At 43.2% G+C, this 144,179-nt stretch overlaps 1 protein-coding gene and 1 long non-coding RNA gene across 3 annotated transcripts; one reads left to right on the forward strand and one right to left on the reverse strand.

Moving 5' to 3' along the window:
- Nucleotides 1-1,671: 1,671 nt before the first annotated feature.
- Ky (kyphoscoliosis peptidase) lies at nucleotides 1,672-51,368 on the reverse strand. 2 transcript variants are annotated; one of them, XR_015440816.1, is made up of 12 exons: nucleotides 51,100-51,368; nucleotides 48,184-48,246; nucleotides 44,262-44,324; nucleotides 27,142-27,216; nucleotides 25,676-25,738; nucleotides 23,699-23,781; nucleotides 20,278-20,386; nucleotides 19,086-19,203; nucleotides 10,314-10,502; nucleotides 8,834-9,024; nucleotides 2,654-6,208; nucleotides 1,672-2,425 (listed from the first exon to the last, which is right to left on the reverse strand). XR_015440816.1 is itself a non-coding variant. In XM_004834273.3 (11 exons), the coding sequence occupies exons 1-11, from the start codon at nucleotides 51,233-51,235 to the stop codon at nucleotides 5,313-5,315; spliced, it is 1,986 nt and encodes a 661-aa protein (XP_004834330.1). In that variant the 5' UTR covers nucleotides 51,236-51,368; the 3' UTR covers nucleotides 1,672-5,312. The 2 variants fall into 2 exon arrangements, 1 of the variants encoding a protein (XP_004834330.1); XM_004834273.3 differs by having other exon boundaries at nucleotides 1,672-6,208.
- LOC110346099 (uncharacterized) lies at nucleotides 38,692-43,944 on the forward strand. Its single transcript, XR_002389931.2, has 3 exons — nucleotides 38,692-39,133; nucleotides 39,426-39,588; nucleotides 43,551-43,944. It is a non-coding gene; the product is annotated as an uncharacterized LOC110346099 (long non-coding RNA).
- Nucleotides 51,369-144,179: the final 92,811 nt, after the last annotated feature.

Consider the following 144,179-nt stretch of genomic DNA (forward strand, 5'->3'; position numbering starts at 1 on the left):
CCACATTTGCTTCCCAGAGAATCTAGTGGGTACCCCTGAACATGTGATCAGTACTGCTGTGGTCCATGAGGACAACAGGAAGATAACCTGAGCCAGGGATGTGGATAACTGATTTACAAGAAGCAGCTTGTTCACTTGCTGGTGAGGGTCCCCTACTGGCCCTGCTACCATCCCCCATCAGGCTGTGGTGCAAGGAGCCATCCTATATACCATTATCCAGGAGTGAGGACCTCGGCACCTTGTCTCTTTAGAGAAAAAGGAAGAAACTGGGATTTTTCTGGTTCACAATTAAAACTAGTTTTTGTTTGAGGCCACCAGTGCCTGATGCAGATTATGGCTTCTTCAAGGTCGCTGAGCTTCTGCTGGAAGGCGTTCATGGAAACTGTGCCTTAACTCGGTTGTGCTTGTGCTCATACGGGAGGCCAGTGTGGACAGTAACAGAGCAGGTGGGGCTTGTCTCATTATAGGGAGTGACCACACAGGACAGCTGTGGAGGCGGGTTGGCAGGTCAGGAACAAGATGCCCCAGAATGGCCTTGATTCTATCATGAGGTAGAGGTAGGGGAGGAGTCCCTGGTTACCTCCACAGGTCTGCCTTAGGGAGCTGGTGGCTAGGGACACATTTACTGATTTGGGAAGTGAGGAAGAGATGGAGGTAATCTGGGGGAGAAAAGTGTCTTCGATTTAGCATCTTTTCACAGGAAATGCCTGTGCAGCATCCAAAAGAGCACAGCCCAGGTGTCTTAACTTTCTTTAGTTCTGCTTGCAAAATCAGAACCAACATCCTGTCAGGCCCTATTGGCTCCCTTTGGTCCCTCTGCTGGGCCCACTCCATTCCTGTGCCCTGAGGCAAGAGAAGGGCTGGCAGCGCAGTGTGGGGTAGGGGGAGGGAGCTGGAGGAGCAGGCTCTTAACACAGTGGGACCCTTCAGATGTCCAGTGACTGACTGCCCGGACCCTGTGCCTGCCAGCATCTGTTCACGGAGACACACCTTCACAAACTCCAGACTGGAAGGGATATTGGAGTTCATATACTTGAGCCTCTAGGCTGTCATTTTCAGACTGTTGTGATAATTTGGGAGTTCTTCCTTCTATTGTGCAGAAAACCCTATCTTCTGACTTTTCCTTAGTGTGCTGTTAAAGACACGGTCCACCCAAGCCTCCTTCCCAAGGAGATGCATGTTGTGTCTTGGTTTTGTGGATCTAGCAGCGAGGGACATGATAAGCACAGATTTAGGAATGCAAGTTCTTTTTGTCCTTCACACTATAGCTATGAGAATGGTCTCCATGGTTACAGCAGCTTCTCAGAGGTGTCTATATTTCCATTTTCTATATTCTCCTACATGTCTAATTTATGAATAATCTGTTTAGGTAACCTGCTAGAAAGTTTCTGCATGTATATGAATATCTATATTATCTATATTTATGTCTGTATCTATCTATATTTATATATTCAAAACCAAAAACTAGGTTGATGGGCATTTTTGTTACTTTTTTTCCCTCCCACTATAAGAAGAAATTTGGGTTGACTCTAAATTTCAAGTTGAACAAGAGTCAATGAAAGAAACACTGCCTTCATGTTCTTCAAAGGCATGTGAGCCATACAGGGGAAGGAGCTAACCTAATTATGTTTTCTTTAATGTGGAATAGCTATTTGCCTGACATTCCATTTACATCTCACCATCACATTTAAATGGCTGGGACATTGATTTTTTTTCTGAGGGCTCCCTTTGAACATGAAAGTGCTTTTTCTTGTGTTTTTATTCCTCCCCCTTCATGAGAGCAGTGATAAGAATGGATCAATAATTACATTGTTGGATAAAAATGAATATAAATTTTATTGAAAAACAACACCGGCAACAATGTGGGGGAAAGCACACTCAACAACCACTGGCCCGCACAACTCAGTGCACATATTGTGAGAAGTAATCACCTCTTCTGGCCTCCAGCTACTTATTCCCAATGAAAAGAAATTATAGACCTCAGATAAACTGTTGTGGGCCACAGATGCACACCACCTTTGAAACCTTTGCCAATAGTGAACAGCGAGGCAATACCGTTAACCCTGTGTTTGCCGCGGGCCAACCAGTGTATTTAAAGAATTAACTGGTTTACAAAGAGCCTAATCCTTCCATCGAGCGTGGCTTCTAAATAAAACTCCAGACCACTGGGAAAACGTTTCTCCTTTTCAAGTCCTTAGAGAAGAGAATTTCACAAACTTTCTTGGCAACGTGTCCCTCCAGCTCAACGACCGGAAACAGTTCTTTGTCTAGCCCAAATCCTTCATGCTTCAGTTCATCTATTTATTTCTCTTTAATCTCAGCAGGCTGTGAGGAGTTTGTCCTGGTGAGACAATGTAACATATGGGGAATTCACAGTGATCACAATCAGATTGAAAGTAAGAGTCCAGCAGTGATGGTGGCACTTCTGAAACAAGGTGAAAAGAAGTTAATTGCAGGATAGATGCCCCCCCTCGACCCCCGCTCCACCCTCTCCCTGGCACCCATCCTGGGACTTGTAAGCAAATGCTCTCTGATTTGATCAGACTTCCATTGGCATAGTAATACGTGTGATCAAAGCTGCCCCATCCAGTCCTGCATCCGAGGTTTCTGTTTCAAGAAGGGATTTCCGGGCAAAAAACCTCCCAATTCTTACCGCATTTTATGTCTTCTCACCATGCTAGGCAGCCCTTCAGGCTCCCCTCACAGCTGTGCATGGCAAAGATGTGCTCCGTGTACACATGAGGAAACGCTGAGAAACCACGAGAAAGCACCCCGTGATTTCAACATAAACATCTCAACAGTGTATTTCAAGTTTCAGTAAAAAAAAAAAAAAAGTCCGTAGATGCAGTCTCAATGCAGCGTCGGCGGCCCCGCATTGCGGGCACCAGGGGGCACTCGTGCCATGCCATTGGCGACCGGGAAACAAAGATGGGCGTTTGAATAAAAGCCTTCAACATGCAACCTCGGATTTTGTAGCCTGAGCAGCATGCATGTAAAAATTCGTGAAGATTGGATTTCGTTTCACGTATTTTTACTTCTGTGTAAAGAAATGCAGGTGATTTTCTGACTGTGCCTACAGCTGTCTTTACAAAGGGGGTGCCTGATTAAATGAGTGGGGAAGGGCGTTCGGATGCCCTGCGGGTGCTTGGAGAGGCCCGGCTTCCCTCTGGTGCTGGGCACAGCTCCTGCTTTGCTGGCTGGTGTGCTCTACACGCTCCAGGGTGTACTGATTAATCACATTGTTTTAGAAAGATGTGGGTCGTCTTCTGCAGGGCTATCTGTGGCAGTCGTGGTGGGTCCGGGGAGTGACATGAGCCTTAGAAGGCACTTATTTTGATAAAACAGCAGGTTTCTTTCAGCCCTTAAAATCAAATATGCGAGAGAAGGGCTGTTTTCAGGGTGTGAAGACTCCCCTTGTTTCCCTGTGGTGGGGCACAGTGGTTTTGTCTCCTAGGCCTCTGTACGTTTTTGAGGCTGAATGACATGGTGGTCTGTGGCTCTGTTAGAGAGAGCTGGACATAGGCCAGGGCACCTCAGCCCCCTAGGCGGCATCCCACATGTGTGAGGCCTGCACCTGGTGAAAGCTGGGTCCTAGCCTGTGACCTGGCTTTGGGCCAGGTCCCTGTTGGGGGCCAGTGGGGACCTATGGAAGAGGGACCCCAGGGCATGATGGACTGGACAGTGGGAGCCTGGGACTTCAGAGGTCCTGGGGCAGGGGAGGCTGTGCCTCTGGCCAGTCACCTACTCTGAGCCCTGGGCGGCTGTGACTGGGTCCCCTTGCTTTACTTCTGTAATCTCAACATCTAGTACAGCCCTTGGCACTTACTATGTGCCATGAGCACTTAATGAATGCACAGACATGAAGATGGATGAGAGAAGGAAGGCATGAGCAGTCCAGGCTGGCTCTGACTGCCACTGTGCCTGGGGCCATGTGGAGGGGCTGTCAGGAGAGCTTGGGTATGGCCAGCTGTCAGGGACAGGAGCTCTGAGACAGGCAGGTGTGACACAACTGAGGACTCCAGGGGTTCAGCAGGGACCACCTCAGAGTGTGTCCATGTGCCAGGATGCTAGTGCATTGTCCTTGAGGGGCGTCTCTCAGCCTTCCTTTTCTGCTGCCCTCTCTCCCCCACCTCCCACTGTTACCATGGCAACACCAGCCTCAGGCGTTGCTGAGGGCCAACTGGGCAGCTGGGGCTTTCTTGGGACAAGCCTGAGCAAGCCAAGGCCTCAACTGTCCCCATACAAGGTGGGGCCCTGGGTGGGTGGGTGGGGTCTCATTTCTAGAAAAGAAAGGAGATGGGATAGGACTTTTTCTCAGCCACAACACAAAAGCTGCTCCAGAGCAGGCAGGTCCCCCATCCTGGCTTTGTTGGCAGGGGCTCTCGGCTGGCAGTGGCCCAAGTGAATCTCCTGAGCACTGCTTCTGCCATACTGCTTGCTCACCTCATCTCCCTGCCTGGCCTGGGGCGACTACTGAGCTTTGTTATCAAGCTCCTGACAGGTTTAGCTGGCCTCTGGAGGCTCCCAGAAAGGCAAGGCCAGCCCTGAGGCTTGGACCAGAGAGGCTGAACCATTGCGCTTTGTGCTCCTGTAGGAGCCTGAGCCAGGGGACTTAAGACTGGGTTACAAGACTGCCAAAGAACCATTCCACCCCCCACCCAGGATGTCTGTGAGTGGCCCTGGCTGCTCTCTGCTTTTGCTGTCACAGTCCCTGCTGCTCAGGAGTCAGATAGCTTCCTCTCACACCGTTTTTCCCCCGGGCTCTTGAAGAGCAAGAAGTGGCTAATGAAGAGGCAGCAGGGATGCAGAAGACGGTCAGGTCTATTTTCCCCTGGAGTCCAGAAGCTGTGAAGAGGCATCGTTTGCTACTTGGAAGGGGCTCCGTGATCCAAGGGAGACTCAGCCTTACATGTCATGCTCCTCTGGGCTATGGAGGAGAATTCTCTAAGCATCACATGGAAAGCTTTCAGCTTGGACAACATCCCTGCTTTCCCACATCAATCCTACCTATGGTAACAACATTAGCACAAAAAGGGAGCATCTGGGCACTGGTGTACAGTTCACAATATCTTGGATTTACATAGCACCTTTTTCTTCTAAGGGCCTTCACCTCTGTCCCTTTAGCCATGGCCATACTGAGTGAAGCCTTTAGAACATAAATATCCCAGCACCTGCAGCAGAGCAGGGAGACTGAGGTAGAGGCTGAGAAATGGTTTTATGCAGACTCAGTGGTGTCCAGGACTCTCTGCACTTGGCCTCTCCTGGGTAGGGCTGGCCATGGCCCCCTGGGAGGGTATGTGGGGCCCAGGCCCTCACTGGGTGTTCACTCTGTACTTCAGGATGTAGGAGTAGAAGTTGTGGTTGGCGTTCTCCAGCACCATGACGTAGACCTCCTGGCAGCCGGCTGTGCTGCAGCTGCCTTCCCAGTAGCCCTCGTGATTCAGGGTCAGGGGCCATGTGTCCTGCCCCTTCACCAGGGCTTTGGCGATACCATGCAGCTTCAGTTTGAACGGGACATTCCGGTTGGCGGGAAGCACACCGGACAGAGGTTCCAGCAGCTCATTGTCCTGTCCCCAGTTGCCAAAGCTCTCAGGGAACACAGGCCAGTTCACCTTGGTGTTGGCACAGCACAGGAGGTAATTGAAGACGAAGATGTAGTTGCCCGGTTCCTGCCTCTTCTTGACAAAGATCTTGAGGGCAAACTTGCCGGCATGGGGCAGCTGGACTTTCAGTTCAATCCGTTTCTCCCGGTGCAGTTGGAAGATATAGCGCCGCTGTGTCTCCTCAGTGATGAGGGCATCATCTCCATGCAGGGAAGCCAGGACACTGATGCCCTCCTCCACGCCGAAGCTGATGGAGCAGCGTCCATCCCTGGTGTGGATGACAGGGTCAGGGTGCGAGGGCTTCAGGATCCCCATCTGCTCCGAGAACCAGCTGGGGCCCACAGGCTGGTGTAGCTCAGCTGGCAGCTGGACCCCCAGGTCTACGTAGTTGCAGTTGACTGTGTACTCCAGCACTGAGCTGTAGATGTCTGAGTTGCCCTTGGCAAAAATCTGCAGCTTATGGGTGCCCATGGTTGGAGGGTACACCTCTAGCTTCATCCCATTCTTCCGGAGGTTCAGTAGCCCATGTTCCTGCTTTCCGTTGAGCATGAACATGAACAGCGTTGGGGCACAGCTCTCAATGGTGATCGTAGCCTTCCCATTCACTGGGGAGAGAGTTAAGGGTTGGGTGAGATGATTCCCATGTGTGCTGGTAAATGCTTAACAATTAGCTCTCTTGTTGAGGGGCGTGCTCTGAATTATAGCATTTGCCCATTTCTGTGGTATAAACCTTGTTATCAAGTTTGACTAAGTAACCGATGTGATGTCACTGAACATGGTATCAGCCAGCTATAGTACAGCCCTGGAAGGGGTTGTCTATCTGCTTTAGGGAGAGCTGATAGCTAGGGGTGGGCTGGGGACTTAGGACAAATCTGTGCTCCTCCCACCCATCTGGTTTGTATTAGCTTCCAGCTGCCTAGAGGGTCAAGGGGCAGGAAAGGCACCACCTCCTCCAACTCTCAGGTCCTGCTTCCCCTCCCTCCAGCATGTGCTCATTATGGTGTCAACAGCTGTCCTGTCAACAGTTACTTTAAACAAGCCGGAAAGGCTCCACCTCTGCTCCCCACCGCCCCGCCCGTGCTGTCACACAGGCATCTTCACTGTGTTCCTGGAATGGGACCTTGATGAGGCAGTGTGTGCACCAAGGGTCTTTTCACCCCCTCTCCGCCTCCCTGCCATATAGCCATCCTGTGTCCTGGTCATTGTTTTCTCAGAGACAGGTGGTCAGTTCCCTGCTTTTTGTAGTCTGTGAGGACTCACCTACTTGGTCCTCCCTGGCTCCCAGGACCACAGGGAGGGGCAGTGGCCTGAGAGCCTGGCCTCACCTTCTCTCAGAAGCTGGTTACTTGCCTTTCACCCCAACACCCTCCCCAGCCTCATCCGTGGGTGGAAGCAGGCAAAGGAAGAGACAGGCAGTCTGAGCTATGCTTCTCATGAACACCTTTCCTGAACCTGCTAAGGCCTCACCCTAACGGCCCTCCGTAAACAAGCCTGTCTCCATCCCTCACATGAACTGGGGTTCTCTGGAATCCCTTCTCCCGGCCCTGGCTCTCTTCAGAGAAATTATTGCCACTGTGATCAATTATGTGAGCATTTCTGTGCAATGTCTGTCCTTGGGTGGGCTGAAGGCTGTTTGGGAAGAGCTTGTTCCACTTTCTGTCATGCACCAGAGCCAGTAGTGGGATCTGGCCAGAGGGGGGTTGGCAAAGGTGCACTGATTGACAGGAAGTCTTCAAGAGAAGGATGAACCCACGGGCCCCACTCTGCCTCCTCCTTCCCTCTCCCCTCCTGAGCTTTCTTTCCCTGTGCTCAGCAGCTTTCTATCTCCCCATCTTGGGGTTGTTTTCCTGCTCCTCCTTTATGGCCCCTTCAGTTTCTCTCTTTTGCTTCTTTCCATCTCTACACTTAGTGTAAATCTCTACACCAATAAAAGCATGTTTGAGATTACTCCAGATTAAAAAATCTGGTGTTTACGTTTTTATGCCTCCTGAAAATGTGAACTCAACTCAGTGACATAGCGTGCTCTTGTTTTGGCCTGGTCGATTCTTCCCTGTGGCTCAATGGCCCACAGCAGACTGAACAGGCCTCCATTTGATGCAAGCACAGTGAACAGATTCTCCAAGTGAGCAACCTCACGCTGTTATTTTAGCAGCAGGAGCTGCCAGATATTTGTAGCTTTGAAGAGTGTGCAGGAGCTCAGCAACCTGGTTAAGAAAACCATTGGGAGATGGAAGAGATACACCAGCTGGAGCTAACTTGGGGGCACCTGTCCACCCGGTTGCTCCCATCACTCTGCTGTGTGGGTGGGTCTGAGGCCACCCTAGCATCCTCCCTGGCCTCATGCATGGATGCCTCCAGAGAAAGCCCTTTGCAGCCCAGGTCCATGGTTCTGGCTGCCTGGCTCTGTCTCCTCATGCTCCTTTGAGCATGAAAATACACCTGGCCAGTGGGGGCCCTCTGCAGAGGTGGGAAGCAACTGTCCCCCAGGCCAGCAACTGTCCCCCAGGCCAGCTGTGGGAGTCAGCTAAGTTTGGTATTCTGCACTGTCCAGCCCTAGGCAGCCCTAGGAAAGGCTGGGTCCTGCCTCTAGAAGGAGGGGTTCTGAGCAGGCCAGGCTGAGCCCTCTCCTGGGGTGTTTCAGTATGGAGGTTGGAGGGCTACTGAGCACACTCCTCTCCTCTGCTCCCACTGCCTACCACATGTCCATCCTAGCTGTCCCTCACATCATTAGCCATCTCCCTGTGGCAGCTGGTCCCATCCTCTGTCCTGGGGAGAGCCCTGTGGCTCCCCAACCTGCCAGGTAGACCCCTGACACACAGTTACAGCCCCTAGGGGCCACACATTCTCCTGGCCAGGAGTCTGAGAGGAAAACACAGCAGGCCAGGCAGCTTCTGTTAGGCACCTGCGCCAGGGGTGCGTGGGTGCTGAGCAGCCTGTGCCCTGCTCTATGAGCCGGGAGAGATGTACCTAGCTCAGGACCCTCCAGCTCTGGCTCCTGTGTGCCAGGAAACCCACAGCCTCTCACATATCCCCTTCTTGGCTTCTGCTAGGGTAAGAGGGCTTCTGTCTCCATCAATGTGACCTATAGCTATGCCCTGCCCTGATAGGCTGATGGCCTGGGCTATCTGCCATCCCTGCATACCCACATGCCCATATGGGCCCTGGCTGGAGCAGCCAGGGCTGCTCTGTCCCTGCCACTGGTTCATAACCTGGCCACCTGCCCAGGTTACCTGTTCTGATCATGGACACGTCCGGGTGGGCACTCAGCATCCCCTTGTTGTAGAACTCACTCTTGTGATACATGCTGTTCTCAAACTGCCTCAGAGACTGAGGAGGCTTTAGCAGTTGCCAGTTCTTGTTGTCTGGGAAGTGGTCCTCAATGAACAGTGCGGGATGGGTGAGGAAGTAGAACTCGTTGTAGCTGGGGCAGAGGAAGAGCTGGTCAGGAGCCATGGTGAGTGTACCTGCCTGGCTGCCTTACTCAGCCCCTCTGTGGACTGGGCTCATGGGGACTTGGGGGTCTTCTCTTGGTTGATACACTGCCAGGGGTATGGCCATCAACCTGATGGGGAAGCAGTGCTGTCACCAATCCTAACATGGGCACTAGAGATTTCTTGGTGGCTGCTTCTGGACACTGGAGCCAAAGAAAGACCTGAGGCACCTTGTGATAGAAGGCCACATTTGGGAATTGTGGTGTGATCTTTGTGCCCTTAAGTGTCTGGGGGGAAAAGGCTCCCCCCACTTCAACACTAAAAAGAAATCTGAGGGTGCAAAGGTGTAACCTATGGACAAGTGTTCGGCAGTGGCACAGCGGGGAGTTGGGGAAGTAGAGGGCTCAAATGCACACCTCCATCAGCCCCATGTCTTTTCTGAAGATGTGGTGGGGCCTTCTGTGGCACCCTCGGCCAGCTAGGGGGTTGGAGCTCTAGAGGCCTGGGAGCTCTGGGGACCCAGAGAGAATGGGGCAGTCATCCTGAGATGGGGAGGCTTCTCTCCACCTGAAGGAGCCACATTCTGAGTGGTCAAAGTAAAAGAAGTATCTGTGAACATGTGAGCGCCATGGCAGGATTTGTGGGCACCTGGCCTGTTTATTCCCAGTGTGGTAGTGTCAAGATATAAGCTGCAAAAGTCACAGAACACTCTTACTTTTCTGAGTAGAATCTGAGCTGCTGATGGCCATTGTGACCCACGAGAGTGTTTTTTGTGGACTTAGGTTAAGGCCAGAGCCCTGCAGGACTGAACCGGTCCAGTCTAATGCCAGCCACTCTGCCCACTGTGGTCCATGGCAACTCTGCAGCAACCACAGCACTCCTTTCCAGAAACCATGGCCCTTCCTCAGCCTGGAGAAGGAGGCTGGTGTCTAAGGAAGTGGTAGTAGACAGTTCTGGTATCTGTGCATGGTAATCAGGACAAGGCCTGAGAGCAGAGCTGGCACCTTGGCCTGGTTTTCCTCATATGGGACCTGGGGCCAATGCTGAGGCTCATGAGGTTTAGGTGAAGGGAGCAATAGGGACCCAAAGGAGGGAATTAGTTAGTGGAGAAGAGGTCACAGAAAGGTTGGACCTGCAGCTAGCTCCTGTCCCAGCCTGTGGGTGGATAGGCACAGTCAGCAACACCATAAGAACACCTGCTCTTCCCTCCCCACAGCCTTCTCTACCTTGTGCCTCCCCCATGCCCAAGACCCTCAGCCCAACCTTGACTTGTGCTTACAGGAACGTGAATTTTGAGGTGGCCTTGTCCACCAGGCCGCTGCCCCAGGTGCTGTCCAGCAGGTGCCACCTGCCCTCCAGGTACACAGCGTTCCAGGCGTGGTCAAACTCTCCAGAGAAGCTCTGCCCTGTCTGGTAGCCGAAGCCCTTGGAATAACCGGGCACTGTCATGCACTGGACATCAGCAATCCTAGGAATGACACGGGATCTGAGAGGGGACTCCACTGGGATGGCCCCCAAATCTGCCTGTCATACCTGCAGTCCATAGATCCTTCCTGTCCCTCCTTTTTCCTCCCTATCACACATTCACACGTATGCATCCTTGAGAGCTTTCATCCCTGGGGATGAAGACAGAGGACACAGTGCTGGCTGGTCCTGCCAGTGCAGACTGGCTGCAGGCCCTGCCATCTGCTCCTCCCCCGAGGCTGTTCAAATCACTTCTGCAATGACTCCCCAGAGCCTGCTTGACATGATCTGAGAGCAGCTCTTCAGGGAAGAAAAGTGAAGGCTAGAGTGAGCATGCCATTAGAACCAGGGAAAAATGATGTTCTTGGAGCAAAACCTACAAATGACAGGTGAGGACAGAGGCTGGGAGGGCCAGGGCTCCTCAGGAGGTGCTGGTCTGACTGCAGAGAAAGCTCAGCCCTACTTCCTTGGCTGCGCCCTTGCAAGCCCATCTGCATGAGGACCTGAAGGACAGACAGACTGGTGTCTCTAGCAGTGACCAACAGAGGACTGGCTTGCAGGTCTGTCCTCTGCAAAGGTGGTACAAGAACCACCATACTGTATTAATGTCATTCACTGCCTGCCTGCTGTGGCCACCACTCCAGAGTCTACTGTAACTGTCTTGGAAGGAGTGAAAATGTTTGCCAGTTAGTTGGAGCTTTGGGGTCTTTTTGATAGTGTCCTCTCCCACTGCTCAAGCTAAGCTGGCACAACTTTCTGGTGCTGGTCACCTTGGTGGTCCACATAAAATCAGACACTGAGGTTGAAGCTTGGGCTGTGAGCACTACTCTGAGGTTAAAGTGAGACCCCGGAATGTCCTGCCATGGCCTGCAGGGCTTCCTCCTCAGCAGCCCTGTCCCCATGTGATGAACTGTGTGGGTCACTCCATGGCTGATCTGACCCCAGGGGCTCACCATGCTAGCCTTTCTGGGGTCTTTGTGCAAATTAGGAAAGAAATACCTTCTCCAAACATTTTTCTTGCCCTTATGGAAAACCAGGAAAGCTACAACCTCCTGGATGTGCAGGGTGCTCCTTGCATGGGGCTCCTTTGGCATCCCACTAGCCTCCCAGCCCCCCACATGGTGCAGACTTTGGTCACCCCTCAAATGAGCTAAATCTGCAGTCTAGGATGCAGTGGGACCTCTAGTAGTGGGTGGTTCTCTGGGGCCAGGTTCTGCCATGGACCAGGTGTACAACCCCAGTTACTCTAAACATCAGGACCAAGGGGTCTCTCAAGGTAGTGGGGTGAAATGGCCACACATTTAGTACAGCGATGGTCCAAAAATTGGATTAAATATTACTGAACTATATCTATAGATCATTTGTTGAGAAAGTCATTGATTTAACTTGTGGTGTCCTGAGGATTTGGGTTCTAGTTCCCTCGCCATCTGTGTTTCTTGGTGTGCTACCACATCAGCCTTAACCCTCCTCTACATACACAGTCTGGGCCACTCAGGCTGAGGGCCTTTGGCAGCCTTTACCTTCTCCCACAGCTTCATACGGGAGGTCTGGGCCTCCTTGACTCCCCAGGGAATCTCATGAGCACACACAGTGGGATTCAGAGCACCTGGGGTCCTAGGGGCAGACAGCAAGAGTAACTATACCTCGATGGTGAACTTTTCTGTTGATAGTGGCCCCAAATGACATCTAGTGCAGAAGAGCTGCCCAGAAACAGTAGGCACCAGGGGTCTATGGGCCATGGGACACGCAGACATGGTGTTCCTTGGGCCTCATCTCTCTGTGACAGAGCGCACAGCAAGCAGGTGCTTGGCCATGCTGGGGGCATGGGGGCCCAGAGGAGTGCACCCACGTGGGGAGACGCAGGCAATGCTGCAGTCTTAGAGTACAAAGCCAGCAGGGAAGGGAGAGAGGGTGGGAGGGAGCCATGAGTGGGAGCATGAGCTTTCAATAGCAGGTAAGGCTGCATCCACTCAGACTGAGTGAGGAGAAAAATGTGAAAGATTAGGATGGTAAGTCATACTTCTAATTTAGTGTTAAAATTTTACAATCAGTACAATGTCTGTGTGTATGCAAATAATGTTTGTACTTGGATGGTAAGGAGGAGACAGAGAGACAGACAGACAGACAGACAGAGACAGAGAGAGACAGAGACAGAGAGAGAACAAAAGCCACCAGTTCTCTTAGAATAGGAAGTAATAGGATATGGGGTGATTTTAATTTTCTGTTTTAAATTCCTCTATATTTTTGAAATTTGTAATAAAGATTATGTTTTACTTTTAGAAGTGGAAAAAAATTCATAAATACTACTTAATTATACCCTTTGGTGAATCACCTTCCACTGCTGTGGAGGACACCTGTGCCTATGAATTTCTAGTAGTCCGTGGAAGGATAAGGGGGGTCCAGGGAACCATGGCACTTAGCGAATGGCTCGTTTTGCTTAAAGTGAACTGATTAGTGGAGCTGTTGGGCCTCTGGACATACGGCTCGCTGATGTTTATCCTCTGTTAGAGGCCCCTGGGGTGAAGGAGGAAGGAGGCACTTTTAGTACTGGTTCAGTCTTCAGGTGTTGGGGCAAGTTGGGGTGGGCACTGATGTGGGGAACCTGGAAGTTCTGCTGGGAGAGGCCTGCTCTGAGTAGTGTGCCCAGGGGTATCCCCCCTGTGAGGGGTGAAGTGGGGAGGAGATCTAGCACACACAGCGAGAGCTCCCCTAGTTCAGGAAAGGGCTGATGGAAGAAACATTGAGTGACACAGATGTCCACCTGTGCTCCAAGCTGGAGTGAGCGGCCACTGGCCCAAGCCAGGAAATCAGGGGTCTCCCAGCTCTAACCTCCAGTGTGACCTTGCCAGACTCATCATGGGCAAATAGCAAAGTTGGCATTAAGTGATCTCCAGGGGATGATTCTCCTCTGACAGCCTGAGGAGAATCTGGGAGGACTATGGGGAATGCCTGTGGCAGAAAAAAGATGAAAAAAGAACTCAGCTATAAGCTTATCCGTTGCTTGACTGTGACATGCGGATATTTTATTACCTGGCAGCCATGTGCAAGATGAATTGGACAGAGGAAGTCATAATGGAAAGCATTATTATTAATAATCCATAGTTTTCATGCAAAGTCAAGTAATCCATATATAAAACAATGACTGTAGAACTAGTTGAGATTTTGTGTCTAGATAGGGTGACCCATGACCCTCTCACATCAGCAAAAGACCACTGACTGTCAGGTGCAGAGGCACAGGCCTATAATCTCAGCTACTTGGAAGGCTGAGACAGGAGGATCACAAGTTTAAGGCCAGCCTGGGCAACATAGTGAGACTGTCTCAAAATTAAAAGGGCTGGAAATATACCTCAGTGGTACAGTGTCCCTGAGTTCAATCCCTAGTACTGCAAAAAAACAAAAAATAACCAACTAACCAAGCAAACAAAAACAAAGACCACCAAAAAAAACCAAAAAACCAAAAAAACAAAGACCACCGACTGTATACACTGTACCAAGCACAGAAGCAGGCAGCAGGCAGTAAGATACCATTGCATGACACAGCACGGTACAATATAATTGAATGTATTATTCCCAAAATAAGGCTCAGGGGCTGCTCTAGTATGTTCCTGGCTAGAAGGAGGGCAGATCTGTGATCTTTCACTAAAATACAATCTGTAAACAAATTCCTGGGGAGCTCAGTGAAGGGAGTTAGGGGCCCATGGTGAGAAACTGAGAAATGGCTTACCTGCCAAAGAGCTCGACTAGCCATACTACAGCCTAATGTCCCCCAATGAGATCAATTTAACAGCCTTGGCTTTTCCTTTTGACCATCTTGACAAGCCTAATGCCAGCTCCACAGCAGCTGATGTGTATCCCAAACCACAAAGGAAATGGGCATTAAAGATGTCCTGGTAAACTCCCCTGGTACACCCAGAGGATTAGGAGAAAGCCACAGTCCCATCCTAGGAAGTGCCAGGGCTCAGGGACCCAACCTGGGAAGTTCTGAGGGAGGGGCCCTAAGACTGCCCAGGATCACGTGGTTGCCCAACCATCAACCTAGCTTGATGGGAAACAGACTGTAAGAGGTGCAGGCAGGCAGAGGGCAGTGGTACCCTGGCTGGCCTCAGAGGCCTGAAGCTGCTGCTGCTTCCACTTTAGTGAAGCGTGTCATCAGTATTGATTTTGCAGGTGGTGAGTCAAGACTGTCACTTTATACTGACATGGTCTAGGCCCTGCCATTGACATTGTGTGATGCTGCCATAGCCTAGGCTCTGCCAGGCCCCAGCAGTGTGGCTGAAAGGCTGGGCAGGCAGAGGTGTCCTGTTCATATCAGTTATGACCACAGTCGACTCTCCTGCTGTGATTGCCTCTCCCAGGAGTTCTGTAGCAAGGGGAATAGAAAGGGAGGGAGAGAAGAGGGAAGACCCATAGGTGTAGGAGAGGCAATGAATATGCTTTTCTTTTAGTGTCTTGTTGGAAATGGTGTGGTTTCCGTACTGCAGCAAGATAAACAAATCATGACTTTAGCTTAGAATTTATGTGCTTGATTTCTTGCAAACTCAACAGTGTTTTTGTGTTACTGCTGTGTGCTCATTTTACCTTTTCTTACACTATCTTATGACTAGAGTAACTTGTAATCCTAATGCTAATTCTCACTCCAAGGACCATGTACTGCCTCCTGAGATGTGACCCCAGAGGTGAGGGACCAGTGGTTTGGAGAGGAAGTCTGCTTTGTCTGGAGACACACAGCTAGCTAGTGGCCAAAGTGAGCCTGGAATGCAAGTATCCCAAGGCACAGTTTAGGAGCCTTTGCATTGTACCAAGCTTTTGGTAAATCAAGACTTCATTTTAATTCATAAATTTATGCATGAAATTAGAGTTTAATTTATAAACTTAGAGCGGAATTAGAAAATGATTTGCTATAATGATATAATTCATCTTTGTATCATCTTTTAGTTTATCTACAAGGTTTAGGGGAGTTCAGATGTCCCTTTCAGAGGTCTTACATAACAAAGTCAGATTTGGCAATAATTTAAAGCAATCCGTCTCTTGGGGAATCTGCATTTCCCAGGAGGCTATGGCCGCCCCCTGTCTTTGCAGACATTTGGAATCAAGCCATGGTTTAGGACCTTGAGGATGTCATGCTGTGCAGAAGCAGCCATCTGAGTTTGCATGCCTCTGCCCTTGCTCTCTGTGACAGCTGGAGGATGGATGAAAAGTCAACTGACACATGATTGGCAACAACTAGCCCACTTGGTATCAAAGCCTCAGATTGGCAATAAGATCCTGGTTATCCAGAATCTCTGGAAATCTGCTAGCTGGTGGTGCTAGAGCCATGACAGCAGGGAAAGATAATTTACTGGGAGTTGTCTCAGTGGCAGGAGCCTGGGGAATTAACCATGTCCCCTGCAAGGAAATTAGGCAAAATCAATTAGCTATGGGCAATTGAGGCAAAAGGAGAAACAATGCTTGATGACAGAAAGTCAGAAAGAAACTGGACCAGTCATTACTAGCAATTGCACTAACGAAAAGCCCCCACATCAGTAAATTGCGAAAGGCAATGTGTAAATGAATGATGCTATGAAAATATCTGAATTCTCCACCAAATTACTTTATTAAATCAGTCTTTAATGAGGCCATTCCAAGGAGGCAGAATGCACTAGCAGGAAGTAATGATGGCCTTGTGGGTACAACTCTTACTAAGAGGCGGCCCTGACAACCAAGCAGGGATAAATCAGCAAGTGCGAATTGCATGTCTTCAGTTATTAAAGAATTAGCTAATGAATTGACCAAACTTTCTGCAGTTATTTTAGAGGTAAAGTAAATTAAGAAAGTGATACATGGACAGGTTACTGATCTTTAAAGTAAAAATTAAAGGAATTGGGGGAACTGTGAGCTATTGTTACATGTCCCAGGCAGTGTGATGAAATTTGTGCATGGTAACCATGAGCTTGAAACTAACTTTAACTAGTGCAAAATGTTGGGATGTATTTTAATGATCAGCTGCAGGCCAGAATATGGACACTGTTAAGCATCTGGCTGAGCTAGAAAGGCTGACAGTTTCGCTCAAGGCAAGTGTCAATTTTCTGAGTCTATGTGGGCTAGTGCAGTTGGTAGGAAAGTTCCACAGAGCAAAAGCACACTAATATGCAAGAAAGACAGGAAAGTCTGAAATCAGGTGATCAAACACCAATTGCATATTCTCCCTGAGTCCTAGAGTCCTGCCAAGTAGGCTGTAAGAGTCTCCAGTGTGCAGAAGGGAGAACTGAGGCTCTGAGAGGTTAAGTGCCTCACCACAGGGAACAAAATGAGTTAAGTGCTCAATTAAGGACTGGAACCCCAGTTTTTCTAGCTTTAAATCTGCCACTCCTGCAGCATGCTAGAAAGCTTTTACTGCATAAAGAAGCATTTATCTTATAGCTTTCAAAAAGCAGAGTGTTCACAAATTTACAAATTCAGATGAATGCAATCATATTTTGAAAGATTCTAGGGACAAATGCAGCTGAAAACAGACTGAAACAAAACTATGGGGGTCAGCAGGACTCTCCCAGAGGTAGTTATTTCATTATTTAAAAGAGAATACACAAGGGACGAGGGTTTAGCTCAGTGGTTCCACGGCTGCCTCGAAAGCACAAGGTCCTGAGTTCGAGCCCCAGTACCAAAAAAAAAAAAAAAAAAAAAGAGAGAGAGAGAATACACATGTCCACTAGGAATATCCTGTCATTCTAAAAATATGTATTGAGGGCCTACTGTGTGTAAGATTCTGAGATCAGTGTCATAGGGAAAGCAGAAAGAGAGGGGGTAAAGACACATAAAGATGTGTAAGACCTGTAAGGTGCAAGAGAAATGAACACAGGTAATATCTATAGGCATAGGTTGAAGTCTGGAAAGGAATATGGCAAAATGTTAACAGCATTTTCTCTACTTATTTCAGAGCCGCTTAATTTTCTGCTTTTTGTTTTCTATGCCTTTAAATCATGAACAAGTGGCTTTCTATTTATTATTATTATTATTATTATTATTATTATTATTTGCAGTGCCAGGGATTGAACTCAGGACCTTGTGCTTGCGAGGCAGGTGCAGTGCCACTGAACTAAGTCCCTGAACCTGCTTTTTAATTTAAACAAGTTATTAAGTTAGAGCATAAGGAAACAAATGAGTTGGTACACACGGATGCCAAGGACATCAAAGGAGGGGAAGATGTTGGGCCTGGGTTGGGGCTTAGAAGGAGCTTTGGGACAGGGGAGAGGTGTACACATGAGAGGGAAGTGAGAGTGATGTCCAAGGTACAGAGTAGGGAGGTGGCTGAGGTCAAATTTTGGAGGACTTTGTAGGTCAGTGTGAGCTTTGGATTGGACTCAGGAAGCCAGGGCCAGGCAAGCCTGGGCAGAGAGGCTAGTGAGGATCCAGTGTCTTGGGAGGCCCAAAGACAGGCAAGGATACCTGGGTGTGAGTCTAGGGTGGCAGTTGGAGTGCGGAACGGGTGCCCTGGAGGGGTGGATGGGGTGGCTAGGATAGCGCTCTGCACCCTGACCTGCCCTGGTTGCATCTGAGGCTGTGGGCTCAGAGCTGGGCCTTGGATCTGAGGGAGGGGATGAGCAAGGAGCCGAGCAGGAGGGCTGGAGCACCTTGGGGCCAGGTGCATGTTGAGGGTTGGTGACGATGGTCAGGCTGGGAGGCACTCCAGCTGTGGCTTCGGGACAGGAACAGGATGTGTGTACCCCCAGAACCAGGTACCCTACACTGCCTGTGCAACACTGAGGCCTCATAGTTGCATGCTGGGGACTGTTTGTTGCTGCGCTTGGTTTGTTTTTTTTTTGTCACCTGCAGTCCTGGTGGGCTGACACTTGGGTGGCTGAGAAGACCTATTCTTAGAGGCCTACAGAGACACAGACAGCCAGGCAGCCACCCTCTTACTTCCTGAAAAGGGGACCCCTTGCTGGCGCCCAGGGCTAGCTGATTGGTTCCTATAGGAACCCAGGAGACCTTAAAAAGGGACCACAGGAAACTATGGGGGTCAGCAGGGCTCCACCAGCCTTGAGCCTGTCTTGAGGCCAAAGGGAACCAGCAAGGACTCATTCTCCCCTTGGGCCAGCAACACATGTTCACTCCCAGAGCCCTGAAAATGGAGTGGAAAGATGCCCAGGGCAGCAGCTTCCTGGTTATTCAGCTTTCCAACCGACAGATCTTTCAGGTAGGTTTTTTGTTTCCCACACAAGAGACCCCAGCACCAGCCTGAAGGACAGCCCTTTCATAGTCCCCTTGGAGTGCATAGCCACTGTCCTCTGGTTTCCAGGCCTGCTATTCTTTTAACCTTCAGCTGCACTGAGATGGGAGAAGGCAGAAAAGGGGCCTTTTATAACCAAATTATCTTCATGCATTCATCTGCCATTATGTTAATGCATCACGAAGCTCGGCAGATGGTACAAAGTCAATTATGCTGGTGTTAAAAAGGGAGAAATTGACCTTTTCAGGACTCACTTGGATTCCAGAGCAGAGTTTGCAAACTCAGGCTTTAGGCCGGGCATGTGGCAAAGGCTTTGGAAGCAGAGGGAGAGGGCCAGGAGGTCCACCCAGAACGAGACACTCACTGGCCGCCAAGTCATACCTGCACATTCTTTCAAAGAGGCCAGCATAGCCATCACAGTTGGTCTTCTGGGTCCGCAGGATGTCAGTGGGCTTGAAGGCCTGTCGATCCTTCTCCTGGGCAGCCTCAATGTCATACTCTGGAGGGCAGAAGAGGGGACCATGTGGAACCAGGGCTCTAATGCAGCTGAGGATGGTGCAGAGATGAGAAGAGGCCTCACTGCATCATCACCACCCCGATCCTAGCCGAGCAGCGTGCATCGTCAGGCTAGGGAAGCCTCCGAGGGATGACTGGAACCAGGGCACCAGACCCAGGTACATCTGGGAAGATGTCACCTTTTATGAAAATGAAAAGAGGAAGAGCAAGGCGGAGGCAGGGAGGCTTTCTGGCTCTCTGGCTTCAGGAGGAGCTGTATGTGCACACATGCATTCATGCAGGTGGGAGCAGTAGATGAAGTCTCTCCTGGATGTTCTCTTTCTGTTCCTGCCCCTATGAGACCAGGCATTGCTGTCAGGGTTGGGTGAGAGGATGTAGTCCCTCAGGCTCCACGTCATACCCTCTATCTGTGTCAGCTGACTCCAGAAGGACAAAGAAAAAGCCTCATGACAGGTTAAGAGAGGCCTAGATGCTCTTCCTGTCCAAGGACTAGGAGTCTATGTTGTGATTTGGCACCTCCATCTTCTCATTTGCCTTCAAAAGACTCAGCAAGGAGTAGCATCCCCCTGGAATCCCCCGCTGTGGCTTAGCTTGGCCTGATGAGATTCCCAAAACTGTCCCTTGAGAACCTGGGGCCTGGGCTCAGCCCTGTGGCCAAGGTCAGTAGTGTGGAAGCAGGGAGCAGGGAGAGCAGAGCCTGCCCTTCCTAGCAATGATACTTTATGGAACTTCTTGTGTTGCTATGACTTTCCAAACGACCGTGACTTCCTCAACCAGTGGAAATCCTTTGTGGAGATGACCTTTTGTCCTAAGTCTCCTTGTCTCTATAGATCAGGTTCTTTAGGAAGCCAGGATGGAGGGAAAGCTCCTGCTGAAGGAGGGTACTTGCTCTGGAGGGTCCTTGATTAGTCTTTCCTCACTTAACCCATCCATCTAGGAGTCCTCCTCAACTTTGCAACTCACTCTGGACTCACTGGTGCAGACAAAATGGGAGCTGGGACATGCAGACAGTGACATCAAGGAGTTCTAGAGCCAGCTGCAGCACAGGTAGGCTCACCTATATGATGGCATATCCAGATCCAGATGGCTCGGACCCTTTCTAGATCACTGTGGGCCTCCTGGAGCAGGTCACTCACCAGTTCATCCAGGCCACTCTTGACTGTCACCTGGGGGCAGGAAAAGCATTCTGCATCAGGGCCTGGGGAAGTTCAGAACCAGGACTTGGCTGTGAGGACAGGGTAGCACAGGGAGCCAGTGCAAAGCTCACACTAACCTACAAAGTCCTCCAAAATCTGACCTCAACCATCTCCCCAGCCTGTGCTTTGGACACTGCCCGCATATGCACACTTCCTTCTCATATGTGCACTGCTTCCCTCTCCCAACACTCCTTCCAGGCCCCAACCCAGGCCCAGCACCTGACGCTTGTGGCCAGTCTTGCCCTTCCTCCAGGCAGGGAAGCTGAAGGAGAGGTGCAAAGGGATAAGGCTGGCTGAAGATAAATCACACAGAGGTTTGGGGAGTTAGGGCAGGAGGTGCTGACCAGATGAATCACCAACCCTAGAACCACCATAACTTTTCTCTGAAGATCCTGGGGCCAAGTGCACATGTGCACAGCTGTGGCAGCCTCTGGTTATGTTAATACTTCCAAAAATAATCTATGGATGTAACACAATCCTTATAAAAAGAAAAGTTTTCCCACAGGGAAAAGAACAGTCTTTTTAACAAATGGTATTGCAACACTGGATTTCCACATGCAAAAGAATGAATTTGGACTTCTACCTCGTACCATATACAAAAATCAACTCAAAATGGATCAAAGACTCACGTATAAGAGCTTAAACCGTAAAATTCTTAGGGAAAAACACTGGGGTAAATCATCCTGACCTTGGATTTTGGCAATGGAGTCTTAGATGTAACACCAAAGATATGAGCAACAAAAGAAAAAATAGATAAATTGGAGTTCATTAGAATAAAAAAATCCTGTATATTAAAGATACTATTAACAAAGTAAAAGGGCAACTTGGGAGCATTGGAGAAGATATTTTAAATAATATACCTGACAAGGATTTAATATTCAGAATATGCAAAGTTTCTATAACTCAATAAAAGGACAATCCAACACAAAAATGGGTGAAAGGACTGGATCAAACAGACATTTCTCAAAAAGGATACACAAGCAGCCAATAAGCACATGGAAAAAATCCTTAATATCATTCATTAGTCATGGGAAAAATGCAAATCAAAAACACAATGACTTAACACTTTATACCTACTAGGATGTCTAGGTTACTGGTGGGAATGTAAAATGGTGCAGCTGCTGTGAACAACACTGTGGAGGTTTCTTAGAAAGTTAAGCAGAGAATTACCATGTGATCCAGCACTTCCACTCCAAGATATATATATCCTTGAACACTGAAGACAAGAAATCAGTCAGACGTTTGTCCACTAATATTCACTGGCAGCACAATAGCCAAAAGGTAGAAACAACTGCCACATCCATCCATAGAAGAATAGATATACACAGTGTGGTATATACATACAGTGAAACATTATTCAACCAGAAAAAGAAACAATTAAGTTTATTACATCTAACATGTGATGCCAAGTGAAATAAGTCAGACACAAAAAGACAAATAGCAGACGATTCCACTTAATGAAATATCCAGAATAGGCAACTTCATTGACTGTGAGTAAAGATTACTGGGGGTGGTATGGGAAGGGGGATGGGAAGTCATTTCTTAATGAGTAAAGATTTGCTCTTGCAGATGATGAAAGGGTTTGCAAATAGATAGGGATGGTTGTGTAACGTGAATGTAATCAATACCAGTGAATTTTATACTAAAAATAATTAAAATGTCAAGGTTTTTTTGTTGTTGTTTGATTTTGTTTTTTTGAGACAAGGTCTTGCTATGTAGTTCAGGGTGGCCTTGAACTCACTATATAACTGAGGCTGACCTCGAACTGAGGCAGGGAGCCTCCTGACTCAGCCTCCTGAGGGCTGGGATTACAGGCATGCACTACCATGCCTGTTGAAATGACAAGTTTTATGTTACATGTATTTCACCACAATAATAATGATAAAAGAACAAAATAGCCTTTCTCTCAGGGGCCTTCCAGGGGAAACCGGGTTGGGACTGCTAGAAAGGCTCCTTGATCCTCGTCAACTTTCCAGAGGAGCTGGGGCAGCTGCAGTGTGTGCCTGTCTCACCAGCTGCACTCTGAAGGTCTCTCTGGCCTTGCTTTCACTGGAACCATTCTGCCATCCACATGAGAGCTCTTGGACCCCACCCTCTAGTCACCCCTACCACCATAGTGCTTTGACCTCAAGGACACCTATGGGCCCCTCTTTCTTCCACTCTCCCACAGTCTTCTTCATTCTCTTCCATGGCCTACCCTAACTCTCTAGGTTTTTTTCCCTGTCCCTCTCTCAGTGCCTAGAACTGTGTCTGACACATCACAGGCCCACACCACACTCTGGAGTCCTGACTGGCCCCTGGACTGCTGTTCTGTGGTCTGGTCCTTTGGCAGCCTCTTCCTGGCCTTCCCTGTTCTGTGGCTGGGTCTCTGGCCTCAGCTGGCCTCCTGGTACTCACCTGGCCAGCAGCCTGTCCCATCCTTTCTGTCACTACAGGCCTCACTCTCCTTAGCCTCCTGATCCCACCATCTCCTCCAGTCTCCACAGATGACCTGGCTTCATCTTCTCTTGAGTCTAGGCATAACTTGCTTACTGCTGAGGCCCTGCTCCTCCCTCTGGCTTCAGCCATCTCTCTGCTGGCTTTGGTCCGGGCCTCCTGCTCTGAAGTGACTGCTCTTCTTCAGCCAGTGCCTTCCCTGTCCTGTCTCTCCACTTCCTGGCTGCCCTGTGTCGGTGTCCCCCTGCTCTCCCACCTTAAAATGCCCTCCCTGGCTCTTCCTCAGTGCTGCATGACGAGCCTCCCCCTCTATGCCAGCCACCTGGGGATCTTCATCCACCTTCTCTTCCATCCTTCACCCAGTGGAGTCAGGCTGAGACCTCCAGTCCCCGCTGGAGGATCACTTCTGATTCCCCCACCCACCCAGACATACCCAGGTCTGAGGCAGGAGATGGTGGCAGCTCATGAACTCTGGGGTGAGTGTGGCTGTGGTCACAGGGGCTCTCGCCATGTGTACCCATGGTCTTTTCCCATCCTCTCCCTCCCTTCCTCCATGGGCTTGGGACTGGCAGAGCTCAGCAGCAGGGATGCCCAGATGGGCAGGGGGAAGGCAGAGCAGGCTGGCCAGAGGGGTGTGCAGCCTGTTTGGAAGCATAGGATGCTGGGTGGTGCCGGGAAAAGGAATGACCCTGGGTCTTGGGCAGGCGTCTGTGCCCAGGCCTTCTATTCCCCATCCACATGCTGTGAAAAGGCTCCCCTGGGCCATCCATCTCAGTGACTCAGGATGCCTGTAGTAGGGGCCGAGGGAGGCTTGAAAGCCCTTGACCAGAGGGCCAGCTCTCTTACCTGTGAGGCATAGGTGTCCACTTTTTCAAACTGCTGCAGGTCCAGGGGCATGGACTTTAGGCTGGACCGATCCCAGGGGTAGGCTGGAAAGACAGGGAGGTTCTATCAGCAGCTGAGACCTCCAAGGAGGGCTGCTTAGTCCAGGCCTTGGTAGCTCTTTGACACCCTGTGACTGGCTGTATCTCCTAGAAGGGTTCCTTGGTCTAATTAGTTTGGGGAACATGGCAGCTCCTGTGGTCCTTTTGAAGATCCAGAGGGAATAGGAGCTTATTTTGCAGACCCTGAGAAATCAGCATTTAAAAAACTGGCTTGACTTCAGTTAGCCTCACAGTTCCCAGACATACTGATGATGGAATTCCCTTTCCTGCCATTTAGTTTTCTGGAGATTTGTGTGGGCAGTGTTCAGGCAATGCTGCTGGCAGCAGACAGACTCAAGAGTGTGGGTCTGCACCATGGCTATGAGCTGGGGTGAGGCTCATTTGGCTCCCAGACAGACTTCTTCTCTTATCCATGGCCAGCTGGAGACTGGAGCACCCCAACACACCCATCTGTGGGGTGGCGTTCTGGTGCTAGGAGTGCTCTGAAGAGGGGCACGAGGGAGGTGGGCCTCACAATCACTCACCCATGTCCAGCCTCTCTTAGGTGCCTCCTGCTCAGAGACTGGGCTTCAAATCATGTCACTGGGACAGAGATGCAGGGAGGAAGGAAGAGTCAAGACTGATGCTGACACACGACCAGCAGCCCCCAGGATTGCCCATGGGAGCCAGCAGAGCTGTGGTCAGTGTTGGAAGGTGGAGCTGCAGCTCAGGGGCCAGCCCTATCTTGGCTCCTGCTCACCCCTCTGGTACTGCAGATGGGATATTTTTGCTGGGTACCATGATTTAGATCATCATGAACCCTTGCCCTATGGGGTCCAATGAAGCTACCTTCTAGCCATGCCCTCAGAAAGAGGGACATGCCACCAGACTCCTGCTGAGCATCCCCAATTCTCAGGAGCTGCCAGGTAACCTAAGTGGCTATGGATTGGACTTCAAAGTTAAGATGTCTCTACTCAGTATAGCTTTCCCCTTGCCTAAAGAAGAAGGATGGCATTTCTAAAATGGAATTGGAGACTCTAATTTACTAGTTTTCTCTTTTCTTGGTTTCATTTTATGGTGTTTAATATTTCACATTAAATACACTGGTATTTGAAAGGTACTCTTGTAAAAATATGACCCTTGTATAATAAAGAGGACTTAAAAAATTCCATAATAATTTGTACCTCATGAAATCTACTTTCTGAGATTATACAAGATCCAAATATGACTTTGCATAAATATATTTAAAACATCAGTAAGAGTAACTAAATTATTCTAATATTAAAGTAAAACAGTAGGAAGAAGCCCAGAACTACACCAAGCCTTGAATGGTATCTTCCCTACTGAGTGGGGAAACTGAGGCCCAGGGAAGGCAAGTGAGGGGAAAAGCAGGATTCCAACCTCAGGCATCTATCATCCCATTCCCATTCAGTGTCTCTTTTTCTGCCTTAGTCTGCTTGTTCACTTGCCTCCTACCTTACAGACGTCTGGCATTCTGTTTAAGGTTAACGTGATTCTTTTTTTCTTTTGGTACTGGGGATTGAACTCAGGGCCTTGCGCTTGTGAGGCAGGCACAGTGCCACTGAGCTAAATCCCTGGCCCCAAGGTTAACATAATTCTGAATTCAGTTTTAATGTTTCTTGCATTGGGCAGCTTTGTTACTAGAAAGGGGTGATCATTAGCTCTGGGATGACCTCTGATACATGAACTTTTCGCTTTTCCACCTGTGTCCATAGAAGAAATAGTTCATCAATCATGACACTCTTCTCTTCAAATTTGGAGGTGACCTCAGACTCCCAGAGGCCTCCCAAGAAGCCACTGGCAATTGCTCTGAGATTGGCGCACAAAGCTAACAGATATATTCTCTTGAGAATGGCCCTGGGGAGGAGCTGGAACTCACCATGGGCGTCTTTGTTTCCAGGCTGCCGGGGTCTTGTGTTTCCATTTTTATCACCTTGTAAACCTACAATTTCCCAAAAGTCAGTAGAGTCATTTTAGAAGAAAAAGAAATGTAAGCTCTGATGATTCTCCACATGGTGGATCTTGATTCTGATTCCTTCTCTTCAATCTCTTTTTCAGCCCCCTTGGTCCTGTCCCCAACCTCCATCAAACTGCTGCTGGGATTGGGGTGAGCTTCCTGGTGGATGGGGGAAGACTGGGAACCAAGGACTGGACAAAAGGAAAGGGAGCTGCAGTCTATGGCAGGAGGTGCTCCAACCTCACTGCCTTGGGTATAGAGCAGGCCCACCTGGAGCCTGGTGCTTCTGCCCTTCTCTCATTCTCCTGACATCTTTGAACACCACTGGGCATGTTGAAAGGATAAAGAGTTTCCCTCTAGATAACCCCAGGACGAGAAATGACTATGGGCAAACAGTCTGTATGGTGCTCGAGATCTAGAAAGGTCAAGTATTGCAGTTAACAAATGACACCTGTATCCTGTGAATTCGGAACAGTTTAAAGTCAAATGGTTGCCAGTAGTTAGGCTCTGTGGGAAATTAAAAGAAACTTTTCTTGCTGATTTGAAACTAGGTCAGAAAGGTTGGGTCCCTGATGGAAACAGGCAGAACAGGAGGTGGGGATGCCAAGGCAGGTGCTTTATGTCCCTAAAAGTCACTTTAGGCTGTAAATATAACAACAAAAGATTGCAAACATATACAGGTCATTCTGAGAAGAAGTGGTCTTTTATTTCTCACACCAATGTTTTGTTACCACCTCCATCCTTTGATGGAATGAAAGAGAATGAAAAGACCAACTAGCTTTTACTCTTCTAAAGTCTTCTGTTTAGCCATGAGTTGGACACATGCAGGTAGAAGCTCTACAAGGTAATGGAGGAGGTCTCATGGGCCTGACCTGTGCAGTGCACAAGGCATTGAATCAGCCAAGGACCATGGTTAAGACCACAGGCTTCAGAGTTGGATCTGAGTTCTGATTTACATCCTAGTTGGGTAAGTTGGGCAATTATTTTGCTGTTCAGAACCTCACTTTGCTGATCTAAAAAAAGTGACAATAATACTGTTACAAGGATAGTAAAGTCAGTGAATGGAAATTACTTAGCGTTGTGCATGCTCTTCTTAGACAGTCAACAAATGGTGTCTAAAAAATACCAGCAACACTCCTGTGATAAAATGCACCTTTAGCTACATGACTGTGTCACCCAGGCCTCATTCCAGAGACACAAGAACGGTGGAACCTGGGTGTGGAGAGTCTCTGAACATGAGGCTGTCATGCCTCTGCCTTTTCGAAGTTGTGGGACTGGGCTTATCTTCCCTTTTCCTCAGAAGATGCCAAGGCTGGGATCTGGCCCACCCTGCTGCCCTCAATCCTCCCTGGCAGCCCTCCACCATGAGTAGCCCTGTACATACATACGTTTAGCCAAGGAGAACTTCTTGAGAAACTGGGGCATGGCATCTCGAGGGTGGACCTCCACAGTCAGCTGTGTCCCTGCAGAGGGAGAGGAAGTACTCTCAGCCAGGCTGCCAAGAACTTATTCACTTTAGAGCTTTCTTTTGTATATACAAGTAATTCTTTTTTTAAAAAACTGAAACAACAAACCAAGCAGATGGTTTCTAGATCTAGGAAAGGTGAAATAGTGGAGTCAGTATACTGTGCTTGTCTCCCACCGAATGAAACTATCATCCTGGGCAGAATGCCTGGGAAGGCTATCTGCAGCGGCAGAAGGAAGACTGTGGAAAAGGGCGAGTATTTAAAGTGTCACCAAACTTTCAATGAGTTTTCCATTCTCTTTCCCCCCCGGCATCAGCTAGACTGGACTCAAAGGCATCTCCAAACCCAAAAGTGCAAAATGGGTTCAGAGAGAAAGCACTCAAGAGCGTGCTTTTGCTTGAGTGAAAGGTAGGGTGGGGGCTGAGGGAAAAGAGGAAATCCCTAATGTTCTATTTTCCTTTTTTCCTATTGTTTTCTGACTCAGGACCCAGGCAATTCTGTTGGTAGCAGTGGCAGCAGTGATGTTAGTAGTCAGGCAGGGACTTAAGGCTTTTTCTTTTATCAGAGATGCTACAATCCCAAGAGTGTAGGGGTAAATACTCATTGTTTTTTCTCTTTCTATTTTCTCTGGTTGGCCCCAAATGCAGACACAATTAGGGGAAGGACATGGCAGAATAAGGAAACCAAAGCCCCTGGTTTTTGGCCAGAGGACAAGGAAGTGGGCCACGAAGAGGGAAGAACTGTAGAAAGCAATTTCCCAAAGATCTGTATATACAGATCTTGTCTTAAACATCATACCACAGTCTTTGAGAATTAAACTCTGGGCAAGACCAATGTCCCAGTCCGAGAGTGGCCACTGGGTGGTGCCTATGTGGGCAGATTTGTAAAGCACGGCAAAGGCTACAGTCCCACATTACTCAGCGAAAGACCCAGGAAAATTTCACTTGGAAATAGAAAAGGTAATTAATGAGCAGATGCCAATCCCCTGAGGACACAAAGGCAGAGAATGACTTTAAAATAAACATAATAACCATGCTCCTAAAAGTGAGGGCAAACAGTTTTGAAGTAAATGTAAAGATACAAAGTATCAGCAAAGAAACAGAAGATATAAAGAAGAAAAAAATGGAGTCTTAGAACTAAAATAATATATAAAATGATTTTTAAAATTTCTCTGGATTTGCTCAATAGAGATGACAAAGGCAAGAGAGAACTTGAAGATAGAGTAATAGGTATCATCTGATTTCTGAACAGCAGAAAAATTTAACAGTGTCTCAGGGATCTGTAGGACAATACTTATAAGTAAGACATTCATGACTCGAAGTCTCAGAAGGGGAAGAGAAATAATGTGGTGCAGAAAAAAATACTGGAGGAAATAAAAGAAACTTTCAAAAATTGGCAAAAGATAGGAATTTACAGGTTGAAGAAGCTTAGCAAATTCCAAACAGAATAAACATAAGAAAATCCCAGACCAGACACATTATAATTAAACTATTGAGGGCAAAAACAATCTTGAAAGTAACTTGTAAAAAATGATCCATTATGTATACAATTGCTGCAGATTTCTCATCCGGAACTAGGTCAGAAAGATGTGGACCATTCTCAAAATGCTCAAAGAAATACTATGTCAACAAAGAATTTTATATCCAGTAAAAATACTATTCAAGAATGAGGGTAAAATAGACATTCGTACATAAAGTAAAACCAAAAGAGTTCATTAGCAGATTTTCTCTAAAAGAAATGCTAATGGAGCCAGGGATGGTGGTGCATGAAGGCTGAGGCAGGAGGATGGCTGCAAGTTCGAGGCCAGCTTGAGCTATATATTGAGTTCAAGGCCTGCCTGAGCCACATAGTGAGACCTTTACACCAAAAAAAAAGCTAATGGAAGTTTTATGGATGGACAAGAAATGGTACCCAAGGGAAACTTGGAAGAGGAATAGAAATGGTAAATATCTAAGTATCAACAATTATTTCCCTTTTAAGTGTTTAACATATGAATAATGACTGAAAGCAGTAATTGTAATATTGTCTGATAAATTTTTAATATACATAGCCACAAAATATGTGACATTTACCTAAATGGAAGTAAAGTTTCATTCTATTTGGAATGTTAGTATTAATTACAATTCAATTGTGAAAAGTTATATATATATAAATATATATATTATAACACATACAAAAAGATCTATACAAAGAGATATGTATATCTATAAAAATTTAATAAATGTAAATGTAATTCTGAAAGGCACAAAATAATAAAGAAAGTAGGAAAGAGGAAACAGAAATAAAGTAGAAGACCTAAATACAAATGCATCAGTAATTACATTAAGTGTAAATAGACTAAGCATACTATTTAAAAAATATAGAGATTGTAAGAAAGGATAAAGAAGTGAGACTGAACTATATTCTGCCCCCAATGATTCAACTTCATCATGATATAAGTTGGCTAAAATAAAAAAAAGATAAAGAATGAATTACTGTACTACTACAGACAAAGTAGACTTCAGAGCAAGGAAAATGTCAAAGGTAGAGCAATATTACAAAATGGTAAAAGAACCAATTCATTAAGAAGACATAACAACTTGAATATACATATATATATATATATACATATATATTTACCTAACATATATATATATATTTTTACCTAACATATATATATATATATATATATATATATATTTACCTAACAGTTAAGTTTTAAATATATACGACAGAACTGTTAGAACTGAAGGAGAAATGAACAAATCTACAATCACAGTAGGAGATTTTAGAACACCTCTCAAGTACTGTAATTGAGATATTTCATAGGAAGGAAATTAGCAATTATATAGAATAAGCGAACAACACGATCAAGAAGATTTATTTGCTGTTTTAGAGTATCTCATGAAATGACAGCATAATACACATTCATTTCAAGTGCCTATGTAACATTTACCAAGATGGACTACATCCTAGGTCATAAAACAAACCTTAAACAGTTTAAAAGAACTGAAATCATATAAAGCTGTTCTCTGACCATCAAAAAATTAAACTAGGAGTTAAAATCAGAAAGTTACTGGAAAATCTCCAAAGACTTGAAAATTAAGTACATACTTTAATCCCTTCAAAGAAGAAGTCCTTGGGAGAAATTAGAAAATATTTTGAACTCAATAAAGATTAAAATCCAGGGCTCCTAGGGCAGAGAAGGTGAGCTGGTCCCAGCACCCAGAAGGAAGCTCCCTGCCTCCATCCCCTGCTCCTAGGGCAGAGAAGCTCAGCTGGTCCCAGCACCCAGAAGGAAGCTCCCCTGCCTCCATCTCAGGCTCCTAGGGCAGAGAAGCTGGGCCAGTCCCAGAACCTGGAAGGAAGCTCCCCTGGTGCCATCCCAAGCTCCTAGGGCAGAGAAGGTGAGCCGCATGGGTGCCAGAAGCACCCCCCACCCCATGGAAATGAGAAAACACATAAACAAGCCTCAAAAACAGACTTCTAGATCACCTACAGCAACCCCAAAGGGAAATGAGATGGAACAATCTGATACTCAACCACCTGGACTCTCTGAACTGGCAATAAAAGAGGATCTGGGAAAAATGAAATCAGAAATAATTACTCAGATAACAGCAAAGATTTTACTCATGGTGCAAGACATGATTAATAAATCTAGAGAGGACACAGATAAAAAAATAGAGGATCTGAGGAACATGATGGAATCCCAACATAGGAAACAAATAGAATCCATAAAACAGATGCAAACAGATTTCCAAGAGATTAAAAACTCCATCAAAAGTCTGCACAGCAGAATGAACCAATGTGAGGATAGAATTTCACATATAGAAGATAAGATTGCAATTAGTGACCAGGAAAAGAAAAATTTCTTTCAAATTGTAAGAGAACACGAGAAATCAATCCAGCAGCTGCTAGATGATGCAAAGAAGAATAACATAAGACTGATTGGAGTCAATGAAGAAAGAGGAGAGAGTGCAGATGACATAAAAAAACTGTTCACAGAAGTGATGGCAGAAAACTTCCCAAGAAGGGGAAAAGAACTTGACATACAGATAAGTGAGGCATATAGGACTCCAGCTAGCCTTAATAAAAAAAAATCTACACATAGACATATAATAGTTAGGATTCCAGAAATCCAACAGAAGAACAGAATTCTACAAGCAGTGAGAGAAAAGAAACAAATCACATACAAAGGAAAGCCCATCAGAATCACAGCAGACTTCTCAATGCAAACCCTCAAGGCAAGAAGAGCTTGGAGTGATGTATTTCAAGCCCTAAAGGAAAACAGCCTCCAACCCAGATTGATGTATCCTGCAAAACTATCTTTCAAAATGGATGGAGAAATAAGATACTTTCATGATAAAGAGCACCTCAGGAACTTCATGAATACCAAACCGGCATTCCAAAAAATTTTAGACAATATCCTAGGAAAAGACAATGAGGATCACAACCCCAGGAAACCCAGCAGAATGAATCCACTGGGCGTGACAAATTAAACGCAAAGAGGGAGAATCCAACAAAAAGAAAAAGTCATGACAAGGCTTTGAAAACTTTTGACTTCATCTCCCTAATGAGTGTATAATTCAATCTTATTATTGTACTGATTAGTATTTTTCTGATTCTAGAATTGCACACCATTCCTTGTGCTATACTGGCTATTTATCATCTTCTTATGTCTACATTTTAATTGGGTTGTCTATTAATGAGCTCTAAGAATTCTTTATATATTCTGGTCATAGGTTATATACATTGGAAATATGGTCTGTTTAAGGACTACTTTTCATTTTAATGATGTCATTTAAAGTTCTAAATTTTGATGGAATCTCATTTATCAATTTTTTTCTTTTATACATCATGTTTTTTTGTATCCTAGGTAGTTCTTGCCTACCCTGAATTCATAAATATTTTCCCTTATAATTTCTTCTTAAAGTTTTATACTTTTAGGCTTTCTTATTTAGGTTTGTAGATCCCTTCAAGTTATTTTCATGTATGGAAAAAAAGGGTTGAGATTAATATTTTATATATGGATACCAGGTGTTCTAGTGCCATTTGCTGAAAACACTCTCTCTTCCTTGGCTCTTGAATTGAATTTATATTCTATAAGATGCTAATGTTAAATAATCTTTCAAAACTCAGTGGACCATATATGTGTGGTTCTATTTCTAGATTCTCTGTTTTACTCAAATGATCTATATGTCTTTCCTTACACTAACACTCCCTTGATTACTGTAGCTTTAGAAGAAGTCTTAAAATTAGGTACTAAACATCTTTCAACACTGTTTTTGGTTTTGTTTTTGTTTTTAACTTTTCTAGGTCCTTTGTACTCCCACATAACTTTTAAATTTCAATATCCAATTCTTCATTTATAGCAAGTATACACAGATCTGAATTTTTATATATACCTTGTGTTTTCTAATCCTGCTAAATTCAAGTACAAGTTCTAGGGGCTCCTAGAGATTTCTTAGTATTTTCTCTGTAGATGATCATTTCATCTACATATAAAGATTTTGCCTCTGCCGTGCCAATCCTATCCTAGTTGTGTCATTTTATTGCCAGATTATTTTGGTTTAGACCTATGTTTCAAAGTCTAATGGACAGATGAAGAGTAGGCATATATGCCCTTGTTCCCCACTTTAGGGAGAAAGCATTGTATCGTCTCCATTCATAGAAGGAGTTTTTGTTGGAAGTATGGAGTACACGTCTTTGATCTGTTGAGAAGCTTCTGTTCTACTTCTAGTCTCCTGATAGCTTTTACCATGAACAGCTGTAGAATTTAGTCCAATACTTTTTCTCCAACTAGTGACAGAATCATATGGTTTTCTCCTTTCCTCTGTTAAAATGATTACTTTTGGGGGTGGATCTTCCAATGCTGAACCAACACTGCCATCCCTATAAAAAAATCACTTTCTACATACTGCCAGATCTGACTTCCAATAGTTTGTTTTGTTAAACAAATTTCTATGTATGTTCATACTTTTTTCTATTATCTTTATCCAGTTTTAGGATTAGCACAATGTTGAGTTCCTAAATTGAGGGGAGAAGTGTTCCTTCTTTTTTCTGCTTTAAATGTTTGATATAATTTATCAGTTAAAATGTTTATGAGCCTGCTGTTGTCATATAGGTAGGTTTTCAAGCTAGGAATATACTTTCTTTAATAGGTGCTATTCAAATTTTATATTTCCTCCAGAGTTAGTTTCATTAATTTGTCTTCCAAGGTACTTCTTAGAAGTTGTCAAATTTATTTCAAAATGATTTTTGTAATATGCTTTCTATATCCTTTTAAATTCCGTAAAATCTTTGGTAATGTCTCCTAGATCTTAATATTGTAATTTAAAAAATGTATAACTGATATTGTGTAACAGGAAGAAAAGGCCTAAAAGAGCAGGGTAATTGGGAGGGGTAGGGGAATGGAAAAAAGGGAAAGGGAAAAATATGAGAAGAGGAAAAAAAATGGAAACAAGATCTTTGCAAATAGGGAAGGGTGGAGGGGGTGAAGGGAGGGCAAGGGAAGGGGAAAAAAAAAAAGAACCAAGAGACTCATGTAATGGTACAAGATCCCAGTGATGAATATAACTGTATTTTATACCTAAAATGTACCAATAAAGTTAATGGGGAAAAAAAATTAAAATCCAGTATTTCAAAACATGTGCTATGAAGCCAAAGAAATATGTCAAGGGAAATTAGTAGTATTAAATTCTTACATCAGAAAAAAAGAAAGAGTTTGGATTGCTAATCTAAGCTTCCATCTTAATAGGCTAGAGAAGTAATGAAAAATAAAATCCAGGACAGGTCAAAGGAAAGAAATGATATAAATATGAGAATAAATCAGTGAAATTAAAAATAAAACTATAAAGAATACTGAATTAAACCAAAATCTAGTTCTTTGAAAAGATCTGTAAAATTGATAAACCTTTAGCTAGAGTAACCAAGAAAAAAAAAACCAACAAACACAAACCAGGAGTTAAGATACTACTATCAGAATGCAATGGGGGACATCACCACAGTCCCCTACATATTCTAAAGTAATGAAGAAATATTACAAAAAACTTTATACACATGAATTATACAACTTACAGGAAATGGACCAATTTCTTGAAAGTTGCAAGCTATCACAGAAGACTCATTCAAGAAGTAGATAGCCTGAATATTTGTATATCTACTTTTAAAATTAAACTTGTTTAAAACCTCTAAGACATGCTAGGCTCAGATTATCTCATTGGTAAATTCTAACAAATATTTAGAAAGAAATAGCATCAATTCTTCACAAAATCATTCAGAAAACAAGCAAATGAACAGTTCATAACTCATGTTATGAGAATATTACTAATCTTATGCAAAACCAAAGACAGCCTAAGAATACTACAGATCAATGTCCCTTAGAAACATAAAAACAAAAAGTGTTTGTACAATGAAATCAACACAAAGTGTTATTCAATTAATTACAGCAATATAGGAAGAGAATAATATACTATAAACATATTTGGTTTATTTTGGGAATGTAAAGCAGGTTTAATGTCTGAAAATTAATATATGCTATTCACTATATTAATAGGCAAAGAAAACTGCAGAAACATATCAATTGAGTTAGAAGGATGCATTTGACAAAATTTATGAGCAAACATCTATCTATAAGCAAAATATCCGTTCATGAGAGAGCCTTATAGCAAACCAGGAATAGAAGAGAATCTTCTTAATTTGAAAAAGGGCATCCACAAAAAGTATATAGCTTACAGCATTTTAAATGGTGAAAAATAGTGTACTTTTTCTCTAATATTGGGAAAAAGTCACAGATGTTCCCTCTCACTGCTCCTAATACCATTGAACTAGGAGTACTTCCCAGTGCACTAAGATAAGAAAGAGAAATAAAAGGCATATTGTTGTTCTGTTTACAGGTGATGTATCTGTCTTCATAAAAATGTCAAGTAATGTAAAAGGAAAAGCTGTTCATACTAGTAAGAGAATTTATCATGGTCACAGCATTCAGAGTTAAAATTACCATTTCTCATACCTCAAAAATAGAAATACTTAGGTATAAATTCAAAACAAACAAAAACCTCCAAACATATGCAGTAATTGTATGGTGAAAACTATAAAATGGCACCAAACAAATTAAAGAGGATTTACATAAATGGGGGAGTCATACCATGTTTATAATTTGAAAAATTCAATATTGTGAGGTTGTAAATTCTGTCTAAACTGATCTATAAATTTAATGTAATTTAAATCGAACTCTTCAGAGAATTTTATAGAGATAATGTGATTTTAAGATTTAGATGATAAGGCACAATAATTAGAATGACAACTAATTTAAAAATAAAAAGTCAAAGTATTGCCACTACTTAAATTATTAAAACTACAATAGTTACAACCATGTGATACTGGCAAGAGGACAGATAACATACATCGGTGGGACTGGCCAACATGATTATGGAAAATTAAATTTTTATAAATGTGCAATGGCAATATGATTGTGAAAGGGCAAAGGAACATATATTTTATTTAAAAAGATTTCATATGGAAAATAAGCCTTTAAAAAGATATTCAGCATCTCTAGCCATTTGGAAAAGGCAAATCGAAACCACAATGAGATATTGTTTGTTCATTTTTTTTTTTTTTTTTGAGATTGGTCTTATATTGCCCAGGCTGGTCTGGAATACATGGGCTTAAGTGATCCTCCTGCCTCTGCTTCTTGAGGAGCTGGCCATACAGGTGCCAGGCTGGCAGTTTCTTATAAGACAAAACATATATTTACCAACAAACCCAAAACTGTATTCTTGGGCATTTAATTTAGAGAAATGAAAAATTATCTTCACACAAAAACCTGTATATAAATGTTTATAGTGGCTCTACTCATAACTACCTCAAACTGGAAACAACCTAAATGTCCTTCAGCAAATGAATGGATAAACAGTTGATGGTGCAGCGATACCAAGAAATCTTTCTAAACAATACAAGGAACTCTTAGAAGTAATGGGAAAATTAGATCTGGACCAGGGAATTTGGGGGGGAGTACAGCTGTTCTATATCCTGAGTATGGAGATTGTTACATGAATCTTGGTATGTGTTAAAAGTCAGAACTACACTATGTACCAAAAAAAGTAATTTTTTCTGAATGTTATTTTAAATAAAAATACTAACCACACCAAAACAAAAAGGCCCAAGTAGAATTAAAACAAAAACAAAAATTTGGATAGTTCAAACAGGTACAAAGGAAAAAGAGAAAATCATTTCAGACTTAATTTCTACATCTAAAAATTCAAAAGTGGGATTATAGCAAATATACTATTTGTAATCTGCTTTTTTTATTTAAATCTTCACATGTTGGTGAATATGTGTCATTATTTTAAATGGCTGGATAATACTCTATTTTATGATGGGTTATGATTCATTTACACAATCTCTTTTTGTGAGGTATTTTGCTTTTCCCAAATACTTTGTTAATATAAACAACGATGCGATGAACATTCTGATATAGGAATCGTTTTTCTTTTTCTGAATTTTTATTAAAAATTTAAAAAATATTTTAAATAGTGCCTTAATTTAACATAATAGTGGGTTCAAAGTGGTATTTTCATACATGTGTATAATACATTTCAATCATATCCATCTCCCCATTACCCTCCTTTGCCCTGCTCTCCCACTCTCCCTTAGTCCCCTTCTCTTGTCTAACAAAGGTCTCTGACACAGGCATATTTAACACTTTTCAAATCAGTTCCTTTGAATAAATATTTGTATATGTATGAAAGAGCATTAAGATTTTTTAGGGATTTATTAGATACTGGCAACCTTTTCCCATGAACCATTTTATTGGTTTATGATCCTACCAACAGTGCAAGAGAATGCCCATTTTCCTCATTCTTACCGTGTGTGATGGCAAAATTAGCTACAATATTTTGTCCTTCTTCCCAATGAAAGGCCTTCTGTTTCACTCCTTGAATTTAGACTGCATTAGTGACTTAGTTTGGCCAATTAGCATGTGGCAGGAGGGCTGTTATACAAGTTCTGAGCCTTTGCTGTTCAGATGTTGCAGCTCTGGCTCCCATTCTTGGGATCCCCACCATAACTGCCCTGTGAGTGGGCAAGGCTGTGGATGTGACACCGCATGGAGCTGAGCACAGCCTTTCAGGTGAGGTTTTCTGGGACCAGCTGGTCTCCAGCCAACCCAGCAGCTGACAACTAACACACTTGCAAGCTCAGCCAAGAGTTGCACCCACTGGGTACGGCTCACATGAGAACCTCGCGGCAACTTGCAGACTTGCAAGCTAGTGGATGCTCACTGTTTCCAGCAGATGAATTTTTCTGGTGGTGCATAATGCAAAAATAGGTTACTGATGCTGACAGTCGCTTTAATCAATCTTTTGCATATTTATCAATGAATAACAATATCTCATTGTTTTGTGTATTTAATTTTTAGCGTAGTATTGTTTTCCTATATTTATTTGCCATTTAAATTCCCATTTTGCAAATTGACAATTTTCCTATTGATTTATTACTTTTTTCTTACTGATTTTGTAAAAGCTCCTTTTATTAACACTTTGTCTGCTAAATGTGTTGCAATTACTTTTTGCAGAAAAGCAATACTGATTTTCTTATGTAGCTCATTAACTTGGTCTGCATTTCAAAAAGGACAATTTTCAAAACAATTAACAAACACAAGGATATAAGGGTATTGCTTTGAAGAAGTTGACCTTTTTTTTTTCTTTTTTTTCAGTACTGAGGACCAAAACCATTGCCTTTTTGCCAAGCTACATTCTGGCCCTTGTTATTTTTTTATTTTTAATTTTGAGACAGGGTTTCCTGAAGTCATCTAAGTTGCTCAGGCTGGGCTTGAACTTGACATCTTCCTGCCCCAGCCTCTCAGTGCTGGGATTAACACTCATTCTTGAAATATAGTTTCTAGTGTCAAAGAAATTCTGCCTTGTGATTTCATAATGAAGTCGTTATTTCAGAGTTCAAGGCATATTTCAGTTCTGGTCATAGGATCAGGTGACATCACCAGAGTAGCACATACCCACAGTCTTCCTCTGGTGCCTTGTGAGACCAAAGCGACTCCATTTTGCTAAAATCCACTATTCCTCTAGTCTCTATTGTCCTCACAAATTAATGGTTAAAATGTGCTTGCTCTGGGACAAAAGACACAATCTGTAACGAAGCAAAGTTCCTAAGTTAATTACTCAACCATCTGTTTGCCCAGGAAATGAACGTTCCGGGTCCACTATCTATAGAACAATCTGTCAATGTGCTGACCATCAGTACGTGACAGTCGACCACTCACCTTTGTCTCTCTTTTCCCCTGCAAAACCTACATGTAACCGCCCCTCAAACTCCCGATGGGCCTAGCCAATCAGAAATATACACTTCATGCTTGCTAAATGCCAACCAATCATGTAACTGCTAAGTGAAAAATCTCCAAACCTGGCTGTAACCACAATAAAAACCCTGCTAATTTGAAATTCGGGGCTCTCAATTCTGATCCGCTGCCTCGGTGACGGTTGGGAGCCCCTGCTCGAGCTTGAATAAACGGCCCTCGTGTGCTTACATCGGAATCAGCTTCCTGGTGGTCTTTGGGACTTCCCGATCTGGGCATAACAGCCTGAGGCATGGGCCTGTTCTACTTTGCCTTTTCATCTTCTCTGCCTAAAACATGCTGAGGTGTTTTTTCAAAGTGAGCACCAAGTGGCACATGGCTGCAGTGGCTTGTGAAAGATGAATTGAGAAACATGCTCAGTCTCCACTCTCGTAGTTCCCAATTCACAGTGTTCTGAGAAGTTTTGCAGCAAAAATTGTTTGACCCAATATTATACTATCAAACATAGTTTGGAAAAAGCTGGATTGGAATAATCTCTACAGGTTTAGAAGAGCTGTGAGTGAACATATCATTGACAAAAGGTTCAGCAACAAAGCTCTCTCCTAAACTTCTCATCGTGTCCAGGTACTTCCAACCTCTCCCAATTCAGCCATGTCTCTGCCGAAGAATGATGGAGCTGAAAAACAAAGCACTATAAACACCCTTCCAGGGCTGGAATTGAAGTAGTTTCATACTAGGGGTATGGTCCTTGTCCATACATTCTCTCCAGATCTCTTTCAATCAAGATTTATCTAAAGGTCTAATATGCTCAGTCACCATTTCCAGTTCATTCTCTTTTTTGCAATTCTCCTTCCCCCTTGGACAGGGACCAATGTCCAAGTTCTCCAGAATCTCATTTCCTGTTTCTTTCCCACAGCTGTGCTGCTGCTCAGTAATGCCTCAAGGAGAAGAGGAAAGTCTTGGCCTCCCTGCTCTGTGTGGAGTATAAATTTTGCTCTCCTTCACAGATGCATGGAGGGACTTCTGGGAGGTTCCTCTGGCCCCAAGAGCTGGATTTGGGCTTGGTATGCTGTCTCAAGGTGAGTGGCCTTCACGAGATACCTTCATACTTCCTAAGTGGACAGATTGTGCTGATTCTGTCATTCCTATACCAAATAAAACTCTTAATTTAAGAAAAAAATGTCAATTTGACCAACCTCCAATTATAGAAAGTCATCATTTGGAACAAAATTCATAGTCAGACCTAAACCCTAAGTACAAGCAGACACCATCACACTGATCCTGCCCATTAACCATCATACTGAATGTAAAGGAGGCCTTTCCTAGGACTGTAGGTGGCCAGGCTGGTTTCTCTCATATCATTTCTCCCTTGCTCTACCAGTTGTCATGCAGATAGCATTTCTGAAGCTGCAGCTTCAGCTGTCTTAGTAAAAGCATATGAAGGATTCTTATTGCCCCATGAAGTGGCTTCCAGATACTTTTCTTAAATCCTACCTGCTTACCTTCTTTCCCCCTGCCCTCTAAGAAGCAGAAATGCACTTTCAATCCCAAACATGTTTTGTGTACTGCCTTGGGCCTGCCTGTACCTTGTGGATTTCTCCTACCTGATATGTTATCTCAGATCTCTTCAGGTTTCACTCAGGATTTGTCTAAAGGTCTAATTTGGTCAGGTAACCTAGTGCAGGGATGCCAAACAGGTTTCCCGTTGTTCACTAACTCTTAACTGATTGGAAGTGGCTGCCCAGAGCACTGATCAAAGACTGTCAGGCATGTGTGTGTGTGCGCATGAGTATGAGTGTGTGTTTGCAAATACATGCATGGGTAGATATGTGCGTTCAGGAGCCAGGGGGTTCATGTTAGATACTTGCCATCATTGACTTAGGTGTTTACTAGCTCTTTTTGTAACATGCTGCCACATTTATAACTGGGACACTGAGGGGAGCCCTTAGGCCCTGAAGTCCTTCTCCATGTCCTCTCTGATGACTTGTCTTTGTCCCTACCCTGTGCACATCCCTCCGTCCCCTTTCTGACAGAGCCACCTGCTTTCTGAACATGTCAGACACACTCCACACTCCTGCCTGTGGCCTTGAAAATTTTTCTTACAGTACCCAACAGTCAGAAAAGCCTTAGTTAAAGCATTCATAACTCTTCAACACTCTTAATCAGACCCTAGCTATGTATTCAATAGAGGCATGCCATGGTTCTGCCCAGGGTGCAGTAGTCGGGAAGTGGTGGGTTGTGCCATTTCAGGAACAAGCATGCTAGGTGGTGACAGGGGACTGTCCATTTCTGAAAATCAGTGGAGCACCACACTTACTGGGTACTGCCAGATGTAATATGAAGCCCCTCGTCAGCAGCTCAGGTAATGAGATGACAACCTAGAGTGCCACAGCTCAGGGCTGAGCCTGTCTGAGTGTCTGCTGGTATGTGATGAAAGGTGTTACTTCCGGCCTCGTGCCTCTGGCTTCTACTGGACTCCTAAAACCACAGGGCTGGGTTGTTCATGATTCCTTCTGCAGGAGGGAGCTTCACAGGGAAGTCCAGGTCTGGAAACATGGCAGTTTGACCTGACCACATGCACAGACAAAAAGGGCTGCTTCACTTATGGTCAGAGTGTCTACATTATGGGAAGGGGAACTGATGATCAGAAGACTCAACCAAAAACTGGCTCCTTAAGAATAATCTTTGAGGCTCCCTATCCCTCATGTTTACTGTCCTGTCGTCTAACACATACACTCATTACAGACCAATCTTCTGAAGTCCCTTCACATCAAGATCTAAGGCCTTTTTTGTTACTAGTTGCATAAAGTCTATCATTGAATGATAAATTAAGGAGGAGGGGAAAAAGCTGAACCAGGTTTCCCATTTGTAAAATTGAGGTGTTAACCTTCCATAGAATGTAGCTGAGGGGATTAAATGAGGTGAACCATCATAGGCACTTAGTTTGATGCCAGCCACACACCAAGTCACTGCTATTAGTGTGACAGAAAGAGTGTCTAAGAGAGCTTCTCTGTGGCCAGTGTGGATCACAGAACAGAACCTAAGGATCTCAAGGCTCATTGAATGAGGAGGAAAGTAGCACAGGGAATAATAACTCCCTGGTCATTGCCTTCCAAAAGGGCAGCTGCTGGCACAACCTCAACAGAGCTAAGCCCGAATTCTCCGTGTTTCTTCCTTAACCTGCCCCTCCGCTCTTCACACTGCTTAAGTCCCAGTGCTTGACTCCTTCTTTTCTCCTTACAACTCAAATCTACATTATGGGAAAACCTCTTGCCTGGGTTATCAGGATGCCTCCTAGGGGTTTTTCTTGCTTCCAAACTTTCTCCTGTTTATTCTCCACCCACTGGAAGCTGTCATGTTTTAAACCACCAAATGGTTTCTAACTGTACTCAGATTAGAAGCCAGCACACAGAAAGGAGCCCTTAGGCCCTGCAAGTCCTGCCCCATGTCCTCTCTGATGACTTGTCTTTGTCCCTACCCTGTGCACATCCCTCCCTCACCTTCCTGACAGAGTCACCTGCTCCCTGAACATGTCAGTCATACTCCAAACTCCTACGTGGGGCCTTCACACTTCTTGCTGCTTCTGCTGAAAGCTCTTCCCAGATGTTCTCATGGTTTTTCCTCCCTTTACCTCCTTTCTTGCTCAGGTGGCACCTCCTCAATGAGGCTTTTCTTCTCTCTCTGTCTCTCATGCTTGAGATCAAACCCAGAGCCCCATGGATGCTAGGCAAGTGCTCAACCACTGAGTTATATCCTTAGCCTACTTGTTTTTTTTTTTTTTTGGTACTGGGGATCGGACTCAGGACCTTGTGCTTGTGAGGCAGGTGGAGGACTACTTGATTTTATATAGTCCCCTCATGGTAGGCTGAATAATGGCCTTTGAATATATCCATGTCAGAATCCCTGGAACCTGTGAGAGTTACCTTATATAGCAAGGGGCACTTTGCAGATATGGCTACATTAAGGATTTGGGGATGGTGAGATTATTTTGAAATATCAGGTGGGGGCCTAAATGCAACCACATATATTCTTATAAGAGGGAGACAGTGGGAGATTTGACTACTTAAAAGGAGAGAAGGCAATGTGATCACGGAAACAGAGACTGGAATAACGGCCATAAACCAAGGGATTCTTGCAGCCAGTAGAAGCAGAAAGAGGCAAGGGATGAATTCTCAGCTAGAGACTCTAAAAGGAACCAGCCCTGCTGATACTTTGATATTAGCTCAGGAGCTTCTGGCTTCTGGAAGTATAAGATGGTGAGTCTGTATTATTTTAAGCCATGAAGTTTGTGGAAATTTGCTACAGCAACTGTAGGAACCCAATATACAACTCTGCATACACCCACATTCCCTATCATCATTCCTGCTTTATTTTCTCCTTCAGTCTTATCTGACTCATATTTTCTTTGTTAGGATTATCTGCCTCCCCTCACAAGGAGGCCAAATCCACAAGGCAGGAGCTTTTGTTTTGTTCATTAAGTGGGATAAATGGTTGCTAATCCATCCTCTGCTAGCAGGGTATCTCTGAGGTCAGTGGTCTCACCTGTCCTGGAGCTGTAGTCCCAGGAATAAGAGCCTAAAAGGATATTGATGCAGATTGCAAAGAGAGATGGCTACCTCTTGCTAGTCCTGGGTTGCTTGGCCCTTTATTACTACCTGCCAGTGTCTTGTGGAGATACTGGGTTGCCTACATTTTAGAGAGCAAGTGGTTCTCCCTAAGTGGCTATGAGTTCCCAAAGCCTTCTGCTTCGGAAGGAAGGTCATACCATTGCCCCCTTGATTTGATCAGATAATTTCTTGCAGTTAGGACATCAGCACTGAGAGCAGTGATGGTAATTCTTAGTGCTGAGCCTGTGAGAGCCCTCAGACACCAGGCTGCAGCCTCTAATACAATGTAGTTGCATTATGGGCACATAATGCAACATGGTAGGTGGGCATGGGAGTCTAACCAGGACTCACCTGCAACAGTGTCATGTTTGCAGATCCAGTCAACTGTAGTCAGCCTGGTGACATGCTTGCTGTTCTTCCTCTAACCCCCACAGGTTGTCCTGGGACAGTGAGGATCACCAAGGAAGGGCCTTATCACTGCACCTTGCTGCAGCAGACTCAGCTGTGTGTGAAATGCCCTGGGAAAGCTCAGTCTCCGGAGGCAAAGCCAAGGACTTGCCATGACTCAGGACAAAAGAGGACTTGGACATCATGAGCCAGCAGGGGGAGACTGGTTTCCAGGGGAGCTTCAGAAGCCGAGCCATGTGGAGATTAATATCTGAGACCTTTCTGGGAGAGGGATCAGAGTGCCAGCTGACTCTTGCTGGCCATGTGATCTTGGATATCTGACAGACTTTCCAAGCCTCAGTTGACTTATTTGTGAAATAAGGATAGTGAGAGTACCTATCAAACAGAATGCTGTACACGAGAATAAATGTGTAAATGACTTGGCAGAACACTTGGCACATAGTTAGCACTCAATAAATATTAAGTGTAGTGATGACAACGATGGTGATGACGATGGGGGTGGGGCTCCATGTCCCAAGGATTTCATTTCTCTATGCAAGTGAAAGGCAGGCTTGGACCACAGAGCCTTTCAGTGCTTGCTCTGGCATACAGAGAGAACAAGGATATTCCAACCTCCGCAGGGCAGGAGGACCTGCTCCTCCCAGTCTGAGCTCCACACCCTGGGCCATCTATGGCTGGACTGGCAGACCCAGGCATACAGCCACAGGAGAGGTCACAGCTAGTAGAGAATCACTTACCTTGGTTGTCATAGGAAGTGATGACCTGGGGCTGCTGACGGTGCTGCTTCTCTGCCAGGTTTCCTATTTAAGGAAGACAGAAAGGCCTGCAGTGACCACTGGGACCATGGTGGAGTTTTCCCTGAGCAGAATGGCAAGCTGTGTGTATCTGCAAGAAAGGCAGGCTGACAGGGGCCAAGTACATGAACAGGCTGGGCCTAAGCATGTGCACCTGTGTTCACATAACCACCATATAACATCCTGTAAACCAGCTCAATTACACACTTGCACAAAGTGGCCAATGCTTGTGAGCCCATGTGCACATACCTCCCCCTTATACCTCTCAGCAGCTGCCAGCACAGGCTGGGCTTCACAGAAGCTGGTGACACCTTCCAGGGTCTGTGGAACTAGAAGTCCTGACTTTGGCATCCCCAGTCAGATTCCAAAGTACTCTCCCACACATGGGTGTCTCTCTGATTTTTACACCTTTCTGTGGAAGAGGATACCCGAAGTTTTCTAGCTTAGCCTCTTGCTTCCCCCTGAGAAGAACAGGAATAGGGTGGTGGGAGTCTGCCTCCTACTCTAGCCTTGGGTTTGGGAGGATGTACACTTTGGTTCAGTTTTACAAATACTGCAGGACACGTATCATATTCAAATTCTTTCCCCACACATGAATATTACTGTCCTTGGGACACAGAGATGGCTCAGAGCATAGGGTGTCAGGCTGCTATAGAGAGATGCCTAGCTCATGCCATAGATCATTGAGGGGAAAACATAGGCTTCCTTGCCCCTCCTACAAGAAGCCTGAGCTTTACTTCATCCCCTCTTTATAGCTGCTGCCGTGGCTGTGGCCTGGTCTAATGAGGCTGCCCTTGAATTCCTGCTTCAGAGGGGTATGGAAGGGGTTCAGGAAGGCCCAGAAGCAGCAGCAGCAGGTTCTGCCACCACTACCACCCTGGCTTGCCATCATCTCCCTCTGGCCTCCTGCTGCCCTGCAGGGGGCCTGCCATTGGAAGTGACCACTGAGACCAGTGCCTAGCCCGGGAACTAGCATCCCTCTGTGGTGCTGGGCTGAACAGGTTCGATGAGTCCCTTTGTTCAGCCAACCAGATCAGCCACCCAGTGCTTCTTGTACCCGAGCCCAAGCAGAAGCCAAGCAAAAGCCAGTCAGGGTGGGCAGCTAGGGTACTGAGCTGGGCTGGACTTGTGATCCACCCAGGGTCTTGCCCTGTAGAAGCCTGCCTGCTCTAACCTTCTCCTAGGAATGGACCCAGCCAGGCCCCTGAAGTCCCTAGTTTGTGAGTCCAGCTCCACTCTGTGTGACAATGCAGGGTGATGTGGTATGCTGGGCTGGAGGCCCAGGCCAGGCTCAGGCAAGGACAGGAGGCTGCCTCCTGTAGGCACAGCTGGCTGCATCTCCAGGAGGAAACAGGATCTATGAAGGGAATCCTCAAGGAGTGTGATTGGCTGGCATAGCTTCTGAAGGGTATTTATAGTCAGGGCTGCACAACTGGTTTCCCTCTAGCTGTAGGGCATCAGACTCTGTGCTGCTAGGCAGACTTTGGCCAGGACCAAGGAAAGCAGCCAATCACCACAGGGGAAGCCCTATGTTGCTGGGCAAGCTATGGGGGTGGGGGGAGCAACTTAGCCCAAACACCTGCTGCTTCCAAAAGTTTGAAGCATTCCAGTCCCCCTCCCCCACCAACATCCAAGCCCAGGGAGTATACAGGGCAGCAACAGGGGGAAAATGTGCCCCAGTGGACCAATGCCATATTCAGCCAAATTTGTGCGCACACTACTAGCACATGCCATCAGCTGCTTCCTTCTGAGATGAAAGCCATCCAGTTGTTAGGGCTGGGCAGCCTACTGGCTACCAGCATTAGGTGCTTTGGGTACAAACAAGGCAAGTATGAGAAATGGTCAACTCCCATACCTGTACCCTGAATCTTAGCATCAGAAAAATTCCAATTTCTGCATGCATACAAACATACCATTTGAAAAATAAAACTTTACTTTAAACTACATATATTGGTGGAATAGCAGAATCATCTTTTCTGAATTCAGGACCTCTGTAGAGCCTCTCTCTAGTCCTGCATTTACCCCAAACTCTCAGTCTTTGGGGTGGTTTAGCAAGAGCTACTTTAATCATACTCTTTATAGACTGACACATCATATTAAGACCCATTTTATGTCTTTTATGTGAGCCTTGTAATAGTTATTGCATTACTTAGTGTTTTTTTAATATCTTCCCACTAACCCCCCTCCCCCAATGAGGAACTTAGAAGATGGAAAAAACAGGGTGAATGCAGTATATTTTAATACTTCCCAGAGAGCCCTAAGATGAATGTCACATGGCTCAGGCAAGGCAGGAGAGAGCTACAATAAACAAGGAGACTGTCCCTTTGTGCCCACCTGTGGCTTGCTTTGCCCACTTACCTACCCACACATTGGTCTAGCTTGAGTGCCATGCATGGCTATTTCTGTGGCTGACTGGTTTCTGGAAGTTTTATTCTTATCATAATTCTCACTAGCCCACAGCAGCTATCCTAGCTATGGTGTCTGCCTCAGTCAAGCTACAGCTGGCCGGTCTACCATCTGACAGTCCCAGTAACAAGGGCAAGGAAGTCATTGCACTTATGCATACCCTTTAGCCAGGGCAGAGAGGGGTGGTCTCCCTGGCGAGGGAGAGGAGGCTTATCTTAAAGATGAGTCCTATTCATGATCAGGGCCAAGGACATAGGAAAGCTCTTCTCTTCCAGGATATTGAAATTCTACTTAAGGGAATGTTGTTATAATTACACTAATTTTAATGTAGTGCCATGAGAACAGGGTTTTTTTTTGTTGTTGTTGTTGTTGTTGTTGTTTCTGTACTGGGGATGGAACTCAGGACCTTGTGCTTGGGAGGCAGGCGAGGTGCCGCTGATCTAAATCCCCGGCCCAAAACAGGGGTTCTTGACTATTTTGTTCCCTTTTTCATCTCCAGCATTTAAAATTGTGCCCAGTATAAAGAAAGCACAAAAGACATTTGTTGAAGGAATGAATGAGGATGAATTCACTGTTGGAATTTCATCCTTCCTTTTGTCATTGTCAGAAGGATTCCAGAGCATAGCTATTTGGTTTTATTCAAGTGTTGTCTCATTTCCCATTTGTTGAGGGTCATGCAGGGTGGTACCTTCAGACTGGCATTTGATAATCCAGTCATTGGATTCCAGGGCTCACCTGGCTGGATTCTCATGGAGCTTCTAAATGAGGCTGTGGGTGCGGAAATCTGATTCTTATTAGAATACTCCTGTGCCCATCATGTGCACTGTCAAGGAAGGCTGGGCTAGTGAATCTCTGAAGGGCACAGAGTAAGTCTTGCTGTAGTCAGCCCATCCATAATGTTCCCAGGAAAATCCTAGGAACTGCAGGGAAGACAGATGCCTGGCACCAGAGAAAAGTGGTGTTGGAAGCTGACTTCTTATTGTATTCTGGGTCCTAGATCATCAGGGAGCTATGGAACCCATGTCTGGTGCCTCTCTTGACTTCAAGTAATTCAGTTTTAAGCAGACCACTGTCCTCTGTTCAGAAAAAAATATCAAAAGATGAATAGCCTTTATGGCATGAGCAGCTGTGCCTCCTGTGGGAATACTCAAACCTCATCAACCCAAGTAAGATCAGGCCCTCCCCTATAGCTCAGCAATCAAACAAGTAGGGGGTCCAGTTTATGGTATTGGTCCCCAACAACAGTCTCTAGAACCGTAGGGTCCCTGCTGCCGGGGAAAATTTTCCAGGGTCACAGTAGCCCTAGAGGGGCCTGGCTGAGTCCAAGCAGCCACCTTTTGCTCAGTGGTTATTGGTTAGGGCTAGTCTCTAAACGAATGCAACCTAGCTCTTCCAGTTATTTTTCAATACAATGAATTCCAAAGTTTAAAAATAAAATAGAAAGAAAAAGAGAATTTACCATGAAGGTCATTTCCTTCTAATTTCTGCCATTTCCGGGTCCCATTGCTGACACCTTGGAATCCTGTGAAATGACAAAGATGATCATCAGTGTGAGGTTCTCTGCGGTGGGAGACCAAGGCAAGTGAGCCATGCATCAGCTGCAGACTTGTCTAAGTCAAAGCAGGACCGATGGAACTTGGCTCACTTGGGATCCAAGGGAAGCTGCCCTTGAATGGGATGCTTTTTGGGACATGAAAGCAACTCTCAAAATTTCAAACATTTAAAAAAGTTAAAATAGTAATTTTCAGTGGTGGTGAGTTGATTGTTTAGAATTATCCTGGGAGAATTTTTACAATATGGATGCTCATTTTCTACTCCCACATCTCCATTGCATAAATACAAAATCATTATTTTAGAAGATATTCCATATCCATTTGCCTGCCTACTTCTAAATGTGTCGCACCCCTTCAGCCCCAACCTCTCCTCCCTCCACAGTCTTGATGTGGAATGAGAAGGGTGGGTAAAGCCTGCGTATCCTGATGGGAGTGGAAAGTGGCAATTGCCTGCTCTCCTGGCCTCCCTTGCAGCTAAAGCATGGCCTAGGTCTGGCCAAGCAGATGCACCTGTACCCAAGTCTGGGGATGATGCAATGGGGAAGGGAAGAGTAATTCTTTGGCAGCAGGTAGAAGTGGTAACTGCAAGATCGAGTTCCTGAATGAACTGACTTACGTTCTGGCAGCAGGAGCCACTGCAATAAAAGTGAGTCTCTGGCATGGAAAGAGGGTCTAGTGCACCTCCTTGGTGGCCTCGGAGGTTTCCTCCTCCTTCCACTTGGAACCCTGGCTGATATACTCATGTGGTAGAATGTATGAGTCCCACAGACTTTCGGGATAAAACCTAGAGATTTGGTGCAGGCAGCTTTTGGCTTCCTCCTCCATTGCTGCAGGAAGATAGGAATTCTCCTCTCCGAAGAATGTTTTCTTGAGAAGTGTTTGCTGCTCTAAGAAAATAGCTGGGAAACTGCTAGACCTACAGAGGGAAGGAAAGACAGCCTTGCAGCCCAAGTCCCCAGTGACCAGCCTGACTGTCCTTTTCTTGCCCTCTTGTCCTTGTAATCCTTTCTGCCACAAGATCACAGTGTCTGTTCAGAGAAACTGAACTTTACTCTTTTCTTTGCAGAGACAAGGAAGAGCTGCTTCTCATGTAGAACCAGCCCATAGAAAAGATAGCTAGAAGCAGACAGGGATTTGTTTGGGATTTTATGCATCCTTGGGAAGCCTTGGAACAAGATAGCCCGGCTCAGTGTTTTCTTTCCCAAGGCTGTGTCCTGAGGAGTGGACCTTCAAGCTGGCTTAGCCTGGGGTCTCAGAATGTCACTGCCCCCCAGCCTTCAGAAGCCACGCACTTTCCCTGTTCTCCACAATGATGCAGAACTGTCTGATGTGAATAGGTGACACATCTTTGAGAAATTTCTATTAGGAAAATATTTGTAGAAAGGCAACAGAACCTATCAAGTAGGGGTAGGTGCTTTCTCCTCTGAGACTGAAGTCATGGGGGGGGGGTGAGTTGTGCCCTCAGGGCAGAACTGACATCTCGAATTTCCTGGCTTTCTTTGTGTTCTTTTCCCTCCTTGATGTCAGAGTCCTTAGGGCAGATGTTATCAGAGGGGAAGGAAGTGGGAACTTTTGGGTTGACCTTGAACTGAGCCTCACCCAGCACACCCTAGGGGAAACCTTCTGGATTGGGGGTGGGTAGTAGGAACAGTCACATTTCTATCAAGAAATTGATGGCCTCTGCTGATTTCCTACATACAACTACCCTGTGGAACTAAAGAACCAACTAACCTAAACAACCCCTGACCCCCAAATCCCTCCCAACACTGGCACACCTGTCCACATTCTCAGTCCTCCAGTCCATTTTGTTCTGCTGACTGCCTCCCCAAGTGCTCCCCAGGAGCTGTGGGGCAGCCCCAGCTTGTGTGGGGGGTGGGGTGGGTCATCACAGAACCTTGCTTTTTGGATGTTCCATGAGCACAGGAGGTCTGGGGTCAAAAAAAGCCAGGGACAGAACAGCAGCAGGAGCTCCTAGGAGCTCTAGAGCTGGAGGAGAGGTGGGGGCAGAAGTTGTTTTCCTGCAGGGGCTATCAAGCCTCACTGCTGAAGAAGTGGCATGCCCTCACACCTGTCCCAGAGGCTTCCTCAGAGATGCAGGACCTCGAGGTCCCCAGCATTCTAGCTTCCATTATTAACAATTTATACTCTATTCACCTGTGTGTCTGGAGAGTAGAGGCTGGGGTCCTGCCTTCCACTATCACTTTATAATCAGTCTCTATTGTACCAGTGTCACTTCTCAGGACATCTTCTGGACAAGTAAGATCGATGGATAAGTTCAAGAGTGGAGGGCAGATTTCAAACTCCATCCCACCTAAGCCTGTGTTCCTTTAATCCCTTTCAGGCCTTGTAACTGCAGGAGGCTGGAGGAGAGGCTCAAAAGCAGGGAAACTTAGTATTTCAGTTGTGCAAGGCCACCACGGTTCTGACTGGACACGGATTTCCCCTGAGCACACTTGAGGGGAAGGGTGCTGTGTGGGGAGCAGGCCACTGATGGGGTCAGGCTGGGGCTCTAGGCCCTTTCTCCAGGTAATTTTCCAACTCAGGTCTGCACCCTTCGGGGAGTGGCTGGGAGAAAACAGGGCACCCCAAGAGACTGGACAGAAGTCCCCTCAGGCCTGCATGAAGAGTCAACCTCAATCTCGGGTCTACACTTGCCTCGAGACGCCGTTGCCACGCACCCGTAGACACAGGCTGCTGTGGGGAAGAGTGATGGGATAGCGGACCTCATTCAGGGGCACATGGGGCGCCCTCCCGCGGGCGGGTCTTGGGGCAAGAAGGTCAGGGTGCTCGGGGTCCCGGGGACCGGACCCGGCGAGCTTTACCTCCTCCGCGCTGCAGGCGCGAGTCGGGCTCCGCCTGCGGGTTCAAGTGCGTGCCCTCCGCGGCGCGCAGCTTCTCCGAATGCACGATCAGCAGCATGTCGATGGCCACGGCGTTGCTGTCCTTCTTCAGCTCCATGATGCCGCCGCCCTCCCGGCCGGCGCGCCGCAGCTGCTCGTGAGGCTGCCTGCGCTGCAAATGGCCCCGTGAGCGCCGCTGCCCGACCTGGCGCGGGAGCGGGCGAGGACGCGGGAGAGGGCGCTGCCCCGCCGCCCGAGTCGCTGGGCGCCGCGTTTCGCTGACTCTGCCAAACACGCCATTAGGGCCCGCCCGGGAGGGCGTTATCCTAATGGAGCGGCTCTAAGTCACCTTTGAAAGGAAATCCCCGGCCCGAGTCCTGACCTGCGCCAAGGCCTCGGTGGGCAGTCCGCAGAGGCCATTCCAGACCTCCCTCCCTGCTCCCCTGGCCTCTGACCCCATGCGCTTGAAGCGCAGGTCCTGGCCTCCACGGCTCTTCTCACTTTGGCTGGGTGCTGCTTCATCCCGGTCAGCTGGGATGGGGCGTCCCCAGAGCGCCCGGAACAGGCCTCCAGAGAGAAGCCACCGGCCAATATAGAAATCGCACAGCGCTGCCAACATTGGGCGTCTGTTCGGGACAAGCAAGACAGCAAGGGGCTCCAGGTTGAATGGCAAGTTGTGCAGTCGCGGGCCAAGCTTTGGCTTCGGCTGCATTCATTTCCTGGGTGGGCTTTGGACAGATCTGGGTGGGGTATTGTGGTCAGGACCTACACCTGGTTATCGATTCTTCCAGAATTTGGGTCATGCCCACTGGGTATCAAGCTAAACTCCTCTTTGGCATGAAATGAAAGTCTTGAAATCTCTATTTCTTCTAGAAGAGGAGTTCCTGCCCAGACAGCAAAGGAGGAGGGAGAGAGGAGGGTGAGGTTTGGAGCTGCCTGCTGCTGTCAGCCAGCTGGACCTGAGTGGCCTCTATTTTTAGCAAGGCCTGGCCTACCCAGCCAACAGTAGCAGAGCATTTGGCTGTAGGTCTAAGGCGTGTTTACATGGGCATCTGCCTGCTAGCCTTTGGCAGTATGGGCCCACCAGGTGGGCAACCATTCCCTAATTTGAATTACCACCATTAATAAATGGGCCTACATGGAGCCCTGTGTTCTAGGACCCCTCCCCACTTTGATGTACTGATGTCCTGAGAACTCTCACATTGTCCTTGGAACAGCCTGTGTTACACAGGCTGTGTTCCAGTACTAGCCCCCTTGTTTGCTGGCCATGTGACTTGGGACCAGCCATTTCCCCTTCATTTCCTCACCCATATCATTGGTAATGAACATTCTCATAGAACTGTTGTGAGAATGGCATGCATGTAAGGTGCCTCGCACATGTTAAATGGTCTCCAAATATGAGCTGCTGTCATTATTTCATTTTAGAGGTGAGGACAGGGACAGGTGGAAGGACAAGTTAATGAAGGAGCTGGGGGAGGGCATATAGCCACACCTCAATTCTGATGGTCTTACCCCAATGCCTGTGGCTCAGTCTGGTCTGAGCACGGGCTGCTGCTCATTGTATTACCACTGCCTTCTTACCTACTGAGCATCTGTCATTGGCTTCTGATAATGTGGCCCTAGAGTCGATAGAGAGCTGAGCCCACGGATGGACAGGTGGACATGGGTGACTCCCAAGGGAGGTTTTCTCCTGCTAAAGTGAGTCCTGTTTCCATGTGTGTGGGCACGCACAGACACACTCACACATGCTCACACAAACACACCCAGCTAGAAGCTGGAGGAAATAAGAACTATGGGCTGTATAAACCACTTGGGGACTTAGATTGCTGAGGCAAGATCCCACTAACCTGGGACTGGATCACTTGACTCTTTCAAAGGACAGGTTGTTGAGACACAGAAACTACCAACAACTCTTGCCCAGTGCCCTTGTTGCTGGATGGGGCTAAGTGGGGACAGTAGGGAGGTTGAAGTCCCCTTACTTTATGGGTAACATTCCCATCTCTGTACCCTCACTCCCATGCTACAAAGTGTCACTTGTAGGAACTCACTCGCCGCAATGTTCCCTCCCAGAGCTGCCTCTGGAGAGGATGCTAACTTGGGGTGTGCTGGAAGACAGGGTGAGGGCTCCTGCTTCTCTGCTCTGTCTGAAACCTAAGCCTTTGGAACAGCACTTGCTTCTCATCCTCAACACTACTGGCATTTTAGGGAGATAATTCTTTGATGTAGGAGGCTGTCCTGTGCATTGTAGGATATTTAGCAGCATGCCTGGGATCTATCTACTGCATGTCAGTGGTACCTACTTTATAATCAGGACAACCTAGAGCTTTGACATACTCTGACAAATGTCTCCAAAATCTCACTGAGAACACTGCTTAGTAGGGCATGAGGGCCAAATTCTGAAACGGGTCAGCTTGAGTGCTCTGGGAGATGCTACTGCTGGTGGATCCAGATGTTTGGGACACCTGGATCCAGTGCTCCATCTTATGAATGTTGGTGCAATAGCCCAGCTCCCGGGCCTGCAGAGCAGAAAGATGAGATGCTCCTCTCATTTCCCACTCTATTCCCATCCCTGGCCTCAGTTGACCTAGCTATATCACCTTCCCATATCCTATTCTTGGATGGACAGGGAGATATGGGGAAGGTGAGGTAGCTGAGGGGATTTGGATGTAACAGGAAAAGAGAGTAGGAGTGAAGACTGAGGCTACTGAATAAAATTTAGACAGAGGTTCTGACCCATTGACCCAAACCCTGCCTCCAGCTCCTCCTCCAGGACAAAGAACAGACCCCCAAACTGCAGTTCACACTCCAGCCCCACCTCCTCTGTAGACCCATCTCTTCCTCTTTTCCTCCTGCTATTCCTGAATATGCTACAGCCAAAGCTGTCTCTTTTTCCACAGCCCCCATACCTGGACTTTCTGCTTCTAGCTTTTTCTCAGCGTAGTAACTTCTCCATCTTGTCCCCATTGAATAACATGAGCTTCAAAGATCTCTGTATTCTGAACTAAGTAATCTTCAATTTTGTCTTAGAATCTGACAAATCAGGGGCTACCTCCATTCTTGGACAAAAATTTTCATTATTTTAATCATAGCAAATTGGGCCGGGAATAGGAGCACATGCATGTAATCCCAGCACTCTGGGAGGCTGAGGAAAAAGGATTAAAAATTTGAACCCAGCTGGGGCAATTTAGTGATTTAGTGAGGCCCTGTCTCAAAATAAAAAAGGGCTGGGGATGTAGCTCAGTGCAAAGGCTCTGGGTTCAATCCCCAGAACCACCACCAGAAAAAAAAAAGTTGGAAATTTTAGAACATCAGTAGACAAAGTAGCTAAAATACTAAAATAGAGTATATGTTGTATAACAATGTTTTGGTCAATGGTGAACCAAGTATACAAAGGTGGCCCCATAAGATTATAACAGAGCTGGGAAATTCCTGTCATCTAGTGGTATCATGTCTGGGGCAATGTGGTGGCACAACACATCACTCCTGTGTGTGCAGTGATGGTGGTATTAACACACACAGCATATGCAATAGTACAACAGATAATACTCGATAGTTAATAAATGATGGCATTATTGCTTTGCATATTTACTACTTTTATCATTATTTTAGAGTGCATTCCTGCTACTTATAAACGACTACTGTAAAACAGTCTGTCATGTGATGCCTGCAGCAGTCTCACATATCTCCAGTTTAGTGAGTCTCGTGTGTGTGTGTGTGTGTGTGTGTGTGCATGTTCATGCATGCATGTGTGTACCAGATAGCCCTGGTGTAATAGGCTATACCATTTAGGTTTGTGTAAGTACACTTGGTGTTGTTTGCACAATGATGAAATCACCTGCGGATACATTTCTCAGAATACATTCCCCTTGTTAAACAACATATGACTGTTGCTGTATTGTCACCTCTATCTTCTCAATTTAACACATAGACATGACCAGATATCACTCACACTGCTTCCACTCCTCTGCCTGCAGATGGGATTTGTTGCCTCTGAATGGTTCTGGGTTCCAAGTGGGATTTGCTGTCTTAGAGATATGAAATGGTCAATGTGGGGAGGACTCACTCATAGCAGTGGACACCTTCATCCAAGAGGGGTGTGTCCTGATTTTCACTGTGCTTTTCCTTAGGAACAGTTTTTCAGGAGCCCTCAGCTGTCATACCTCTTTTTACAACTCCTGAGTTGCCCAGAAGGATGCTTCTCTCTTATCCACAGATATAGTGGGACAGTCTTATATGTAAGGCTTTCAGGAGGGATTTGCAGACAGAACAGCCTCTTCTCTGTGGATGCAATGAGGAAGGGGAAACTGGGAATGGGGTAAAATGGAGAAAGCAACAGACCATGCCCAGGAGCAGAGGCACATGCCTATAATCCTAGCACTCTTGGAAGCTGAGACAGGAGGACAGAAAGTTTGAGCCCAGCTTGGGAAGCTTAGCAAGACTTTGTAATAAAATAATAAAATAGGGCTGGGGATGTAGATCAGTGCAAAGATTCTGGGGTCAATTCGTTTTTGTTTTTTTCCCCATTAACTTTATTGGTACATTTTAGGTGTACAATACAGTTACATTCACCATTGGGATCTTGTACCATTACATGAGTCTCTTGGTTCTGTTTTTTTCCCCTTCCCTTGGCCTCCCTTCACCCCCTCCACCCTTCCCTATTTGCAAAGACTTTATTTCCATTTTTTTCCTCTTCTCATATTTTTTCCTTTCCCTTTTTTCCATTCCCCTACGCTTCCCAATTCCCCTGCTCTTTTAGACCTTTTCTTCCTGTTACACAATATCAGTTATACATTTTTAAAAATTACAATATCAAGATCTAGGAGACATTACCACAGATTTTACAGAATTTGAAAGGATATAGAAAGCATATTACAAAAATCGTTTTTGAAATAAATTTGACAACTTCTAAGAAGTACCTTGGAAGACAAATTCATGAAACTAACTCTGGAGGAAATATAAAATTTGAATAGCACCTATTAAAGAAAGTATATTCCTAGCTTGAAAACCTACCTATATGACAACAGCAGGCTCATAAACATTTTAACTGATAAATTATTTCAAACATTTAAAGCAGAAAAAAGAAGGAACACTTCTCCCCTCATTTTAGGAACTCAACATTGTGCTAATCCTAAAACTGGATAAAGATAATAGAAAAAAGTATGAACATACATAGAAATTTGTTTAACAAAACAAACTATTGGAAGTCAGATCTGGCAGTATGTAGAAAGTGGTTTTTTTATAGGGATGGCAGTGTTGGTTCAGCATTGGAAGATCCACCCCCAAAAGTAATCATTTTAACAGAGGAAAGGAGAAAACCATATGATTCTGTCACTAGTTGGAGAAAAAGTATTGGACTAAATTCTACAGCTGTTCATGGTAAAAGCTATCAGGAGACTAGAAGTAGAACAGAAGCTTCTCAACAGATCAAAGACGTGTACTCCATACTTCCAACAAAAACTCCTTCTATGAATGGAGATGATACAATGCTTTCTCCCTAAAGTGGGGAACAAGGGCATATATGCCTACTCTTCATCTGTCCATTAGACTTTGAAACATAGGTCTAAACCAAAATAATCTGGCAATAAAATGACACAACTAGGATAGGATTGGCAAGGTAGAAGCAAAATCTTTATATGTAGATGAAATGATCATCTACAGAGAAAATACTAAGAAATCTCTAGGAGCCCCTAGAATTTGTACTTGAATTTAGCAGGATTAGAAAACACAAGTTATACATAAAAATTCAGGTCTGTGTATACTTGCTATAAATGAAGAACTGGATATTGAAATTTTAAAGTTATGTAGGAGTACGAAGGACCCAGAAAAGCCAAAAACAAAAACAAAAACAAAAACAGTGCTGGAAGATGTTTAGCACCCAATTTTAAGACTTCTTCTAAAGCTACAGTAATCAAGGCAGTGTTGGTGTAAGGAAAGACACATAGATCATTTGAGTAAAACAGAGAATCTAGAAATAGAACCACACATATATGGTCCACTGAGTTTTGAAAGATTATTTAACATTAGCATTTTATAGAATATAAACTTGATTCAAGAACCGAGGAAGAGATAGTGTCATCAGCAAATGGCACTAGAACACCTGGTATCCATATATAAAAAATTAACCTCAACCCTTTTTTTCCCTACATGAAAATAACTTGAAGGGATCTATGAACCTAAATAAGAAAGCCTAAAAGTATAAAACTTTAAGAAGAAATTATAAGGGAAAATATTTATGAATTCAGGGTAGGCAAGAACTACCTAGGATACAAAAAACATGATGTATAAAAGAAAAAAATTGATAAATGAGATTCCATCAAAATTTAGAACTTTAAATGACATCATTAAAATGAAAAGTAGTCCTTAAACAGACCATATTTCCAATGCATATAACCTATGACCAGAATATATAAAGAATTCTTAGAGCTCATTAATAGACAACCCAATTAAAATGTAGACATAAGATGATAAATAGCCAGTATAGCACAAGGAATGGTGTGCAACTCTAGAATCAGAAAAATACTAATCAGTACAATAATAAGATTGAATTATACACTCATCAGGGAGATGAAGTCAAAAGTTTTCAAAGCCTTGTCATGACTTTTTCTTTTTGTTGGATTCTCCCCCTTTGTGTTTAATTTGTCACAACCAATGGATTCATTCTGCTGGGCTTCCTGGGGTTGTGATCCTCATTGTCTTTTCCTAGGGTATTGTCTAAAATTTTTTGGAATGCTGGTTTGGTATTCATGAAGTTCCTGAGGTGCTCTTTATCATGAAAGCATCTTATTTCTCCATCAATTTTGAAAGATAGTTTTGCAGGGTACTTCAATCTGTGTTGGAGGCTGTTTTCCTTTAGGGCTTGAAATACATCACTCCAAGCTCTTCTTGCCTTGAGGGTTTGCATTGAGAATTCTGCTGTGATTCTGATGGGCTTTCCTTTGTATGTGATTTGTTTCTTTTCTCTCACTGCTTGTAGAATTCTGTTCTTCTGTTGGATTTCTGGAATCCTAACTATTATATGCCTATGTGTAGATTTTTTTTGATTAAGGCTAGCTGGAGTCCTATATGCCTCACTTATCTGTATGTCAAGTTCTTTTCCCCTTCTTGGGAAGTTTTCTGCCATCACTTCTGTGAACAGTTTTGTTTATGTCATCTGCACTCTCTCCTCTTTCTTCATTGACTCCAATCAGTCTTATGTTATTCTTCTTTGCATCGTCTAGCAGCTGCTGGATTGATTTCTCATGTTCCCTTACAATTTTAAAGCAATTTTTCTTTTCCTCACTAATTGCAATCTTATCTTCTATATGTGAAATTCTATCCTCACATTGGTTCATTCTCCTGTGCAGACTTTTGATGCAGTTTTTAATCTCTTGGAAATCTGTTTGCATCTGTTTTATGGATTCTATTTGTTTCCTATGTTGGGATTCCATCATGTTCCTCAGATCCTCTATTTTTTTATCTGTGTCCTCTCTAGATTTATTAATCATGCCTTGCACCATGAGCAAAATCTTTGCTGTTATCTGAGTATTTCTGATTTCATTTTTCCCAGATCCTCTTTTATTGCCATTTCAGAGAGTCCAGGTGGTTGAGTATCAGAGTGTTCCATCTCATTTCCTTTTGGGGTTGCTGTAGGTGATCTGGAAGTCTGTTTTTGAGGCTTTTTTTTATGTATCTTCTCATTTCCACGGGGCGGGGGGTGGTGGTGGTGGTGGTGGTGCTTCTGGCACCCACCCAGCTCACCTTCTGTGCCCTAGGAGCTTGGGATGGCAGCAGGGGAGCTTCCTTCTGGGTGTTGGGACCAGCTGAGCTTTACTGCCCTAGGAGCCTGGGATGGAGGCGGGGAGCTTCCTTCCGGGTGCTGGGACCAGCTCACCTTCTTGGCCCTAGGAGCCTGGGATGGCAGCGGGGGAGCTTCGTTCTGGGTGCTGGGACCAGCTGAGCTTCACTGCCCTCTGGGGTCAATTCTTAATACAAGAAAAAAAAAGAGCAGCAGACTAACTCCTCATGTCCTGATTCTCTCAGCTTCCATTGAAGTAGATGGCTCATTGGACAGGGTACCAGATGCCTTTCCTGAACACTTTTTCCATAGCCAGGGTAGGCTTCTCATAGTCTCTTGACCAATCCAAATTTGCTTCTTCTACTTTTGGGTCTTTGTTGTTGCTATTACTCCTTCCTAGGAAATCTCTTCAGATCTCCCTGGAAAATACAGTCTAGGCATCCCTGAAGGCCTGACACCAGCCCTCCCTTCCACCTTGAAGCCTTCCTGGCTGCCCTAGTCCTTAGAGATCCTGGGCAATGCCAAGTTTCTGTGATGCCTCTCTCTTCTTCTTCAATACTTAACACCCACCAAATTTGGAAAACATACCAATTCTCTCTGAAGCAGTTATGCCAGGCAAACATATATGTCTAGCAGAGTGACACTGAACAGTGTGATTACTCTCACTGAATCTCAGTTTTCCTCATCTGCTAAATGAGTGAGGTTCTTACTTGGATTACACAAGATGAAGTACTTAGCTATAGCTTAATTATCATCACATCTGCCTATGTTCCAATTAGTCCTGACTGCTTCATGTTCTGGGAAGGATCTTATGGATGTGGTTCCACAGGTGGGGATGGGAAGATACAAGAAACTGAGGGTACTCCTGGTCTCCCAAGGAAGCAGGAATTTACTCCCAGGGAAGCAGGGTCATGGTTCTTCACAATGACCCAGGTTTCCAAGTCCCCCGATTAGGCATCGGAGAAAAAATTTTTAAGCTCAAGCTCTGAGCTAGGCTTTTGGGGACAGATTTCCAAGACTCTATGGCATCAACTTGGGGAACTGGTGGCAGAGGCAATAGTCACAAGTTGGTGGAACATTCAACAGTCTTCAGGAGTAGTGAGGTAGCCTCCCAGGGATGGTGAGGGAGGCAGAGGTCTGCCATTTTCACAGTCTTTATAAGGGGTTTTAATAAGTTCCCCATGTCTTGAGGTGAGGATAGATATACCATCAAGAGAGCGTCCTGCTTCTGCTAGCTTTGCTATGAAGATGCTGCCCAGCATAGGCAAGCTTGTTCTCAAGTCTCTACTATGTGCAGTGCCACATGATGAAGTGAAATAGAAAGCACAGGGGAGGTGCCCCTGTCTGACTAGAGAGGAGGCTACTGTGTAGAGATGACATTTGAACAGTATCCTTAGGGATGAACAAGTAGGAGAGGGCTGCAGAAGAAGGGCACAGGGCTTCCAGGCTTAGAAGGAGCGTGGGCATAGGGCAGGAAGAGTGCTTGAGGGGAGAATATGGCATGTTTCAGTGAAACACGAAAGCAGGGCAACCTAGTTGAGCAAAAGGGTCAGAGGGAAGCTGGGGAGCAGCTGGTCTGCCATAGGCAGTGGAGCAGCGACTTGGGTCATTGTCAGCAGTGGTGACAGCAGGAAATAGTCACAGGGTGAGGGCACAAGTCTGATGGTACTATGGGCATGAGGGTACTAAAGCCACTGTTCCCCAAGCTTGGGCTCCCGGAAGAGAGGAGAGCAAGGACAGTGGTGGTGTGAAAAGACAGTAAAGCACCAAACACATGGGCTGTGTAAGAAAAGGGGGATCTGAGAATATGGGGCGGCAGGCCCACATGAAATGGGGAGCTGGGCTCGGATGGAGAGGATAGGCAGGGGCCAGCCCAGGTCAACACAGGCAGGAGACCAGGGATCTGTACTCCCACTGAAGGACCAGGCTGAGCTCAGCGCTTGCCCAGGTGACGTGTGGGGGAGCTGGGTCATGGACTTCCACTGGGCAGAGATGGACAAGCTGCCAAGCTTCGACTCAGCACTGAAAATTCAGAAAATCCTTAACTCTACAAACAAGAAAATACAACCGCCCAAGTCCCATCATCTCATCGTCTAGAGGTAAGCATTCTATCACTTAGGGTTTCCTTTCATCACTTCTGAAATGTATATAATAAGTGAATATATCTCTTTAAAAAGAAAATTAAAATCATAGCATATACAGTTTGGCATCATGATTTTTTTTTCCCACTCAACAGTTTGGTTTACTAAAAATGCTTCCAAACCAAGGCTATCTAATCATCAGTTATATTGATATACCACAGTACATTTTTCTATTCTCTTATTGGCATTTTGTTTGTTTCACATTGTCCAATTTAGTAAATAATGTGATGATAAATATCTGTGTGCCTATACCTTTGACCACGTATCTGGTGATTCCTTAGACTAGATTCCTGGAAGTGGAATTACTGCATCAAAGGTTATGACTATTTTAAGTCTTGAGATATATACAATGTCCAATTACTTTCCAGAAAGATTGTGTCTATTTACAATCTCACTAGCCATGTATATCAAATTCCTCTTCCACAATCACAAGCACCAGATATTATCATTAGATAAACCTTTGTCATTCTGGTAATTGATCTGAAGTATAACTTTCTAATTTCTATTTGTATTACCTCTTGAACTTTTTAACATAAATTTACTTGTGTGTGTGTGTGTGTGTGTGTGTGTGTGTGTGACATTTTAGGTTCATATCATTAGTTCCTTTTTCTACTATACTGGCACAAACATTTAAATGTTAGTTAGAAAAGCCACTCTCCAATCTACATCAGGTCTTTTGTGTTTCTTGGCAATGTCTCTAGTGAAGTCATTGTGGTATCTCTGACCTGTTTAAATTGTTGGAGGACTAGGTTGTGATCTCACTCATGTCAGAATCCCCCTTCCTTCCACATACTGTACCTATGTGTCCTGTACACAGGAGATACTCAATAAATGTTTAGGTCAAATTGGACAGAATTTCTCCCAGCAAGCCACAGTGGAAACTCTCAGTGATTTGTACCAATTGCTGTTCTGGGGCTTTTTCCCAGAGCCTCAGGGAGTGGAGGAGAAGGGGGTTAAATGGGGACAAATGGTCCCAAAAGCACCTTCCTCTGCTGTTGGCAGGAACTACTGGAACATGAATTCGGGGAGAGGTTGGTTCTGAGACAGAGCTGCTTACCCCTATGCAGTCCCTACCCCTGCTCCTACCCCAATCAGGAGCTAAGCTGTGACTCATTCTTTTAGAAGTGATTTCCACTCTCAGTCCTTTGGAGTATCTCTCCCTGATCTGACCATCAGTCATTCTTTGTTTCAGTATTTGTTTATGACACCTTAATTGATTTCCATATTTTCCTGTAATAGCTCATTAAAATCCCATCTCTTGCATAGAACCATGAGCAAATATAGGAAACACTCCATTCCAAATTTAAAGTACTTTGAACTTTGGAGTCTTTATGCTCAATTCCATTCTTGGCCTTTTCCTGGGGATGGAGATGATGAAAATCAATTTGTCTCTCACTACTATTTCCAAAATATCTTGAGCAATGCCAATAGAAGTATCCAGTGGCACATGAAAGCCTGTGGAGAGATTACCTCTCCAGCCTTGCCAAGCATGTATTAGTGAGTGATCGACACGCCCCGTGTGTTCCTCGATCCACCTCCCTCTCCATGTAGACAAGGAGTCCTCACTGGACTCATGTATTTGTGGACATTTTTCTTGATAGAGAAACAAAATATCAAGAGATTGGTTTATGCAGTTCTTCCAGTGGCTTCTGGTCCTGTTATCCCACTAAGCAGGCACATTTGCTTTCTGCATGTTTTAGTGAAAAGGGACACAAGTGTCTTTTCCAGGGGCAGGTTGAGATTTGGGCTGGACACTTGCCGGGACCAAGGCAGTGCTCTGCATGGCAAGAGTCCTCTGAGAAAGAAACCTGGCCTGGGCAGGTGAGGTTTTCTAATAGGGCAGTGATGAGGGGCACAGAATAGGCTTTGGAGAGTATGGATAAAGCCGCTGATAGATAAGAGCGGCTTTTTGATCACTGCAGGGGCTGCTGGAAGGGATGTCGGTCCCCCTCACCCCCAAGCAGGACAGGTGCAGTGGCCAAATCCCAGGGGCACATGGAAGCCAGCCTACAGCACTAATGAAGACTCCAGCTTTGCCTGTCCCTGGGCAGGGACTCTACTAGGAGCTGAGGGTATTTTTAGTCTCACATGTGCAGGCACAGGACGAGTGAGCTGAACAGGAACAGCTAACAAGCTCAGGTCCTTATTAAGTTGGGAAGGATGAAATGAGGGGAGGGGAGGGAACCTGTGGAACTTTTCACAGGCCTGGTTTTCAGAGAACTCTCTTTCTATAATTCACAGAGAAAGATTGAGGTCAGGGTGACTATGCACAGCTCCATTGCAGAAGCCTGGAAGTGGGGCATGTGCATCTCCTATGTCTCCTCTCCGCAGGTCCCTGCTCTGCCCTGGTCAGGGAGGAGGTCAGGCAGGAGTGATGTGCAGCTTTGGAGTCTGGCTATCAGGGACCCTGGGGGCAGGGGAGGGTGCTCCTTTGATGAGACTAGAAATTCCCCACATGGCCCTCACAGCCTTAGGAGAGAGCTGAGTGGTATCCACATAGGGACTTCATACAGTCATGTGGTTGAGAAGTGGCAGGGCTGGGACCCAAACTCAGTGTCCTAGACCAAGGCCACCATTGTTTTTCCCCAAGAACCATCATTTGTGTCTAAGATGCATTATCCATTTTATTGAACCTGAAAACATTCATTCTCTTTCTACGGCAATTCTGTCAGGAACTCAAGCACTGGGATAGGGCAGTAAGGACAATACCATTCTTATTTTTTTTGTACTGGGGTTCGAACTTGGGACCTCGAACTTTTGAGGCAGGCAGCGGAACCACTGAGCTAAATCCCCGGTGACAATACCATGCTTGATGTCAAGGAGTTGTCAATTTAGTGACTGCCACACAGAGGTGACAAAGTGATGCTCAGCTGGTCTTCAGGGTGACTGGAATGCAGGTTTGCCCTCTAAGGAGCAAACCTGGCTGGGTTCCTGCCTTTCTTGTTGCATGAGAGAACCATGTGAGCTCAGTGAGAAGACTGGGCACGTGGCTGAGAGGAGCAAGTGTTCCCTCTGCCCATTTGTGAGCCCCATGGCTCTGAGCTCTGGGATGTGTGGGCCTGCAGCTGGACTCTCCAAGTGAGGGCTTGGGCAGAACTGAAATGGGGGTTGCACCAAGAATCCTGCTGTTGTGGTTGGCTCCCTTCCTTCCCAGCCCCACTTTTACAGTTTGAGAAGCCTGGGAGACAGAATAAGAACACTGATTTGGGCAGAAGGCATTGAAGGAGTAACTTGTAGTCTTACCGGCTTGGCCCAAGCCAATCATGCAAGAGCCAGTGGCCATCTGTTTATCTGAGTACCAGCCCACCCTCTCACATGCATGAGCACCACACTTTCACACTCATCCATCTCACTTGCCCATTTATTTTCCCATCCCTCCATCTCTACCCAGACATCATGCTTCAACCTTCAGCCAGCCACACCCCAGCATCCCTTTCATCCGCTGTGTGCCATCCACCCACCCCTTCACTAGTCATCCATTTGCCCTTCATCCCCTTCCAATTACAACTCCTTCACTCCAGCTGGAACCAGAGGCCATGTTCTAGGCCTTGGTCTGGTGTTGGGGGACACAGAGATGAATGAATCTCCCTCGTAGCCAAACTAGAAAATAGTGTGTAAATCCAGTTATGGAGACAATGGCAAGGAGGGCTCTTAGGGGAACCTCTGAGTCCACAAACACTCTGGCTGGAGGAAAAGAGAGGAAGCTCAGTGAGGGTCAATTAGGGTGCATGAGACTTTTCTCTCTGGGAAGACTGAGAGGGGAGGAAGGAAAAAAGGGAGGGAGGGACAAAAGGAAGGGAAGAAGGATGTAAGCTATGGTCTGTAGGCTTGTGTCTCCTTCTCCCCACATTCATACGTTGAATCCCTAAGCTAGCCATAGTGGCTTATGCACTGTGGGAGGCTGAGGCAGGAGGATTGCAAGTTTGAGCCCAGTCCAAGAAACTTAGTGACTTAATGAGACCCTTTTTCACAAGAAGAAGGTGGGGGATGTAGTCAATGCAAAAGGCCTTGGGTTCAATCTCCAGTACCACAAAAAAAGGAAAGAAAGAAATCTTAGTTCTAAAGATGACGGTATTAGCTGGTGGGCCCTTGAGAGGTAATTAGGTCATGAAGGCAGAGCCTTCATGAATAGGATTAGCACTTTTATAAAACCAGCCCAAATAACCTCCCTTTCCCTTCTACCATGTGAGGACACAGCAAGAAGTGCCATCTATGAACTGGGAAGTCAGTGGGTCCTTCTATACACTGAGTCTGCTGGTGCCTGGTTCTTGAACGTCTCACCTTCCAGAACTGTGAGAAAAAAAAATTCTATTGTTTATATGCTGCCAAGTATTTTGTTCTAGTAACCTGAATGGAATCCAACAGGAAGAGGAAGAACTATGTATGATGCACTCACTCTGTACTGGGCCCTATGCTGGATGCTCTTATTATTCTTAATCATCCCAACAAACTTTTAATATAGCTACTTATATTTTAGAGATGAGAACCTGGGGCTTGAGAAGTCACCTGTTGTCTTGTTGAGCAGGCATGAAACAAGAAGAGGAGGACTAGGCTGAACATGCTAATGCAGAGGCTTAGAATGAGGGATTGAGTCACCAATGGACAAACACACTACATGACAGTAACTTGTGAATCACACTGCCCACAGGGGCATGGACAGAAACCACAAAGTCCACTGGCTTGCACAGCACTGAGACAGAAAGAGGCTGTGGGCACACACAGCTGTTGGGGTCTGGTGCCAGTTTGTACCTGTTGGATGCGGAGGTAGAGTGTTCCTTGGTGGCTGCACCAGATCCAGGGGCCAGCTGGGAGATTCCTGGCCCTGAACTCCCTGGCCAGGATTTATGGAGTAATCTTAGGCAGATCTGTGGACATTCACACAGCCTGTTTGATGTTCAGCTTTGCTGTGCAGGACCAGGGTCTTTCCTAGGGGTAGAGGAGGAAATTAGAAGCAGAGCCCCTGGAAGGAGGAATCAGCTTCGCCTCCCATCTGCTAAGCCTTCATCCAGGGCTTCACAAGCCCCAGGCCTGGGCCCTCTGGCACTCAGCATATGCAGTTTTCTGCTGACACATTATCCCTGGCACTTTCTGGATCCACACCCAATTCTCATTGGGGGATACCACCAAACTGTCCCTGCCATTCTAATGAGTCTCTGAGGACTTTTGATTGACAACCTTTATCCCAAGGCTGAAGTGTTCCCAGATGGTTAGGTAGGTGGCCAAGCAACCAAGGGTTCTCATGACATCTGGGGTGAAGGTCCCAGGAGGGATAAGGCAGATCTGCAGTTTATGGGACAGATGCCTCCAATGGCTTGTTTCGTAGGGGATGTAGTTGTGGCTGGGAGAAGCGGATCAGTGCTAACTAGATTCTAGAATTACAAGGTTCTCACTCCCTTGAGCCATGTTACTTCCCCATAAACTTGTGTGCCTTCAGTTCTCAGAAGTTACTCTATTTTTCTGTCTTTTGTGAACTCTATTTGCTCCTTTGCCAGGGAGTGGAGTCTTGGGTACAGAGAGTGCTGGTGCCCATGCATGGGTCTAGGTGTGGCAGGTTCACCATTGGTGTGCAGGCCCCAGGTGGGTAGGAAGGGCAATGTGGCTGCTCTGGGCCTGAGTTACTTCAGCCGTCCTTCCTCCCCAGCTTTCCCCTTGCCAGAGCTGGCTACGCACTTGCCAGCTCAGCTGTCCTTCTTGCTCACCATGTAATCCTTCCCAGGAAGAGAGGAGGGAAACATGAACCGGGCCTGCTCCCACTGCATCCTGCCATCCTGTCCTCCCTCTAGCCAGGAGGAGGGGTGGGGACAGGGAAGGGCAGGGCTGGGGAGAGCTCCCAGGCCCACTTGCTTCTGGGCTGCTGCAGCAGCAGGCCACCTGTAGAGTGCAGGGAAACCACAGGACTCAGGCCTTCCCTCTGGAGTCTGTACCCAGGCTGCTGTGCCTCCTTTGGCATCTGGAAACCTGCTAAGCTGGTCTGGCCTAGCAGTTCTGCCTCCCTGGCAGAATTGCCTTCCCTTGGCTTCTCTGCATCTGGGAGGGCCCCTGCTGGGCATTTTTATTTTCATCCTACAAGATCATCTAGGAACTAGAGAGTTGAAGTGCTAGCATTCCCAGGCAGGTCAGAACCTCAGGATTTTCCATAATCCAGTGCAATCACTCCCACTGCCTAGAGTAGGGGGCAGATGAGATAACAGAGAGTGTGCCCTCTGCACACCCCGGACGTGTGGAAATGATGAGCCTGAACTTGACCCCAAGTGTGCAACTGCAGCTGCCTGCCGTATTCTCAGGCAGAACAGAAGGGACAGAGGGAGTCCTGGACATTGTGCCTCACTCTGGGACCCCAGTGTAACAAGGTGGTGGCCAGGTGTTTGTGCCCTCCATTTGTTTTTTTCTAGAACTTTCTGGCACATGACAGACAATGCTTTAAGGAAATTCTGCATGTGTATGTGTGCATGTGAATGTCTGTACACTCACACATGTATAACTAGGTCATTTGACTCCAGGTCCCCTGCTGGTGCTCACTTCTCTGGACTCTAGATTCCTGCCTGTTGTGGCTACTCTGAATTCAGCACCTGGCCCACTGCACAGCGCCCAGTAGACAAAGGGAACTTCAAAATCGATTCCCTCCTCCACCCCATGCAGAGATTTCCTCAGGTTGCCTTGGGTTCCGATCCAGAGAAGAAAGGAGGGAAGCGAATGGGAGACATGGGCTGGGCAGCAGGGACAGGGGAAGCTGGATTCTCATGGGTCATCCGTGTGCTCTGCAGGGTTGTCCCTAAGGTCAGCTGTACAAGGCCACTCTGATCCCATCCTGCAAGTCCAGGTGAAATCAGGCAGGAGCCTTAGGCTGTCGTCTTGGCCACATCATCTGCTGCTGTGGGGGCTTCTGGATGGGGGCTCATAGGCCCGGCCCTCTCAATTGCCATGGCCATGTCTTTCAGTGAGAGAGCTGGGGCTGCTGAGGTGTCCACAGACGACCTTGCTCCTGGCGCTGTCCCTGGACCTGGCAAAGCCTACTGGATGCAAGGCTTTCCTCCCCCTCCTCCTCCCTGAGGCCTGGCTTCTGGCCTCTGCAATGGTTATTGCGCAAACGAGGCAGAAAGCTGGCCCGACTCAGGGTTAACCAAGGCAGGCTGGGCCCTGGCTGGGCCAGGCCCTGAATCACAGTGGTGACAGTGACCTGTTTGTGGCACCGTTTACACTCCCCAGGTGGTCTCTGAAAAGCTGCCATCGAGGGAGAAGCCTCTGTGATGACATGGGCCTCTGGCCAATGCTTAACAGCCATCTGTTCCTGGTCATGAACCGGAGGCCTACGGGGAGGGAGGAGACACAAGAGGAACACAGAGAGAAACGGGGCAGAGAGGGACAGAGACAGAGAGATAAGCAGAGAGACACAGGACATAGAAATAGAGTCAAAGAGACACTCAGAGACAGGGAGATAAAAGAGAGGGAGACAGGAGAAATAAGAGACAGAGACAGACACAGACAGGAGAAAGGAGGTACAGATAGGAGAGATGAGAGAGAGACAGGGATGTGAGAGACAGAGGCAGAGAAATTCACTTAGTCAACTAAAGGGCAAGGGTGCTTGCTTGGTGTCTGGGGTGGATCAAGGGTGAGTATGCAAAAGAGCTCGGGGGCAACTCTGGTGAAAGGAGCATCCTGGTGAATTCAGACTCTTCCGGCTTCACACAGTGGGAAGAAGTCACACTTGATTCTCAGCCTCGGACTCCAGGGTCCTGACAGCGGTTCCCAGGTGTTGAGAGCAGAATGATCTGTGGACTCAGGTGTTCAGGCCCCATTTCAGAGTCTGATGCCCTGGTGAGTGTGGGAGGAGGCCAGGAATGTACCTTTTTAACACGCTTCCAAGATATTCTGCCGTGAGGACTCAACCAATCCCAGCCCAAAACCCTGGACCAGGATGAGCCAGGAATTGCTACCTCTTCCCTCCCACCTCCTTCTCCATGCTGTAGGGCACCTGGATGGACATGGCCCAGGGCAAGGAGGGCTCTGAAGGTACTTTCTCCACAGACATGGGGACTTCCTACATGGACATCTGTCCACTCCTGGATGGGCACATTGGGAGACACTTAGAGATCTGCACTCAGCCCCAGCCACTCTGCGTGCTTGAGGGGACTCAGTGGCTGGACCTGGCCAACAAAACTAGCTGTCAAGTTCCTATCCATCAAGTTCCTATTATGTGCCTGGCTCTGCTGAGTACTACTTCATCTTAGCCTCTTAAAAAGATCAGGGATTATCTGTGGCCACCACCTTTGGGGTGAAGAAATGAATCCCACAGAAGGAAAGCAATATTTTCAAGGTCACGCAGCGAGTAAACTTCAGAGCCTGGACAAGAATCCAGGGCTGTCTTACATCCTAATCCATGTTCGCACCCTTTCCCCTGTGTCTGTTAATGGCTCTCTTGATTCTCAGACAAAGAGCCCAAACTCAGCTCTTTTGCACCCCTCTTTGTCACCATTCAGTTGCTGTCAGGGCTTGCCAGGGCCAGCTCCACAGTAGTTTTCTCATTCATTACCATCCTTTCGCATTGTCACATCTCCCTCAAATTCAGGCTTCATACCTCTTACTCAAGTAAGCAGTAATCATGCAGTTCGTTTTCCCCCTGAAGTTGTTACATTCACCACTGGAAGTGAGATGATTTTAGGTAGCTGTCTTTCCAGGCGCTCCAGAAAGGAGAGCCTGAGGCAAATTCCTAGAGGAAGTGGGGTGCTATCTTGTGACAGAAGAGTGAGGGGCCATGGTTACAATGGTGAAAGGCAGATTCCAAGTGGCACATTGCTGAGCACATCATGGTTTCAAACAACAAAGTTCATTTCTTCAGACACAGGAGTTGCTTCCAGAAAAAAAATCCATTGAGCATCTTCCCTTGAAATAATACGTGTGTGTAATTGAAAGGGCGAGAAATGTATTGACTCCTTCTGGTCTCTTATCCCTCACTGGGGAAGTTTTATCCTGTGAAGCATTAACATTTCTATACTTCCAGGCTGTTTCATGGTCCCTCCCAGGCAACCAGGACACACTGAGTATGGGCTGGGGATGATGCAACCCCTAGCATGGGGGGCACATGGAGCTGGTGCCAAGTCCTGCCCTCACCCCCTGGGAAGGGGGCAGTAGCTAGCAACTTTAGGAGGTGGGCTGAGTGGCCAGTGGCTGGACTTTCCTGTGGGTAAACAACTGAGATCCAGAGGACAGGGAGAGCCCAGCAGCTCTGCTGAGGCTCATAAACTGGGTCTGGTAGAGGAGGACATTTTTTATTGGTAAGATGATACAGAGTTAATTAGGCAACGAAATACAAATCAGTACGGTCAAGTTCAAATTGTATTTAGAAACATGCAGACTTGACAATATGAGAACAATGGGGTCAGTGGAACACTCATGGCTCTGCCTCACAGATTCATATGCCTTGGAGAAACACTCTGGGAGGGAACCCCTTGGTTCTAAGTATGGTGGCCAGCATGCTTGAAGACCTAGCCAGCATCAGGATTTGCATGACCCATCAAACATTATACTACAGCCTTCTGCCCTGCTTTTACAATGAAAGTGTCCAAAACTGGGAATGTGGGCTAGTTTGGACTCTGGGGCTATTTTGTGAGGCTGCCTGGATGGAGATCTTGCAGATCTGTAAAAAAGTACTGTTCAAAGTCTTCGGCTGAGCTCCTGTGGGTGCTCTGACCAGCTCTTTCTCATGCAACCCAGGTTGCGATAGAGGAGGAAGGCCATGAAGCCCCTGGTCATGGAAGCTCCCTGTCTGCAACCTGTCTGCTTCAGCCTAACGAGGGAGCTGAGCATTCAGAAAGGTTATCCCGATGTGAGCTGGCCAGAAGAGGAGCTGCTCAGCAGCCCTCCACCTTCAGGAACTGAACACAACTAGGAGGAAACATTATAAGTTCATTGTCTCCTTGGCTATCAAGACAAGCCAAGGATACACCATGGAACTGCTTTTGGCAAAGCAGACTTGTGGCATCTTCTAAATTGCTTTCTGTGTCCAGTTCAGTCTCATGCTAAAACCATGTCTGCTTAACTAAACTCAATGGCCCTTCTGGTAGATTGCCACTGAGACTTTGTAGATTTCTATGCAGTGAAGGCATTCTCCACTCTTTCTTTGTATTGGCTCCTTCTTTTTTTTTGGTACTGGAGATCGAATTTGGGACTTTGCACTTTCGAGGCAGGCCGCAGCACCACTGAGCTACATTCCGGCCCCTGGTTCCTTCTTAATAAAGCACATCTTATTGCCACATTTCTATCAAGAGCCTACCACTTTCATCACTCAAATCTCAATCACCCCTACCTCTACCACTTATACCACCTCTACTCCCCACTACCAACCCTACAACCCCCACCTCTACTGCCTCCACCTCCACCATCTCCTCTAGCAACACTGCCACCATCTCTACCATCTCCACTACCATCTCTACCTCTCTGACCTCCACCTCCATCATCTCTACTTCCACCCCTCAAACCCCTGCCCCTAGAATAATTTGTCCTACATCTGAAAGACCCTCAACTTTCAAGGTGGCAAGTAATAAAAAGAAAGCAGAATGATGCAGTCAAAGGAGCACAGATCATGCATTTAGTGCAGCACCTGTCTCTCCTCCTTCTGAGCTTATTTTTGGGGTTCTGGTCAGACATGGTATTAGGGGGCAGTCCTGGCTTTACACTTGACACACTCCTCCAGCCCTGAAGCTTGTGGTCCACATAATTCAGGGGACTCTTAGGCCCAAGTAGCTCTTCAGCTGGGTTGCAGGGTCTGGCTGCCCTGACAGTTGACAGATCGGTTCAGTTCTGATTGATCAGCTCCTGTGTGAGGTGGATCATTACATGGACTGCATAACACTGACTCTCTACCAGGCTAACCGTGACTAAGTTCATGTCATTTATTGATGAGGCTGATGATAACTTCAGTAGGGATAAAGCTCTTCAGTCATTGTTCCATGGTTTCCGGAGTACACTTAATTGCCTGGGGAGCTGGATCAAAAAAACCTTAAGTAAAAATGGAGCCAGTGCATGTTAAAAGGTGGGATTTGAGGTCTGGCAAAAAATTTCTGGGCACCAGAAAAGATTTTTAATTATTACCAACTGGACAATTGCTATGGACTGCTTATGCTACCTCAAAATTCATATGTTGATATCCCGATAGAAGAGATGAGAATCATAGGAAGGGGTAGGCTTTGGGAAGTATTAAGTCATAAAGGCAGAGCTCTCATGAACAGGACTAGTGCTCTTATGAAAGAGACCCCAGAGGGCTTGTTCATTCCTTTTGCCATGTGAGGACACAACAAGAAGTGAGCAGTCTACAATCTGGAAGAAGGCCTTCATCAGAACCCAGCCTTGCTGGCATCCTGATCTTGGACTTCTGGCTTTCAGAACCAGGAGAAACAAATTTCTGTTGTTTATAAATCATCCTGTCTGTGAATGCCAGAGACTCCTGCAGTAAAGTCTCTAGTTCCCACCTGCCCAGTGTGTGACACAGGCCTGAGGAAAAAATATACTAAGAGACAGAACTAAGAGAGAGAAAGAGGGGTGCCAGGATGACCAATACCAGTGTAACCAACAAAGGTGCTGGCCAGTCCCAGGCAGTGACTTTTTTTGGGAATCAATTAGGGTAAAGGCAACGTGTGCTTTCTATGGAAATTAATGTAAACAAGGGTCATAAAGGACAAGACAAAGCATGCTCAAATTAGGAACAGGATAGTCAAAATATACGGTTGTAATTAGAACATTGTCCTTCTAGTCAGAAGGTTATAGTTGTGGAGACACAATTTGGGTGTGAATTACTCTGACCTCAGCACATAGGCCCAGCCAGACACACTTCTCAAAATAAGTCAGTTGTGAGGTTAACTCTTTACAGCCTACTTTGGCCATAATCAATATTATAGTCCTCTGCATGTGACAATTTGCTATAGCTGCCCAAATGAAGACAAAATCCCAACAAATTGATTTTTGAGCTATAATATTATATTATTATATTATTATAGCTCTCTGAGCTATTTTCACAGATAGTATTGAAAGTTGTTTGCCTCCAATATAAAACCCCTGCCTTAAGCACACATGACCCCTCTTACATACAAAATTTAAAATTTGATAAAAATATCCATTTACTAATTATGGGACATCTGATTTGAAAAATCAGAGAAAATGACTTGGGGAAAATGTTCTGGGGGAATCTTAGACAGCCAGAAGTAGAGCCTACGATGTGAAAACAGTAGGGTGAGAATCGATGGGGAAAATGTTTCACCACTGTAAGGAAATTCCTTGTAGCCAAGGAACAAGAGATGGGGCTCATGAGAACAGTGGTAAATTCATCCCTAGCAGAGAAGCGGGAGAGTGAAGTCTGACTCCACCATGGTTTTCTGCGGTGAATAGACTGGTCATGTCTGGCTGGTGGGGTTTGGCAACATTTAATAAAGTTACAATATTCATATGCCATGACCCATCTCAGATTAAGTACAAGATTACTCATTACAACAGAGTTTTTAAGACTTAAACACTGAGAAATGTGCATTGTGGGAGGTGGTTATATAAATCACAGTATTGATCCCTATTGTAATCTTGTACAGCAGTCACCATAAATGGACTGGCCCTAGAAAGAATCATCTATAACAGAAAAGTGAACATAAAACTGAATGAACAACTGAGAATTAGAAGGATATTCCATTCAGTATGACATCATTTACATGTAGTATCAAAATATGCAAAACATTATTATATATTGTCTATAGATACATACACACATGTATGGCAAAAGTTTAAAGAAGCGAATAGAATGTGTCACTATTTCAGAATAGTGATTCCTTTGGGAAGAGAGGAAGGCAAGAAATTGGAGAGGGATTCACAGAGATCATCAATACATCTGTAATATTTTACTTTCTTGAAAAAAAGGATCTGAAGTAAACATTGAAAAAAATGTTAACCTTTGTTCACTCCCAGTGGTGGGCATGTGGGTATTTGTTATATTATTAACTATACTTTTCTGTCTGCTTGAAATATTTCGTAATGAAAACAGTAAATGTGCAAAGGAAAGGGGAAACTCAGAGTCTCACCTCTGTGGAAATGTTTAAATAGAAGCCGTGCAAGTATCGTCTGGTGCAGAGAGCAAGCGCTTCTTGCATAGGGGTGAGAGTTTGACCTGGGTGACCTAGAAATCAGATAAAAGTGTTTGAGCCCTGCCTTGGCTTTCACAGCATGTGAGATGTCTCCATCCCTCTGGGCTGTTGTTCCCCATTTGTGAGATGGGCTTCTGTGAGCCGAGGAAGGCTGTGTGTGGGCAGGGAGCACTGTGTCATACATGGTCAGGAAGATGACCTGGGCTGGCCAGTAACCTTTAGTGACAGACAGGTTGTCAATTGACTGATAAACAAGTGTGCAGGGTGGGGTGTGGAAATAATTTTTGAAAAATACCTTCTTACTTCTTCATGGACCACAAAGCCCTGTGCACAAAAAGGGCATATAGATTTCATCACTGGGCACTATAGTCCCACTGAATCCATGCTATAACCCAGTGGCTGTCATTTGTTCACTGTGTTATCCTAGTTTTTCCCTGCTTATAAAAATGAGTAATAATAGTTGCACCTGTCTTGATGGGTTATCCTGAAGAATAACTGAGATTTCACATATAAAATGCTTAGCACAAACTCTGGCACGTAACATCCAGCCAGCACCCATTAACTGATTGCGATCACTGTTACTCTGGTTCAAATGTAATGGCAGCTACCAAGGAAACTTGCTGCTTAGATCCAGTGATAATAATAGCGATACACACACACAGACACACACAGGACTTGAAAATATGGCTAAGGAGATTGTGGTTTCTAAATTCCAAACTTATTATAGTTGATTTTCTTCCTGATTATATGTGTAGTAGCTTTTGTAAGTATACCTCTGAAGGAGCGGGGTAGGCAGATCATCAGAAATTGGCAAAAGGTGGCTGCTTGTGTTGACGGACCCCTCTTTTTTGAAACCCTCTCATCTTGGGGTCTCCCAGTCCCTATATAAATTGCTTTCTTGTCCCACTCTCCCCTTGCCTTTTCTATGTACTGGCTGTTCTCCTCCTCTTGTTTTTTCCTTTTCTGTCCTGGCTCTCTACCTGCTCATTCTGTCCTATGGCTTCTGCTCCAACTCTGTGCTAGACATTTGGCCCCTGCCCTGGTCCAAGCCTCCACTGACAATTGCCTGGACCATGTAGCAGCTCCCTCACCTCATTTATTCTCCACAGCACAGACAGTGAAATGTTTAGCATTGCAGCTCTAATCATGCCTTGTCCTGGCTTACATGGTTTCGATAGTTTGTCTTTACTTTTAGGAAAAACTTTAATGCTCAGTATGAACCTCAGGGCCCTGATGAGTACCCTCAGTGTCAAGGCTCAGCTATCATTCGTCCTTTGTGGTCTTTCAGCCCCACTGTGCAACCCCTCCTCACCCCAGGAATAAACTCCACTCAGAGAGGCCAATCACATTCCCTCTTAGTGTTCATTGGGTCATTAGAAGTAAAGCCACTGCCATTGTTCACACTAAAAGGCTTTACTAATCTGGAGATGCCACTACCTTTTAGCCCTGGCTCCTATTAAATCTAGTGGTTTCCACTCATCCACCTCTAGAACTGCCTCTCTTCTGAGACTTCCAACATGGCCCACATCACCCTTTCAGTTGTCTCATGACCCGTACAGGTGCTACTGAACTTCCCTGAGTCTTTCAGTCTCAGGGACTTGCCCTCTTCCCTGGTGATCAGCTCCTCTGGCCTCTGTTTCCTCCTGGCTCTGTGTGGTGCCATCAGTGCCCATCTGAGTGGCTGTCTCATTAGTTCCCAGGATTCCCTCCTATACCTCCTTACTCCAACACATTTGACAAAAACCCAACCCTGGCTTGGTATAGCAACCAATTTTTAATCCAATTAAAAATTTCAGGTTTTTTCAAATAAATTGATAAGCTAAAGCTAAAGTTCATGTAGAGATACAAAGTAGCCAGATACCCAAAGCAATCTTGAAAAAGAACAAAGCTAGAGAAAACATATTTTCCAAACTCAAAACTGATGACTCTGCTACAGTTATCAATTCTTTGTGGTCTAGAATAAGAACAGACATACACAGCAATGGAACAGAATTGAGAGTTCAGAAATAAACTCATGCATCTTTCATCAACTGACATTTTGCAAGTGTGTCAAGACAGCTAATAAGGGAAAGAATAATCTTTTCAACATATGACGGTGGGATAACTAGGAATCACATGAAAAGAATGGATTTGGACACACCTCACACCACAAACAACGAAAACAAAATAAACAAAAAACTTAGTTATGAGAAATAAAACTACAAAACTCTTAGAAGAAAACATAGATGTAAAGCTCCATGACCTTGGATCAAGTAATCATTTCTTGGATAGGGTAAAATATACAGACAATCAAAAGAAAAAATAGACAATTAGATTTCCTAAAAATAAAAGGGTTTGGGGCTGGGGATTTAGCTCAGTAGTTCTGGAGCCTGCCTTGCAAGTGCAGGGTCCCGAGTTCGACCTCTGATACAAAAAAAATTGTTTTTAAATAAATAAAAAGGTTTGTGTGATCAAAGGGAAACAAAGCTTTTATGCATAGGGTGGAAAGGGGGGTTGGGGGGGGAATAGGATAAAATAAAATTTATTTTAAAAAAGAAGGATGATTTTCAACATAAAAAAAAAGACACCATAAGAAAGTGAAAAGACAATTCATTGAATAGAGAAAATATTTGCAAATCATACATCTCATGAGGGACTTTTATCTAGAGTATATAAAGAACTCATACAACTTAATAACAAAAAGACAGACTAGTTAAATAAAAGACAAATGGGATTTGAATATATACCTCTCCAAAAAAGATATATCAATGACTGCTAAGCACATGAAAAGATGTTGAGCATTATTAGTTGTTTGGGAAGTGCAAATCAAAACCACAATGATTGCCTATACTAAAAAAGATAAACAATAACAAGTTATGTCAAGGATGTGGAGAAATTGAATTTCTTATACACTGTTAATAGTAATGTAAAATAGTACAGCCACTTTGGAGAACAATTTGGAGATTCTTTAAAAAGTTAAATAGAGTCACCATATGACCCAACAATTCACTTCTAGATATATGCTCAGTGAATTTGAGAACATATGTCCACACATAAACTTACACATGAATAATAGCATCACTCATAATAGTTCAAAAGCAGGAACTACCACAAGTGCTCATCAACTAATGAATACACAAAATACAATATGGATATCTGTACAATGGAATAGTATTTGGACATAAAAATGCAGAATGATACATAGTATAATAAGGATGAATCTTGAAAATATGCCAATGAAAGAATCCAGAAGACTACATACTGTATGATTCCATTTGTGTAAAAAATGTTCAAAATGAGCCAGAAAGTAGTTTAGTTGTCAGGGCTGGAGGTAGGGAGAGATGGGATAGTGACTGCTAACATCCGTACATATTTGGAGAGATGATGAAAATGTTCTGTATGTAGATAGTTATGATATTTGTATAGCCTCATGACTATGGTAACAATCACACTGTAAAAGATTTATCCTTTAAATGGATGAATTTTATGGCATGTGAATTATATATCAATTTTTTAAAAGATAATAAAAAGAAGTGAGTCTGCTCTAGAATGGGGCAACCGTGAGGAACCAGGAGCACAGGTGGAGAGGGACAGGATCCGCTGATACTGCCTGAGCCCTCTTAGCCGGGACTACCCTGGAATCTTTCAGCTGTGTGAGCCAACACTTTCTCTTAGGTCACGTTGGATCAGGTTTTCTGTCACTTACCCCCGAAGCATCTCAGGGTGGGACACAGACCTCTGATCTCCTGGGGCAGTACTCTTTCCTCTGGCATTTCAACTTCTACCTATTGGTTCCTTCTTTATGCTTCTCTACTTAAAAAATAATTCTTCTCTGATCCTACTTTGCTCTCTTTTCTCTTCCTGGTTTCACTCAGTCTCCCAAAATTTGGTTTGCACTTGTTGTTTCTCTGTTCTCCTCATCTTTTTACCTCTTACCTGATTTTTCTTACATTTTATTACTGGGTGTTAATACTGTATAATTTTGGGGGTTTTTTTGGAAAGTTGATGTAGCATTTAACATGTCTTACTCAATTTCAATCCCATTAGCCTCCTTCCCCCTTTTCTCAACCTTTCCATTCATTCCCTTCCCCATCTCCAAAAGTCTACTGGTTTCTAGTTTTATAAAAGCTTCTTGTTTTATTTTATGTATGTATGTTTGTACGAGTGATTTTTTTTTTGTTTCTCACATAAGAGAAAGAAAATGTGATATTTAACTTTGAATCTGGGTAATTTCACTTAACATGATGGTTTCTAGTTCTGTCCATTTTCCTGCAAATGACACGTTTCATTCTATGTGGTTAAGTAATATTCCCACATTTCCTTTAGCCATTCATCTGTTGATGGGCATCTAGTCTGTTTCCATAGCTTAGCTATTGTGAATTGTGCCATAAACATGGGGACGCGTGTATCACTATAGTATTTTCTTTTTAATTATTTCAGGAACGTGCCCAGGAGTGGTATAGCTGGGTCAAATGGTATTTCTATGTTCAGTCTAGTTTATATTCCCACCAACAATGGAGGAGGGTTCCCATTTCCCTGCATCCTCACTAGCACTCATTGTTTTAGGTATTCTTGAAGATAGACACTCTGACTGGGGTGAGATGGAATCTCTGTGTAGTTTTAATTTGTATTTCTCTGATGGCTAGAGAAAAAAACATTTTTCAAATACTTTTTGTATATTTGAATTTCTTTTGAGAAATGTCTATTTAGTTCATTGGCCCACTTTTTCATTGAGTTCATTGTTTTATGAAGTTCTTTATATATTGTTTTTGAGTTCTATATATATTCTAAACATTAATCCTCTCTCAGAAGAGTGGTTAGCAGAGACTTTCTCCTATTCAATGGGCTGTCTTGTCACTCTGTTAATTGTTTTTTTTTTTGCTGTGAAGAAGCTTTTAAATTTGATGTACAGTAATCCCATTTGTTGTTGCTTGATACTATTTCCTGTGCTATTGGAATTCTATTCAGAAAGTCTTTGTCTTGGCTATAGCTTCAAATGTTTTCCCTATGTTGTCTTCTAACAGATTCCGTGTTTTTGGTGTTATATCTAGGTCTTTGATCCATTTTGATTTGATTTTAGGACAAGGTGAGAGATAGGGATCTAGTTTTAATCTCTTGTATGTGGATATTCAGTTTTTCCAGCACCATTTGTTAAAGGGATTGTTTTTTCTCCAGCTTGTATTTTTGGACCCTTTGTCAAAAATCAGGTGACTATAGGTGTATGAATTTGTTTCTGTGTTTTTGATTCTATTCAGTTGGTCTACATTTTTGTGTTTGTGCCAGTACAATGTTGTTTTTGTTACTATGGCTATATAGGATAGCTTAAGATTCAGTGACATCTCCATCATTGTTCTCTTTGGTCAGGGTTGCTTTGGCTATTATGGGTCTTTTGGGTTTCCATATGAAATTCAGTGTTTTTTCTTATGGTTCTGTGAAGAATGTTGTTGATATTTTAATAGGGATTGGATTGAACATTTTGTTGACTTCTCTTTGTGAAGATCTTATTGAGATGAAAATTTTTGCATCTACATTCTTCAAAGATATCCCATTTTTGTTAAGATCTTATCTGTTTTGGTGCAGGGGAGGCTTCCAGGCTGCCATAGCACCACTTCCAGTGCAGAGGAGGCTTCTGAGCTGCTGTACCACTGCTCCCAGCACAGACGAGGTGAGCTGCAAGGGTGCCAGCAGCACATACACAAACAAACACACCCGTCAAAATGAGAAGACACCTAAACAAGTCTCAAAACCAGACTTCCAGATCACCTACAGCAACCTCAAAGGGAAACGAGATGGAACACTCTGATACTCAACCACCTGGACTCCCTGAATTGGCAACAAAAGAGGATCTGGAAATAATGAAATCAGAAATAATTTCTCAGATAACAGCATAGATTATGCTCATAGTGCAAGACATGATAAATAAATCTAGAGAGTAGCTGAGGAACATGATGGAATCCCAACATAGGAAACAAATGGAATCCATAAAACAGATGCAAACAGATTCTCAGGAGATTAAAAACTCCATTGAAAGTCTACACAGCAGAATGAGCCAATGTGAGGACAGAATTTCAGATACAGAAGATAAGATTGTAATTGGTGAAGAGGAAAAGAAAAATTACTTTAAAATTGTAAGTGACCACAAGAAATCAATCCAGCAGCTGCTAGAAAATGCAAAGAAGAATAAGAAGACTGATTGGAGTCAATGAAGGAGAGAGTGCAGATGACATTAAAAAACTGCTCAAAGAAGTAATGGCAGAAAACTTTCCAAGCAGGGGAAAAGAACTTGGCATACAGGTAAGTGAGGCATATAGGACTCCAAATAGCCTTGATCAAAAAAAATCTACACATAGGCATACAATAGTTAAGATTCCAGACACCCAACAGAACAAAGTTCTACAAGAAGTTAGAGAAATGAAACAAATCACATGCAAAGGAAAGCCCATCAGAATCACAGCAGACTTCTCAATGCAAACCCTCAAGGCAAGAAGAGCTTGGAGTGAAGTATTTCAAGCCCGAAAGGAAAACAGCCTCCAACCCAGATTGATGTACCCTGCAAAAGTAACTTTCAAAATCAATGGAGAAATAAGATACTTTCATGATAAACAGCACCTGAGGAACTTCATGAATATGAAACCAGCATTCCAAAAAATTTTAGACAATATCCTAGGAAAACACAATGAGGATCACAACCCCAGGAGGCACAGCAGAATGAATCTGTCAGGCGCGACAATAAATTAAATGCAAACGGGGAGAATCCAACAAAAAGAAAAAGTCATGACAAAGATAAGTCAATACGTATGGATTATAACCATCAATGTTAATGGTCTCAATTCACCAATCAAAAGAGACTGGCAGAATGGGTCAAGAAGCAAGAGCCAACAATATGCTGCACACAAAAAACACAATTCAGAAAGAATCTCACAGAGTGAAAATTAAAGGGTGGAAAACAATACTCCATGGAACAGGAACCCGAAAAAAAGCAGGAGTAGCTATCCTCTTTGCAGATAAAGTAGATTTCAAACCAACACTGATTAAGAGGGACAAAAAAGGACACTACATCCTTGTAAAGGGAACAATCCAAGAGGAAGAGATGACATAAATATTTATGCACCAAACACTAGTGTGCCCAACTATATAAAACAAATGCTAATGGACATGAAAAGTCATATATGCACTAATACATATATATAATATATATGCAATACATATATATTATATATATATAATACATATATATATAATATATATGCAATACATATATATTATATATATATATTTTTTGGTACTGGGGATTGAACTTGGGACTTTGAGCTTGCAAGGCAGGTGGCAGAACCAATGAGCTAAATCCCTGGCCCTATATATGCACTAATACAATAATAATGGGGAACCTCAACACCCCACTGTCACAAATAGATCAACTAGACAAAAAATAAGTAATGAAATACTAGAACTCAATCGAACTCTTGAACAAATGAACTTAACAGATGTTTACAGAGTCTTCCACCCCACAAAATCAGAATACACATTCTTCTCAGCTGCACATGGGTCCTTCTCCAAAATAGACCACATACTTGCTCATAGAACATGTCTAAGTAAGTGCAAAGGAATTGCAGTTATCCCCTGTATATTATCAGACCATAGCGTGATGAAATTGGAGATCATTAGCAAAAGAAACCACAAAAATTTCATAAATACATGGAAATTGAACAACACACTTCTGAATAACCAATGGGTCACAGAGGAAATCAAAGAAGAAATCAGACAGTTTCTTCAATTAAAAGACAATGACAATACAACATATCAGACTCTATGGGACACAATGAAAGCAGTCTTATGAGGGAAATTCATAGCGGTGAATACACATATTAGGGAAACAGAACGAGCCCAATTAAACAATTTGATGCTGAACCTCAAGCTTCTAGAAAAAGAAGAGCAGGACAAACCCAAAGCTCATAGAAGGGAGGAAATTATAAAGGTCAGAGGAGAAATCAATGCAATGGAGACTAAGAGAATAATACAAACAATCAATGAAGCCAAGAGTTGGTTCTCTGAAAGAATAAAACAATTGACAACCTTAGTCAACCTTATCAGAAAAAGGAAGGAAATAGCCCAAATCCATGCAATTAGGAATGAAAAGGGTGAAATTATAATAGACCCAGCAGAAATCCAGAGGATCATCAATATCTGCTTCAAGATCCTATATGGCAATAAGTTGGAAAACACAGAAGAAATGAACAGATTCCTAGATACGTATGAATTACCAAAGTTGAATGAAGAAAACCTAAAAATTCTAAACAATCCAATATCAACCAATGAAATTGAAAATGTAATAAAAAACTTATCAACTAAGAAAAGCCCATGCCCTGATGGCTTCACTGCTGAATTCTACAAGACATTTAGAGAGGAACTGCTGCCACTACTGTTTAAACTCTTCAATGAAATTGAAAGGGAAGCAATACTCCCAAATTCATTCCTGGAAGCAAGCATCATCTTGATCCCCAAAGCAGAGAAAGACCCAACCAAAAAGGAGAACTATAGGCCAATCTCACTACTGAACATAGATGCAAAAATCCTTAATAAGATAATGGCAAACAGAATGCAGAAGATCATCAAGAAGATCATACACCCTAATCAAGTGGGATTCATCCCAGGGATGTAGGGATGGTTCAATATACACAAATCAATCAATGTAATACACTATATCAATAGAGCCAAGGACAAAAACCATATGATTATCAGACGCAGAAAAAGCATTTGACAAAATCCAACATGCATTTATGATAAAAACCCTACAAAAAATCGGAATAGATGGTCTCTACCTCAAACTGATAGAAGCCATCTATGAAAAACCAACAGCCAATTCATACTAAATGGTCAAAAAACTGAAATCCTTCACACTAAAATCAGGAACAAGAAAAGGATGTCCACTATCACCACTCTTGTTCGATATAGTTCTGGAAACATTAGCCACGGCAATTAGACAAGAGAAAGAAATAAAAGGAATAAAGATAGGAAATGAAGAAGTCAAATTGTCATTATTTTCAGATGACATGATACTCTATATAGAAGACCCCAAGAGCACCACAAAAAGTCTTCTAGACTTAATAACCAAATTCAGTACAGTAGCTGGATACAAGGTCAACACACAAACATCAATAGCTTTCCTCTACACGAACAACAGACTCACTGAAACAGAAATAGGGCAAATAATTCCTTTCACAATAGCATTCAAGAAACTGAAATACCTAGGAATCAACCTAACAAAAGAAATCAAAGACCTTCTCTGAAAACTATAACACTCTGTAAAGAGAGATTGAAGATGCTATCAAAAAATGGAAACACATTCCCTGCTCCTGGGTAGGAAGGATCAACATAGTGAAAATGGCCATACTTCCAAAACTGCTATATAGATTCAATGAAATCCCAATTGAAATCCTAGCAGGATACCCCATGGACCTTGAGAAAACAATCCAAAAATTCATTTGGAGCAAGAAGAGACCCAGAATAGCAAAAGCAATTCTAGGCAACAGATACATGGCAGGGGGTATCACAATCCCCAACTTGAAACTATACTACAAAGCTACTTGATAAAAACAGCATGTTACTGGCAAAGAAACAGACCAGAGGACCAGTGGAATATATTAGAAGATGCAGAAACAACTCCAGACACACTCAGCCACCTCATTTTCAACAAGGGAGCCAGCCACCCTCACTGGAGGAAAGATAGCCTCTTTAATAAATGGTGCTAAAAAAATTGGGTTTCAACTTCCCAAAGATTAAAACTAGACCTATATCTCTCACCATCCACTAAACTAAAATCTAAATGGATTAAATATCCAAATATTAAAATAGAAATGCTGAACCGGCTTTAACAGAGGTTAGGTAGAACTCTTGAAGACATTGGTGTAGGAAAAGATTTTATGAACAAAACCTCAGTTACCTTGAACTAGCACAAACAATCAACAAGTGGGGTCTCTTCTCGTTAAAAAGTTTCTGCACATCAAGAGAAACCACCAACAGTGTGAAGAGACAATCCATAATGTGGGAAAAAATTTTCACCTGCTGTTCCTCAGACAAAGGTCTACTATCTCTAATCTATAAAGAACTTTAAAAAATTAGACCTCCCAAATTTAAAGACCCAATCCAAAAATGGGCATCTGAAATGATCAGACATGTCTCAGGCAAAGAAGTAGAAATGTTACATAAACATATGAAAAAATGTTCAACATCACCGGTCATTCGAGAGACACACATGAAAACAACGCTGAGATTCCACCTCACTCCAGAAAGAATGGCTGCTATCAGGAAATCAACCAATAACAAATGCTGGCAGGGCTGTGGGGAAAGAGGAACACTGCTCCACTGCTGGTGGGAGTGTAGACTGGTGCAAGCACTGTGGAAATCAGTATGGAGATACCTCAAAGAACTAGGACTGGAAGTCCCATTTGACCCAGCTATTCTGCTGCTTGGTGTCTTCCCAAAGAATTAAAAGAATCACACCACAGTGATATATGTGCACCCATCTTCATAGCAGCACAATTTGTAATACCTAAAACTTGGAAGCAGCCCAAATGCCCATCAACTGGAGACTGGATAAAGAAAATGTGGGTTTTTAATAAAAGGGAGTAGTACTCAGCCATAAAAGATGAGAAATTAGAGACATTTATAGCTAAATGGATGCACATTGAGGTGATACTCTTTTTTTTTTGTATTAAATTCTTTTATTGGTACATTGTAGAGGTGATACTCTTAAGAGAAATAAATAGGACACACATGTGTAAATACTGAATAGTTTCTCTAGTGTGAGAAATGGAAAGTGTAAATAAGGACTAAAAGGTATAATAGATAATGTGAAATAGGAAGAAAAGGGCCAAAGGAGAAGATGAAGTGGGAGGCCTAGGAGAAAGGAAATAAGGGAATGGAATTAATATGAGAAAATGAAAAAATGGAAACAATGTATTTGTAAATAGGGAAGGTTGGCGGGGTTGAAGGGAGAACAGGGGAAAGGGAAAAATAAGAACCAAGAGAGATTATGTAAAGGTGCAAATTTCCAATGATGAATGTCATTATATTGTATACCTAAAATGTACCAATAAAATAAAATTTAAAAAGACCGTATCTCTTTTCAGTATCACAGTAATGTTGGCTACATGGAATTTGGGAATATACCTTCCCTTTCTATTACGTGAACAAGTTGGAGGAGAATTGGTGTTGGTTCTTACCTAAAAGTCTGGTAGAATTCAGTAGTAAATTCATCTGGTCCTCAGCCTTTCCTAGTTGATAGAATTTTAATTACTTCAAAATAATTGCTTTGTATAGAACTAGTTAGATATCTTCTTGATTCACTTTAGGTTGGTCACATCTACTTAGGAATTTATCCCTGTATAGATTATCTAATTTGTTGGAATATAAATTTTGAAAATAATTTCCTAGGGCCAAGGATGTAGCTCAGTGGTTTCGCCGCCTGCTGGGCAAGCGTAAGGACCTGAGTTCGATCCCCGGTACCAAAAAACGAAAACAAAAACAAACAAACAAAAAACAGGTTGAAAATAATTTTCTGTGAGCCTCTGGATTTCTGAAAAATCTACTTTAATTTTGTCTTTTTATGCTTAATTTCATTACTTTGGCCCTCTTTTTTGGGGGGTAAGTTTGGCTAAGGGTTTATCTATCTTGTATATCTTTTCAAAGAACTAAGTCTTCAACTCATTAATTCTTTGTATATTTTTCTTTCAGTTTCAATTTCACTGATTTACATTTTGGTCTTTTCATTTTTTTCCTTTTAGTGATTTTGGCTTGGGTTTGCTTTTTTTGCGGGGGGGACCTTCAGTGGTATCATTAGGTTATTTATTTGGGCTCTGTTATGGTTTCTAACTAAGAGTGTATTATTCAGTCTCCATGTGTTTGTGTCATTTTCGTGTTTTCTCTTGTTGATATGTAGTTTCATCCTATTGTTATCTGATAGCACACATAAGATTATTTAGACTTTTTGTTAATTTTTTATTGAGACTTGCTTTATGGCCTAAAGTATGATCTATTTTGGAGAAATTTCCATGGGGTGGTAAAAAGAAAGTGTACCTTGCTGATGTTGGATGAAATACTTTATAAATTTCAGGTAAGTCCATTTGATCTATAGTGAACTATAATTCTGATGTTTCTTTGTTAATATTTTGTTCTAGTTGCTCTATTTGTAGTAATTGGGTATTGAAGTCCCTAATTATAATTACATTAGGGCTTTTATGTCCTTCCATGGAAGGTAGTGTTTGTTTTATGAAATTGGGTTCAGTGTATATACGTTTATTGTTGTTATCTCTTCTTGGTGAATAGTTCCCTTTATGAATATGTAATGGCCCTTTTCTCCTCCAACCAGTTTTATCTTGAAGTGTACCTTGTCAAATGTAACTACTCCTGCTAGCTTTTGGGCTCAAGCTGCTTGAAGTATCATTTTCTAGCCTGTTTATAATTAGTATCATTTTCAGTCTGTGTATGACTTTGGAGATGAGCTGTACTTCTTGAAGATAATATATAGACAAGTCTTGTTTTTTGATCTACTCTGCCAATCTGAGTCTTTTAATTGGAGAGTTGAAATCATTTATATTTAGTGTTGTTATTGAAATGTGTGTAGCAATTCCTGTCATTTTGTTATTTTTCTGGTGTTTGATTTATTTCTGTTGTTCATTTTTTAAAACTTCTCTCTCAATGAGATTTGTTCTTTTCCTTTGTCTCATAGTTCTTGTTTTTTTGGTCTGTTTTTAGGATTTCCTTACTTATTTTCTGCAATGCTGAGTTAGGAGGTTATGATTTTCTTTAGTATGCATTTGTCCTGCAACATCTGTATTTCTTTGGGGGATATAGTAATCTGGGTTGGTAATGCTTGTCTTTTAGGTCTTGGAAAATCTTGTTCTAAGCCCATCTGTCTTTTGAAGTTTCTGTTGAGAAATCTGCTGTTATTCTGAAGGGTTTGCCCTTATAAGTGATTTGATACTTCTCTCTAACAACTTTTAATATTGTTTCTTTATTATGAATTTCTGCCATTTGGACTATGATGTGTTGTGGGAAGTTTTTTTCTGGTTGTGTCTATTTGGGGTTCCAAATGGTTTCTTTACTAGACTAATTATTTCATTTCCCAGATTTGGAAAATTTTCTACAATAATTTTAGTGAATAGATGAAAAGAAAAGACTATTGGCTTGCATTTCAGAGCCTTTCTCTAGGCCAATGAACTTAAGCTATTTCTTTTAGATTTATAAAGGAATTTGTGCTTAGTCTTTTCAGTGCTTCTTACTCCTTTTTCTTTGATCCTCCTGAATATTCTACCTTTCAGCCTGTCATCAACTTCTAAGTCTTTTTTCTGATTCATTTTGTCTACTGACTATATTTTCCATTTAGTTTTTTGGTTGACTTATCAAGGTTTTCATTTCTAGAGTTTCTGTTTATTTTTCCCCAGAATTTCTATCTCTTTACTGAAGTGGTCTTTCATATCCTCCATTGTCTTCCATAATTCAAACAGCTGCTTATTTGTGTTGTGCTTGTACTTGAGCTCATTAGTCGTTCAAGTAATTGATTCATTCAGCTGCTTATTCATCTCTTCTTTGATCTCATTGATTAACTGTCAGTTTTATAAATTTTTTGTCTGGAGTTTCATCCACTTTAGTATCTGAGGATGCCTTGTTTCCTCATTTTAGTTGTATTTCTATGTCGAGGTTTGTAGAACAGTTGTGCAGAATGTCTTTTCCACTGTTGGGCAGATTTTTTTTTTTTTTGGATCTGGTTTTCTCTTTGCATCATGCCCTGGGTTGTGGGCTGTCTCTGTGTGAGTTTTGCTCAGTTTGCTCTGGGTGCTAGGTTCAGCCATTAGTACTGCTTTGAGAGGACACAGTAACTACCAGTAACATCAACATTTAAGAAGCTAAACATAGATTATTTGGTACTTCAGAACTTGATAGAAAATGTCTCCACTATTTCACTAACCCAAGAGAAGACAGAATAATATCATATAGTACTATAGTAGGCTAGGAAAAATGAAAACTTAATGATATTCATAATATTTCAGATTATATATAGAGAGAAAGAGATAGAAAGGAAAAATCAAAAAAAGAGAATACTAAGAATAATGTAATTTAAAAAAAAAAAAGAAAGAAAAAAGGAAAGGGTGGGGGAGAGACAGGACCAGGTATGTAGAAGTAAGAAAAGAGAGCCAAAAAAGGGAGGCAATTTAAATGGGAAGTGAAAGAGGAGAAAAGAACATTATATCCAATTGTTGTTTAAACAGTCAAACAAATTTAGATACTACTGAGAGGAACTGTTTGTGTGGAAATATGTGACGAAACAAGTTAGGATGTTGCAGAGTGAAAGCAGGAAACTAATATAGCTATATTCACATATAAAAAAAGACTCACCTTGCCATAGGAAACAAATTATCTTTAACAGTGTAAAAAGGCAAAACATGAGAGAAGAGAAAGAGAGAACAGAAAGACAATTGTCCTGCTATGTTAGTAGTGATAAATATCCCAGTACAGCCTTTTTCTGCTGCTGTCCTTTAACCACTGTGTTCAGAAGCCTGGTTCCCAGCCACGACCTTGCAGGAAGCTTTACCCCACCCTTCCCTCTCTGTCTCTGAACTCCTGGCTCTGAGTCTAGGAACACCCACTCCCAGATTTCAATGGTATCAGGGGTGAGGAAGGAGGTTGTTTCAGCTACCATAGGGTATCTCTCCCTATTTCTGGTGTCCACAGGTCTCAGCTACCCCAGACCTCTGTGTTTTGCTATGGCTCTTGTTTCCTACTGTGCCTGGCTCCAGGGAGGGAGAAGCCTGAGCCAAGAGTGTCTGGCCCATCTCTCACTGCTCCCATCTAGCCTAGATTCAGTCCCTTAAGACTCTCTTTGCCCTGTGGTTCCCTGGTTCTGGCCTGGAAGCCCAAGTGTAGACTGTTCATCCATTTCATCTTACTCTGCCCCTGACAGTTGCCATGTCACAGAATGGCTTGATTTGCACACTTGTGCTGGGAATGGAGACCTGAATAGGGGGGCTCTTTCCGGTTATTACCTCAGACTCCAGGCCATGTTCCTGGGAATGAACCACTGGGCTCAACTGGCACTGAGGGCAATGGTGCCTAGCATGAGCACCTGGCTTCTTCCCCCAAAAGAATTGGCCATTTCCCAGAGTAATGGTTTCCAGACTTGCACTGGGAGCAGCACCTGGGTTGGGGATGGGGGGCAGCTTTGCTTCTTATTCTAACTCCCTTTTTCTACATTTTGCCTTTTTGCTATCTCTTTTAAATTTCATTCCAGTGATTGGTGTCTCTATCACCTCACAGTAGCAGCACACTGACTGACCAAGTGTGCACCTTGAACCAATAAGGGAGTACTGTTTCCTCTCCATCCACGCCACCATGAAGCATCCTTTTACCTACCTCTAAACCCTCCACTTCTGTGTTCTGGCCCCACACTCCCTGGGGGACTCTACTGCCCTCCTGTGGCTAAATCCAGAGAGCTAGTCTTGACCCTCGTCTTCTTGGTCCTCCTGACTATATTGGACATGGTTGATTCCTACCTGTATCTGGGAAAGCTCTGAGGTCTTTGAGTGTCCACTTTAACTCTCCTCTTTGGTTTCCTCAGCAGTTCGTGCTTTCTGTGGTCCCCCTGGACATTTGTCATCCGTTGAGTCTGGGCTAGGTACCTCCTCTGATCTCCTACCCCCCTCCCTGGCTGCTGCCTTCATACTCAGGACTTGCATACTCAGGACTTCCTCATGATGGGACTCTTGCCTGAACTTTATATCAGCCCTCCTCTGCCTCCTTATCTTTTGAAACTACCCCAATGATCCAGTCACTCATGCTGGGAGTGTTGCTTCTTCCTCTCCATTTCTTCACATCCAGTCACTCAGTCATCCATATTCCCTCTGAGTCTTTTCTGGAATCCTTTCTCCACATCCTCATCACTAATCACCATCTATGTTTGCTTGTTGGGCACTTTGTCACCAATGTTCTCACTGCAGTTTCACCTCTTGCTGCATTCTGGTTCAAAACACAAGTCTAGGTATGCCACTCCTTGCTTAAATAGGATCAAGCCCAAGTCCCTAGCAGGGGACTTGGCACCAGATATGGTCTCCTATCTGCTTCTTAGATGCACTTCTAACCATTTCTGTTCACACTATGCTTTTTTAACCTAGGACTCCTTGTTAGTCTCCAGGGGGATTATGCAGGTCCACATCTCTGTAACATGGTACTATCCTGGCCCTTATCTATCCCTTCCCAGAATATTCCTACCCTTCCTTTAAGGTTGGACTAGGTGACATCTTGGGAATGCTTTTCTGGATACCCACCATCCAGGCCAGGCCCTGTATTCTTTTTTTTTTCAGGCCATGTATTCTTCATCCAGTTTCCACTGTTCTGTGGACAGTTCTGTGTGAGACACTGTTTAGTTAGATAGGCTTCATACTTATACTGTGTGCTTCTGGAGGGCAACACTCTCCCAGAGCCTAGCACAGAGCCAGCACATCCCAGTTGTTCAGTTCATGTTTAGTGAGTGAACAGAGTGAGCCATGATGGTAACATTCTCTGATTAGTCATTATATTCTAGACATGCTTAGAATACCTCTTCATATATTAACCATTTGAACACTACACTAAAACTTATGAGGTGGGTACCATCATTGTCTTCATTTATAGATGAAGATACTGAGGCACAGAGGGTGAGTAACTTGCCCAAGGATGTTCAGCTAGATTCAAGCCCAGCTCTAGGGTCCTGTTCCAAACCTTCCATGCTGCATTGCTTTTACAGCTCTGCCTATCCAAGGCTGACTCACACTCACACCTTCCCTCCACTTGGAATGTTAGTGCCCAGTCACCTCTGCCACCTTGTTTAGGACACAGCTCAGGCTGTACCTCTGCATTGAGCCATGCAGAGCTCCCCAGTGCAGTAGTAATTCAAACTAAGTGTATTTTCCCCAAAGCTCATTCAGGTCCCAGCACAAATTGCCTTGTATTGTAGCATCCTAAAGACAGCAGATGATATAGCCCATCTATATGGGCTATTATGAAACATTGCCATTGATATCCTGTCTTGTGTTTGGAAATGCCATCTTTGTGTGTGTGTATGTATGGGGAGTATGGTAGTTTACTCAAAAGGAAAGAGAAACATACATTTTACTGTCTCATATGTTTAGTGTAATTATAGCTCACAATTCACATAATGCTGTTACTTGCTTTATCTTCTTTTGTGTGTATATGGTACTGTGAATTGGCCTCAGGGCCATTCCACTGAGCTACATCCCTAGCCCTTTTTATTTTATTTGTTTTAATTTTGAGATATGTTCCTTCTAAATTATGCAGGCTGGGCTCAAATTTGTAGTCCTTCTACATCAGCCTCCTAGAGTCCTGGGATTGCAAGCATGTGCCCCCATCTCAGACTTATTTCCTTTAACTTATTTGAACTTCCCTACTTTCCTAAGAAGTAGTTAAGACAGACAGATCAGCTCCAGTTTATTGAAGAGAGCACTGGATGTCAACAACAGTAAGTAACTTGCCCAAGGCCCCACAGTGGATTAGGACCCAGGCTGCCCTAGTGCTTGAATGAATACTTTGTTTGCTATAACCATCCAAACACTTCTGGCTACAGAGCAGATGGGCAGTAGAACATCATTCAGCTGTGGTGGCAGAAGCAGTCCCACACTGGGGAGTCTCACAGCAGGCTGGGCATTGTGCCCATGCCATGCTGTTGAATAGCACTGGCTTCTCACAAATGCTTCTCCATGCTCTTAGTTTACCTTGTTAGGTATGATTTTTCTTTTATGAACATACATGTTGTTGTGAGCTACATTGTGTACCCCCAAATTTATACACTGAAATCCTAACCCCAGGACCTCAGAGTGAGACTGTATTTGAAGACAATCTTTAGAGGGGGAATTAAGTTCAAGTGAGATCATTAGGGTAGATTCACATCCAGTGTGCCAGGTGTCCTCATAGGAAGAGGAGGTTAGGGCGTAGCTCTTTGTCAAGAGCTGTCATTGCAAAGTACACAGGTAGGGCAGATCCTGTGAAGATACAAGGAAAAGATAACCACCTTTCAGCCAAGGAAAGAGACCTCGAGAGAAACCAACTCTGCCAGCACCTTGATCTTGGCCTTCCAGTTTTAGAATTGTGAGGAAATGAATTTCTGATGTTGAAGCCACCCAGTCTGTGGTACTTTGTCATGAAACCTCTTGCAAATTCACATACATATATATTTTAATTCTCTGTTGAATCATGGGACTGCTTATGTATGTTTAACTTTTCAATAGTCTTAGTCTTAGCCACATTGTTGAGTTCACTAAAACAGTAGCCATGAAGAAAGGGGTGTGGGGAGAGCTTTTCCTCGGAGGATGCTGTGCACTGTTAGGCATGCTGAGGAGCCAATAATTCTGGTTGGTCATGTTCATGCCCACTAACTCCCAGGGGGGTCTGGGGAAGCAAGTGAACTTCACTGAACCTCAGTTTCCTCCACTTCTAGGAAACCACATTGGGACATAAAAGTTTAAGGTCTCTTCCAACTAAAAATGCCATCATTCCCCGATGAGAGAGGTGTGGAATTTCTGGCTTAGTCATGCTATGCGAGACACATATGTTAGATTGGGAGGGCCCAAAGCCCCCATCAGCCACTCTCCATTGAAAGACCCGATTTAAAAATGGGCATCTGAAATGAACAGACATTTCTCAAAGAAGTAAAGGCAGCAAATAAATATACGAAAAAACATTCAACATCACTGGTCATTTGAGAGATGCAGATGAAAACAAAACTGAGATTTCAGAGGTTAGCCCAGAAAGAATGGCTGCTATCAAGAAATCCACCAATAACAAATGCTGGCAGGGGTGTGGGGAGAAAGGAACCCTTCTCCATTGTTGGTGCGAGTGCAGACTGGTGCAACCACTGTGGAAATAAATATGGAGATACCTCAAAGAACTAGGACTAGAGGTCCCATTTGACCCAGGTATTTCCCTGCTGGGTATCTTCCCAAAAGAATTAAAAAAATCATACCACAGCAATATATGTGTACCCATGTTTATAGCGGCACAGTTTGTAATAGCTAAAGCTTGGAAACAGCCCAAATGCCCATCAACTGGAGACTGGATAAAGAATATGTGGTTTTTTTTATAATAATGGAGTACTACTCAGCCATAAAGAACGAGAAGCTAGAGACATTTGTAGCTAAATGGATGCACATTGAGGCCATACTCTTAAGTGAAATAAATAGGACACACGTGTAAATACCAAATAGTTTCTCTGGTGTGGAAAACTAAAAGTGCAAATAAGGTTCAAATGGTATAATTGATAATGTGAAATAGGAAGTAAAGGTCTAAAGGAGTAGGGGAAGTGGGAAGGGTAGGGGAAAGGAAAGCAGGGAAAAGAAAAAATATGAGAAAAGGAAAAAATGGAAACAAAGTCTCTGTAAATAGGGAAGGGTGGAGGGGGTGAAGGGAGGGCAGGGGAATGGGGAAAAAATAAGAACTAAGATACACCATGTAAAGGTACAAGATCCCAATGAAGAATGTAACTATATTTTATACCTAAAATACACCAATAAACTTAATAAAAAAAAAGAAAGATGAAATACAAAGGCTTTCTGGTTCCTTCGCAGGACTCAGAGCTAGTGGCAGGATGAGGAGAGAGCTCAAAGAGATCCAAAAGAGCTGGGGACTGCCAGCTCACAGAGGAGGTGGTGGAGTTTTACAAGGACTTCAACGAGTGCCTTTGAAACTTTCTGCTATTCAAGTCTGTATAGAGCTCTCTTTTGAAGCCTGATATCTTTCAACTCTGGTGTCTTAATTCTTCCCTCCTGACCTGGCAGCTGAGCTTGGAGGAATTTTACAGGACAGTGGCACTTGTTAGTGAAACCACAGGACAGGTGGCCTTTGGGACAGGAGCCTTGGAACACGCAGGGGCAGGTCTTAGAGCAGGACAGGACCTAAGGGTGGGGAGAGCCAGGGAGGGGAGAATAGTGAAGAGATGGGCCCCTTGCAGGGCCGTCTTCTTATAAGGGAGCGTGTGGTTTTGAAGAGAGAGCCAAGCAACATAGCTTTTGAGGCAATCACCATGAAAAGGGAGCCAAGGAGGGATGAAACCAACCTCTTGCAGCTGTTCAAGGGAGCACATGTCACTTTGCTCTGTGGCACTCTGTAAACTGTGAAGTGAGGGACAGTTACCCTCAGAGAGGATCCATGAGCACGTGGCTCACAGGAGCACCAGCCTGAGCACGGACAGTAAGGACAGGGGCTTCTGAAGGTCAACTAAACAAGGATCTGAACTTAGGGCACATGTGGCCCCGGGAAACACACAGAGAGGCACCGTGGAGTCTATGTTCTCCTGAAAATCACATGCAAGTACCCAGAATATTTCCTACAGTGTAGGTTATCGGTGAATACATACTAATAATTGTGTTCTAAAGATATGAGTATCTTTTCAGAAGGTTGAAATCTCACAGCCCTGCTCCCTTTGCTCCATTCCTGCCCACTCCCTAGACCTCAACATATCCCTTATTTCTGGGGAGATTTTGCTATTGGCTTCCAGCCTAGTCATTTTCATTACATTCTCAATAGATCTGACCCCAAGAATGTAAAGAGTCTCTAATTTAGGGTAAAATGTTAAACTAGAGCCTGTTCATATGTTTGTGAGAGGCACAGGTGAAATGAAGTTATAGCAGGACACAGTAGAGTCTGGGAAAGGGGGTTTTAGCAGGAAAACTGAAGTTCATCCATTACTGTTGGTGGCGGGAAAGCAAGGGGATCCAGTGCTGGTGCTGGTTCCTGGTACAGCAACACTTCATAAGATGAGAAAGAAAGCTCAAATCAATCCATTTCCTGTGATTTGTTGATGGGGCATGCACGATCTTATTAAGCTCTCATTACTGTTCCAGGCAGCATCACCATCTTATCTCATGTTTAAAGAAACTGAGGCTCAGAGAAGTTAGAAGTTTGCCCAGTCAACCAGCAAGCAAACACATCTTGCTGGAGTAGCAACCCAGTCCAGCGGAACCCTTTGGCTGCTCCCCAGCAAAGCACTTGGAGGGTTTGTACCTCTGGTTCTCCTAGCCTTGTCTAGCTCTGTACCCTTTTGAGTACTTGGGTGGTGTCTTCAGAGCAGCTCTGCCTTTAGGAGGGAGTTCTCAAAGCAGTGCCATGGACTAGGGTCTGGTCTATCTATCTCTTATATGCCTGATAAATGATCTTTCTGAGTTATCAATTGATTTCATTAAAAGAAGGTCAGGAAAATCACTTCCCAAATCCTGTTACTTTTGAATGCCCTGGAGAATTGAGTCCTGGGGTCATCTGGTCACTTTGGGTACCTTTTATCTAAAACCTGCATAACTGAGAGATTAGTCTGCAATTATATTGAGAGAAATCCAAATTAGATACCAAGAAGAGCAAATTTATATTAAGAGTTTCATATCATTAACTCGGCATCCTAGTCCTGCAAGCCAATAAATAGCAAAGTCTCCCCAAAAGGGGAAATTTTGAGGTCTATGGAGTGGGCAGGAAAGCAGGAAGAGGGGCAAGGCTGTGGGACTTAGTCCTTCTAAAATGATACTCATATCTTTAGAACACCATTGTTAGTACGTATTTACCAATAACCTACATTATACAAAATACTTTGGGTACTTTACGCTTTAATCCATTTGTTCATTCCCTACTCAACCAACTATTCAGCCTGCACTGCACTGAGGAATTGATTAGGAATAACACCAGTGAAGATGAGTACTACCATTTACACTGTGCGGTACTATACTCATGTCTACAAACAGCAGTACTCAGAGGAAGGTCCTGTTATCCCATTTTTCACATGAGGAAACTGAGGCACAGAGAGATTGAGTGATGCACTGTGGAATTCAAGGATTCAGAACCTAAAGTGATAGACATTCAAGGGCTTTAGTAGGGGCCCTAGGCTCTATGGACAAAGCAACCACAGCTCTGCTTTTAAAGTGCTGTGAAAATTGCTTATTAAAATGTTATGCCTCTCTTACCTATGAAACAGGTTGCAGCTTAGCTACAAGGTAGATTAGCAGCAGCAAGCCCTGGGTTCTACTCATGGGAAGAAGGCAAGGGAGTGGAATAAGCACAGAACTGAGGAGACAGCTCATTTGCGCCATGACTGCAGCAATGTGCTTTGCTGCCTGCCGCGAAGAGGCCTTGCGTGGTTTTCATCATCTCACACGTGGTGAAATTTTAAAGGTTATTTCATGGTTTGCACCCACACTCTTGAAGAAAATAGTTTGGTATCTAATTCTGTGAGTGCTAAGGTTGCTAGGAGCCTCTTCGTAGATGAGTACAATTTCAGAACCTGAAGGAAGTTGGGAGATGGAGTGCAACACCCTCATTTTACCGTTAAGGACGCATGGATGTGACTTGCTCAAGGTCAGACAGCAAGAATTTGATGCACTTTAGGTGTTCTGTATATGAGCAAGAAGTAAGAGAGAAGGAACATCATTCTTTTCTAAGGTTGAGAATTGTAATCAATGCAAACTCCATCTGTTATAAGTAATAGAAAAACCTACTACAGCAGTGAAGCCAAAATGCTATAGAGAGAGTTATCATTTGCTCATCTAAGTAAAAGGTCTAGGGTGCTGGTTTCAGGCTTGGGACTTGGATGATGTAATCAGGACTCAATCTTTTTTTCATTCTGTTTTCCTTGGTCTTGCTTCATTTCTAGCCAAGTTTTCCTTACAAATTACCCAAATGGCCCCAGCAGTTATCAAAGGCACATGTCTTTATACAATTAGCAGATAAAGGACCCCGTCTCAAGCCCTCCCACTGCCAGTTCTCTCATTAGTTTTGATAGGCTCGATTGAGGTCACCTGTCCACACTTGGAGCAGTTAATATTAGCAGCAAGATGCAGCATTCTCATTGGCCAGACCTTGGGCACATGCTCACCTGTGGATCTGGGGTTGGGGTCAGGCCCATGGCAAAATGTATTGTCTCAGAGCAAAATGTGGTCCTGTTAATAGATGCAGGATAAGTGGATGTATGGTAGGCAAAACAACTGGTGTGCACTGCAAAGTTTCATGACAGCAAATAGTTTTGACATTTTCCCTTCTCACTGGGCTTTTACCATGAATGGGGAGATGGTCCTGACTGAGGTCATGAGGAAGGGGTAAGAACACCTGTTGGTTTGAGGGGAAACTAGTAAGATCTCTCCTGGGCATGTCCAGGGATAGAAGGCCCCTGGCAGATGATACAAGCTGCCGACAGGGGCTTTAGGTTCAAAATTGTTTGGAGGCACTAGAAGCTTTACTAGAAGCTGGCTGTGACCATGGGCAGCAGGTTGTAGACCCCTTCAGTGACCTCTCTTATGTGGGCTCACTGTCTGGTCCCTGTTCTCATTCTCCCTTTCACCTGTATAATGCAGGTTCAGGCCATTCTGAGCTGAGTATACAGAACTCTACTTAAAGGTTCCTCCTTTTCCCTGGGGGAATAGGGCCCAAATCAAGTCTGTGCTTCTCTGGTCAAGCAATACTATGGGGGAAATATTGTTGTTTAAGCCTAGGCTCCTTTGCTCATCCCTTGCCTTCATTCCACTCTCTTCTTCAAGTTTTGCCTAGTTGTTTCAAGAAAGTTCCCTCCTTTCCATTCTCCCCTACACACACCTCCTGCCAGCAAAAGGATGCTTCCTTGATGTAAGTAGTAGGAAACTCCCTGGAATTCAACAAAAGAATTTGCCATCCTGCAGAGTAGGAGGTCCAGGGATGCCCTGGACACACCACAGTGAAGGCAGTTTTGGTGTTCCTGTGGTCTTCCTGGCTCCTGCTCATCTTTTGTACCTCTGTCCTCAGGAAAACCTCAGTTATGCTTGCAAGATGGCCTCCAGCAGCCATAAGGACAACAAGCCTCTGTGTTCCTATTCAGCAAGACAGCAAGGAAACCTCTCTTTCACGAACAGGATAAAAGAACATTCTTTCAGTTTAACTGGGCCAGTTTAGGTCTCATATCTCTCCCTGTACGCTAACAGTTGCCAGAGGGATGCCAGGTGCTATGGAGATACTGAACCCAACATTGGCACAGATGTGTGTGCTATGGCAGCTGCGTGAATTGGGACTCTCACTGGGGCGAGGGCCGGTTCTCAGGGTCATAGGGCCTGAGGGAACGAAGGAGGAAGGATCAGATACCAGTAGATGATGTTGTGTTTAATTGTACATGTTTCATGTGTTCTAGTATATTTTCCATTAAAAGACAACATTGCTGACACATTTGTGACACATTTATGACTTAAATATGAGTTAAATGTATAACCTAACCATCATGTACTCAGTTGTTTGGAGAAAACGTACAACCTCTTGCCAAACAGCTTATTTATTAAGTGAATTTATACTAACCTAACTTGCATTGAGATGAAGCAATGATCAAAATAATTGAGATAATAATAACTGAGATGAAGCAATGATCAAAATAATGAAGGCTTTGTTTGGGGAACTGGTCACTTGGACCCTGCGCAGAGCTTTGGCAGCACCCTGTCTGCCCATAACATCAGTGTAAGCACATGCAGACACACAGATAGGCTGGGTTCTCCCTGGGATGCTCAGGACCTGCCATGTATGAGGACCCTCATCTGATTTTATCCTTTGCCCTTTGTCCAGAGTCTGGGCATAGACATGTGGTCTGTGGTTCTGTGTATATTGATTATAGTCTGTATTTGGATAACTTGGCTTTTCATCTCCAGGTGCTCACTTTTATTTCTTTCTGAAGAATGTGCTGATTTGGGGGCTAGAAAAGAGCTTGAGCAATAGATGATTGATGAAGTCTGGGGCCGCTGTACCACTGAGCTACATCTTTAACCCCTTTTTATTTTTTATTTTGAGGCAGGTTCTCATGAAGTTGTCCAGGTAAGGTTCAAACTTACCATCCTCCTGCCTCAGCCTTCTTCAGTGCTGGGATTGTAGGCCTTCACCAATGTGCCTGGCTTAGGCTAGATTTATGAAGCCAGGGGATTACCCCTCTCTTGTCTCTCTGCCAGCAGTTACCAGGGCTGGGAAGTAACCAGGATGCTATGTGGGTGGTGTACACAATGGATGAGAGCATGAGCTCATCGGACAATTCAGATTTGGCCAAATGGGCATCAGTGTCCTCATGGGGAAAGTAGGAATGCTTCCCTGATAATATCCTTGGCTCTTATGTATTGAAGGTTTACTCTGTTTCAAGCTTGGGGCTACTATTGTTACATATATTTCTTCATATAATTCTTAAAAAGCATAATGTAACCGATTTTTAGATGGTCAAACAACAAGCCTAAGGCCTGTCTGTCCCAATGTCTGTGCTCTTAGTAAGCATCTTGCTCACACGGCTACAGAGAGGAAGAAAAGGGCAAGGGCATGAAAAGAAGCTGGCTCAATGTCCAGCACCAACTGGGTTTTCAACAAGAGGTGGTGGTGGGGCTGCCACTTTTGCTACAGAAAGCAAAGGTCCTTGATGATCCCAAATGGACAGCTGGCCCCATGCAGCCTGGATCTGGGCATGCTCTCCCTGAAAACTTGTTTATTGGCCTTGTGGTTGTCTGAAGAAAGAGTTGTCTGTCCTCTCTTGGTTTCTCAGGCCTTTAGAAGGTAGGCTCAGATTACAAAGCACACACACACACACACACACACTGTTCTTCTGGGCCGAGAGGGCTGGACAGCTCAGGAGTGCAAGGACACTCTGACCTGGGCTTGGGTCAGCAGTGTCCTTGGCAGGCTGAGGTGCAGGGTGGCCAGGAGCCTTCTACTGGAGGTGGTGGCTGGGAGTTGGCAGCCAGAGGCCTGGGAGGGGAAGTGGGGGTTGCTCTGTGCCCTCCTGCTTCCTTTGTCTTATCCAGCCCCTACACTGTCCATACCAGACATAAACATGGCTCTTCCCAAGAAAACTCCACATCAGCAGGATCAATGAGGCCAGAAAAATGCAAATAGCATCAGCTATGAAAACAGAAAATATTGATGAGGGCTCCTTAGGACTAGGAAGGTGCTCAGGGTCTCTCTGTCACTGTCTCGGGTGAGCCTCATGACACTGCTGTGGGTGAAACAATATTACAGGTACCATTTTAGGGATGGAGAAACTGAGGATAAAGGAGAAGGGACAATTTGCCTGGCTGCACACAGCAAGCACATTGTAACTTGCACTACATACATCTCTCCTGGAAGTTCATTCATTTAACTATGATGCTGAAGTGCTTCCCCCAAAGCAAAAGACTGAGGGAAGAGCATTTTATCTCACTTCTGTTCAGTAAACTTTAGTGCAATGCCAGAGTTGAGATAAAGTGTCAACCATGATGTTTCTTTCTTCACCTTCAAGCCTTCAATGGTCCTTCAAGCTCAAAGAGGCCAAGTGACTCACTCCAGATTATACAGCTCCGTGTATCAAAACAGGAAAAAAATACCATCTAGAAGATCTCAGAATGTATCAGGCCACATGTTTTCTCATACTGAGCAAGGTTACCTCCTTCTTCATCAAATTTCTCAAAGCCTATTAGCTTCTCCCACCACTAAGTATTCTTTTGTGTCTTATTCGCTGTCTTATCATTGGAACAGGATATCTGAGACCCATAACTTCAAAGAGAAGAGGTTTATTTTGGCTCATGTTTTTATAGGATTCAGTCTATAGCTGGCTGGCTCCAGTCTATAGCTGGAAGAAAGGGCATAGTGGAAAGGTCTGGTGGAGGAAAGCTACTTATATTGTGACAACTGGGAAGCGAAGAACAAACCCCAGGGACCCACTTCCTAACAGTCAGTCAGTGACAGTATCCACATGATCCAATCACCTTCCAAAAGCCCCACCTTGAACACATAAGCCTTTTGGGGGATGTTCTAGATCTAAACCATAGCACATGAAAAACATGTGAAGGAACTGTAACTCTAACTTGACTCAGACTGCAACAGACCCAGAGAAGTGTGCTGTAGCCTGGATGCATTTGCTGCTTGTCACCCCAGAGGCCTGAAGGTGCCTGAAGATCTGGGAGACAGCACTGTACTCCTTATTGCTGAAAGCTTCCCCAATTGTTTTATTGTGAAGAGCAAATCCTGATGCCCATGATGTTTGCCAGGCTCATTTCCAGCAGGCAATGCTCAGGTCAGAGGTGGGGGATGGAGGCTCCCTCTGGAGTCAGGGATGGAGGGCTGTGAGAAGTGTAAATGGTGTTGTTGCAAGTGACAGAACACTATTCTGCCTACCTTAAATGTTTAAAAAAATATTTTATCAGAAGGTTATAGGAGTAATGTACAGACCCCAACAAGAGTAGGATGATCAGTCCTCAAAAAAGATGAATGCAGCAGGGAGCCCAGGACCTGCAGTAGGATGGGGGCAGCCTCTTACATATGTTGCTCTTAGGATGGGTCCTCCACAGCTGTGACCTGCTCTTGGTGTAGCTGGCTCAGAATTCAAATTTCCAATATACAAATGTCTAATTTAAAAAAGCAGACAGTAACAAATATTGCATGTGGAGCAACTAGAATCTTCAGATTGCTGCAGGAAATGTAAAATGACAACAGTTTGGTAGTTTATCAAAGAACCAAATATGGATTTATCATATAATCCCCAAATCCTTCCCCTATGTATCTGTTCAAGAGAAATGAGAACCGAACTTCACATAAAAACTTGCATGAGAATGCTTATAGCAGAACTAGCCATGAGAGCTACAAGATAGAAGCAATCCAAACATACATCCATGGTGAATATATAAACAAAATATGGTATATCCACAGTGAAATGCTACTTTTAATGAAAAGGAATGAAGAATACACGTTATAACACAGATGAAACAAAATCAATATGTATATTTTATGATTCCATTTGTGTGGAATGCCCAGAAAGGCAAATCTATAGAGACAGAGTATAGATTAATGGTTGCCTTGAGCATAGACAGTACTTTCCATTGGATGCAGGGTTACTTTTTGGGGTGATTAAAATGTTCTGAAATTAGATTGTGATGATGATTGTACAACTCTATAAATTTACTGAAAACCATTTGAATTGTTTATTTAAAACAAATAAATTTTATAGTTTATAAACTATAGCTCAATAAAATTGTTGAAAAATAAAATTAGATTTCCAGCAGAGTCAGAGAAGACTCTTGTGCTGTCCTCTGGCATGGCAGTTTACTTGACAGATGCACCAAGATGATCACAAGGGACCAGAGCTAATCAGGGTGCTGCTCTCTCAGCAGCATAAGTAGGACGAAGGGTTTCTGGGCAGATAGAAACTTCAGGATCTCCATCACTCACTCCCATGGCAGCAGGTGGCCGTGACTATGATTTTGACTTCCTGAAATGTAGTCCCTGGCCACTGAGTTCTCTGGTGCGTCAGAGGTGTCAGGCTCAGATCCTTGTAACAAAGATCTAGAAACTTCTGCAGGACTTTGCTCCTGGGAGTGGAACTGTTTTTTGGTGTGGAGACTTTGGAGATCACTTCCATAGACAAACATTCAACTGTTAAGCCTAAAGAAGTATAGTTTTGCTCATAAAAACATAAAAGGCACTTAATGATGGTTGAACACAACACAGGTATCTACAGAAGGAAGATATCCATGCAGAAGGAATAGTTATCTATGCAGAAGGAATACATGGAGTAGGCACTTTGACCCACTGATTCAATCCCCTGTGAGTCTCTCTCCTCTCTCTGCCCCATCTGTCTCTCATAAAGCATCTAACACAGTGCTTGCCATGACTTTCTGTGTTCTCTTTCCCATCCCATAGACAAGATAATGAAGCTAAAATTAGAGGAAAGAAAATCTATGAGATAGAAAAAAAAATAGCCGGTGAGAAGAATACAGATGTTAGCAATAGAAAGGTAGGACTTTCAGAAAGCAGTTGAGCCACATCAGTGTTGGGACCATGAGCAGAGCTTCATAGGCTTTGTGAATAATGTGAAGGGCTATATTATTTTTAATGATTACATTAATTATTTTATTTAATCTATTAGTAGAACAACCAGTAAGATGTTACTAGGGTGAGAAGGGAATCCAAAATTGGATATAATTAGAAATCAGGAAATAAGTAAGCAAATGGAGGCAAAATTAGCCTCTCCCATTGTGTGGAAGAGAAATCAGTTTTCTGACAGAATTTTCACGTCTATATGCAGAAATTATTTTGCATTGCTGTTAGTTATTTACAATATATAAGATTGCAAAATAGCTCACTAAAGGGCTAGAAACAGGAAGGGTGTGCTATAAATTCAGTTTTCCCCTAAACACAAAGTCGTCCATGTAATACAGTGCTTTGTCTCTTTCTTTGCTTGACTAATTAGTATTTACCTAAGAAGCATGGAATGTCTATATTTCCTAAAATTTCTAATGCATAATAGAATACTTTTATAAAACACAGTAAAAATAAATTGCTAGAAAAAAATGAAAGAAGATATGCAAAAGACAAAAGGTAAGTTCAACTTTTCTTATTTGTCTCAACAGACAAAGTTATTTTGTCAAGTTGCTATGAAAGTTTCTATAGGCTTCTCTTAACTGTTGTTACTTAACAGTTAACAGATGACGAACAGTTCATAGCCTGCCCCTGGTCATAGGCCACATTTTGAGATGTGTGGCAATAGAGCATTTGTTCACACTCACTGGGGCAGAACTCTGTGAAGCTGCTGCCTTCTTATTCCAGTCTCCATGTGAACAGCCTTTCCCATGTTCCCATGTGGTAATTTCCAAGAGATTCTAGACCCTAGATCCCCATCTTCACAGCCTTCCTAGTCTAGGGCATCAGATGCCAAAATTTTTTGTCTCAGGATCTTTTAAACTCTTAAAGATCATTGAGGATATCAAAAAGCTTTTTAAAAATGTAGGCTATAGCTATTAATATTTATAACATTAGAAATTTAGACCAAGCAATTTAAAAAGATTTCTCAATTTAAAAATAATGAATCATAAACCATATATGAATAATTAATCATAATAAATCATCACATGTTAGCATAATATATGTTTAATGAAAAATAGCTCTTTTTTTCCAAGCTAAAAGTAAATAATAAGAGTGGTGTTCTTTTACATTTACTGAATATTTCTTTGGAATGTTTCTTTTCTATTTTCTTTTTCTAAAAGACCTGAAGGCAACTGGATTCTTACATTTGCCTTTGAATCTAATCTGTTGCAATATCACGTGTCATATAACCTCTAGAGAACTAATTCATTTGTACACTAGTGAGAAAAAAAGAGTGAAATATGCAAATAACTTAGCTTATTAGAAAAATAGTTCAACCTCACAAAGCCCCTGAAAGGATCTTGGGGACCTTCAAGAGTTCTTGGAAAACACTTTGACAAGCACTGATCAAGGATATCTAGTCTAATGACACCCCCTTTACATCCACATATGCACATTTAGGGTGCTAAGCTGTCCCTGTATGCCTGGAACTGCCTGAGTTTTGTCAGTGAAAGTCCTATGTCCTAAGAAAACTATGACTATTGTTCATTCTAACTCGCATGTTCATGCTTACTTTCATTGGAGACATTCTAGTGCTGATCTCTTGCTTCTATTCCTCTTTCCTCCTCCCCTTTCCTCTATTTCCCAGACAATTTAATTTACTGATTGAGGCAAGGGCTGTTAAACAGATGCCTAGTAGAGACAGCCAGCCACCAACTCCATATACTTTATCCTCTCTTCCTTACTAACAGAAACCCATTTTGCTGGGGCAGCAATGTGTCCAGGAAAAAAATGTTTCTGAGCTTTCTTTGTGTCACGTGGCACAGTCTTGGACAAAAGTATGTTCAGGAAAATCGTAGGGGTGGGCTTCTGGGAAAGCTCATTTAAAACAGTGGATTCATAGCACATGCACATGTTATCCTTCCTCCTCTTCCTTTTTCCTTCCTGGAACTGCTTGGAATGACTGGAATTCCAGAGGCTTCTTGTAGACCTGCTGACCAGGGTCCTACCTGGAGGGAGGTCAGTGTGGCTGAGAGCCAGAAGGAGACTAGGTCCCTAATGGCTTTGTGGAGCTGCCTAAAAAGCCTTGAGTGAATTATTTCCAGACTTCTTCTGTAAGTAAAACAATGAGATTAAAAATTTTAAAAATCTATTGTCTTTAAGTCATTTACTTTTCAGATTCTGTTTGCTGAACAATTCTTAATGTAAGAAACTTTTTTGTTATTCTGTAGACAGATTCTTTACATAAAATGGCAGGGAGTAGACAAATATGGACTCCAGCACTGCATCTAGGACACAGAATAGACGTGCACACCAGCTGTGGCGTGGCTGCTGCTTCTACAGCACTGTTTCTCATGGAAACTTCTTCTGGGACTTCCTGAGTGTGATCTTACTTTACTCTCCTTTTGAGGGTTCATTCCAGTTTTTCACCGTGACTCCACTGATTCTGGCACTCTGGAGCCTAGACAATAAATAATTTTTTTCCTTCTCAAAATATATAACAAATTGGTGCTTCCAAGTTTCATCATGGACAGAGAACCAAGTATTTGCTGTGTGTGTGTGTGTGTGTGTGTGCATGTGTGTGAGCACTTGTGTGTGCATGTGCATATCAGGGGTTTCTTCCCATTGAGGAGAAGGCTGGATGAGAGTAGTGGTGTTCAGGACAATGATGTGAAGAGGGACCCTGCAGGAGGTGCTTGCAAAGGTGGGGTAGCCAAGCTCCTGACCAGACAGCACAGGTTCTGATAGACCAAAGAGCTTCAAGTCAGCCTTCCAGGACCTGCCTGAGCTGGGGGAGGGGGTGAGAGGTGGGGAGCCCTGGGCACTTTGTGCGCCAGGTATCTCTGAAAAGTCAAAAGCCACTAATGGAAATAACCACTGGGGCATAATTTTTCATGCCCTGATTCCAATCACAGACTTGTCAACCAAGAAGAATATTGAAGGGGAAATCCCATTTCCTTTCAAGCCCAATGTTCCCCACGGAAGCAAAATCTTGTGGAAAAAGCCCTGCTTGGGAAGAGTGCAGCATATTTTATTCTGGCTCCTTGAGAGGTGGCAACACTCATCGTTATTGAGAGATGAGTTTTCAGAGAGGAGGGGCTGCCCATATACAACAGTGACCTATCTTGCTTCCAAGGAGCAGACACTTGGCTCACAGCAGAACATGTGGCCCATCTGATCTTTATGAGCAGACAGACGTGGATCCTGGCAGGTGATGGCTGTTCTCATGTGCTGGCTGCTGTGGGGAGAAGTAGTGCACAGCAGAGGCATGTAGAAGAGTCCTGGGGAGTCCTGGAGGGAAAGAAGGGGTTCTGGTCCACACCCAGAGAAGAGCACAAAGGGCAATGTGTGTGCCCGTGTACTTCTGCAGCTCATCTACACATGGGAAACTTATTAGAGGACAAGAAACAAAGACAGAGGCAAACTTGTTGACCTGAGCACCCCAGGCAGGGCCAGGCAGCTGTCTCCTGCCTAGTCTGCTACATACAACCTGTGACCACTGATGGTTGGGAATCACTGTTCTATAACTCAGTGACTCCTCACAGCAACCTGGGGATGTAGTCTTACTCGTATTTCCACCTCACACTCGTGAAAGCTGAGACTTAGAGAGGTTGAGTAACTCTTAGCTAGTAAGTTCCCCAGAGCTCCTCTCCACCTCACTGTGTCCTGGCCTTGCCCTCCACACATTGCTTTCCACCTCTAGTGAGGCAATCACCTTGATGCACTCTTTTACAGACTCAGGAGAGCCCATATATAGGTGAAATTTGTCTACCTGGCCACCCTTAATATAAATAAATGGTCTGGGAAAATCTGGTTCCAAGGGGGAATATTTGGAATGCACCTGTTGCTATGGGCATGAATTTACACACTCTCCAAGCATAAATTATCCTTGAATTACCACCTTCATCTTCTGCTCTTTGTACATTCCCTGTCAGGGACAAGCCTCACATTTTGGTAAAAATCTTTATCCACATGGCATCACTAGCAGAGAAGGCTGGGTTAAGGGCAGATCCTGTCTCAGGGTTATTGGTTGAGAGTGAATAAATAGGAATCCATAGTGCCTGTCAGGCTTCAGGACAAGACCAACACCCTGTGCTGACCAGACTGTAGGAGGCACGAAGTGTCCAGTTCCAGGCACCATGTTTTTAAACAATTATTTTTGTGTTCGTGAATTAGAAGTAGTACATGATCATTGTAGGATATTTGAGAAATATCAACAAAATATAAAAGAATTATGATTAATAATATCACTGCTATATATCATATGTTACCACTAGTCACATATAAGGGTGTTTCTTTCCTGTTTTATGTGTGTCTGTGTACACACATGGGCACAGATGCAGGTGTATGCACACGAGGGCATACGTATGTCTAATATTGAGTATCAACTATGATTTTTTCTTTACGCTTCAGAAATAGTATTTTTATAGTTGTATAATTTTCTATGATCATTTTACTATTATTGCATCTTCTTCTGGTATAATGGCTGATAATTCAGAGAAGAGTTGTAAGGGTGAAACTCAGGTACACGTGTGATCGTTTTCTTAGGCTGGATTTCTAGAAGTCAGATTATGGAAATAAAAGCTAGGTATATTGTTACATTTTTCAATATACATTGCTGAAACACCAGCCCAGCTTCAAGGGGCTTGATATAATAGAATCTGTCCAGAGGTGAGGGACAGGCTGGTCTGGATTTCATCTCCTCTGAGGAAATAGAGAGCATCTTAGTTATCTTTCTCATCGCTGAGACAAAATATCTGATGCCCAAAGTTAAGGGAAGAAAGGTATATTTAGCTCACAGTTTGTAGATATTTCGGTCCATAGTTGGCTGGCTCCAAGGCAGGGCTGCATGACAAACAGGCATTGGAGAGGAGAAAGAGTTCATGGCAGGCAGAAGGTAGCAAAACAAGCAAGAGACAACCACAGCTCTTTTTATCCCTTGTATCTTATCCAGGCTACTTAGGGGACTCACACCCTTAATCCTAGTGCCCTTGATCCTAGCATTGCACCATGAATAAATTCCAGCGTCACACACTATAGATCCAGCTACCTCTGCAAAAGCTCCACCTATGACTGCATGAGGCTTTGGGGTGGGGCATCTAGACACAGGCCATAACAGAGAGGGAGTGGGAACTCTTTCACTTTGAAAAGGGAGGTGGTATGAACACAGTAGTTCTTCAGAGTTTCAAGGGATGTCCTGTAACAAAGGGGGATTTCTATAGATGCTGCTGTATGGTGAAGTGAGCACGCTGGAGAGATGTGGAGAAGAAGGAGGACCAGGATTAACAAAAGAAGAACTTTAAAAAAAAATTAATTTAGGTGAGACGAAGGTTTTGTCTTAACAGTGCAGGCTGAAACTTGCCAAGGTGTTTCAGAGGGAAAGACAAACAATACCCTCCAAAGCATATAGTTTTTAACATACACCTTTTTCAACATATACACATGGGTGGGGTGTATATAGGCCCAAGAACCAAGAGGGGAGTGTTCCAGGGGGCTAAACATTACATAACATTCTTATTAGGCATGATTTTTGAAAGCATATTTGTTAGTACTTACGTTCTTTACTCTGTTATTTTCTACACGCAAACACACACACACACACACACACACACACACACTCCAGATGGTCCTAAGTCTAATAAAGCTCAACTTGAAGTCACTGATTTGCTTTAATGTCTATAGATTCCCACTTTCATATCTTCTGTGTTGAGCTTTTGAGATGTAGTCTTCTTATCAATATTGTCCCTTCGATTTTCTTCTCATTTCCTAGTCACTTTTACAAAATGATGTAAGAGCTACATACAATAAGCTATTAAACTATTTGGGAAAATCAACAGGAATGAAACTGATGGGGCTGGGAGAGCTGCAGTGGGCTGGCAGGCAGCACTGTGGAGCAGATGTGAGCTGTCCCTGTATGCACACATGTCCTCACATTCAGGCAGTGTGTCAGTGTGTGCAGCATAAGTGTGCAGGCTATCCAGACACAGGATGCCACCTGCACACGCTTGCTGTCCTGCACACATTGTGTGCTGGAATGATGGCACCCATGGTGCAACCTGGATGGCCCATTTCCCAGCTGCCTTTGCTCCCAATCCCTAAGCAGGATTTGTGTTAAAACCAGCAATCTGTATCTGTGTGGTTGTGCCCAGAAATGCCCAAGACAGCTCTGACTGCAGTGGAGACCATCTCTGGGCCTTCAGGGGATAACAAATGTAAGAGTTTGCACAGGACTGGCAGAGGTAAGCACCAAGCAGCCCTCTGCTGAGCCAGAGAACAGCAAATGGGCACCTTTCATCTGCTAGCTTCTCTGGCTTCCATGTGAAGAGGGCCGGGATTTGAAAAAAGCCAAGGGTGCTGTTGAGTGTATGGGGAAGCTGCCCTCTCCATCCTCCACTTCAGGGCCAAGTTCCATAGAGATGGGGTTGGAAGGCCAAGACTGACCCAACAAGAACGTAGACTCTTACTAGCTTGCAGCTACTGTCCATCAGGCTGGGGTTGTTGAGAGGTGGCTCCAAACTGCTGTGGTGAATGGAGTCCTGGGCTAACTCCAGGCTGTAGCCTCCGCAAGTGTCAGAATGCAGCTGGTGGGGGCAGCAGGTCCACACCCTCCACCTGGACTGAGCAAGTCTAAGGGGGAGTAGCTCTATGGGCTGCCCTCAGCTACCTTGTCTCCAGATAGGCTGACATGGCTCACCCCTCCCTCAGGCCACCTCCATGTATCTCCCAGAAGCACATACCTTATGTCTGTTTTTGCTGCTGCCAAAGGTCATCTGTATTTTAACACTAGGCAAGTACTTTCTTCATTTGCCAATCATTTCAGGCATTACTGTGTGCTGGACATTGTACTGGGTTCAGGGCCGGACAGGCACATCACTAGCTTGTTCTTCTTTGACCATCCTGGGCATGCGTTTCACCTAAGTGGATGGTACTCTTGCCAGTGAGGCTGCACCTTGAGGGAAAGGAAATGTTAGGGCTCTCAATTCTCTCTATCCCCAGGTTCTATGGGCTTGCCTGGGACTCTGTCATGGGTGGGGCTGGAATTCAGACTTTGGCAGGTTGCAGATCAATCTGAATGAGTCTATAGCATAGAGTGTCCCAAGGGAATGTGGGCCCCTCTGGAAAACCAAGCCTGTTTTAAGCACCTCTCTTTCCTCTGTGGCTAGCACCACTCTGCACATTAGATGTTTAAGAGAAAGTTGTTGAATGAATGACTAAGGCCCAATCCATAAAAGAAGCAGGGTGAAAGCAGGAGTTGCTGAGCTGGACTGTGAGGTCCTAGGGAAGGGGAGAGCTGTGTACTCCAGCAGTAGGCGGTAGCCTGGAGGCTGGGGGTGAGATTGGAGGAGAGACACTGCTGCAGGTGGAAAAGTAGGTAGATTATCCAGGTTCCAGGTGGACACACAGGTGCTAGGCTTGGGCAGGACAGAGCCCCAGAGCATCCGGCTGCTCCACACATATACTTTAGTGAATAGTGAAGACGAAGGATTCAGGACAGTGTCCCCCTTCAAAAGATTTTGTCTTGGCTTCTGAACGAGCAGGCTCTTCTTGTTTCTCCTTTACTTTGCTGGCTTTTCCTCCTTTGTCCTCCTTGTTGGATATCGGAATGCCTCTGATCTGGCTCCTCCTGTCTGTATCTTCATAATTATTCCTTCTGTGTTATCCAATCCTCACCTGGTACTATAAGCATCATTTCTATGCTTGAGGCATCTGAATGTCTATCTCCAGCCTTGACCCTCCCTGACCTGATCTCTAATGCTGATGACTTCATATGGATCACTAATAAATGACTTGATCATGAGCTGTCAATCCTCTTTGTGACCTTTGTACTTTTGTTACTAATTTTTGCCATCTCAGCAAATGCCACTGGAACCCACCAAGGCAGGGCTGGATAGAAGCTCCCTCTTTCAGTGCCCACCCTGCACCTGCAGGATGTTGAGAGCAACAGCGTCCTTGTATTTCATACCCTTGGTGGCTTGACTTATCCTACCTTCCTGTCAATACCAAATTGTTGCAGCCAAACACCTAGAAATTATATTTGATTCCTTTCATTTTTTCACTGCCTATATTCAATCCTTGAAGAAGTCATGTTGACTGTACCTCCAAAACTGAAAATGCATCCATTCCTCACCACTACCATTCCTAGCATCATCTCTTCCCAAGACAACTTAATGGGTTTCCTGACACCATCCTCTCTCTCAACCAATTCTCCACACAGCAGCCAGAAATTCAATTATTTTTGTAAAAGTAATACATGGGCATAGTTTTAAAAGACAAATAGTTCCATAAAGTTTATAATGAAAAACAGCAGGCTCTTGCCTCATCTCTCCTCAGTCACAATTCACACTTCCAGAGGTGAACACATTCAACAATCTTGGCAGTTTCCATCACCTGTATACTGCTAATATTTAATTTTTAGGTTTTTAGTTATTGTATTGGATTCCAACAGTTATTATTTAGATCTAAAATGTCCCCCCAAAGTCTCATGTGTTCAGAGGTAAGAATTTGGAAGGTGGTTGGCTCATGGGGGGATTAATCCATGGCGGAGTTCAGAGTTGTTTGTGCTGTTAGGAGGCAGGGCCTGGTTAGGAGGCAGGTCACTGGGGCCAGAACCTGGAAGCTTATACTTCCCTCAGTGGCTCCTTTCTTCTCACTCTGCCTTCTGGCTACCATGATGTGAGCAGCTTTCCTCTGCCCAGGACCTCCCATCATGCTTTTCCTGCCTTGGAGCCAGCAGACTAAATTGAATCACCTAAAAACTATGACAAAATAAACCCCTCCTCCTTTAAGTTTCAGTAGTTAGGTATTGTGTCTCAGCAGTGAGAAAGTAACTAAGACACCAACCATGAGATAATACTTATCTTTCAATCATCTCCCTATCACACAGGCACCTACCATTAACATCTTTCCAATACGATGACACCACCTGGCAAATCAAACCACTAGCTCATAAGCAGTTGCTGGTATGTGTGCAATGAGAGGGGTATGGGGGTTTCCCTGGCTTTTAGACTCAACCTCTCCCTGCTTCAGCCTCCTCTGCTCCCCCACCTTTCAGAGCCTCCCATCCTTGTGGATCCAGATTTCTCAGCAGAAGTCAGCTTCCTTTCTGGCCTCCCCCCAATTCAGAGGAGTATTGCTCCGTTTTGACTATTTCATCAACATGCCTGTCCCTTACCCATCTGCTTTCTGTGTTACATTTTGCTATGTCATCTGCTGTCATCTCTGTCCATTATTTTTGTCTCTACAAGACAATTCTATGTTTATCTCTCTCGATCTCTTTGCCATTTTATTGGGGTTTGGAGAAATATGTGTGTTCAATCCACTGTGTCCAGCTGGAAGCCAGAGCAGTATGCATTGTACGTCATAGATGAGACCTTCAACAGGCAATGTTGGAAGCTGGACTCTCTCCTTCCCTGCCCAAGGAAGAGCCAGGTGGGGAATCTTAGTATTTTTCCCTTCTCTTTTCCTTCAAGCTAGAAATACTGGTGTTGGAGAGAAATGAAGAGCCATTGTGTGACTGTAAAATGGGGATGCTTCTCACAGGAACTTCTGACTTCACATGCTTTCAGTTGAGTAAATCTGTGAGGGAAAAGAGATTGCAATATGGTCCTTTGCTTGGATAGAAGGAGAATATGCTTTGAATGCTGTTTGCACCTCTCCTGGCTGCTCTTAGATGACTTGAAGAAGTCATCTCTACCAATCTGTCAAGATATTTTGGCTTCAACTTTTGTCTCCTGCAATCCGTCTTGTACTCTGCAGTCAGAATGATCTTTCAGATAAATTCCTCTGTGCTTTATTTTGGATACTTTTTATTGATTTATTTTTGGGTTTTCTATTTGTCTCTTCAGCTGTGTCCACTTTCTTTAATATACTGACCGTAGCTGTTTTGAATTCTTCCAACTTACTTCTATTTGTTTTTTTCTCTTTATTGTCAATCACAATTTCCTGATTCTGTATATCTAGAAATTTTTAAATTGCATATTGGTCATTGCCAATAAACAAAACTATAGTGACTTCAGGAAATATCTTTAACTGGCAAAAATTCCCTTTTTTGTTCAGTAGATAGGATAAAAAGACTATCAGCTCAATCCAACAGAGATTGATCTGGGATGGGAAGGGGTGGCAATTTTGGTAGTATTCTGCCATCTTTAGTTTGTCCTTCTTCCTTGGAAAAAATCTTCCGGAGGCTTTGACTAAGAATCTGATGGCTCTCCAGCTCCTCAGCCCTGAAACTTCTCCCACGTTTTTGGAGGGTACGTCACAGAAGCAGCAGACTATGGCCTGCAGGCAAAATCAGGACCACTGCCCATTTTTATATGGGTCACAGGTGCAAATCCTTTCCTTCTTTCTCTTTCTTTCTTTCTTTCTTTCTTTCTTTCTTTCTTTCTTTCTTTCTTTCTTTCTTTCTTTCTTTCTTTCTCTCTCTCTCTCTCCCTCCCTCTCTCCCTCCCTCCCTTCCTTCCTTCCTGATGAATATTTGTTGTCTATTTAATGGTAGGAAATAAAAACTGAATTTCTATTAAACAAAATATCATCCTGGCCCCCCAAATGTGTTTTTCTCATAAGTAGATCTGTATTACAAAAAAAATTCTGTTTTAATTATATTTTGAATTTAGTAAAAACATTTGTGGGAATTTGTTTTCTCTTTTGTAATTTAAATACCTTTGTAATATCCTCAGTTTTGCCTCTTGGCAAAATATTTACATAAAAGGCTTGCTGACATCTGGTGTATCAGCTAGGATCTGATCAGAGAAGCAGAACCACTAAGAATTATATGGAATAAAGAATTCATTGTAGGGATTAGACCTAATGAAGTTGCAGGAGCTGGAGTGGATTGCAGGAAGTTGCAGGAGCTGTAGATTTACAGAAGGCTATTGCACCAGTGTCTAGTGAAAGGCCTGAAGTTACTGTAGATGGAGAGAGTAACTGGGGCCTCAATCCACTTTCCAAATTGCATTTGAATTTATCTTGTGATCACCTTCAATAGGATGGTATCAAATAGGGAAGGGGATTCTGGGAAAGATACTTTTAAGTTAGCCAAGTTAACCCAGTTTTTACTACCACTGATACTTTTGCCTTAGCTCTTTATCTTCTTATTGGGTGTGGTTTATAGTGTGGCAAGTAGCCTAAGAACTGCTGGTGTATGTATATCATAGCCCTCTTCCCTATGATAAAGGAAAAGATTTCATTTGTCCCAACTTGATGCTCAGCCTCCCTGATAGCCCCAGAGAAAGGCCAGATTTATCTTCAGGGCTCCTCTAGTTTTTAATCTATGGAGAGTGACCATCAGCCTGCATCCTAAAATGGCAAGTTCCCAAAGGAGAAAAGAGCAAAAATTCATTAGTTAACTTAAATAATGCTCTTACTTCTCTGGAATTTTAGTTCATGTAGCTCTTATTGCTTCCACAGCTCTATCTTTTAAAAGGTGTGGTTTCCCCCCAATTTATCCTTTTATTTTTAGATTTTGCAATAGGAGCATTAGATTGCCACAAACTTCTTGGATATAGAAGTCTCTCTCAGGTAAATCTGGCTAGGCTGCTCTCCTTCTCATATTGCACTTTCCCAGTATCTCCTGGATTAATCCTATTTTAGCACACTTATCTCTCCATGATCTCTACTTACCTGTCCAGCTTCCTTACCTGTACCTACCCTATAAGGGACTCTGGCAGCAACCTACTTCCCGACCTGACATGTACATTTGCATAGAGAGAATGAAAGTAGGCAAAGAGACAGAAGCAAAGAAGGCACACAGAAACAGTTGCATAAAGAAGGAAAAAGAGAGAGATGATGTAAACCCATCTTAGAAATGCATCTTAGTGGCATACAGAAGTAATTGGGATTAAGATTGGTTCCAACTCCAGCTCTATAATGGGCAGATGTTACCAACAGTCTCTGTCTTTTGGAGCCAGGGCCAGATCATGCCTATTTACAGAGGGAGTTTCATCCTAGACATGGGGCAGTGCCCCTCTCCTGTAAGCCAACCTGCCTTCATGGCCCCCAAGTGCTTTATTTGGACTAAGCGGGCAAGCTGGGACTTGTTCAAGGGCTGGAAGCTTCTTCAAATAGAGTGTGGATCCAAGAATGGAAGGGCAATGGCTTGCTGGAGAAGTAGGGCCTGGCAGGGGGTTTTGAGCTCTTTTTGGAGGGAGACAGCTCAGAGTCTGCCAACTCTCTAGGAGCAGAGCAGAATCAGCTAATTCTCCTCTAACATCCTAGATCTTATACCCAGTTTCCAAAAATGACAGGTCCCATACAGCATCAGTAAGGTTTGTCTTTCTTTTCAGAGTCTCTTATATGGAATGCTTCAGGAAGCTGACCTGCAGCCCTGAAAAAGCAAACAAAAAATAGCCTGCAAGAGGCTGAGACTCCTCCTACACTCTCCACTCTGAGCTCTAGCTATGCAGGGCCTCAATTCAGCCAGCCCTATTCTTCTTTCTCTTCACCTTGAGAGTATCCACAAGACACCAATCTTTATTCCAGGAATTCAAAGTTTCTCACCTATACCTTGGCCTGAATGCAATGGGTAGCTGATGCTAGACACACCTGGGTGACTGTCACTGCCCTGAGGGTTTTGGTGGGACACACTCAGGATCCAAGTGGGGAAAGGTATGGATTTCTTTGTTCTTTGATTATACTTTTGATTGAGCTGAAGTCTTCTGATTCAAGTCCTTTATAACTTACTGTGAACTAAGTAACTTCTTTAGTTAAAAATCCAAATAATTGGTTACAAACCAAGAATATTTGAGCTGGAAAAACCAGAAGCCACCAGCGCTTAACCCTCTATTTCACAGATGGGAATCTTGGAAGGGTTCAGGGTATAGTGGCACAGTGAAGGGAATAGGGCCTAGGGGTAGAAAGAAGAGAATTTAGTGTTACAGATATTAGCACCTTGACTAGAATCTCTAACTATTTTAGCCCATCTCTTTTTATTGCATCATGAAAACCTTGCTAATGTAGTGGGAGACCTTGAGCAAGCTACTGACTAGCTTTTGTTCAAACTGGGTGGTGGGGTCCATTTGATCTCTAAGATTTTTTATAGGTCCATAGTCCCCAAATCAATCTATCGTCTCAGATCTTCAATTAAATGGTTTGATTACTTGGGGAAAGCCATTTTACCTATACAGTTTCCCCTTCTACAGAATGGTGAGTTTGTACTCAGAAGCCCTCCAGCTATGAGAGTCTAAGAGGGGAAAGGGTGTTTTGGAAGTGGACTATTAGTTCCAGGGCTGGGACAAGGTGAGGCGGCAACTGTGGGGCCTTGAGAATGACTTCTTTTAAGGGCTGGCCCTAGGCTGTTCTCCTGCCTCACCCTCATCCTAGCCTGCTTAACTCTCCCCTTGGTGTCATCCCTTGGTGGGTGACATTCTAAACATTCACTTCTAAGACTGTGTATTAGTTTCTTGTCACCAAGGGAGCTGCTAGGTCCACCTGCTCTACATGTTTCCTCGAAAGTTCAATGTCCTTTGCCGATCAGGATAAGACTTCCTCCCCTTCAAGGGCGATGTCAGAAGCAAAATGGATATCCAGGGCAGGAGAAAGGTTAATCTAGGGCAGCCACTAATCCTAAAATGGCCCAAAAGCAGCACCTACAATTCCATTGTCCCTGGAGGGCTCAGGGCTCAGACATTGCAAATCAATCCTGGCACTCTTGCTTGCTGAGCTAAGCTCTGGCCACAGTCCTTCTCAAATGAGCACTCTAGGTGGCCCCCAGCAATCAATCACATTTGGCAGCAGAAATGAAACCCATTTGCCATCCTTGCATTAATCTTTTATCAGAGATTAATTTGTCCGATTAGTCAGGGATTTCCAACAACAATAAAGCTTTGCCTGGCAGAGACCAGAGTCCCAAGGGAATGGGCCGCAGAAGTGGGGAGAGTTTTATTACCTTGATAGGTCATCTAGGGAATGAGCAGAGATCTGGAAATTTACAGGCTCAGTGTGACAGAATGGGTCAGGGAGGGCCATGTCAGTGTGGCTTCTCCAGGCTGGGAATTACCCTTATACTTTTCCTGACTTGCAGTGTTTACCTTATTAAAAAGTATGTACCTCTTGGTGCACTACAGCAGAGTTCTGGCACATGCATCCCATATTGTATATCTTGTTCCTAGATTACCATGTTTTATGTCATAGCTGTCAATTAAATATTTTTATCCTTCAACATTTCAAGGTTCTCCTGAGATGTGGCAAGAGAGGATGCAGGGGAGGCACACTTCTTTCTATTACCTTTTATATGCAAATGATAAGTTTTAAGACTGCTGGCACTTGGCCATGGAGGGTTGGCCAGGCAGGATGATTCAGGGTGGGGTGGGGGTAGAGCTTTAGTGTGGGTTGTCTGTATGTGTTGGGGGTTGGCTAACCACGGGCACTTAGCTGTGTCAGTGTGTGCCTGGAGAATGGTAGGGTTGGGGAGATTATTTTTCATGAGAAATTGAAGAGCTTTCTGGGAAGAGGGAGTCAGGTGGGAGGCTTATAAACAAAACATCTGTCTTCATGATGTTGTCACTTAGATATGCCCCCAGCTTGGTGCTCTGTGGACACATATAAGACCCAGGAGATTTTTCAATGGAGACTTTGTTAACTTTAGATGCAGGAGCAACCTTGCTTTGGCACCAGGTGGCACAGAGGAGAGGAAAGAACAGCGGAATTTTCTTTAGGTATTGACCACCTTGTGACTTTATTCCCTGGATGCCAGGACCTATAGCTCCTCTTTGGCAACTTTAGGACTCCAGAGCACTGGTCATTGCTGAGGTGCTAGAGGTGGGACATGGCAAGGGTGGCTGTACCTAGAATTGGGGGTGGTTGGAAATACTCAAATACATCTGGAAAGTAAACGATGGAAGAGGAGGCAAATAACAGCTCTTATATGAATAGTCATGGGACATGTTACACCTGAGAACTCTCAAATAACCAAATGAGGGTGGAGGCTCAGAGATATTTAGCAGAGAGTGGGGGTAATTTAGTGTCTTACAGCACACTGGATTTGCCATCTTTGAGGGCAGGAAATGTACATATCATAGGTTTTGCATAAATACTTCTTGGGTTGACAAACATTTGTGTAGTGGAGTACTTTTTCATAAATATTTTCCCATGTAACTCTGAATCCCCAACAGGGAAAATGGCCAGCTGGTCTCTCCTTGGAAGTTTTAAAGGCTTCATTTGTTCAAAGTGAAGAGTACTGCAGCAACTGGGCTAAAACCATGTGCTGTTCCCAACGAAAACATGTCCACTCTTGACCCAGGTCCACAAGCTCACTGTGAGAAGGCCAGATTTTGGCAGAATCTCATAGAACAAGTGGCAGTCATTTCTGTCTTCAAACAATATTTTTACAGAAATAATATGAGCACAGTTTAGTAATTCAAAGAGCACCATTTGGCCTTGGCTTATAATGAGTAAGAGTCATTCCCTGCGTCACTGCCTTCTACCGAACCCCACTCCCTGGAGAGTCTCATCATCTGCTTCTTCTGTTTACCTTTGTATTTCTGGATTACACAAATATACTTCTGCTTTTGAATTTTCCAATTTTAGATATTATCTATTGATTTTTTTGGGAGGGGGGTAACCGGAGATCAAACTCAGGACCTTGTGCTTGCAAAGCAGGCAGAGATCTATTGATTTTTTATTTCAAGAGTAGAATTTAGCTGTTTTATACAAACACATACACATACACAAACACACACAGATACACCTACTCTTCCCTTCTCTCAGTATATTCATCTCTCAAGATTTGATTAAATAAATATTCCATGCTTACAATAGTAAGGCTGAAAATATAATTGACAGCTAAGAAATTTGTTTTCTATGATTATATTTCCTTTCTTTAAAAACTTATTGCTCATTCTTTTTTCAAACATTTGGGAATTGGGACTACTTGTCTCATTTTTCATTTGCTTCAACTTTGTGTCTCTATCATTTGACTTCCCAACTTTTCTTTCCAAACATGGCAGATAGCCTATCAGTTCCATGTTTCCTCAGGGAATCTACCCTGGATTCTTCCACACTTCCTGGTTTCTCTCCAGGCTTGTGCATATCTATGACTATGATCCTACCACCTCATTTCACTGTCTTCTCAGAACTCACCTGTGTCCTGGATCTCATCTCTTCTTCTTTCTTAGATCATTTCCTTGTTTGGTGACATGACTTCATCAGGCTTCCCAAGAAAGGGTATATAATGAGACTATTATTGTTTGAGAATGTCACCTGACTAATAAGTTGACTATAGATTCCCATTAAAACACCATTTTTTCTTGTTTTGAAGGCATTGCACCATTGTCTTCTGTTAGAAGTTTCTATTTAGGAAGATCTGATGCCATTCTCATTTCTGATGATTTATATATGACTTTTGTTTGTTTTTCACTGGAAACTTTTGACTCAAGTTTTAAAATTTCATAATCATGTGCTTTTGTGAGGATAGATTTTTTTTCCCCCATCCATTCATTGTGCTGGGCTTTGGATGAGCTCTTTTCATCTGGAAAATTTCACCCTCAGTCCTAGGAAATGTCTTTGTATTCTTTCTTTGACAATTATACCCAACTCTTCATTCTTTTCATCCTTCTGGATCTTCTGAGGTAGAACTGATACAATTATTTTATTTTTTACATGTTCTTCTAAGTTTTCGTCTTTTAAAAATATTCTACTTTTTTGGCAATTAACTTTATCTTCCTTTTTATTGACTTAAAATTTTAATTACTTTTATAAATTTCATAATTTCCTCTTCTCTTTCAAAAAACAACATTATATTTTTGTATGTGAAATATTTTCTCATCTCTAATTTTTAAAAAAAATTTCTTCCCCCTGGGTTCTCTGACTCCTCAGAGTTCTTTTATCCTTTATTCTGCTTGCGGCTATTTGATTTGGTCTCAGCTTTTGCTCTACTGGTAATCTTTGGCTAGTGGGTCACATTTAAGAGCATGTGTTATTGATGCTTATAATTTGATGAGTAGGGGCTTTGCCATTGGAAGGTCTGGTAGGAACCTGACATTTTCTGGAGGGAATTCAAATTATAGAATTTTATCTTGGGATAGTTTTTTCAGAAGCTATTTCTCCTACTTCCTGACGGGATATAAACCTGGCTTCCTGGGACCCAGCTGGGGTTGTGAGGGAGCTGGGATATTCAGAGTGATGCCTCAATCCACCCATTGTCATCCCTGGTATTTTTCAGTCCAGAGTGTGTCTGGTTCCATTTCTCTGCAGTAAAGTCCTCCAGTTCTCTGTCTGTGCAACAAGGGAGCAGAGATTCTGTATCTGTATCAATTAGGTCTGATTTCTGTAACAATCACTACAGAAATTTCAGTTACTTAACAGAGATTTTTCACTCTTGGAGCTGCACAATAGGTTAGTGTCCCCTGTACCACACGTCCTAGTGTGAGCTGCAAGGGGGGACTTGGAACAGCAGTCATTCTTTCCTCTTCCTTGTTGGCTGAGACTTAATAGTTTTGTATCATCTACACCTCAACCTCTTGACCAAGCTAAGGTAATCAAGTCAGTGTTGTTTCCCATTACCAGTAATTAATTTAGAGTGAGCAGGTCACCTGGCTCCAGCCAATCAGTCATGGGGGAGGTCTGCTGGGAAATGGATGGGGAAAAGTAGTCCTCTCTTCTTTCTATATGGATGTAATGCCACAAACTTTGACTGTTATCCTGTGACCAAAAAGGAAGCTGGTCTCTGAGGAGAGAACTACATGCTAAGACTATCTGAGAGGAAAGAAGAAGGAACCTGGACCCTTGATGGCACCTGGAAGCTTTGGACTACCCCATTATACAGCCACTCTGCCTGGAAGTCCAATAGGTGAAATGATAGATTTTCTTTTCCATGTAGTTGTTCCTTGTCCCTGGAAGCTTCCTAAATGATGAGGAGACAAAGAATAAGGCATAGCAGCAGCTCCAAAGCCCCCATATTTGATCAAATCAAAAAGTTGGGAACAGGGGTCGAAGTCAGGTGCAGGCTTGGGTCTGGGATGTGAAATCTGTCCTGGGTCACACTGTCAGAGCCAGACAAGGGACAAGACTGTAAGATGATGCTATCTAGTAGTTAGAGCTCATACTCCAGGATACCAGAAGGCCTCATCCCCCTTGCTGAGGAGCTTTCTGCCTCTGGCTATTGAAGCCACCTGACTTTCTTCAGCGATTGGTTTCTTCCTACAGTCTGCATGCATCTTCCTCATCCAATTGTTAGGATACCACTGTCCATCTCCCCTTCTTCCCTGCTGTCTCTTGTATGAGGAAACATGGAGGAGAGATGCATGGATGGCATTGTTTGGAGCCAGCAAAAGGTTGGAGGTCAGCTGCTCCAGGACTGAGCAACATTATAGCTCTCTGTCCTGAATTTCCTCATGTATTACTCTGAGTCACCTGGTGATAGATTACACTCCTTCTCCTGGTTTATGTATAGAATCTGGGTGATTCTAGGATACCTATCTTTGTGTACTGTCAACATGGAGTATCCTGTACAGTGGCACATGCAAGGATGTGGTTGATGTCAGACAGATGTGTGGGCAGAGAAAGGGCTTTCTCTTTCTCAAGAGGTGTGAGAGGCAGATAGACCTGGAGCTCTCCGATGCATTGCATGTTGCAACATCAAAGCAATCTCCTCAGGTTCTAGAAGAAATGCTGGGCTGGATCTTCTTTTAAAGGGGACTTTGGCCACTTAAAGTTGCCCTGGAACTGGTATCAGACAGGGAGCCCTCCAAGGGGGAGGAGTATAAACAAGCTCTTAATTGATGTTCTTCTCCTTTACAAAAATGTCTGTATGCTTAAAGTCTCTGATCACACTAGAGCCCTTTCTTCAAGATCTCTCTTCACATAACTGGATACAACTTACCAGTTTATCGTCATCTTTATATTTAATTAAATTCCTGTCTTCTGTTTAATATTTTCAATTAAGCTTCTTAAACCAGATCTTTCTTATAGATCTAAGTTTTACATTGTAGTTTCTTTCAATGGCTTTGTCATGGGAGCTATTTTTTTTTAGTACTATTAATCCATCCCTTATAATAAATAGCACAAACTCCAATAATGCTATAGCAGATATTTCCCCTGACTCCTGTCTCCTTCCACATTTATTATTGACTCAATTTATGTTCCTTTAAATCGGTTTTAGTCTGGGTGGCAATCCTATAATTTACTGACTGATCAATTTGAATTTGTTTTATAAGATTCCATTAATTACTATGTCCAATTCTGTTGCAGTGCCTGGAAACATTCCCTAGCATTCCCGTCAGCCCCTCTGGCTATATATTTTCATGGAAAAGATATCTATGGCTAGGGCTGGTGAACCCTCAGATGTTCAGATTGTCAGATGTTTTTAGTCTTATTCTCAGCAAGGAGCAGGGAGCTGATCTACTCTGTGGTCTGGCTTTTCCTGATACATAAGTCCTCTACCTATGGCCCCTTCCCCAGTGAGTCCCCTAAAAGTCCTACAAGAAAGAGAGTGTAACATTTGAGGAGAGGGGTGTAAATTTCTGAGCAGGGAGATATGGGGGATCATATACCCTTCAGTCATGCATATCTTGTCATACCTCCAGCCCCTCCCTGGAAGAGTGTGGATAAACAGAGACCTTCTCCCAAGGGCCAGCAATGCAGAAAACACCTGTGCTTTGATGGATTTCTTTCTTCTTAATCTTCATCTGTCTCCTAGCACTGTCCTCAGAATTATGAATAACAGCCCCCAACCCAGCTTCCTCTGCCTCTGCCACTTAAAAACACGATGATTCCATGCTGCTTTGATCACTGAACACCCTTCCAGTTGGCTGGTTACTGTGACGATGTGAGGCAAATCAGGTAATCTTCTCGGCAACATACAAATGCACTTGACTAATCCAGGGTGCTGGCTATGTGAGCACCATGTTCCAAAGGTGGTTGACACAGACTTAATCAGAGCAGCTCTCAGCTGCCAAATCTGTGCCAGGCATCACCCTCCTCTGGGCATGGATGTTTGGAAAAGGGAGAGAGATTTAGACAATGGCTGCTTTTTGTCTGGAGCAAAACAGGAGCTAGTCTAGTGAGATTCCTCTTCCACAAAGGCAGTAGTTGGTAGTGAGTCCGAAGAGTCAAATGTATGGCCAATGGTGAGCCTAGTGAATAATGGCAGAGTGTGGGGTGGGGCTATATGAACTTCAATGATGAAGTTCCATGGCCATTCTGACTATAGAAGCTCAGGTGGTTTCCAGCATCCAGGAGGTCTGGCAAAGGTTCCTGTTCCAAACTCCCAAGCACTGCAACATCTTCTCAGTGTCACCCTGATCCTTCTCTCCATGCATATGTGCACCTGTACACACACATACACACACAAGTGCATGTTTACATGTGCACACATGCATACACAGGTAAAAAATCACACACTCTTTTTAGTTGGCTTGAGTGATCTTACTTTATGCCAAAATGAAATACTTTTCTACAGAGTGATTTGCTGATGGGTAATGTAGAAGAAATGATAATACTGTGCTGAAGTTTACCAGGCCTCATTCCAGCAGCTCTTGAGAGAGCCTGTTAATGAGAGCAAAGACATAAAGCAAAGTGTGGTGGTCAGGGTTGTCAAGGGAATAGATTTAATACAGGACATATAATTTATAGGATTATTTTATAATATTCACCCAAAAAGTCAAATGCAGAGGAGTGCAAGAGATCTGTCCTCTCACTAGAGACCTGAAGAATCCAGCTCAGGGCCTGGATCTCATGGCAATGTCACTCACAAGTCCAGCTGAAGGCTTAGAATCCAAGGCAATGGCCTCCACAAGTCCAGCCAGAGGCCTAGAGCCCGCAGCAATATCTCATGCAAGTCCCTATCAAGGATCTGCACCGGGAAGGCCCAAAGACCAGTGGTGGAAGCTAGAAAGCCTGCCCTGGTGGGGTGAAGGGTCTGAGGGATCTGCACTGGAGCCAGGAAATGATGCTTAAGGCAAAGACCAGAGCTCCTCTGAATAAAATAGCAGCCATTCTCAGTGACAGCAAGGACCCAAGCTCCTCTGCTGATAACAGCCACATTGTATCAGGAAAACCAGCCACGGCAAGCTTCTCCAGGAAAATCAACAGCATACAAACTTTCGCTCCAGTTCTCCATTTATGTTATTGGCAACAATTCTCAAGTGGGTCTTCCATGCCCAGAACCATGCTGACTCAGTTCAGCTGGGCATTCCAAGTTGACCATTAGTTAATCCACCACACAAGGCCAGAAACATAGACAGAAGGTATATTCAGGCCACCACGCTGATTTAAGAAGGCAAGAGGAAATAAGGCTGTTTCCAGCTAGGTCTTAAAGAATTCTATGCAATGTGAATTAGAAAGCTTCTTTCATGATGAAAGTCATTTTGAGACAGAAGCAAGTGCCTAAGAGTGAAGATAACAGAGAATCATTGTCCTTATAAGAGAGATGATAATTTATGATTTGACCTCCATTCACTGCTCCATAATGGACAAAATTGATGGTGGTCATTCACCCTCTGCTTTGATACCTCCAGGGATGGGTAACATCACTTCCTCCTCCCCAAGGAGCCTCTTTAATTTGTAGATAGCTTGTGGAATTCTGTTGGCTTTATTGACAAAACTTCTATTCAGGAAAGAGCACCCAGGTAATGTTTTTCTTGGAGTAACATCCCTTCTCTAGACTCAGTCTTCGTGGTTTGGCTGATCTTATGTCCCCCCTTTAGTGGTGAGTCTGGGAAATCATCATGTTTTATACTACAGCCATAATGACTGGTTCAAGAATGGGCATGTGATCCAGGCTCTTCAATGAAAATCAGCCCTGAGAATTTTAATGGATCATTTAGGAATGGAATGCATTCATTCTCCTGGTAAACTGATAGAATATAAGTATGGTGCTGCTAATAGCTGTCTCACCCCTCTGAAGAAGACTATGCCTAAATACGAAGCCAAGGCAGAGAAAATAGTGTGGAAAGACGGAATGCCTGAAGCTTATCTCTGGACTTTCATGTTATGTGAACAAGTAACTTTCTCATTTGGCTTAAGCCAATTGTGTTTAGTTTATGAGAACTAAATAAAACAGGAAGCTTTTTTTCTTTTTTTCATCTTTCAGGCATTTTATTTTATTTTATTTATTTTTTAATTTATTTTTTTGTATTAAATTCTTTTATTGGTACATTGTAGGTATACAACACAATTACATTTCTCATTGGGAATTGTACCTTTATATAATGCATCTTGGTTCTTATTTTTTCCCCATTCCTAGCCCTCCCTTCACACTCTCCACCCTTCCCTATTTACAAAGACTTTATTTCCATTTTTCCCATTTCTCATCATTTTTTCCTTTCCCTTCTTTCCTTTCCCCTGTCCCTCTCACTACCCCTACGCCTTTGGACCTTTTCTTCCTATTTTACATTATCAATTATTCATTCTAATCATTGGTACATTTTAGGTATACAATATAATGACATTCATTATTGGAAATTTGCACCTTTACATAGTCTCTCTTGGTTCTTATTTTTCACCCTTGCCCAGCCCTCCCTTCAACCCCTCCAGTCCTCCCTATTTACAAAGATTTTGTTCCTATTTTTCCATTTTCTCATATTAATCCCATTCCCTTCTATCCTTTCCCCTAGCCCTCCCACTTCCTTCCCCTTTGCCCCTTTTCTTCCTATTTCACATTACCTATTATACATTTAGTCCTTATTTACACTTTCAGTTTCTCACACCAGAGAAACTATTCGGTGTTTACTCATGTATGTCCTATTTATTTCACTTAAGAGTATTGCCTCAATGTGCATCCACTTAGCTATAAATGTCTCTAATTTCTCCTTTTGATGGCTGAGTAGTACTCCATTTTATTAAAAAACCACATTTTCTTTATCCAGTCTCCAGTTGATGGGCATTTGGGCTGTTTCCAAGTTTTAGCTATCACAAACTGTGCTGCTATGAACATGGGTGCACATATATCACTGTGGTATGATTCTTTTAATTCTTTGGGGAAGTGGAATAGCGGGGTCAAATGGGACTTCCAGTCCTAGTTCTTTGAGGTATCTCCATACTGATTTCCACAGTGGTTGCACCAGTCTACACTCCCACCAGCAGTGGAGAAGGGTTCCTCTTTGCCCACAGCCCCCACCAGCATTTGTTATTGGTTGATTTCATGATAGCAGCCATTCTTTCTGGAGTGAAGTGGAATCTCAGTGTTGTTTTCATTTGCATCTCTCAAATGACCAGTGATGCTGAACATTTTTTCATGTATTTATTTGCTATTTCTACTTCTTTGTCTGAGAAATGTCTGTTCATTTCAGATGCCCATTTTTCAATTGGGTCTTTCAATTTGGGAGGTCTTATCTTTTTAAGTTCTTTATAGATTTAAGATAGTAGACCTTTGTCTGAGGAAGAGCAGGTGAAGATTTTTCCCCACATTGTGGGCTGTCTCTTCACACTGCTGGTGGTTTCTCTTGCTGTGCAGAAGCCTTTTAATAAGAAGAGATCGCACTTGTTGATTGTTTATGCTAGTTCATGGGCAACTGAGGTTTTGTTCATAAAATCTTTTCCTACACCGATGTCTTCAAGGGTTCTACCTAAGCTCTGTTCCAACTGGTTCAGAGTTTCTATTTTAATATTTAGATCTTTAATCCATTTTGATTTTAGTTTAGTACATGGTGAGAGACACAGGTCTAGTTTTAATCTCTGGCAAGTTGAAGCCCAATTTTTCCAGCACCATTTATTAAAGAGGCTATCTTTCCTCCAGTGAGGGTGTTTGGCTCCTTTATCGAAGATGAGATGGCTGAGTGTGTCTGGAGTTGTTTCTGCATCTTCTAATCTGTTCCACTGGTCCTCAAGTCTGTTTCTTTGCCAGTACCATGCTGTTTTTATCACAGTAGCTTTGTAGTAGAGTTGCAGGTTGGGGATTGTGATACCCCCTGGCAGGTCTCTGTTACCTAGAATTGCTTTTGCTATTCTGGGTCTCTTCTTGTTCCAAATGAACTTTTGGATTGTTTTCTCAAGGTCTATGAAGTATGCTGCTGGGATCTCAATTGGAATTGCATTAAATCTATATAGCAGTTTTGGAAGTATGGCCATTTTCACTCTATTAATCCTTCCTACCCAGGAGCAGGGGATGTCTGTCCATTTTCTGATATCATCTTCAATCTCTCTTTTCAGAGTGCCATAATTTTCAGAGAAGAGGTCTTTGATTTCTTTTGTTAGTATGATTCCTAGGTAGTTCAGTTTTTTGGATGCTATTGTGAAAGGAATTATTTGCCCTATTTCTCTCTCGGTGAGTCTGTCATTGGTGTAGAGGAAAGCTATTGATTTTTGTGTGTTGACCTTGTAACCAGCTACTTGTCTGAATTTGGTTATTAAGTCTAGAAGACTTTTGGTGGAGTTCTTGGGGTCTTCTACATAGAGTATCATGTCATCTGCAAATAATGACAATTTGACTTCTTCATTTCCTATCTTTATTCCTTTTATTTCTTTCTCTTGTCTAATTGCCATGGCTAATGTTTCCAGAACTATATTGAACAAGAGTGGTGATAGTGGACATCCTTGTCTTGTTCCTGATTTGAGTGTGAAGGATTTCAGTTTTTGACCATTTAGTATGATATTGGCTGTTGGTTTTTCATAGATGGCTTTTATCAGTTTGAGGTAGAGACCATCTATTCCAATTTTTTGTAGGGTTTTTTTTTTAATCATAAATGCATGTTGGATTTTGTCAAATGCTTTATCTGCATCTATGGAGATAATGATATGGTTTTTGCCCTTGGCTCTATTGATATAGCGTATGACATTGATTGATTTGCATATATTGAACCATCCCTGCATCCCTGGGATGAATCCCACTTGATCAGGGTGTATGATCTTCTTGATGATCTTCTGCATTCTGTTTGCCATTATCTTATTAAGGATTTTTGCATCTATGTTCAGTAGTGAGATTGGCCTATAGTTCCCTTTTTCAGTTGGATCTTTCTCGGCTTTGGGGATCAAGGTGATGCTTGCTTCCAGGAATTAATTTGGGAGTATTGCTTCCCTTTCAATTTCATTGAAGAGTTTAAACAGTAGTGGCAGCAGTTCCTCTCTAAATGTCTTGTAGAATTCAGCAGTGAAGCCATCAGGGCACGGGCTTTTCTTACTTGATAAGTTTTTAATTACATTTTCAATTTCATTGGTTGATATAGGGTTGTTCAGAATTTTTAGGTCTTCTTCGTTCAACTTTGGTAATTCATATGTATCTAGGAATCTGTCCATTTCTTCTGTGTTGTCCATCTTATTGGCGTATAGGTTCTGGAGGTAGGTATTGATGATCATCTGGATTTCTGCTGGGTCTGTTGTAGTTTCACCCTTTTCATTCCTAATTGCATGGATTTGGGCCTTTTCTTTCCTTTTTCTGACAAGGTTGGCTAAAGCTTTGTCAATTTTGTTGATTCTTTCGAAGAACCAACTCTTGGCTTCACTGATTTTTTTGTATTGTTCTCTTAGTCTCCATTGCATTGATTTCTCCTCTGATCTTTATAATTTCCTCCCTTGTATGAGCTTTGGGGTTGTCCTGCTCTTCTTTTTCTAGAAGCTTGAGGTTCAGCATCAGGTTAATTGGGCTCGTTCTGTTTTCCTAATATGCGTATTCACTGCTATGAATTTCCCTCATAAGACTGCTTTCATTGTGTCCCATAGATTCTGATATGTTGTACTGTCATTGTCATTTAGTTGAAGGAAATGTCTGATTTCTTCTTTAATTTCCTCTGTGATCCATTGGTTATTCAGAAGTGTGTTGTTCAATTTCCACATGTTTATGAAATTGTTTGAGTTTGTTTTGCTATGGATCTCCAATTTCATCTCACTATGGTCTGATATTATACAGGGGATAACTTCAATTCCTTTGCACTTACTTAAACATGTTCTATGTGTGAGTATGTGGTCTATTTTGGAGAATGACCCATGTGCAGCTGAGAAGAATGTGTATTCTGATTTTGTGGGGTGGAAGACTCTGTAAACATCTGTTAAGTTCATTTGTTCAAGAGTTCGATTGAGTTCTAGTAGTTCATTACTTATTTTTTGTCCAGTTGATCTATCTATTTGTGACAGTGGGGTGTTGAGGTCCCCCACTACAATTGTATTAGTGCATATATGACTTTTCATGTTCATTAGTATTTGTTTTATATAGTTGGGCGCAGTAGTGTTTGGTGCATAGATATTTATGATTGTCATCTCTTCCTCTTGGATTCTTCCCTTTACAAGGATGTAGTGTCCTTCTTCATCTCTCTTAATCAGTGTTGGTTTGAAATCTACTTGATCTGCAAAGAGGATAGCTACTCCTGCTTTTTTTCGGGTTCCTGTTGCATGGAGTATTGTTTTCCACCCTTTAACTTTCAGTCTATGAGTTTCCTTTTGAATTAAGTGTTTTTCTTGTACGCAGCATATTGTTGGATTTTGCTTCTTGACCCATTCTGCCAGTCTATTTCTTTTGATTGGTGAATTGAGACCATTAACATTGATGGTTATAACTGAAAGGTATTGACTTGTCATTGCCATGACTTTTTCTTTTTGTTGGGTTCTCCCCCTTTCCATTTAATTTCTTGTCATGCCAGATGGGTTCATTCTGCTTTGCTTCCTGGGGTTGTGATTCTCAATGTCTGTTCCTAGGATACTGTGTAAAATTCTTTGGAGTGCTGGTTTGGTATTCACGAAGTTCCTAAGGTGCTCTTCATCATGAAAGTATCTTATTTCTCCATCCATTTTGAAAGATAGTTTTGCAGGCTACATCAGTCTGGGTTGGAGGCTGTTTTCTGTTAGGGCTTAGAATATGTCACTCCAAGCTCTTCTTGCCTTGATGGTTTGTGTTGAGAAGTCTGCTGTGATTCTGATGGGCTTTCTTTTGTATGTGATTTGTTTCTTTTCTCTGACTGCTTGGAGAACTTTGTTCTTCTGTTGTGTTTCTGGAATCTTAACAATTATATGCCTATGTGTAGATTTTTTTTGATCAAGGCTATTTGGAGTCCTATATACCTCACTTATCTGTATGTCAAGCTCTTTTCCCCTGCTTGGGAAGTTTTCTGCCATTATTTCTGTGAAGAGATTTTTTATGTCATCTGCACTCTCTCCTGTTTCTTCATTGACTCCAATCAGTCTTATGTTATTCTTCTTTGCATCATCTAGCAGCTGCTAGATTGATTTCTCATGTTCCCTTATAATTTTGAAGCAATTTTTCTTTTCCTGGTCACTAATTCCAATCTTATCTTCTATATCTGAAATTCTGTTCTCACATTGGCTCATTCTGCTGTGTAGACTTTCAATGGAGTTTTTCATGCCCTGGAAATCTATTTGCATCTGTTTTATGGATTCCATTTGTTTCTTATGTTGGGATTCCATCATGTTCCTGAGCTCTTCTCTAGATTCATTAATCATGTCTTGCACTAGGGGCACAATTTCTCCTGTTATCTGAGAAATTATTTCTGATTTCCTTTTTTCCAGATCCCCTTTTGTTGCCAGTTCAGTGGGTACAGGTGATTGAGTATCAGAATGTTCCATCTCATTTCCCTTTGGGGTTGCTGTTGGTGATCTGGAGGTCTGGTTTTGAGACTGATTTACGTGTTTTCTCATTTCGACTGGGGCGGGGGGCTGTTAGCACCTGCATGGATTACCTCCTCTGAGCTGGGTGAGGTGGGACAGGGGCCGGGAGCAGCGGTAGGGATGGTGACCCAAAAGCCCTTTCCTGTGGGCTGGGAGCAGCGGGAGGGATGGTGGCTGGGAAGCCCCTTCCTCTGGGCCAGGAGCAGCGGGACAGAAGGTGGCCCAAAAGCCCTTTTCTCTGGGCTGGGAGCAGCGGGAGGGATGGTGACCGGGAAGCCCTTTCCTCTGGAACAGGAGCAGTGGGACGACAGCTCAGAAGCCCCTACCTCTGGGCCGGGAACAGTGGGAGTCAGTACCTTGGTTTGGTGGTCTGGTGTCCTCTGCGTCTTTGTAGTGTGGAACCAGGTGGCTGCCTGTCTGCAGCGGGGTGATTCCGTGTCTTCCACGCGAATTTCCTCCTCGTTCAAGATTTTGTGAAGGCCTTCATAGTAATTCTATTTTGGATGTTTGATAAAAATTGCTAGTGTATCCTCTGGGCTTGAACTTCTCTTTATGAAAAGTTCTAAAATTACCAATTTGATCTCTTCTCTTGTGATAGGCCTATTTCTGTTTTCTACTTCTTCTGTAGTCAGTCTGGGTAATGTGTGTTTTTCTAGGAATTTGTCTGTTTCAACTAAGTTATGTAATTTGTTGACATGCAATTGTTTATAGTATTTCCTTATAAACCTTTTTACATTTGTAAGGCAGATAGTGATGTCTTCTCTGTCTTTCTTGATTTAATAATTTGAATCACTTCTCTTTTTTCTTCAACAGTCTACTTAAAGGCTTGTCAAACCTAAAGGATTACTCATTGTTTTACAAAAAACCAATGTTGGTTTTGCTGATTTTCTCCATTGTTTTCTATTCTCAGCTTTATTAATTTCCATTCTAATGTTTATTTTCTCTATTCTACTTGATTAAGGTGTAGTTTGTTGTTTTTTCCAGAATACCATTTTTAAATTAGAAGATATCATAATATATTAATTATCTAAGTCAGAGTTGCGAGAATTGAATAACGTATGTGTCTGGTACAGTACACAGAAACTGTTCAATAAGTGTTAGTTTCCCCTCTTGATTTAGTCACCTGGGTTTTGGTTCTATAAATCTAGCCTATTGGTTTCAATTTGAATTTTGATACTGTTATCTCAAAGGGCACTAATCATGCTGCCCAGCTGTGTATCATCTGCACATCTGATAAATCACAATTCCAATGCTACATCTAAAATGTGGGTAATACAGAAGAACGAGGTAAAAGCTGGTGGTGTGCTTCTCCAAACCTCTTCCGGATGGACTTTGATCCATTAGTCAGAGTTCTTTGGGCACAATGGTTAGGCAATAAATCCACCCAGATGTCTACATTGCCCCTGCCAAATGCCCTGTTAAGGCTGTCTTGTCTGTGGTACTCCCTCTTCCCTCCCCTACAGTGGGCTGCTGGCTTTATCCATCTGTCATCTTTGCTTCCCTTGGGGTGTGATAGATTGAATTATTGACCCTAATTTTTCATCCCTTCTTGAATTCGCACCCTTTTCATAGCCTTCTTATGAGCAAAGTATACTTTACATTCTTGACTTTGAGACTGGCCATACAATTTCTCTCTGGCCAGTGACATATTGGTGAAAGCCACTGTGACTAATTACAAGTCCTAATTCTCTTTTTCTTTTTCTACTGGGAATCGAACTCAGGATGACCTATGTTTGCCAGCCAAGCGCAATGCCACTGAGCTAAATCCCTGGCCCCAAAAATCTTAATTCTTAAAAGACCTTACATGTTTCTGCTCACTGTCTTGTGTCTGTGCCTTGACTTTGAAAAGAACATGTCTAGGATAGTTCTGCTCCAAAGAATGATGAGAAACAGGTGGAACAAAACTAGACTCACTATCCTACTATATGAAACAAGCCCTTTCTAATCTACAGAGATTCCAGAGAATGATTGACAGTTGTTCCAAGCCAAAGGGCTTTGGACTGGTGTGTGACACAACATTAGGAAAGTGATAGCTCACCAGTATAGTAGGTGTGACTCAGTTGAAGGCTGTGCGTACAGTGCTTCAACAGGTGTGAGACAGAATGGAAGAAAGCTGAGTGTCTGAACTAGTAGAAAGAGCTTTGGGCTGAGCGTGGTTTAGGAGGAGTCTAATCCTCTCCAACAATCCTGGAGCAGTTTCCGCTTCTCTGTACCTGAAAAATAAGGAAGGGCCTCTTGACAGTACAGTAGTCCTGAGCTGTTTCTCTGAGAATGGGACATTTCTGGTGGGCAGTGAGTAAGATGCATTTTCTCCACAAGACACAGATTTTCACAAAATTCCAAATGATTATCTTGGGGAAGCAAGTCACTGTAACTTATAAGTACCCCAACAACCTGTGATACTGCAGGGAGGAGCTCACACAGCGCTTGGCTTCTGTCCTAAGGGCTGTGTGGGATGTGAAAGTTGAGCATCCCTACAGCTACTTTGGCTTTTTTTTTTTTTTTCATTCATGAGAGTTGGAAGTAAGATTGTTATTATTCACTGGAAAGCAAATGAAGCTTCAACTTCATGCCCTTCATCTGCCAGGTCATTTTCAGGGACCTCTGCAGTGTGTTCATGTGGTTCTACATTTTTGTAGAGGTAACAGCAAACAGCATTTTGCAATTGTAACTGCACTGACACTGCCTGTTCTTTCTTTGGCTCTGTCAAACTCCTCTTTGTGTCAGGTAGTATTAGAGTAGCCAAAAGCTTTTCTGGTTTCGGCTAAGGAGGTTTGAGTTGGGATGTGTTTAGTTTGGGTTTAGTGGGATATATTTCTGTGATTTGTATCACTGTCAGGGATAAATCATTGCTGGCCATGTTGGTATAGGAATGCCTTCCAGAAATATCCTTACTGGCCAGTCTGCAAACTCTCAGTGTTGGGACATGAATGTACCCATGGACCCGCTCAGGAAGTAGAAGGGTGATGTAGGAAAAAACAGGGTTTGAAAACTTGTACAGAGCTGTCAGTATTCTGTGTGATAATCTTCTGAGTATTAGTTATATAAAAGTGTAAGTGATAATTTCAGTCCTCATCAATGCCTAGTCAAAAGAGAAATTCATTTATATAGAAACACTCCATAAGGCACAACATGCAATTATAATTGTATTATACACTCTTTTTTCCTTTTTTAATGGAGATCATATAGAGTTGATTAGATTTCCTAAGATATAGGTACAAGCCGATAGCAACATTTCAAACCAAAGTAGACTGCAAGCATTTATATATGAAAGAAACTTGATAACAATTTTTCCTAAATTTGACAACAATCCTAAATATGCACAGGGCATTACCAATAATGATCAGTGAAGCTAAAAGAAACTTTTCTAAGATATCAATAATTTAAAACAAATTTCAACTAGCTGATTTAGAAGAATGACTGAATTTCCATTTATTGTCTCTTGAGAAAATATTATAGAATCAGTTTCATATGAAGACAAAATAGTATGTAGCCAGAAATATAGAAAAAAGCATTATAGAGGCATGTCAACAAATGCGCTATTGTTTTTTCTTCAAATTATATTACTGTTCTGGATTTTGTGATGTTTTCTATTGGTTATCTTTTTGGAGTTCATAATTGTCATCATTCATATTTGTCATCAACATTGCTGGTTTTTTTCCTTAGATTCTTTTATTGGTACATTTTAGGTGTAGAATACATTTACATTTATCATTGGGTACTTGTACCTGTACATGACGTATCTCAGTTCTAATTTTTTCCCCATTTCCTATCCTCCCTTCACCCTCTCCACCCTTCACGATTTACAAACCATAACCTAACCTAACCTCTCCATCCTTCACGATTTACAAAAACTTTTTTCTATTTTTTCCTTTTTTCATAATTTTTCCTTTTCCTTCTTTCCTTTCCCTTACCCTTCCTATTTCCCCTACCCCTTTGGACCTTCTCTTCCTATTTCCCACTATCAATTATTCATTTTAATAATTATTTACACTTTCAGTTTCTCACACCAGAGAAACTATTTAGTATTTACACATGTGTGCCCTATTTATTTCACTTAAGAGTATGTCCTCAATATGCATCCATTAGGCTATAGATGCCTCTAGTTTCTCGTTCTTTATGGCTGAGTAGTACTCCATTTTATAGAAAAATCACACCTTCTTTATCCAGTTTTCAGTTGATGGGCATTTGGGTTGTTCCCAAGCTTTCATTATTACAAACTGTAACACTATGAACATGGGTGCACATATAGCACTGTGGTAAGATTCTTTTAATTCTTTGGGGAAGATCCCCAGCAGGGGAATACCTGGGTCAAATGGGACTTCCAGTCCTAGTTCTCTGAGGTATCTCCATGCTGATTTCCACAGTGGTTGCACCACTTCCGCTCCCCTTCCTTCAACCCCTCCACCCCTTCCTATTTACAAAGAGTTTGTTTCTGTTTGTTTGATTTTCTCATATTAATTCCATTCCCTTCTTTCCTTTCCCCTCTCCCTCCCACTTCCCCTTCCCCTTTGCCCCTTTTCTTCCTATTTCACATTACCTACTATACCTTTTAGTCCTTGTTTACGCTTTCAGTTTTTCACACTAGAGAAACTTTGGTATTTACACATGTGTGTCCAATTTATTTCACTTAAGAGTATCACCTCAATGTGCATTATTAAAGAAGCTATCTTTCCTCAGTGAGGGTGTTTGGCTCCTTTGTTGAAGATGACGTGGCTGAGTGTGTCCGGAGTTGTTTCTGCATCTTCTAATCTGCTCCACTGGTCCTCAGGTCTGTCTTTTGGCCAGTACCATGCTGTTTTTATCACAGTAGCTTTGTAGTATAGTTTCAAGTTGGAGATTATGATACCTCCTGTCATGTCTCTATTGCCTAGAATTGCTTGTGCTATTCTGTGTCTCTTCTTGTTCCAAATGAATTTTTGGATTGTTTTCTCAAGGTCCATGAGGTATGCTGCTGGAATTTCAATTGGGATTGCATTGAATCTATATAGCAGTATGGGAAGTATGGCCATTTTCACTATGTTGATCCTTCCTACCCAGGAACAAGGGATGTCTGTCCATTTTCTGATATCATCTTCAATCTCTCTTTACAGAGTGCTATAGTTTTCAGAGAAGAGGTCTTTGATTTCTTTTGTTAGGTTGATTCCTAGGTATTTCAGTTTTTTGGATGCTATTATGAAAGGAATTGTTTGCCCTATTTCTCTCTCAGTGAGTCTGTTGTTCATGTAGAGGAAAGCTATTGATTTTTGTGTGTTGACCTTGTAAGCAGCTACTTGACTGAATTTGCTTATTAAGTCTTAAAAACTTTTGGTGGAGTTCTTGGGGTCTTCTATATAGAGTATCATGTCATCTGAAAATAATGACAATTTGACTTCTTCATTTCCTATTTTTATTCCTTTTATTTCTTTTCCTTGTCCAATTGCCATAGCTAATGTTTCCAAGACTATATGGAACAGGAGTGGTGATAGTGGACATCCTTGTCTTGATCCTGATTTGAGTGTGAAGGATTTCAGTTTTCTGACCATTTAGTATGATATTGGATGTTGGTTTTTCATAGATGGCTTTTATCAGCTTGAGGTAGAGACTATTTATTCCAATTTTTTGTAGGGCTTTTATCATAAATGCATGTTGGATTTTGTCAAATGCTTTTTCTGCATCTATTGAGATGATCATATGGTTTTTGTCCTTGGCTCTATTGATATAGTGTATTACATTGATTGATTTGTGTATGTTGAACCATCCCTGCACTCCTGGGATAAATTCCACTTGGTCAGGGTCTATGATCTTCTAGATGATCTTCTGCGTTCTATTTGCCAGTACCTTTTTAGGGATTTTTGCATCTATGTTCATTAGGGAGATTGGCCTATAGTTCTCTTTTTCGGTTGGGTCTTTCTCTGTTTTGGGGATGAATTTGGGAGTATTGTTTCCCTTTCAATTTCATTGAAGAGTTTGAACAGTAGTGGCAGTAGTTCCTCTCTAAATGTCTTGTAGAATTCAGCAGTGAAGCCATCAGGACCCAGGCTTTTCTTAGTTGGTAAGTTTTTAATTATGTTTTTTTCACTTTTATTGATTGATATTGGGTTGTTCAGAATTTTTAGGTCTTCTTCGTTCAACTTTGGTAATTCATACATATCTAGGAATCTGTCTATTTCTTCTGTGTTGTTCATCTTATTGGTGTATAGGTTCTGGAAGTAGGTATTGATGATCCTGTGGATTTCTGCTGGGTCTGTTGTAATTTCACCCTTTTCATTCCTAATTGCATGGATTTGGGCCATTTCTTTCCTTTTTCTGATAAGGTCGACTAAGGGTTTGGCAATTTTGTTTATTCTTTTGAAGAACCAACTCTTGGCTTCATTGATTTTTTGTATCGTTCTGTTAGTCTCCATTGCATTGATTTCTGCTCTGATCTTTATAATTCCTCCCTTCTATGAGCTTTGGGGTTGTCCTGCTCTTCTTTTCTAGAAGCTTGAGGTTCAGCATCAGGTTGTTTAATTGGGCTCACTCTCTTTTCCTAATATGCGTATTCACTGCTATGAATTTCCCTTGTAAGACTGCTTTCATTGTGTCCCATAGATTCCAATACGTTGTAGTGTCATTGTCATTTAATTGAAGGAACTGTCTGATTTCTTCTTTAATTTTGTCTGTGACCCATTGGTTATTCAGAAGTGTGTTATTCAATTTCCATGTGTTTATGAAGTTTTTGCAGTTTCTTTTGCTGTTGATCTCCAATTTCCTTGCACTATGGTCTGATAATATACAGGGGATAAGTTCAATTCCTTGGCCCTTACCTAAATATGTTCTATGAGCGAGTATGTGGTCTATTTTGGAAAATGACCCATGTGCAGCTGAGAAGAATGTGTATTCTGATTTTCTGGGGTGGAAGACTCTGTAAACATCTGTTATGTTCATTTGTTCAAGAGTTTGATTGAATTCTAGTATTTTGTTGTTTATTTTTTGTCTAGTTGATCTATCTATTTGTGACAGTGGGGTGTTGAGGTCCCCCACTACTACTGTATTAGAAATTTTATGATTTTTCAAGTCCATTACTATTTGTTTTATATAGTTGGGTGCAGTAGTGTTAGGTGCATAGATGTTTATGATTGTCATCTCTTCTTCTTGGATTGTTCCCTTTACAAGGATGTTGTGTCCTTCTTTGTCTCTCTTAATCAGTGTTGGTTTGAAATCCGCTTGATCGGCAAAGAGGATAGCTACTCTTGCTTTTTTTCGGGTTCCTGTCACATAGAGTATTGTTTTCCATCCTTTAACTTTCAGCCTATGAGTTTGTTTTTGAATTAAGTGTGGTTCTTGTATGCAGCATATTGTTGGATCTTGCTTCTTGACCCATTCTTCCAGTCTTTTTCTTTTGATCAGTGAGTTGAGAGCATTAACATTGATGGTTATAACCTGTATGTATTGACTTATCCTTGTCATGACTTTCTGTTTTTGTTGGATTCTTCCCCTTTGCTTTTAATTGTTTATCATGCCCAGTGGATTCATTCTGCTGGGCTTCCTGGGGTTGTGATCCTCATTGTCTTTTCCTAGGATTTTGTCTAAAAGTTTTTGGAATGCTGGTTTGGTATTCATGAAGTTCCTAAACTGCTCTTTGTCATTAAAGTATCTTGTTTCTCCATCAATTCTGAAAGATAGTTTTGCGGGGTACATCCATCTGGGCTGGAGGCTATTTTCCTTTAGGAGTTGGAATACTTCACTCCAAGCTCTTCTTGCCTTGAGGGTTTGTGTTGAGAAGTCTGCTGTGATTCTGATGGGCTTTGCTTTGCATTTGATGTTTTTCTTTTCTCTATCTGTTTGTAGAACTTTGTTCTTCTGTTGGGTTTCTGGAATCTTAACAATTATATGCCTATGTGTACATTTTTTTTTTATCAAGGCTATTTGGAGTCCTATATGCCTCACTTATCTGTATGTCAAGTTCTTTTCCCCTCCTTGGGACGTTTTCTGCCATCACTTCTGTGAACAGTTTTTAATGTCATCTGCACTCTCTCCTGTTTCTTCATGGACTCCAATCAGTCTTATGTTATTCTTCTTTGCATCATCTAGCAGCTGCTGGATTGATTTCTCGTGGTCCCTTACAATTTTAAAACAATTTCTCATTTCCTGGTCACTAATTGCAATCTTGTCTTCTATATCTGAAATTCTATCCTCACATTGGCTCATTCTGCTGCATAAACTTTCCGTGGAGTTTTTAATCTCACTGAAATCTGTTTGCATCTGTTTTATGGATTCCATTTGTTTCCTATGTTGGGATTCCATCATGTTCCTCAGCTCCTCTATTTTTTGTCTGTATCTTCTCCAGATTTATTAATCATGTCTTACGCTATGGGCATAATCTCTGCTGTTGTGTGAGAAATTATTTCTGATTTCATTTTTTCCAAATCCTCTTTTGTTGCTAGTTCAGGGAGTCCAGGTGGTTGAGTATCAGAGTGTTCTATCTCATTTCCCTTAGGGGTTGCTGTAGGTGATCTGGAAGTGTGGTTCTGAGGCTTGTTTAGGTGTCTTCTCATTTTGACTGGGGGAGGGGTGGTGGTGGTGGTGCTGCTGGCACCCTTGTGGCTCACCTCCTCGTTGCTGAGAGCAGTGGTAGGTTTGCCCAGCAGCCTGTTACTCTGCCCTGGGAGCTGTAGCACATCGACCCAGAAGCCTTCTCTGTGCTGGGAGTGGTGGTAGGTTGGACCGGAAGCCTCGGACTCTGCACTGGGAGCTTTGGCACATTGACCTGGTTGATTTCTTGATAGCAGCCATTGTTTCTGGGGTGAGGTGGAATCTCAAGGCAGGCAGTGGAACCACTGAGCTAAATCCCCAGCCCTTGGAATCTCAGTGTTGTTTTCATCTGCACCTCTTGAATGACCAGTGATGCTGAATATTTTTTCATATGTTTATTTGCTGCTTTTAGTTCTTTGAAAAATGTCTGTTCATTTCAGAAGCCCACTTTTGAAGTGGGTCTTTAAATTTGGGGGGTCTGATTTTTTTAAGTTCTTTGTATATTCTAGATAGTAGTCCTTTGTGGTATTGCTGCTAAAATTTTTTTCCCACATTGTAGGTTGCCTCTTAGCACTGTTGGTGGTTTCTCTTGCCATGAAGAAGCTTTTTAATAAGGTGAGATCACAGTTGTTGAGCATGGTGATAGATATGTGTCTAGTTTTAATCTTTGGCAGGTTGAAATCCAGTTTTTCCAACACCATTTATTAAAGAGGCTACCTTTCCTCCAGTGAGGATGTTTGGCTCCATTGTCAAATATGAGGTGGTGGAGTATGTCTGGAGTTGTTTCTGGATCTTCTAATGTATTCCATGGATATGCAGGTCTGTTTCATTGTCAGTACCATGCTGTTTTTATCACAGTAGCTTTGTAGTATAGTTTCAAGTTGGGGATTGTGATACCCCCAGCCATGTCTCTGTTGCCTAGAATTGCTTTTACTATTCTAGATCTCTTCTGCTTCCAAATGAGTTTTTGGATTGATTTCTCTCATTCTGTGAAATATATTGTTGGAATTTCAAAAGGCATTGCATTAAATCTATATAGCAGTTTTGGAAGTTTGGCCATTTTCACTATGTTGGTTCTTCCTACCCAGGAGCAAGGTATGTCTTTCCATTTTCTTATATCCCTTATATCCTCTTTGATCTCTTTTTTCAGAGTGATGTTTTCAGTGTAGAGGCCTTTTGTTTCTTTTGTTAGATTGATTCCTAGATATTTCATTTTTTTGGATGTTATTGTGAAAGAAATTATTTCCCTAACTTCTCTCTCAGTGAGTCTGTTCTTTGTGTACAAGAAGGCTATTTTTTTTTTGAGTGTTGACCTTGTATCCACCTACTCTACTGAGTCTGTCAATTAAGTCCAGAAGTCTTTTGGCAGAGTTTTTTGGGTCTTCTATGTAGAGTATGATGTAATCTGCAAATAATGACAGTTTAACTTCTTCCTTTCCTATCTTTACTCCTTTTATTTCTTTCTCTTTTCTAATTGCTGTGGCTAATGTTTCCAGAAGTATATTGAATAGGAGTGGTGATCCTTACCTTGTTCCTGATTTTAGCATGAAGATTTTCAGTTTTTGACCATTTAGTATGATGTTGTCTGTTGGTTTTTCATATATAGCCTTAATCAGGTTGAGATCAAGACCTTCTATTCCAATTTTCTGTAGAGTTTTTATCATGAATGGGTGAGGATTTTGTCTAATGCTTTTTCTGCATCTATGAAATCTTTATATGGTTTTTGTCCTTGACTCTGTTAATATAGTGTATTACATTTATTCATTTACATATGTTGAACCATCCTTGCATCCCTGGGATAAATCCACCTTGGTCAGGGTGTATGATCTTCTTGATGACCCTCTGTGTTCTGTTTGCCAGTATCTTGTTGAGGATTTTTGCTTATATGTTCATTAGGGAGATTGGCCTGTAGTTCTCTTTTTTGGTTGGGTCTTCCCCTGGTTTTGGAATCAAAGTAACACTTGCTTCTAGGAATGAATTTGGAAGTATTGCTTTCCTTTCAATTTGATTGAAGAGTTTAAAAAGTAATAGTGATAGTTCTTCTCTAAATGTCTTATAGAATTCAGCAGTGAAGCCATCAGGAACTGGGCTATTCTTTGTTGGTAAATTTTTAATTATGTTTTCAATTTCACTGATTGTAATTGGAGTGTTTATAATTTTTATATCTTCTTCATTTAACTTTGGCACTTCTTATGTATCTAGGAATCTGTCCATTTCTTCTGTGTTTTCCATTTTATTAGAGTACAAGTTCTCAAAGTAGGTATTGATGATCTTCTGGATTTCTGCTGGATCTGTTGTGACTTCACCTTTTTTGTTCTTAATTGCATGGATTTAATCCTTTTCTTTCCTTTTTTTGATAAGATTGGCTAAAGGTTTATCCATTTTATTTATTCTTTTGAAAAACCAACTCTTTGATTCATTGATTTTTTTGTATCATTCTCTTAGTCTCCATAGCTTTGATTTATGCTCTGATCTCTATAATTTCCTCTCTTGTAGGATCCTTGGGTTTGTCATGCTCTCCTTTTTCTAGAAGCTTGAGGTTCAGTGTTAGTTTGTTTATTTGAGCTCTCTCTGTTTTGCTAATATGGGCATTCACTGCTATGAATTTCCCTGGTAGAACCGCTTTCATTGTGTTCCATAGATTCCTGTGTGTTATATTGTCATTATCATTTACTTTTAGAGACTAATTTCTTCTTTAATTTCCTCTGTGACCCATTGGTCGTTCAGGAGAGTGTTATTCAATTTCCATGTGCTTGTGGGGGTTTTGTGGTTTCTTATGATATTGATCTCCAATTTTATTGCATCATGGTCTGATAATATACAGAGGGTAACCTCATTCTTTTTTGCATTTACTTAAACATGCCCTATGAGCTAGCATGTGGTCTTTGGAGAATGACCTGTGTGCAGCAAAAACAATGTATATTCTGATTTTGTGGGGTGGAACACTCTGTAGACATCTATTAAGTCCATTTGTTCAAAAGCTTGGTTCAGTTGTAGAATTTTGTTGTTGATTTTTTGTCTAGATGATCTATCTATTTGTGATTATGGGATATTGAGGTCCCCCACTACAATTGTATTAGTGCTTATTTGGTTTTTCATGTTCATTTATATTTGTTTTGTATAGTTGAGGCCATTCATATTTGGTGCATATATATTTATGTTTGTCATCTCTTCCTGTTGGATTGTTCCCTTCACAAGGATGTAGTGACCATCTTTGTCTCTCTTAATTAGTTTTGGTTTGAAATCTATTTTGTCTGCAAATGAGATTGCTACCCCTGCTTTTTTCTGGGTTCCTGTTGCATGGAGAACTGTTTTCCATCCTTTTACTTCCAGTCCACGAATGTCTTTTTAAATTAGGTGTTTTTCTTACATATAGCATATTGCTGGATTTTGTTTCTTAATCCATCCTGCTAGTCTATTTCTTTTGATTTGTGAATTGAGGCCATTAACATTGATGGTTATAATTGATAGATATTTACTCATCCTTGTCATGATGTCTTAGTGTTGTTGGCTCTTTTATTTTTCCCCCTTTCCCTTTAGTTTCTTTCCTTGCCTGGTGGCTTCGCTCTGTTGGGCCTCATGGAGTTGTGACCTTCATTGTCTTTTTCTAGGATATTGTTTAGAATTGTTTGAAGTGTTGTTTTGGTGTTCATGAAATTTCTCAGGTATTCTTTGTTGTGGAAGTATCTAATTTCCCCATCAATTTTGAAAGATAATTTTGCAGGATACAACAGTCTGTGTTGGAAGTTATTTTCTTTTAGGGCTTGAAATACTTCACTCCAGGCTCTCCTTAATTTGAGGGTTTGTGTTGAGAAGTCTGCTGTGATTCTGATGGGCTTTCCTTTGCATGTGATTTGTTTCTTTTCTCTAACTGCTTGTAGGATTTTGTTCTTCTGTTGCTTTTCTGGGATCTTGACTATTATACATCTAGCTATAGCTTTTTTTTTGATTGTGGCTAGTTGGAGTTCTATATGCCTCATTTATCTGTACATCCAATTCTCTACCCCTGTCTGGGAAGTTTTCTACTATTCCTTCTGTGAACACTTTTTAAAATGTCATTTGTACTTTCTCCTGTTTTTTCATAGACTCCTATCAGTCTTATGTTATTCTTCTTTGCATCATCTAGCAGCTGCTGGATTGATTTCTCGTGCTCCCTTACTATTTTGAAGAAATCTCTGTTTTCATGGTCACTAACTGCAATCCTGTCTTCTATATCTGATATTCTATCTTCACATTGGCTCAGTCTGCTGTGAATACTTTCAATGGAATTTTTAATCTCCTGGATATCTGTTTGAGTGTGTTTCATGGATTCCATTTCTTTCCTATATTGGGGGATCATGGTTTCCATTTCTTTCTTATGCTGGGCATTCATGGCTTCAAGCATGCTTCTGAGCTCATCTGTTTTTTTTATCTGTTTCTGTTCTAGAACCTCTAATCATGTCTTTCACTCTGCTCACCATCTCTGTAGTTATCTGGGAAATTATTTCTGTTTTGAATTTTTGTAGAGTCTCATTCATCTGTTTTGTTACTTCCTGTGCTATCAGTTCAGGGTGTCCATGTGGTTGATTATCATATTTTTTCACCTCATTTCCCCCAGAATTTGCCTTTGGTGAGCTGGAAATCTGTGTTTGTGTTCTACTAAGATGTCTTCTCATTTTTAATTCTGTTTGTGCTGTTTTTTGCTTTAATTCTTGGGCTGATACTCCAATATATCTTATTTTGAGTATCTTTATTATTGGTGTTTAGAGCCTTTATGGAGTGATTGCTTCTCAGAGATATCTTCCAGGTATAGCTGAACTTTTTAGGCTTTGAGTCTTTAATGACCCTTAGGCAATCTTGTTTTCAGCATACCAGGGAAGACAACTGATTAGATCAATCACAACACCTTAGCCCAATTGTCACAATCAGCATCAAACACAGCTTAGAAAATGACAATTTGTTGTAGCAGTTAATCTGTCACCTTTAACTGGGTGAGCTAGATCAAAATCTAGGGCCAGCCCAAAATATGTTTGTAGTAAGTAGACTCTTCAATATGGCAAATTTACCCTTTGGGATAAGGATTCAGGAGGGGTTAGGGAGAGAGGGGTAGAGAGAGGGAGAGGGAAAGGTTAGAGGTGAGGCTAGAGGAGAAGGGAAGATCACACAAATTGTGGGGATCTGTTAAAGACAGGAGGAGAAGACAGAGCGAAAGAACAGAGACAAGTACAGAACAAACTGACAACAATAGGGAAG

This window comes from Heterocephalus glaber, unplaced genomic scaffold, assembly GCF_053883595.1.
Source record: "Heterocephalus glaber isolate CG9 unplaced genomic scaffold, H.glaber_assembly_v1.0 deba00001504, whole genome shotgun sequence".
In the NCBI taxonomy this organism is placed as follows: Eukaryota; Metazoa; Chordata; class Mammalia; order Rodentia; family Bathyergidae; genus Heterocephalus; species Heterocephalus glaber.

Bases quoted from the DNA above. Each gene is read 5' to 3' on its own strand.
- Ky (XM_004834273.3), bottom strand. From the start codon at position 51,235: ATGGAGCTGAAGAAGGACAGCAACGCCGTGGCCATCGACATGCTGCTG. The intron at 19,204-20,277 runs GTGAGCCTACCT...TCTGCCCTCCAG, and splicing joins CTGGATATGCCATCATATAG to AGTATGACATTGAGGCTGCC. The intron at 6,209-8,833 runs GTAACCTGGGCA...CTCTCTCCCCAG, and splicing joins CGTGTCCATGATCAGAACAG to TGAATGGGAAGGCTACGATC.